The following is a 139407-nucleotide window of genomic DNA, read 5'->3' on the forward strand; positions in this document are numbered from 1 at the left end:
TGGTGAGGCTGGAACTGGCCAGGCTTTCTGGGTGCCTAATGCAACAAAGGGGAATGTGAAATGCCTCCATGGCCAACAGGGCAGGGCCACTTAGTTACTAGTGAAGGCCAGGGACAGCAGTATAAGCAGAACTCTGCTCCAGCCAGCCTACCTGGGGTCAGGGTAACATGACAGAAGAGGGTATGTTTACAACCAAAAAATGCATACCTTAACATACCAATGCCTTACTTATGTGGAGTTCAGGTATAAACCAGAAATATTAGCATGCCATTGCATCCTCTAAGGCAGGAGTTGGTAACCTTTTTTTCCTGCATAGGGGCCAGACACTGGATCTGTCAATAGTAAGAACACATGCATATTCAGTTTGCATGCACAAGCTTTCCAATTAGGCCACAGAGCTGAGAAAAAAGAGATGGGCACAGTGTGGAGAGACATGTACTCAGACAGAGAATGATGCTCAAAGAAAGCTTCTGCCCTTGGGCTGCTTACACTGTAAGCCTTACAGAGATAGAAAGTACAAACTTGAATTTTTAGGACCACTGTGGTCTGAGTGGATATATCTTTTTGGGACTATGAGCTGGAGGATTTCAGATGGTGGGCCAGATCTGGCCTGTGGGCCATAGGTTGCCTACCACTGCTTCAAGGCCACTGAGCCTTGCTCTATTAATGCCACAGAGGCCAGCAATGCAGCTTATACTTGAGGTCTGACATGTGAAAGGCTGCATGGATGACTTTCAGAAAACACAATGAAGCTGGCATTATATTTACACTAGGTTTGACATCTTGCATGGAAACTATACCTTTTTTGCAAGTATGCCAAGGCAGCATTCATGGGGGTTTCTCCCATGTTATTAGCACAACCTCCGTGTGACCTGTCTAAGGCTGTGCATTGAACTCTGGGCTCCCTGTTCCAAGCCCACCACTCAGTCCCTTGCATAAAAGGGTGGGTGCCCTCTCTTTTCTTCCCCAGGCATATTTAGGCACAGTGGCTATTTCGGTCTGCCTTAGCAATAGTGGGTTGAAATCCAGACACACTTATCTAGAACAAAAAGTGTATGCCTCTCCTGGGGAAGCTCTGATGAAATAGGAGAAGCTGTGTCTGAAATCACCTTTCATCTTTCCCAGGCAAGGCCTTGAGTGGCTCAGCCCTTAGCCTCTTAAGCATGTGGACTTGGCCTCCCATCCCTCAGACTCTTCTGTGGAAGTCAGGCATGGGGCTGTCTCCTTTTGAGGACTGTCCAGACAGCTGTTGGGATAACCACCTGCTCTTGCTACTGCCTGGCTCGCTGTACCTCCCAGCTGCCTGGAGATTCCCACTACTGAGAGAGGAACTTCTTTTCATTCTGCTTGAGCAAGAGCTGAATGAAGAAGCAAAAGATAGGACCAAGTAAGGAGCGAGCGAGACAGTCACAAATTCCTGCCCAAATCTAAGTCCCCTTACCCTTTGGAGCCATGGTGGCTCACTTACAGCCCAATCTTATCCAACATTCCAGCACTAATGCAGCCATTGCCAAGGGGGCATGCGCTGCATCCTGTAGTGGGGTGGCAGTCATGGAGGTCTTTGTAAGTTAAGGGAATATTTGTTCTCTTACCTCAGGGCTGCATCGAAAGCCAGATAGGTTTGGGCCCTTAGTCTTTAAAAGGCTACCAGGATGGCATAATTTGGCTAAAGGGTGTTAGGGCATGGGGCTGTTGGACTTAACACCCTCTCTTTTTATTTAATTAACTTAATTAACCCCCTTAATTAACATCCTCACTTTTTCATGTGTAATTTAAGCACCACATTGTATTTATTTATTTAATTTGTGTCTCACTTTTCTCCCCAAAGGACACCCAGTGGCATAGCTAGCTAGGGGCGGGGAGCACACCAGCCTGGGGGGGGGTGACACCACAAATGACCCAACATCGCTAACATTGCAAAGGTTATGAATAACCCCATCATGCCATATACCGTTGGATGTGGAATTTCCAGCAGAATGCAATGAAAAAACCAGAGTAAAATATCTCCTTTCCATCAAAAGTTATGGCCAAAAAATGCATGGAGCCCTATGGAAAGTAAAACCAAGCCATATTGCACATTTACTCATGAGTAGGCAAACATGCCTTAGTCCGTCAGAAAGGGCAGGCTGAGAGGAATCCAAGGACACCAGAATGGTTCCTATCCAATAAATGCAACCCCCAAAGAACACCCAAGAAGGAAGTCCCTCCCTCAAAGCTGCAAATGTATTGAGCCCTATGGAAAGTGAAAGTAAGCAACACAGTCACATTTACCTTTCAGTAAGCAAGTGTGCCTTGGCTGCTGGTCAAGTCAGGCACGGGGCTAGCTGTATGGTCCCATTCTGATGGAAGTGGAGCGAAACCAATGCTCCAGAAGACAGCACCCCCTACCCCAAAAGAATAAAACAGAAGTTTGAGCTGTAAGGTAAATTTTTATTTGTTTTTTGACTTGCAAAGCTAGGTGAGTCCTGATAGTGATATACTTGAACTATGAGAATTTACACTGAGCTGGGTGGGCACTGGGGAGGGCTGAAAGTATCAATGATTTTTTTTGAGTGTGTGGGAGAGGTGTTATTGTAGGCAGGCTATAAAAAAATTCACTTGGTGAATTTTTTTCACAGGGCTAGCTTCCCCTTATTTATTTGTTTTTCTTTATTTATAATTATTTATTTTATTTTGCTTGATGATGTCACTTCCAGCCATGACATCACTTCTAGTGGGTCCTGGACAGCTTGTCATTCTAAAAAGTGGGTCCCAGTGTTAAAAGTTTGAGAACCACTGCCTTAACCCAAAACAGGCCAATGAGACATCCTTGGGGGAGGATGACACCCTAGTGACCAAAATTCTGGAAATGATTGCTTTTAGGAATAATACCATCATTTTATATACCATTTGATGCAGAATTTCATCCATTGCTTGTGGGGAAATATTGTTTTCTGGTCACTCGTATTATTCATTTCATGTCATGACTATTACTATCTTTCAGTCTCACCTACCTCACAGGGTTGTTGTGAGAACAAAATAAGGGGAGGAACCATGTACACTACCCTGAGTTGTTTAGAGGAAGAGTGGTATAAAAATGTGAATTAATTAATAATTAATTATGTTGTATGGGGTGACAAAAATTTATGGACCCCGGGTATCAAATTACCTAGCTACTCCACTGAGGGCACCCAAAGCTGCTAAACTAAATATGCAAAACTAAACCAGATATTTTGCAGAACAAAGAATCCCTGATAACAAATGGTAAGTGTGAAGCACAAAGTGCACATAAGTTTGAAGAGGTGAAGGTCAAAATGTTGGCGAGACATGAGAGGTCAAGGATGAGAAAGGACTTGCTCTTCTGCTGTGGGCAAAATCATTGCACCTGCAGCAACTAACCACACAGGTGTCTAGTATTGCCATTAGTGAACCTAAATACGCGTTTGTGATGAATTAGAATTGAAAGATTTCTGTACATTTAAAATGTATGGGGGACATTTTATTTTTAGAGAAAAGGTTCAGAAAGGAAACCTCCTCATAATGCAATATAGCACTAGCAGAGGCCACTGTTAACCTGGAACTCTTCAATTGCTTATTGCAAAGTTTAAAACCATTAACAGTAAGACTGCAATTTTTTTTTAGTGTTAGACATATTTCTACATTAAGCAGGTCATAAGAACTCAAGTGGGATTTGCTTCTGATTAACTTTCTGCCCAGCCCACAGGTGTACACATTTGATCCCTGTTGCGTATATGCAATGTTGGGCAGAAATGGCTTAAACATACCTTGGATCAGGCTTTAAGTATTGCTGTAAAATTTCACTTATGTTCTATTCCTTCCCATTAAAAAAAATAGACCTTGAGAATTTAAGCACAACTCAAACTTATTTTCTGAACAGAATATGAAAGATTGAAACTAGCTTCTAGTTTGTTTTTCATGTTTGCTTGATGGTGTTTTCAAATATTCATCAGTTGCTTTCTGGAGGAAACGGACGCTGTGAGAGGCAAGGAGACTAACAGCCCAATCCTATAGGGGCTGCCCATCCCACAGTATGGTGGCATCAAAACGCCTGCCGTTGTATCCCGCGGGGCCAGGGAGGCAGCCAGAGCTCTCCAAAGGATAAAGGAACGTTGTTCCCTTATTCCATGTTGGACCCTGGCAGCCCCTATGGGTCTACTTAGATCTGTGCCAGCTCAGATTCAAGTTGCCCTGTGTCGGGGAAATTGGATCATCCAATAAAACTGATTAGAAAACAGAGCTCAAGCCAGTAAATGGCTTGAAAAAGTGTTGAACAAATTCATGGAGGTCAAATCTATCAGTGGCTACTAGTCACTGTGGCTGTGTGTGATGGCCAGGTTCTGTGTGTGAGTACCAGTTGCTGGGTAGCAAAAGTGGGAGAGGAGAGTTTTTTGCCCATGGGTCCTGGATTTCCCAGAGGCAGTTGGTGGGCCACTGTCCAGAAAAAAGATGCTGGGCAAGACAGATCCTTGTTTTGATGCAGCAGCGCCCTTCTTATGGTAAATGTGTCATGAAAGCCAATCTAGCTGAAGGGAGAATTCTAAAACAAGATGTCTTTTCAAGCTGCTTCAAGCACTGAAATAAGGAACACACCTATTCCCTCCTTCCCACTTCCTATGGGACTGTAATAAACTGAATAAGAGATGTCCTTCAAAACAAACCACAGCTAACAACCCCAAAGAGTGGTGGTGTTTTAATATGAATGGTGCCAGGTTGCAAGCCAGCTATGGGAACCTGTTTGGATTCTGTGTGGATTGGTTGTGTTGCATATAGTTGTGGTTACTCAGTGGTGAGAAGTACTCTTTAGTGGAGAGCTACTCTATGATTCCTTCCCAATGCTACAGCTGAATCTTGACAAGTGCTAACAGAGGTAGCATTTAGTGGTTAAGGGGCTGAGCTATGAATCAGAAATTATGAGGGGAAAGATATGGGTGCATGAATGAAATCTACAAACCTGCCGTCCACTCCACCCAATTAGGCAAATCATGGCCCCAGTAGCTGTCTTGGGAACATGGCCTGTCACAAATGGCAATCAGTCTTTCTAGCTCCCCGCCCCCTCCCCCACCCCCAATTTGGGCATAGGTTCCTGGTTCTAATGTTGTGTGAGTCTGTCATGAACTCACATGGTGAGTAAATTTCTCAGCCTCATGTTCCCATCTACTATACAGAGATAGTGCAGTATTATTATCTTGCAGGATATTTGTAAGGATTGTTCCACAAGCCAATGGGAGTACAGTGCTTTGAAGATATTATATCAATGCTATATCTCACTCTTCTCCCTGCCACATCATAAAGCACAGCTTTTCCATCATCACCCACAAGCAAGGTGACCAGATGTCATAACCACAAGAGGACAGGGCACCCCCAAATGTAGGATATTCAAGAAAAACATAGGACATGACCAAATAAAAGCTAAAAACACCCCTATATTGATTTCATGTGGTTAATTTAAACCCTATATTACATATCATTAAATTTTAAACTATGTTTATTACTATAACCTATATTTATACTATAGTTTAGTATTTACTGTTAATATATACTATTACTAGTAGTATAATAGTAGTACTATGCACTACTATATACTAATAAACTATATTAGGGCGCAATCCCAACCCCTTATGTCAGTACTTTCCAGCACTGGCATAGCTGTTCCAATGGGTCATGTGCTGCATCTTGCAGTTGGGTGTCACTCATGGAGGCCTCCTCAAAGTAAGGGAATGTTTGTTCCCTTACCTCAGAGCTGCATTTCCCTTAAGTCATAAGGGGTTAGGATTACACCCTCAATTTATTACATATAATTTATTAATTTCAAGAAGGCTATGTGCTGCCCACTCACAGGGAAAATCAGGACATTCAAGTTATTTTCCAGGACATGAGGCTAAAAAGAGGACATGTCTTGGACAAAGAGCACATCTGGCCATCCTGCCCATGAGCCCAGATGTTGAATTAAGACCAGCTGCCACATTGTGCACATCTGCTCAGAAGTCAGTCCCATTATAGTCAATGGGGCTTACTCCCAGGTAAGTGTGGATAGGATTGCCGCCTGAGAGCCCAGTCCTATGCACGTCTACTCAGAAGTCAGTCTCATTACAGTCAATGGGGTTTACTCCCAGGAAAGTGTGGACAGGATTGCAGCCTGAGTCGCCCGTCGGTGAGCTCAGCACTGCAGCAGACCCGTCCCGTCTGCAGACGCTTTCTGGCTGGCAGGATTCCCGCAGCGATCTGATTTCTTTTTCCGGCCTCCCCCCCCCCCCCCGAAAGAGCTGCAACCGCAGCGCCTGGTTCCTTGGAACAAGCTGCCTGCGGGGGACACAACGCGTGACTGGTTTGATTGCAGCCGCCGCCGGAGCAAGCAGGGAACAAAGGGACGGCAATCCCCTCCCAGGCGCGAAGGGGGGGGGGAAGAGAGCTGGCTCGCGTTACGCGACCCGCGACGGAGACTGCGCAAAGCACCGCGAAGATAAACATCTCCGAGTCTCTGCGAATGCTTCGGCTCGCGGCAAGCAGCCGCTGACCCAGGCCGGCCTTCTGATTGGACGAGACTCGGCAACTTCTTTGTAGAATGTTGCAATTTCTCCACCGGCCCCCCCCCCCCACCTCCAGGCGCGCTGGAAAGAGCTGCAAGCGGAGCGGGGCGAGGCCTCTTCTGCCTGAAACTCACTGAGCTTGTGCAGAGAGATCGGAGTCTTTTTTCTTTTTCTTTCAGTCACAGATTTCTATCTTGCTTTATCTCCCTCGTGGGCATTCAAAGCAGCTTACAAAAGAGTCCATAAAAACTATGGCAAAATATTAAAAAATATACACTTTAAGATACAAGGACATCTGCAAGAGGGATCTGAAGGCCTTAGGAGTGGACCTCAACAGGTGGGAAACCCTGGCCTCTGAGCGGCCCGCTTGGAGGCAGGCTGTGCAGCATGGCCTTTCCCAGTTTGAAGAGACACTTGGCCAACAGTCTGAGGCTAAGAGGCAAAGAAGGAAGGCCCATAGCCAGGGAGACAGACCAGGGACACACTACACTTGCTCCCAGCGTGGAAGGGATTGTCACTCCTGAATTGGCCTTTTCAGCCACACTAGATGCTGTGCCAGAACCACCATCCAGAGCGCAATACCATAGTCTTCTGAGACTGAAGGTTGCCAACACCAATTCACTTTAAGATGAGAATCTCATTAAAAGCCAGGAGCAAAGAGCAAAAAACCAACTGCAAACATTAAAAAGGACACAAAGCCTTAAAACTCATAAAACCTTCACCCATATTAAAAAGCCCGAAACTCACAATGTGAGAGCAAAAAGAAATGTCTTTAAGCCCTGCCAAAAAGCAGCTCATAAATTAAGAGGGAGGGAATTCTATAGAGTAGGTGCCACTACAGAGAAGACCCTTCTCCTTGCTACCACAAGTCTTGTCTCACCAATTCCTTCCACCCTGCCCCCGAAGCCATGTAGGCAGTGGTCACTCTGTTCCTTCTGCAAGGTGAGCTACTCACATTTGTAATTTCCTCGCACCTGGAACACTGCTGTTTTTAAACTCCGTCATCCCATGTCCACTCTGGAACATTTTAAAGCAGTGTTTCTCAGACTGTGGGTCCAGATCCACTAGGTGGGACGCAAGCCAATTTCAGGTGGGTCCCCATTCATTTCAATATTTTATTTTTAATCTATTAGACTTGATGCTACCATGGGATGTGACTGCATTTGGGGAAATGTGACAGGTCTCTACTTTTAAAAAGCTACTATGTATATACTTTTAACAATGATAGTAAATGGGACTTACTCCTGGGTAAGTGTAGGCAGGATTGCAGCCTAGGATTGATAAAAATGGTCCTGCTTGACGATGTCACTTCTGGTCATGATGTCACTTCTGGTGGGTATTGAGAGATTCTCATTCTGAAAAGTGGGTCCCAGTGCTAAATGTGTGAGAACCACTGTTTTAAAGGATCCCACTAAGCAGGATCCTTCTAGTGGTGAAATGAAATCTAGAGCATATTGACAGAACCATCCTATGCCTGCTTACTTAGAAGTAAGTCCCATTGTGTTCAATGTGACTTACTCCCAGGAAAGTATGCATAGGATTGCAGCTTGAGCATAATAATGAATCCAACCCTAACCTGCATTTTTGCATTGACAGTTCCCTGCATCAGCATTTGAATGTCTGCCCTTTGTGCTGGGGGCCGCTTGGAGTGCTGTGCCTTCTCCCATGAAAGGCTTGACCAGAGGTGTGTGAGGTTAGTTGTGTCTATGGCAAGGAGGGGCATTTTGCACACAGAGTAGGTGTCATCCCTTTACATGCCACAGGGCTGAGTCTTGGCATTGGAAATAGATGTGCTCCGGTGAGCCCCAACTCAAACTCACCAGTTTCCAGTATGCTGGAAATACTGCTGGAGCAGAAGCCAGCAGCCCCAAAACAGGCTGGTTAGTTCAAATCAAGATGTGAAATTCAGGCCAACCCCCTCCCTTGCTGCCTCTGAGTTGTCAGTTCATGATGTTGCCGTGAGAAACCACAGCTGACAGAATTTCCCTGTCAAGAGTCTAGACGTTAGGCTTAGCAACCACTTTCCTTCGCCACCCTGTTTCCTGACGAGACTCGCCAGCAGTTCTGTCTCCTTCCTTCATCTTCCATAGCACCTAATCCTTCCTGACCCTATATGCTCTGATGATTCTTCGTAGTTCCTTTTCTGAGTAGTCCTTCTCATCTCAGCTCCCTGTATCTTTTTCTTCAAGACACCTACCCTTCCCTCCAGGTCTTCTGTCTTAGCCCGCTCCCTACTTAGCCCCCTTCCTTCAGCCTCCTTGTCCCTGGGCTCCTTGTCCCTTCCCATGCCCTTTTCCTCAGTTCTCAGCCCACCCATGTGAGGCTTTAATCCCAAGCCAAACTGACTAGCTTCCCTTCCCTCAAGGCCAGATGTTTGGTTCCCACACCAACTGAACTGAACCATCTCAGCTGATTGGTGTCAGAGGCTTCCCCCAAACAACCACTATATATGCAATATAGATGTACCTGTACCACTGAATGTTATGCACTGGATTAGCAGTAATTTGGAGTTGAAATGATGACATTGGATGATTTTTGCCCTGGAGTGGTTGAAACTTTTGAAAAAGATAGTAGCAGCTCTAGACAGAACTTATTTGGTAGCATTTGACTGAAAGTAGCATTGCCCATGGCGCTTTACTCGCTGCATGGGATTATGGGATGGGCGCTACTTTTATTCTCAGTGTAAGGGGAACAAAGTGAGGAACAGCAGTAGTTAAATCTCAGCTGGTCACCAGGGGGTTAAGGGGCAGCAGAGCTCTGGAGTTTCTCCTACAGCAAGAGTTGTTAATCATAGGAGCCCTCAGGTGCAACCCTTGAAACTTTTGTCTAATGATTGGGGTTGAGAAGAAGCACCAGGCTCAGCATGAGGCAAACTGAGAAATATGCCAAGGGGCATATGTTAGCATCTTGGCCAGCATCTTTCCCAATGGTTGTCTGAGAGACATTATGTAACTCATGTTAATAGTAGAGCTACACTCCTAGACAAATTTGCCTAGGAGTAAGTCCAACTGAATACATGGCCCTGGAAGTGTTGCCATGTGAAACTCCAGCACTGCAGAAGTTACACTATTGGAGGTCACATGGACAGCAGAGAGATGATGTACTTTACTGCTGAAGTTAAAGTGAGGCTGACCTGATTTGTCTCTTCAGAATTAACTTTGGTCCTAACAGGTCTTTCCTGATTTCCACTGTGGTTGTGGCAGCAATCGGCAAAGTAGAAGACCTAAAGTGAGATTCCCAGAAACAGGATTCAGACCACCAAAGAGAAGTGGGCGCAGTTTGATATTTCTCCCGCACAGTGAACTGAACCCCTGACTGAGAAGCAGTGGACAGGACAGCTGCAGCCATGGAAGGTAAGTTCAAGCTTGACTGGTTGGGCTGAACCTTGTGCGGAATGGAGTGGTGGTATATCAGGAGTGCCTCAGGGAGAGTGGAGAATGAATCAATGAAAAACTATTTGGAAACCCCTGAGGCAAGGGATAGCCTCCATTTGAAACCTGACACCTGGTGGCACTGTGCTGTGTGGACCCAAGCTAGGCCCTTTCCCTTCAGATATGCTGCTGGCCCCAAGGAAAGGGTGGGACAACAAGAATGACAATCGAATGGTACATCCTCATGGTGGCCTCTCGAAATCACCAGGCAGTGCAGATGCAAGACCAGGCAGTGGTCTGCCTGACATGGTCAGGTGGTCATGAGACACAACTGTGCTCCAGCTCAGCACTGCTGTTGTAACTTACCCAATAGGTAGAATCAGGGTGCATACAAAGAATGAAGAGGTTGTATTGTGTAGTGGTTAGAGTGTGTGGCACCAGTGAAGAAGGCCAGTTCTATGCTTGGCATCATTAGAAAAGGTATTGAGGATAAACCAGCTATTATAATGCCATTGTACAAATCGATGGTAAGGCCTCCTTGTTGGCAACCTTCAGTCTTGAGAGACTATGGTATCGCACTCTGAAAGGTGGTTTTGGAACATCGTCTAGTGTGGCTGAAAAGGCCAATTCGGGAGTGACAATCCCTTCCACACCGGGAGCAAGTGCAGTCTGTCCCTGGTCTGTCTCCCTGGCTATGGGCCTTCCTTCTTTGCCTCTTAGCCTCAGTCTGTTGGCCAAGTGTCTCTTCAAACTGGGAGAGGCCGTGCTGCACAGCCTGCCTCCAAGCGGGCCGCTCAGAGGCCAGGGTTTTCCACTTGTTGAGGTCCACTCCTAAGGCCTTCAGATCCCTCTTGCAGATGTCCTTGTATCGCAGCTGTGGTCTACCTGTAGGGCGCTTTCCTTGCACGAGTTCTCCATAGAGGAGATCCTTTGGGATCCGGCCATCATCCATTCTCACAACATGACGGAGCCAACGCAGGCGTCTCTGTTTCAGCAGTGCATACATGCTAGGGATTCCAGCACGTTCCAGGACTGTGTTGTTTGGAACTTTGTCCTGCCAGGTGATGCCGAGAATGCGCCGGAGGCAGCGCATGTGGAAAGCGTTCAGTTTCCTCTTCTGTTGTGAGCGAAGAGTCCATGACTCGCTGCAATACAGAAGTGTACTCAGGACGCAAGCTCTGTAGACCTGGATCTTGGTATGTTCCGTCAGCTTCTTGTTGGACCAGACTCTCTTTGTGAGTCTGGAAAACGTGGTAGCTGCTTTACCGATGCGTTTGTTTAGTTCGGTATCGAGAGAGTGTCAGAGATCGTTGAGCCAAGGTACACAAAGTCATGGACAACCTCCAGTTCATGCGCAGAGATTGTAATGCAGGGAGGTGAGTCCACATCCTGAACCAAGGCCACACCTGGAGTATTGTGTCCAGTTCTGGTCGCCACTTCTCAAAAAGGATATAGTGGAAATGGAAAAGGTGCAAACAAGAGAGACCAAATTGATTACTGGGCTGGGGCACAGTGCCCCAGGAAAGGCTACAGTGTTTGGGGCTCTTCAGTCTAGTAAAAAGGTGCCTGAGAGAAGACATGATTGAGACATACAAAATTATGCAGGTGATGGACAGAGTGGATAAAGACGTGCTCTTTTCCCTCTCACATAACACCAGAACCAGAGGACATCCACTAAAATTGACTGTTGGGAGAGTTAGGACAGACAAAGGAAAATATTTCTTTTCTCAGCGTGTAGTTAGTTTGTGGAACTCCTTGCCAAAAGATGTGGTGATGGCATGACCTGGATGCCTTTAATAGGGGATTGGGAAAATTTCTGGAGGAAAAGTCCATCACTGGTTACAAGCCATGATGTGTAATGTGCAACCTCCTGATTTTAGAAGTGGGCTACCTCACAATGCCAGATGCAAGGGAGGGCACCAGGATGTTGTCTTGTGTACTCCCTGAGGTGTTTAATGGGCCACTGTGAGACATAGGAAGCTGTACTAGATGGGCCTATGGCCTGATCCAGCGGGGCTCTTCTTCTGTTCTTAGAGTGTCAGACTAGGAGCAGGGAGATTCAGATTCAAGTCTCTATTCAACTGTAAAGCCCGCTAGGTGCTGCCTGACCTATCTCACAGGTTTGGTGTGAAGATAAAATGGGGGGAGGTGAGAACCTTGTCTGATCTCCTTGGACAAAGAGTGGCATACAAACTCACAGATATAATGTAAGTAATAATAAATCCTGCACGCGCTGTGAGTTGAAATAAAAGACCATTTTGGTACCTGGATGGGACCTCAAGACAAGTCTGCAGGAACCGGAGCCAGGGATGAAGCTCAGAGGCTTCTGGTAGAGCCTAATCAAAAAGCTTGAGCCATCCTTAACTTTAGCTACTTGGCAGCCGTACATGATCCATTGATCACAGGCAGGGAGCAGCCACCCAAGAGAGCATACAGGATCCTTGCGCACAAGCCCTGAGGGAGGGCTCATCCTAAGAATCTGCTTATGCTACTGCTGCAGAACCTCAGAGCAGCATGCCAAAGGGGGGGGGAGAAGGAGGGGTACTCTGCTTCCAGAGGAAAGGGGAAGAAGGGAGCAGACTCTGTATTTCGCAGGAAAGGCAGCTTTGGGGGCCCAGAATGGGATTGAAAGCTTTTGAGTGGGACAGAAGCTATGCAGGGGAGAGAAGCTGCACAGAAGACCTTGCATGGTTGGCTGGAGTAGGAAAGGCTTGTTGGTTGCGTGGCAGGGAGGGGAGAAGGGCACTGTCTGTTTCAATCCCTCTAGGCCCCCCCCCCCCACTCATGGCTGATGCTCAACACTTTGACTCCAGAAATGTGTTTTGTCTCTTTGGAAAGTGGGAATGAAAAACTACAGGAAATGATCATCCCGGAGGGAGCCCCTGCTACCGTATGTGCAAGACGATAGCAGGCAGCAGAGGAAACAGCTGGGGTGACTGCCTTGCCGTAACTGCAGTGCTCATGCAGAGGGCCAGAGACATTCTTGGAGATTTTGCCTTCCCTTAAATACGTGGCTTTAGTGAGCAAGTCTGTAGAAGAAAAATCCACAGATTCAAAGCAGGGTAATAATGCTTTTATGAGAGTCGATCAAAATGTCACCAAGTATCAAACAGCAAGCTTTTGAATCTCACAGAACTCTTCATCAGGCTAGATGATAAGCAAAAAGGAGGGGGCTTGTTGAATATGCCCTTGGGGTCTGCAGTTTGCTGGAGCACCTCCTAGATGCCTCTGGGCCCTTCCACCGTCACCTGTGCTCTTGTGTTTACCATATCCTGTCTGAGACCCAAATATCATGCTATGGGGGGGGGGGCAGGGAGTACATACATGGAGAAATGTGAGTTGCTGTAAAGACCCATCTTAATTGCTGATCTGCAGCCTACTGTATGTGGCAATTGGCAACATGGCATCCTTGAGAGGTGCCCATTGTCTTGGGAACATGATGCTTCTGTCCAATGGCGGGACCATGTAGCCCCAGTAGTATGGCTCTGTTGCTGTCAGCAGGACAGTGCATTGAGCTCTGTCATGCTACCTAGGTCAAATCACTGAGCTCCTTGTTCCACCATCGGTTCCACCACGCTTGGGCACCGGCCCAAGTTAATTTAGACTTTTCTCTGTGTCAGCACTTGCGAGACTAGATTTCTGGGCCTAGCTGGTTGCCCCTGCTGCAGCTCTCCCCCCAGCTTCCAACTGTGCTATCTGTCTTTTTCCCATATATAGCCTGAGCTTCCAGTCACAGCTTCAGATGCAGCTTTGTCTGTGGTGTCCTGCTCCTTGTCCCTAATCCATGGCTATCTAGGAGGCTGGATCCTCCAGTGTAAATAAGAAGGATGTTAAAGAGATAAAGGGCTTAGAATCCAGGCATGGAGGGGTGTGGCTAGGAGGCAGCAGCTTGTAGCAGGGAAGTTATGGTAGCTGGAGCAGGCAGGCTGGCTGGGAATTGGTCTTTACTGTTCCAGCACCCAACACGCGGGCAGGGTGCCCAGTCTCCTCCCAGTCCCTCAGATGCCTCCAGCTCCTAAGCTGAAGGTGGTGGAAGAAGGTGAGCAGGAGCCACTGCATCATGAAAGGCCCACAGCAGGCAGGGGGGCGCACCGACCAGATGCTGGGGGCCATCGGGGATATCTTGACATCGCTGGCCCTACCCAGCCAACACTGGGTAAGGGGAAAGGAAACACTGCCATAGGCAGAAAGCTTCCCGAGGAAGAGGCAGAAGCAATGGGAACATTCAGGCAGGGTGGAAGGGGCTCTTGGAGCACCAGTGAGGGGTGCTTGTGGGGCAATTCTGTGGTTGCTCACGGCCAACCCAGGAGGGAGGCCAGTGCAGAGGGGCAATTATGCTTCCATGAAGGGTACTGTTGTGATGCCTGTGCTGTTGGTGGTGGACCTGAGAAGAAGGGGAGGGATGGCTGAAGTCGGAACCCTTGCTGTCCATTGTATCCCCATGGAGGGGTGGCTTAGAGGTTTCTAACTCTCTGAATAGGGGCAGTGTTGCTTCTGAGTGGTGGTGGTGATGTTTGTACAGCACATAGCACTTTAATATGATTCCATTACGTCCTTATAAGCCAAGGATAGATGGGGTTTTGGTGAGGAGGTCTTGCCAGTAGATGAACTTTGTCTGTTTGTTTTTGCTTGTTTTGAAGGTCTGTTTTGGCCCAAGATGTACCATGCCTGCTTAGAGCCATCCCAGTCCTCCAGACACCTCTGGCATTGAAGACCAGAGAGTGCTAGAGTTCCCTCCTTCTTTCTTAATGGGATGTTTTCTCTGCTTCAGGCTAAGCTGAGATCCCTGGGCGTTGGGGCGAGTTTTTCCATGATCCCCCAACTCTTGCCAGTTTTTGGTTGTTGATTTTTTTTTTTTTACTGCTCCAGGAGGCTGATCTCAGGGATGTGGCAATGTTTGTGGGGGGGAAGATTTCTGTTCCTCTGGGATTCTGATCTTTTGCTCCAGGGTGGGGCTGGCCCTCTCCCCACCCCCTAACGCTGATATCCCAAATCCAGGAAGGAAAGTGAGCTTGTGGGGGTTGTTCAAGCAGTAGTTGAGAGGGTGTGGTGGGCATAGCTCTAGTGGAAAAATAAAGGTTAGATTGACACTCTTTGGAAATCTCCACTCTTTGCGGAGCTAAATGAGCTGCATTGGAAAAGGCTGGTAAGTTACTGGAGGGTTTCTTGAGATTCAGTATGACATTCTCAGGGGTTGGTGACATGTAGTGTGTTGCTAGTACAGGGTCTTTCTGAAACTGGTGTGTTATATGATTTCTTTAGGGTTATACAGGCTGGAATCTCTCAGGAGCTGCATAGGGGCACTCTACCATCTCTTGGAGGCTGGAACTTTTTATGAAACCTTTGGGCCCTTTTTTCTTGTGAGGCTTTTTGCATTCTCCCTGCCTGTAGTGCGGATGGACTGCCTGTGTCGACTAGAAGATATGCTCAGTTTAAATGGGCTCTCCTTCATTTTCTGACTCGTGTTAATGACACTCCCCCCATGTACACTAATAAGGGGAGAGAAGCTCTGAGGCACTCAGCCACACATCTGCTCTTCAGCTTGCCCAAGAGTGAGCCAGGAGCCCAGGATTCCACAGATCTCCTCCCCAAAGCTCTCCTTCCTGCAAGGAATCTCTTCCAAGCAGCAGGAGACACTCCTGCTCTTTGCCTTCTCTGTACTCCAAACCAAGCACAGAGAAGCTCCCCTCCCAAGCCCTTTGCACAGGCCAGAGAATTTAGTGGAGCGGGCTAGTGATGGGGTCCAAATAGTGACCAGGTGGGAAGCAAAGGCTGCATTCCTATACACATTTTCCTGGGAGTAAGCCCCACTGAATACAACATGTTACTTCTAAGTAGATATGGTTAGGATTGTGCTGAAAGCCACCCTGCATGGAGTCCTGCTCTAAGGCCACTTTTTGCATGACATGAGAAATTGTCCTATTTCCCTTGTTTTATGTGTATTAAATTGTTTCTTCTTTTGTAATATTAAAAGTAAAACTATAAAAAGAAACATCCTTGAAGCGATAGCTCAGGGGCAGAGCACCTGCCTTGCATACAGACCCAGTTCAGTCTCTGGCATCTCCAGAGTTGGAAAGACCCCCTTTCAGAAACCCTGGAGAGCCACTGCTGGTCAGAGTAGACAGTATCCAGCTCCATGGACCAATGGTCTGACTCACAGCCCAATGCTATGCATGTCTACTCAAAAGTAAGTCTCGTTAGAGTCAATGGGGCTTACTCCCAGGAAAGTGTGGATAGGATTGGGCTGTCAGTTCAGGTAGCTCAACGCAAAATAAACTACCCAGATATAATCTCTGGTCATAGCCTGATCCTGAGTATAATTATTCACATGCAGGTTCAACATCTGTACGCTGTACGCTGATTGTTGATGTGTAAAAAGGAACAATCATTCACACAGAAATGTGTAGCCAGGACATACAGCTGTATCCAGGTGCAAACATTCTGTAATGGAGTACAACACAGCCCCAGTATAAGGCATATGTTCTTGGCCTGCTCCGTCTAGCCTTGTGTACGCAGCATAACAAACTCTAGTCTGAGGGCAGCCGGGATGCGCGCAAAAAGTACACGCTGGAGCTCTACCTGCTGAGCCGAGCCTCCTACTGCTGCTTATCACGTTGCATTGCTGGACTCATTGCCAGGTGGCAGGGCTCAGGTGGTCCTGCGTGTACCCATGGACACCGCCTCAAGTACCAGTAGTGGGCTGAGTACCATTGGTTGAGTAATGCTGGTCTATTCCATTCAGTGGAAACGGAGACCTTGTTCCTGTCCCCCGAGATACCTATTTATCAGCCCTTCTTTCTCTAACTATGCCAACTGGGCAGCCAACTCCAATGCCCATTGTCCTTCAGCTGTATAATATAAAGCATGGAACGGATATCCCCTCCCTCACCCCCTCCCCTGAAGACTCCTTATCCATTCTGACCCTTTGGAAAAGGTTTTGAGTCCTCATGGCAGAGAAACTTGAAAGTGGGTTGAAGTGAGTCTTGAAGCTCAGAAAATGAGGAAGCAACGAAAAAAGAAGTGCAGCTGCCTTCTGTTTTTCAGCTGCCATAGCTTCTAAGTCAAGCATCTCCCCTTCTCCCCCCCCCCCAACACACACAAGGATTTTTCTCATTTGAGGGAAACAACTGAATAAGAATATGGTGTGGTAAGTGCAATATGTCCACCAACTGTCGTCCTCGCATCCTCGATGCTCATGGAAATGATCTCCAAATGATGCTAATTGCCTGCATCTCAAGTATGCCAATTAACGGCTGTCCTCCAGCTTGTGATCTATTTCTGATCTCCATCCTTGTGCTAAGCAGGTTGCCCTGGGACCTGAACTTGTCCTCCTGCTTAATTGCAGCTGCCAGACCCGTGTTCACAGCAGCAGGGAGCTGAGACGCCACCCCAGGCTGCCAGCAGCGCTGAGGCTTCTGAGGACAGCCGGGATCAGCACCAGATGGAAGCCCAGCATGAGGCCGTGGCATCCAGAGCCACTGAAGCCCAAGCCACAGAGGAAGGTGAGCCTCTCCTCATGGAGGCTGCAGGTCCCCTGCCTTTCCAGGACTTACTTGTGTGTGTGTGTGTGTGTGTTGGTGGGGGGGGGGGAGAAGTAGACCTTCCATTTGTTTTCTGTATTATGCCTCAAGATTCCGAACTGTCTGGAAGCTCTGCAGGAGAGCTTTTACCACTAGTTGGCAACTACGTACATATGAAGCTGACTCACAGTCCAATCGCACCTAAACCTCCTGTGGTGATGCAGCAGCGCTAGTGTGAGTGCCACTGCACCCCACAGGGGAATTTTATCTGATGGAGGTCTCCTGGGGGCAAGGGTGTCCCCTTGCCCCAGGATGAGCCCCAGCAGCCTCTATGGGCCAACTTGGGCCTGCACCACCGATATCCACATTCTTCACATTGATACATCCACACTGACCCATGCAGGCAGATCATGGGTTTGATCTGGGGAGGGATTTTGGATTCAGTGGGGGCTGCTCCTGCCAAACCCTTCCCAGGCCCAATCTGCCCACCCCTTGTCCCATCTCCTCCCCGTTGTGCCCTCCCCTGTTCCAGACATATCTGCTCTGGTGGACCTCATGAGGTCTCCCAGCGCATGTGGAGGCTCCAGCCTCCCTGCAGGTGCGCCGGCTGCTTGCATTGCTGCAAAGCACTTTCACAGCTGTTTTACAGCAGCCAGTGCTGGTGGAATGCACGTTTTGCTAGCATTGCTGTTAGATAGGATTGGGGCATCACACTACTGGCCTAAGCGACCCAGAACTGTCTCCTCTGACTAGCAGTTGCTGCCTAAGATCTCACACCAAAGGGATGTCCCGGCTTTGATACCTGAAATCCTTTAAACTGGAGATTGAGCCCAGACTCTACTGCATGCAAAGCATGTCCGTCCCCTCCCAAATCTAGCACTGACATGAGGCTAGTAGGCCAAGTAGTTCATAGCCTTCTGCTCCTCTGTTCTTCTTGCCACTGCACATTCCTGACCTCTCCCACACTGCATATTTCTCCTCACTCACTCCACTCCCACAGTATTTGAAATGCAGAGTGAAAAACTCTCCTGACTCCTGGCTCCAAACTTCTACACAAGAAGGTGGAGGAAATGACTGGGATGGCCACTTGAAAAACTCTCCATGTTCTTCTTTTGTGACTTCCTCAGAATCTGGATGTGACAGCATTGCCACTCCTGCATTCCCTCCAGTTCTCTCAAGTAGGGCTGCTATTTGACCTGTCTTGACTAGTTTTGCCTTTTTAATGTGCACGTCAAATTTCTATTCCTTAGGGCTTTCTTGAAGGCAAAAAGCAGTAATCTTAGAGTGAGGGAGAGGCAAGTAAGTGAAGACCAGTGGGTTGGGTGGGCCTTTCAACAGACCCCTGCAGGCCCACTTGAGCCCACAGTCTCCAGCCATAGACCCCTGACAGTCACCCATACTCAGTATGGGAAGTAGGGAGCACTCATGCACACTTCATGGAATTCTCTCTGCTTTCCCCAGTAACATTTAGCCACATGGAACTTCACACCTGTTACAGCAAGACCAATTGCCAGCCTCACTTTAGGCATTATTCAGAGTCTGTTTCACAAACACAGAAGCCCAAGACCAGAAAGAAAACAAGATAGCCGGAACAGGTGGTCCAACTATCAGGCTTGGAAGTAGAAGGGGTAGGAAATTGACACACGTCTAACCATTTATATAGTCCCTAAGGTTAAGAGCCAGGCAGAATTGTACATTCTGTGCAAATAAAATCCAGCAACTGCTTCACTGGGGAAAAGCATCTTTGGAAAAGGGCAATTTGAAATGGAGAAAGTGGCAACAGGAAGGGCTTTGCTTTTCCCTGCCTGCTTTTTTTTTTCTTTTTTTTCTTTTTTTGCTGCAACAGTCCCCCCACCCATGCACTTGCCTTTCTCATGGTTCTAGAAACATGCTTACCCCTCACGGACACACATTTGGACCCCATTAGTGGAAAAAGAAGCAGAGGTGAGGGATGGAAAAGGAGGAGACTGACAGGAAAAGAACTGCCTTCCCTTTTTAACCATTATTCTGTTAGAAATCTCCTGGGGCTGAATTTAAATTCGAGGGGGGAAAGAAAGTTGGGCCTTTGTTATACAGACATTTGTATGTAATGTGTAGCTTGCCCCTAAGTGCCAAATTAGACATGTCAGTGGGAGATTTGAGATCAGATCTGGTGATTTAAAATGGTAGTTATGTGAGATCTCAGATCTGATGAGACCAAAGTGCTAGTGGAGAGGGAAGTTTAGGCCCTTTCCTCATGAAAATCCCCCCCAGCAGTGATGTAGCTAAGGGATCTGGCATCCAAGGGCACAAAAAATATTTAACCCCCTGGAGTATTAACACACACCCCCTCGGGGCCTGATGGCCAGAACACCTCCAGGGACGTCCAGGAGGTGGTCTGAGCCCCAGAAAGGCTGTGTGCAGTGAAAACCAGACGTCCCTCCTAAGGTCTTCTGAAGCCTTTTGAGGCTTGGTGAGGCAGCACATGGTCTCCTGGGACCTCAAAAGGCCTGCTGGAGGCCCCCACCTGCCTCAGGATCTACTGTCAGGGATGCAGGTTGGCACCCCCTCAAGGCATGGGTTCTGGGGCAGTGTAGCTTCTATTTGTCCCACAGTTAACAAAGAGTTTCACTGTTGGGGCATAATTTTGCTGATTAACTTCCAGGAGTTTTCCTAGATGTGTGTTTTGATGATCTAGATTGGAAGCTGCTTCACACCTTGTTTCCACGCCATGGTAAATATGCATTTGCCACTTAGTAACATGGGAGACTAAACTAGAATGGTTGCCATTGCCTGCTACTGGGTCAAAAACGATCCAAGGAAGACAGCTAGCCGTTCTGACCTAGCCATCGAAATGAACCTCCCTTTGCCCAGCCTTGGTCTTCTGCTGTCAATTAGTGAAGTTACTGTTACAGCTGCTGCTAATGTAACCACTGCCTGGCTATTGCCAAGAGACATACCCTGGCTGTCACTGTTATTATTACGACTATATTGTTGACTGTGGTCTTACAAAGATGGTATGGGTGGGGGGGGGGGGGGAGAGAGAGAGAGAGAGAGAGAAATTGGGTTGCAGAAAGGAAGATATACAGGTTTAAAATCAACAGCATGGAAATGGGCAAGAGGAGATGGGGAATCAGTAACAACAGGTAGCATGGAGTGTGAGCGGGCTGTGCCGACCCACTCCCAGTGTTCTTTTCTAGATTATTCCACTGGCCAATTCACTCATAGATCAAGTCATGTATCACACAAAGCTGGAACTCGTCCTAATACTTGCTGAACCACAGGTGCATGGGGTAGTCCTTGGCAAGCCTCTGTGCCCTCCTCCTCTAGCCTTTGTTTTCTGTGGAACAGAAAAATGTAAAATCCACCTTGCTGGTTAATATGGCATGGGTGAAAGATATAAGCCTTTTAAAGGACTTTGCAATGCAAAAGCTGTTATAGAAATAAGAACTGATTGTTATTATTTCTGGAGCACCTATATAAAGTAAGTGCTATCCCTACAACACACAGTAGGCTCTTCCCTCAGGCGTACATACTGCGTAAAAGTGGAAGGGAAGTGTTGGGAAGTGGTAAAGGTGTGAGATCAGAAAAGGATAAAGCGAAGAAGTGAGTTTTTTTTTTAAATCAGGTGTTATAAGTACAGCAGTTGAAGGAGCCAGACAGATGTCACAAAGGAAAATATAGCAATAGGAGAGGGTAGCAAGGGGTAACAAGTACAGCTGGGAAACAGAGGATGCAGCAAGAAGGGGCATGGGGAGGAAGGGAGGGGGAGAGAGAAGAGACAAGTGGGAGCAAGAGAAGACATCGGAAGACATTGCAAGAAGCAGGTTAAATAGGATATGAGAAAGAGGGAGCCAATGGTGGGGGGAAAAGCTGCAAAATGAAGAGTTCAAGGCAGAAGAAAGAGGTGTAAAAGAAGGGGCAGGAAGACTGAGCAAGCAAACACTGCAGTGAGAGAAAAGACAAGAGGATGAATGAAAGCTGCAGTGAATTAAGGAAAGTTAGTTCAGAGCCTGACTAATAGCCCACAGAAAAGTTTTTGGGAACAACAAGCAGGCAGGGCAGTCAAGGCAGGAATACTTCAGCCTTGGAGGCAAGCACTCTTCCAGCTTCATCTACTCACTCAGAGACGGATGGGGTATATGGTGTACCACATCCTTCCCTTCTCCAGTGAACGTCAAGCTTTTATCCCTATTTAGAGTTTATTTTTTGAAACTAGAAGGGGAATGTTCGTCTAACTCATTTGCTGTTGTATGAAGCCAGCTAGGCTCCAATTTGACTTGACCTAGAACAGTACTAAACAGAATGGCCTTAACCCTGCTGGGGTCTACATAAAATCCAGTTCCCAAGGGAGATGTTTTGTTCCTACAAGGACTTAGCCAGGAATCAATGGCTCTGCTTCTCAGCCAGCCCAGAAACAGCTCACATTGACCATGAACTATATGCCACCTGGATGGCAAAGGTTCTTGCAACTTGTGGGATCAACCTTCTGTTCTCTGGGGGTTTCTTTAGCACCCTCTAGAAGGCATTGGTGATGTCAAATAGCTACCTGTTTAAGGGGTGACACATACTCAAATTTGCTTGAGTGATGGTGACTGTAGGACCAAGGGATGGTTGTGCTTCACTGCTAATAAGTGCACAACACAAGGGGTCTTGCATGTGTGGTTCCTGACCTGCTTTTTCTACCTTGGTGTTGTATGGTTTGGCACTGCCAGTATAGTTGATATGTTCCTGCACTTCCTTTTAACTACAAGCTGATCAGGTCATACTGCATACAGTATTATAAATGGTTCTGCATTTTTGTTTTTCTTCAATAGCAGATACAGTGGGTTGCAGTGGGCAGGGCCTAGGAGAGGGATGTAAAGGGGGTAATTTGTACCCGGGCCCAGGGTCAGAAAGGGGGCCCAGGAGCCAAAGAAGGGGACCCAGAAATTTCCTGGGATTTGACATTTTCCAGTCTTTGGGTGAGATTGGAAAATATAAGATCCCAGGAAATTTCTAGGATGCGGGATGCTGTGGGCATTACCATGGGCACATAGCGGTGACTACTGCCACAAGCCATTACATACCAGGTCCAGGAATGTATACATTCCTTAACAGTGTCACATCTAGGAGGAAACTGACCTATTATAATAGTTCTTTGGCTTGTGGATCGACTAACCATGAAGGAGTGTAGAGGAGCTGTGGATAGCAGCTGCTGCAAAGTCAGTTTTAGTGTACACAGGACACCTTCCATTCTAGTGTGAGCCTAAATACAATGATACTAATCTTCTGCAATGATTTTCTATAATTGAGAGAGACTTAGGAGTGTGTTTGGTTTTCCATGTCTAGCTGCCAGTGACAGGGAGGCAAGGTCTGCATTGGGAAGATGGGTTGACCCTGGGCTCCAAGACTATTCTGGCTGTCGTCATTTTCCTCCTGGCTGTTTGCCCCATTCTGCCCATCCCCACTGCCACCCCTCACTCTGTTCAACCCCTCCCCCTTTGGGAAGGGGCCCAAAGAAACTTTGTACCCCTTGATTCATCTCAGAGGAATGTAAATCAAGCTCCTTGCAAGTAAAAAAAGAAATTGGGATAGCAGGTACAGCATATTTACTTGCAATCTACTTTCTTGATGAGCTAGTTTTCTACTTGCAGGGAGTGCACTGAAAAATTGGGTTCCCTCCGGCAGTTTGAAGTGGTACAGTTCAGACTATCATCTCATTCACCAACATGTTTGTAGGAGGTTAGCTGACTTTCTCTGGCAGTGAACAAGTCTATCTTCACACCACCTGAAAGCACCAAGCTAGTGATAGGATATGGGGTCTGTCTCTTCCCCAGAGGGATGAATGAGAGACTGAATGGGGTAGAAAAGAGAGAAAATGTAATAGGTGGTGGTAACACAACATACCCTCGGGCCTCCATCAAACATCGCCAACATTTTCTACACTGCCAAAGCACTTATGTATCACTTCGATGGGTGTCACCTGTCTATTTCAGTGTGTGTGCACACGTGCTGGGAGGTCATGGTCTTGGTCATGCAGTTCCAACAGATACCTCTGTGTGTGATTGTCAGGTGATGATCTCTGTAGGTGTGTGGCAGTTTCATGCCTTTCTTTGGTGTAGGAAATGTGTCACAGCTGAAGCAGCCTCCAGCTCCCCCCAGGACATAAGAGTACAAGATGAGCCCTGCAGGATTAGACCAAAGACCCATCTATTCCAGCATCCTATTCCTCATGGTGGCGCACCAGAGGCCCCTAGGAAGCCTACAAGTGGGACATGTAGGCAAACATTCTCTTCCCTGTTGCTTCCCAGCAGCTGATACTGAGATGTGTCGGGTTTCTGAACCTGGAGTTAGTGCATAGCCATTATCACTAGTGGCCATTGATAGACTTGTCCTCCATGAATTTATCTGATCTCCTTTGACAGCTATTGAGGGTCTTGGCTGTCAAGCACATTTTGTGCCACTGAACTCCACAAATTAATTCTGTGCTGAATGAAGCGCTTCCTTTTTTGCCTGTCCTGAATGCCCTGCCCGTTCACTTTGTTGAATGGGGGACGGACGGACAAACAAACCATTGGGAAAAGACAGTCACAACATGGAATGGATCCTAAAGAATTTTACCTTTACCCTAATAGGGAGTGGATCTGACCTGCTCCCCTCCCATTCCCTCTTCTGGAGCACTATATATAAGCCTGCAGACAGTGCTTGAATTACTGGGGGGGGGGGGAGCAAGGTCCCCTCCTGCCTCTTTACCATTTGTTCCAGTGCAATGGCTGCTGTTTCTACAAGGCACACTATGGGCACAATCCTATACATGTCTGCTGTGTTCGATGGGGCTTACTCTCAGGAAAAGGTGGCTAGGATTGCAGCCTTGGGGCCCAATCCTATCCAATTTTCCAGTGTGTGCCAATGGGGGCATGCACTGCATCTTGTGGTGGGGCGGCAGTCACAGAAGCCCCCTGAAGTGATAGGAACATGTGTTCCTTTACCTTGGGGCTGCATTGTGGCTGCACCAGTGCTGGAAAAATGGGATAGGATTGGGCCCTCAGTCTAACTGGGGGGGGGGGGAGATCAGTGGTGGGAGTTGTGGATTTCATTAACCCCTCCCCCCTCCCCTCCCCTGATCTGAGCACTGGTGATCCTCTCATTCCTGGGCACCCCCCTTCAGCTCATACCGAGCTCCCCAACTTGGAGTTGTCTGAACACCCCCCCCCTTTTGATCCACCCCCCTTGTTTGCCCTGGTCAGTTTCTGCACCCCCAGCCTCATCCTGCCTGTAGCCCCTGAGCCCTCCTCCTCCTCCTCTCTGCTTTGCTCGCCTGCGGGCTGGGGGACCCAGAGATCTCCGCCCGCCCCCTCAGCCGTGCCCGCTGCAGGCTCCAGTTGCTGCAGAGCTGGCTGCAATGGCTCAGCAGGAACGTGTTGCGGGGGGAGGTTTGGTCCGGGAACCGCTGGCGGTGGATGAAGCGGGAGGGCTGCGGAGGCTCCGCCTCCCCGCGGGCAGCACCAGCCCAGCCCTGTTGTTCTGTCACTGAGCGAGCGGCTGCGGTGGCGGGAGTCCCCCCCCTCCCGCCGGCCCCTTTCCCCACCCGGGCCGCGCTGTGCTCTCGCTCGATGGCTGGCACAGAGGGTGGCAGAGCCCAGCGCGGCCGGGCGGCACCATGAGGGGTGGGAGCCAGCAAGGCTGCGCCTGCCACCACTTGTTCCGCAAAGTCCTGGCCAAGTGCAGCTGCTGCCCCTCCCGGGCACGAGGTGAGTGGTCTTCCTGGCATCACTGGGCACTCCTTTCCCCCTCCCCTTGCATGGCCCTTCTTCTCCCTTCGCGGTGCTTTTACCCATCACTGGGCGAACGCCACCTGCCTCTTGCTAGAAGTGGGCATCACCATCTCTCAGCAGGGCATGGGCGTTGTCTTTCCACCTCACCAGCATCACCTGCCCTGGGGCACCTGCCTTGGGCATCGCTACCTATTGCCTCCCTCTCTGACCACTGGCATCACTTAACTTGGGCATCATCGTTGGCAGCGGGGCGGGGGGGCGGCTCTGCCTACTGCCTCCTGGCACTGAAGGGCATCGCTTTCCCTGCCTGGCACCTTTGCACTTCACACGTTCTTCTGGACGGGCATGACCTGCCTCTCACAGCAGAGCTGGGCATTTTAGGATCAGCTGTCATGAATGTTATTTCCTCCATTCTTGCCTCTTGCCTGGCATCAGTTCTAGCCTGGCACTTTTTGCTTACAAAAGGACTGCTGCCATTCTTTACAAGGAAGGGCACTGTCAGATGCCAGGCTTATCTGAGAGGCGCCACTCCCTCCTGCCCACAACAGATGTGCCCTAACAGGGGGACAGAGTGGTGTTTGGAAAAGTTTGTGGCAAGAACCAGAAGCATATGCTGGAGACCAGGTGGTTCAGTATCTGGGTGGCTAAATGGGTGGGGGTGGAGGAGACATAAAGGAGGAGGGTGTTTGGGAGTTGAGTGGGTGGGTTTTTTTGTATATGAGAATGTATTTTTAGAATAGATATGTATATGCATGTGCATTAGACTATCCCTGCCTGTGTTTCTTAGGGCTTTAGTGTGATTATGAGTGCATTTGTGTTACACACTCACAGTGCTGTATTTAGGCTTGTGGTTGTGCATTAGATGTATTCATGCATAGCTGTTGAGGATCTGCCTGTGGCTCTCTGTACATATAGATCTGTCTCTGCATTCAGGTGGTGTTTGGGTACGTGTGGGGGCCACTGTTGGCAGCAGGCTGTGTGTACAAGAACAATCTCTCTCTCTCTCTCTCTCTCTCTCTCTCTCTCTCTCTCTCTCTCCCACACACACACACATATTCAGGTGATGTCTAGGTACATGTGGGGGCCACTGTTGGTAGCAGGCTGTGTGTACAAGAACAATCTCTCTCTCTCTCTCTCTCTCTCTCTCTCTCTCTCTCTCTCACACACACACACACACACACACACACACACACACACACACACAACACACACACAGAGAGAGAGAGAGAGAGAGAGAGTGCACATTTGTATGTATAGGAAGCTGTTTGCATGTGTGTACAGGTGACTGAGCAGAGATTGCTTTGAATGCGTGTCTATGTATGACAGCAGTTCATCCATCTATGAATATGTGTTTGGCAAGCTGTGCAGCTGTGTGTTTTGCAGGTTCTGTGCATACCACACTGTGCATGGCATATTGATAACAGCATTTATTGCAACGAAGGTTGTAAAGCACTTGCTTTGTGGAAGTGTCAGCCCTCTGGGGATGCTAAGCAACACTGGGATAGCACAGCAATAGTGAGAGTGGAATGGCTTCAGGGGCTGAGTGTCCATTGCTGTGACTACCCAGCTGGTCTTCAGTGCCCAAATGTCTACAGCAGAGCATGAAAGATATTAGTAGCGAGGATCGAAAACAGTTATGAACTGTGGGACCATAGAACTGCATTAAATAGTCTGAAGAACTTAAGTAAAACCCTACTGGATCAAGCCAAAGATCCATTTAGTCCAGTATCCTGTTTCCTACAGTGGCCCATCAGTTGCCTCTGGGATGCGCACAAGCAGGCGAGAAATGTCTCTTGCCATTTTTTTCCTGCAGTTGGTAATTCAGAGACCTGTTGCTGTGAACTGGGAGGTAGTATGTAGCCATCATGATTGGTAGTCACTGATATACTGTACCTGTCCTCCATGAATTTGTCCAGTCCTTTTAAAGTGATCCAAGCTTGTGGCTATCACCATGTCTTGTGGCAAGGAATTCCACAGACTAATTATGTGCTTAATGAAGAAATACCTTCTTGGATCTCTCGTCAGTCATTGGCTGACCCCTGTTCCTAGTATTGTGAGAGGGGAGAGACGAACCTTTCTCTGTCCAGTCTCTCTTCACCATGCAAAATTGTATAGATCTCAATTCCATGTGTCCCCACTTAATTGCCTTTTTTCCAAGGTGTAGTGACCAGAACAAACTATTCGAAATATATTCTATAGGTTTATGTAGAGGCAATATAATATTTGCAAACTTACTCTTGATCCCTTTTCTTATGACACCTGGCATGGTATTTGCCTTTTTCACAGCTGCCCCACACAGGGTCACCATTTTCATGGAGCCATCCATGAGCATTACCAGGGATGGGAACTCCAGTCCAAGTTGTGAAAATGTGCGTTTTTTGCTGACTCGTTTACACTCGAGTCACACGTGTGGAAGACTCAGCAAAACGCTCGAGTCAAGGGGCTTGACTTGGCACTCATCCCCATGCACACAGAAGTCGAGTCTGCCTGTGTCTGGGTGTGTTTGCTTCCTGTTTTTGTGGCCTGAAAGACCTCACGGGGCCATCATTCAGACTAGGCGAGCAGTGGGGGAGTTCCAGCCCGGAAGCAAGGAAGGGTTCATGTTTTGCTTTTGCATCTGAGCAGGAGGGGGTGGTGGTGAGAGTAGGCTCTCTTTTCCTTCGATGATCTTTGGATGAAGGATGGGAGGTTTGTTATTTTCTTTGGCTGAGGGAGGGCAAGAGGAAGAGTCCAAGGGAGTTCTTGCCTTACAATTGGCTGGAGAAGCCCAGGGAAGGGGAGGAGGCAAGGAAACCAGGGGGAGGTGGTTCGTAGTGATCATACTTTCCAAATACTTGGCTCCATTGTTACCTGGGAGGGGAAGCCTCATTGAATGACTGGCTGCAATGGGACTCCTTTTGAGTAGAGCTGCAAGGGATCAGGCCATCCTGGTAAGCCTTGCAGCTGCTGCGCATGACCCTCCTCCCTCTTGCCACTTCTGTCCCAGCTCTCTCACAGTCTCTCCTTCCCCCTCCTGTACTGTTTACAGATGGGTTGGGACAGCAGGGGAGTGTTTGAAGAGAATTCCAACTCACACACACACCCCCCAGCAGTAGCCCCATTTTTTTCTATGCCAGGCTTTTTAAAGGGGGCGACTTGACTCATATCCTTTAGAGTTGCTGGAAGAGCGACTCAGCAACTTGGAAAGTGCCCCCTTTATGACTTGTTTTCAGGTTGAGTCGCAGGGGGCTAAGACTTGTGACTCAACTCAAGTCAGGCCATGCTGGATTTGCCCATCCCTATGCTTTACTCCAAGATTTCTTTTCTGGTTTGTCAGCCGCAGCATATTCTCCATCACTTTGTATGTGCAGTTGGGATTTTTTTTTTGGTCTCAGTATGCATTGCTTGTCATTGAACTGCATTTGCTATTTGGTTGCTCATCCACCCATTTTGGAAGGGTCCTCTTGGAGACCTTCACAATCTGCTTTGGGTTTTACCAACCTGAAGAGTTTGGCCTCACCTGCAAAGGTGGTCATCTTGCTGTTTATACCTAACTCCACATGTGGGCATGGAAATGATGCACAGCTAGAAACCATGTCCTGAATCCCTCAGGTATAGAGCTGGTCTTGTGTGTATGAGTGGAGGACAAGTACCATCTTTTGCTGCCCCTTTCACCTAATGTTTCACCTTCCTCCCAGAACAGCTAACTCTCTCCTTTCTTTCAAATAGCTCCTTAAAACTCATTTTGTCCGTGAAGCCTGCTGTAGGCATCAACACCTAGTCTCATCTGTCATGAAGTTGATCTATCACTGTCCTTGCTCATATTCATCTCTTCTTATCTGTGCCTCTTCCTTTACTTAATTCCAACTCCTTAAGATGGGAAATGTAAAGGGCTTTTAAAGAGATGGCTCGTTCAAGAAAATACCATGTACATTGATGGTGCTATATAAATGACAACTCTTTCCTGTGGGTTGCTTGCTATGTTAGTGGTTTTTACTTTCTACCTTCAGGGAATCCTTTCTACTTTGGGCCAGTTCAGATGGTACTTCAAGAACCAGTCCATCTTTGCGTGATCTGGAGCAGGACTGCACAGGTTTCACTCCTCCATCTAGTGTGTTTTCCTCTTTTTGCTAATTGGAGGGGGGCAGTTTGAATGCCATTTAAACTTGTACAAAGAACCCTCAGTTTAATGGGAAGAAGAGGTGTCTGTTAATGCCAAAAGTCTATTAAAAAGCATGCATTTCAGTAAATGGAGATGCACATGTACAAAGGTACACAACTAGTTTTTAATGAAGCAGAACTAATGAACGTTGGTTCTCCTGAAGTCTGTTAAATCAAGGTCCGTTAAATTGAGGGTTCACTGTTTTTGGAAAGTGAGGGGAGTGGCATGGATGATCCTTCTCGTGCAGTTAGTAAAAGAGAAAAGGCACACTGAAAGTAACAGCGAGTTCTGTCCCTCACCACACAAAAAAGGTTCGTTCTTAACATATTGTCTGAACTGGTCCACTATCTCCTTTGCCAAGGAAGCCCTGTATGCCTGCCATGAAATCAGTATGTTGCAAAGGATTCTGGGGCATGTTCCAGGGTGCACAGTCAGCTTGCGCAAAACACTTTCTAGGCTATTTTGGCTTCACTGTTGCTCCCATTGATGAGAGTGCACCCTAGAATGCACTCAACTCTCCCTTGCAGGCCACTTATTTCAGAGAAAGCTACGTAACCTCAGATGAGTTGTCTGTCAGTGAAGCTTGTCCATCAAGACTGAACTTCTCATTGAGAAACCCTTGATAAACTTCCCAGAAACTCTCTTGTTCTCTGGAACTCAGTAGCAAATCCACTGGGCTGTGTCTGCAAACAAATTTATGTAGAACGGTATACGTACATGTTTCTTTATCCATATATGAGCAACAAGATTGTTAATTGTCTGCATATCTAGTTTTGGTCCTGTATTTGTCTCTCAGTTGTTCTGCCCAGAGCTGACTGTTCATTTCATAACATACTTCCTGAAAAATTATTTTTGTGCTTCTTGTATCCAACTAATCCTGTCCAGGCTGGCTGGGTTCCCAATTGTGTTCCTTGCTGTGTACTACCTAGTCCCATTTCTTTCCACCGAATAAATTGGTAACTGCTACTACCCAATCCTGCTGCTGGAACAAAGTGGGATAGGAGGTAGGGGGTTACCACTTGTTGCTCAGTGGATACAACTGCCTCACAAGGTTTGTAGGAAATATCCAGAGTAAAGTCCCGATGTTCCTTTTCCTAGAGCCACTCACAAGTGGATGGTATGTATGTGATGGGAATCAGCTTAGTTCTAGCATTGAGGACTTCCTTGTGAGGGTTGCTCGCCTCATGGCTGTCACATAATTGGACCTGTTTCTAGAATGGGTGGGTTTATATAGATAAAGAGTAATTAGAGGGAATAGCTAAGGGCACACTACAGATTTAAATGTGATTAAAACTGGGTTAACAGGCTGCCTCCCCCCTCGCCACAGAACTCTGGGAACTGTCATTTTGTGAGGGTGCTCTAATAGATTTCTTTAATAGAAATCTATTCCTCTAATAGTTTTCTCTAATAGAAGGCTGCGCGCTAGCTCTTGCTAGAACTGCTGTTCCCTGTGTCGGTTGGTTGAGCCCATGACAGATAAGTAGGTTTGAGCATATAACCCTTACAGTTGCACAGTTTCTAAACCTGAGTAACTTGAACCGAGCCAAGCTATTGGTCCCAAGTAACCATTGAGTAGATCACATCTTGGCAAAGTCTGTAATTGGCTGTTTTCTGTTTTTTAAATAATATATGCACATATGTATAATGTTATGTTTGTATGTATTTGTGTGTACATTTATGTGTGTGCGCGCGCACATGCACACACACACACACACACCCCAGATATATATATATATATGTATATCTGTGTATTGCTTAGGTCTCTATTCTCGGTATGGTATCTGTTCAGAGACCTTATTTACCAAATATTTATGCCAAATAAAGGTTGAACGAACGAACGAAGTAGGTTTGAAACTAGTTCAATTGATAATGTAGACATTCTTAAATAAATGTATATTTCCAGACAGAAGGCTCGTAAGGTGTGAGGCATGCTGGTATAGTGTACTTGACTGTCCGGTTCTAACCTTGTATGAAAGTCCATGGGGATATCTGAGATTGGAGAAGTAGCAGGTTGGGTCAGGCTGGAGCTACAGGACCTAGGACAGCGCCATGCAGACAAGTTGCTCCGAGGGTTGCTGGAACTCAGCAGACTGAACTCAACTGGAACTCAGCAGTTTGGGTCTAAGTACTTCTCTGGCCCAACTTCCTCTTCCAGTGCTTCACCCCTTCTTTAAGGATTGGTGATTCTTAAAGGTGCAGACCTCTGGTGTAGACTCTGGCATTCCTATGCCTCTCTGCTAACACCTGCCTGGTGCACTGTCAGTGATGGAAGGGTTTTGGTGTAGAGGGAATATTGGGGAATCAGGCTCAGGAGGAATTGCTGCTAAGGGCCCTGCTTAGGAGTTTCTGACTCAAGGAACTCCTCAGTGATGCACTCAATGATGTCTAAGTCAGTTTGCTGGTGCTGCAGCAGCTTAGATCCTCCCCATGATGGAGCCCCGGTCACTTCTGAGGCCAGGATCATGACATTGACACTCAAACCATTCTGGCAATCTTCCAATTCCTGCATTTCCAGTGCTAAGGTTGTATGTATGTGTGTGCATTTCTATCCACACACAAACCCGCCATGAGTTTTGTGCTGCTTATGATGCTCTGTGATTTACACTATAGATTCTAAAGGCTCATGACTAATGACCAGTCTGTCTTCCATTTTATCTGGGCCACCATTGGCCCTTCAAATAGACCTGTTGATTTCTTTCACAGATTACAGTAGATTGGAGATGGGATTAGAACCAGGCCTCCTGGATCCCATAAATTGCTGTGGTAACTGCAGTAGTCCCTAGTGATGTTAAAACTGGGGATGTGGGAGCCAGGATGCCTGACTTCTATTCCCACCTCCCACATGGGAAAGCAGTGTGAACTTTTGCGATACAGAAGGAATCAGGGAATTGAAGCTGGTACTAATTCCCTCTCCTTGTTCAGGGATCAAAGGTGGTTGGAGATGTCCCTTTCCCACAGTCCAATGGAAGTGTTGAAGTGTCCATTGCTTCCATGTTCCCAAGCCCCTCACTGTGGTAATTGATCAAGTCAGAGGCCAGTGAGCCTTCTGTAGTGGAAGGGGGTCTACCTAGGGCCCTTTTTTCCATGTAAGTCTCATTTTCTCTGACCTAGGACAGGAAGTTCTATGTTGGGGTGCCAAACTGTGGCTCATGACATATATTTGACCTACAATGTGTGGCTCTTGGAAATATATTGGCTAAACTCCTTTTGCATCATATTTGATATAAAATGCAAATAAGAAATTTTCAAGCTTTATAATTATTTGCTGGGTATAAACTCAGAGTCCACTGTATTAAAACATACATTTAATGTTTATGGTGAGTAAATGTATTTAAGAATTTAAACGCTTCATAAATAGTGTGGCTCTCAGACATCTCTCTTGCGGCTCTCAAACATGCATGATCATATGTGGTTCTTAAGCAAGTGTGGCCACCCGTGATCTATGTGGTGGGAGCAGGTTTCATGTGAACCAAGGTTCAATAAAACAGTGTCTTTAAACATGTATAGAGTGCCTTCCATCATGATGAAATCATAATAACCAATAAGAACATAAGAACATAACATAAGAACAGCCCCACTGGATCAGGCCATAGGCCCATCTAGTCCAGCTTCCTGTATCTCACAGCGGCCCACCAAATGCCCCAGGGAGCACACCAGATAAGAAGAGACCTCATTCTGGTGCCCTCCCTTGCATCTGGCATTCTGACATAACCAGTACCAGTGCATGCGGGATTAGGGGCAAAGGTTTCCACAGCAAAGAATGTGACGTATGGGAAAGCTAGAGATTTGGCACCTCTCATTTTGGAAATGAAGAACTACTGGGGAAGAAGAAGGATAAATAAACAGAGAAGACCAGATCCTCTTGCTTGCTCCACTCCACAGGATGTTCCTTGAGAATCTGACCCTGGAGTAAATGTTGGCCATAGCCCAAGCTTCCATGACTCACCATCCATGCTGCAGCTGGTTGCTCCAGTTACCAACAACTCCCCCAGTTCAGATATGACTGGAGCTGCTCCCAGACTGTGTGGAGAAGGGGTGTTACCATTACTTGCTGCCCCCTCTGCCTCCAGCTTCCCTGCTCCCTTGCCCCTGGCCCTGGAAAACAAGGCATGGAAATGATTTCTGTAGTGAACATTATGAAATGGGTTTTTAAAAAAAGTCTGCAAAGCTGAGTGCGGAGGAGCTTCAAGGTTCAGTTCAAGCCAGGTGTTGCTCAGATCTGGAAACCCTGGCACATGATAAGGAATATGAAGAAGACAGTAGCTTTGAGCATGTGCAGAGTGTATCTTCCTCATTCTTAAGTGACAGCATCAAGCTGAATTTGGAGTTGTAGGAAGTGTTTCTAGATTGGTTCCGTACTAGGAAAGTATGTGTGATCTCATCTCCAAACAGAAAGGGGGGGGGGAACAGTGGTGGTCAGTTCTGTGTGGCATTGGGTGAGGGAGACTGTTAGTTAAAACCTCTCCCTAGCTCTGTTGGGTTTAATGCATTAGAACTGGGAGATGGATGAGCCAGTGCTTCTTGATTCTGCTTCTGTCTGGGAACAGAGAGTTGAATTGTAGTAATATCAGTAAGTGACCCAAGGCCTCAGGCAGAACATTTTGCCTGTAAGAAACTATGTACCTGAGCAGGATGTGACTATCAGCTGGGCGAAAATGTGCCCTTTAGAATGGGATGCCTCTTCTTAGAGGCTGAGTGCCTAAATGACTAGGCAGCACTTCCAAGAGCATCTCACACTTTAAATACAACTCAGCCAGAATCACGAGCCCACACACACCCTGATCTATGCTTGCAGGCATTCATGCAGGTGGGAATATTTTGTTTGTTCATAAACGCTGCACTGAAAAGAGTCTTCTGCCAGCCTTTGATTGTGAGCACCACATGATGGTAACTAATCCTCATTCAGCGTTCTTGAGTATATGACCCTTGTAGAATTGATATCTCTGCTCTCTCTTTCACCAGTTTGTGGGGTGTTCTTAATCAGCCAGGCCACCCAACCCTTGTATTATCCAGTGATGGCCCCTCACTTTAGTACTGCCCTTCCTTTATTATACAGTAGTAGTCACCCTCCTGCATATGGATGTCTGAGAGTCAGGCTCCAGGGAGGCTGGACAAATACTGCCCCAGGCTTGGATGCTGCTAGTAGCCCTGGCAGAAATGGAGGCAGTTTTGCTCTCCACCACCATATTCTGTCCTTCCAAAAATACTGCAACAAACAGTAAATAATGTAGGGTGCAATTATTTCATAGTAGATTTAACAGTCCACCGTAACATGAGCTGCATTGTAAGGATTGAATCACAAGGCTCCTCTGTTTGCCACTTCCGTTTCATTCGTTGGGGCTGCTTGTGGAGAAAGGGGTTGTGTGATGCACTAGGGAACAAAAGTAGCTGTCACGAGCAGAACAATTTATGTACCTTCATCCAAGGAACAGATATCTTCCATATCACAAGCAAGTTCTGTGGTTGGGTGACAGTGAAATCTTCTACTCTGAGCTCTTTGTCAGGTAAAATAGAAAAGTGGGGGTCACGTCTGACATGACTTTTCCTGCCGTGCCTTCTGAAAAGGCACCCAGAGATGGTGCAAAGGTGAGTTAGGTTTGAAAACCTGCAAGTAAGCTCAGTAAGATATGGATCTTTCCACTGCATTTTGGAACATTTGGGATACATAAGAAGTCTTTCTGCATAAGTTGTCTGTCTTTGGGAAGACCTGTGTGGCAGAAGCTTCCCTGACTGCTTGATTGACCCACACATTTGTTATCTTCTCCAGTCCTAAATTCTAGGGAGGGCTTGCTGTCTGCTGCACTGCTGAGGCCAGGACAACAAAACCACCACTATTGGAGAGTGGTGAGTGGGGCAATTCTAGCAAGCCTGGGAGGATTCTAACTGCCATCAAGCCAGTGTGGCCCTCCAAACATCAGTTGTGGGGTGGAGGATCTACAGGGGGGTCTCAAGAAAATATACTTTAAGTTTATAGTGTCAAATTTATTATGCTATAATCCACACTTTTACTATAGTACTATAAGGCACACATATATTGCATACGGTGTTTACAGAAGCAGTTTAACCCAGTTAATCACATTTGGCTGCAATCCTATACAAGCTTTCCTGGGAGTAAGTTCCATTGACTACAGTGGACTTGCTTCTGAGTAGGCAGGCATAGGATTGCAGTCTGTGAATTGGACCAAATGCTTGAAATGTTCCCCATTGACGTCTATACACCATTGCTCTAGTTGTCTCCTGGGATCTGTAGTCATCCACCAATGTGTATGCTGGGATGGCTCTGCACATCTCTTCATTTGCTTCCCTGAGACATTTTGAGTGTTGCAGGTTTTTTGCAATGAAGTATGGATGAATTAGAGCTTGTTAAAACGAATGAACTTTTTTTTTTGGAGAAAAATCCTCTGTATGTGGAGACTACCTTTTCTGAAACTAAGCATTTTATTTCATAAGCGTTCTTAAGACTCCTTGAAGACCTACGTGGTGGAAAGGTGCCAGATAAATAAATGAGATCAACATTCATTTAGCCCATCATTCAGTTTTTAGCAGTCACCAGTCAGATGTGTCAGACATGTACATCTCTAGTTGTAAAGCTATAAAATTTCCAGCAATCGTGGGCTGCTTTCTTCTCATGCATCTTGAAAGTAATGTGAAATGGACACCTACTATTTGACTCTGGATGCAATAGGAAGTCCATTACGAAAGCAAATTCCTATAGCCATTTTGCACAGATAGTGCTTGGAGCGGCTCCATCCTCAAATAACTTATCTAGAGAGATCATGCCAAGCATGAGAGGGTGGAAGTAATGGTCCAGCCCAAAACCACATGATCCACCTGGGTGGAATGGGATGGGCAGTTGAAGAAGGCTGAACAACATAGTGGGGCTGAGATCTGGGAATTATCTTTTTGGCGTGAGATTCAGAAGCAAGTTCAGCTTTTTCTATTGCTCCTGCAGCCATAAATGGCCAGCTCTAAAGGGTGCCACCTTTTTTGCTGACTCTTCTCCTGCGCCTTTCACTGCAGATCCATATGTAGTTATCAAGCAAATGAGGTTTTTCCCGCTGGCATGGTCACAGCATATCACAGTGATTAAACGATAGAGCTACAGGAATTCCCTTGTTCAAATCATGGTGCTGCCAGGAACTCGAGAGGTAAGCCACACCCTCTCAGCTTTCATTTTTCATTTGCAACATTAATAGTAAAGGTTGCAACCAGAGAAATGCCTTGAACTCTGAAAGCATTATTGAAATGCTAAAGCAGTAATAAGAAAGTAAGTAATGGAGAAATTTGCCTGCCAACTTTCTGTGTGTCAGGCTACTCTTAAAGGCACAGGAGCAAGGCCAGTACATAAAGTGGCAACCCTACCACTCTTGAAAAAGGAACCACACATGGCAAGCAAGTCTGCTTATTTCTCCAGAGCCCAGAGATGACTTCGTTCCTGACAGATGAGCTCACGTAAGGCTTTTTCTTTTGGGGGGGGGGAGCCAATAAACCACTGTGGGACGGGGAGTAGGGTTCATGTTTCCCTGAGCTCATCATTCCCCTAAGTTGATGCCAAGACAGCATCTGCTGATTGGAGCAACTTTACAGAAAATGACAAAGGAAAGGGGAGGAGGAATCAAGTCTGACTGTAAAACAGATGTGACTTGGGAAAGAGCTAAGAATCCCACTAAGAATTCTAGAGATGCCTCTCAGAGCAGTTCTGATTTGCAGCGTCTTGAATTACATAATCTGGATTATTCAAGAACCTTTGTCTTGCTTCTCTGCTAATCACAGTTTGTGTGTGCGTGATCTTTACAGCCACAGAAGGTCACACTTAGTGAAGTTTTGTGTCAGTGTTCATTGCGTGAAAGATTTGTCAAACTGAAGCACTCATTTGCTTTACTGAGGTTTGTAATGCAAATGCGAAGCTTGCATTGACCAAGAGCCTCACATCCCAATCTTATCCCTAAAATCCCTAAGCGCCTAAATGGCTACCGCTGCATCCAACTGCACTGCTGAGGCCACAGGAGATCTCGGGGGAGGGGGACTTTTGTCCCCTTCCCCTGGGGAAAGACCCAAGCCCCACAGTGGGGTTTCTCAAGTCTGCACCAGCTATTTTGCTGGCACAGAGCCTCCGTGTCGGGCTTTTCAGCCTGACATGGAGGATAGGATACAGTGGAGCAGCGCTCCACCGATCCTATCCCTTCCCACCCTGTTTCCTCCCCCCACCCTCCCCCACCCCATTCTGCCCACTCCCCACCTCCCCCAGCCCCCAAATTCTCACTGCTGGCCAGCAGCACTGCAGGAACACCGGCAGGCCAGCCAGCCCTCCACGCGATGCTCAGCTCTGACTGGTGCTGGCCCTCTCTGAGTGCTGTGGATATGCCTTACAGCCACCCAGCACTGGCGCTGAAGCTCAATGCTCCAGTGCACGGCTCTCACTGCTCAGCGCCAGTGCTCGGCCTGCTTAGGATTGGGCCCCGATTCACATCACAAATTCACATCACATCATTTGCTTTCTCTTCTGAATGAACAGTCATCAGAGTTAGTACAGTTAGCGCAAGACAGACTTGCAATGTTTTCTGTTGCTTGTACAGGGCTGCTTGACCCTGAGGTAGGGTGAAGTCTGCACTTGAGACAGCAGGGAGGGCAGCAGATTGAAGAAGAGCTTGTCCTCTCCTAATAACACCTGCCATGTAAGAAGGAAAGAAGCAGTACAGCTTCTGGCAGGGAGAGAGCCTGTGGTCCCCTGCTAGAAACTTTGGGCATGTGCCCTGCCGGGAGGGAGGCTAAACTTCTCATAGTGACTGCCTCTGCCCAGCATGCGTACACTCTGTGTGCATGTGCTGAAGACATGCACATCAGCTTGTCACTTTGATGATCTACATGTGAGTTTCATTCTGTTTTCTCCCCAGATGGGCTCTCTGTTCAGGAAATGCATTACGCATGAAGCAGCCCTCAAAAGAGCTTGAAGGGATGATTCACACAACCATTCTGCTTGTGAGCAGCTTCTGTTCTTTATTTTCTTGTCTGGATTCAGCTGTGCCCATGGTGAATGGGTTTTCTGACTTCTGACCTCTATCAGAGGCTCCACACACCCCACAGTTTTACACCGTGCTTCATTCTTTCCAAAGCAGGTTGAGTAGCTGGAAAAAATCCCTGCAGCTTCTGTTGGTGGCACAGAAACCCTTTGGTTGCAACTTTGGTAGAAACCTCCTGGCTGGCCATTAGCAGAGCAGTTGTGACACTCAGCCCTCACGATCAGGCAGCCCAACCCTATTGAAATTTCCCTGCCCCAATGGAGCAGGGCCAGCATGTCTCTCACTGTATCCATCAGGGGAATTTTGCAATCTGGAGGTCTCCCTTGAAGTAAGGGGACCGCTCCAGCCATGGCAATGGGTCTACTCAGACCTGCGCCTGCTAAATCAATGGCGCAAGTCCAAGTGGATCCAAGTCAGCAGATCTGGCCTGGGAAGGGAGATAGGATAAGGCGCACACCAACGCTGCCAGTCCTGCCCACCTGCCCTCCCCCACCCCTGTGCCCCTTGGTGGGGAACTTACCTGCTCCAGCACACACTGCAGCTTGTGTAGGTGCTGGCGGGACTACTTTGTGCACTGTTGCAACATGCTTTACAGCACATTTGCCTGAGCTGAGTCTGAGCTGGCAGAGCACTCACTGCCCCAGTGTAGACGCACAAGAGGATTGTGTCATTTGGCTGTATAGAGATGATAGATTTCTTTTTCTTTCCAGAAGGTTAATGGTGATATAAAGCAGCAACTGTTACCCTGCACATGCCTGATCTCAGAAGCTAAGCAGGGTCAGGCCTGGTTAGTACTTGGATGGGAGACTGCCTGGGAATACCGGGTGCTGTAGGCTTATACCATAGTCTTTCGAGACTGAAGGTTGCCAACCAACCAATACAGGTGTGGTATGTGCCCGTACCTCATCCTGCACGTTCATCCTGCTTTTGTGAACAGAGCAACTAGTGGGAAGAGTGCGCACATAGGTCATGATGCCTGGTTTGGGAGACTTGTGTCGTGCTCCCAAAACCAAGCCAAAGATGATATTGGGACAAAAGATGTGGTTGTAAATAGCAAGGACAACAAAATGCCTATTGTTCCATCTTCAGCTCGCTTCACAACAATTGCCTTCAGTCTTATGCAACATTACAATCCTGTGATCTGTGCTAATCTAGATTACTGCATTTGCCTCCTCTTAGAGCCCTGCTCCACCTGTAAATGTGCATTGTGAGGATGGGGAACTCAGCTGTTTACCACTAAACAACCCAAACTGTGACTGCATTGGGGTAGGGTAACTAAAGGGTTTCGGAGTAGGTAATCCACATCATGTAGTCATGAACTGTTGGTCTTACGATTCCTTCTTATGCTTCTGCTGAAAACCACCATTGTTCAAGCCTCTCGAACCCTCTTAGGCACAGTGTAGGACTCAAATCCTGTTTTCTTGTTTTTTGAAGATGCATTAGCCTGCGATGGTCATTTGTTTGTGGGGTTCTGTGAAACTGGGTTTTGTGTGTTCTGTGGGTAATGGGGCAATACAGAGTCCCATGTGAGGTTTAATATGACAGTTGAAAGGGTCTTGTGTATGATCAGAATTGTCTCTTCCACAGAGCTTTAAAGAACTTTGGACTGTGTGTATTCTGTGTGTCTGATGAAGGCGAAGTTGCCTGTGTGACTTTCAGGATTGTGTGTTGTTAGTAATAATCTGAGGGCACATCTGTACCAGAACTGCTGTTCTCAATGTTCCTTGGCTGAAAACTAACACAGAGAAAAGGCTGGAAGCTGGTTTAAAGTCTTAGTGTAGACATCTGGTTCTTGTTATTAACCAATTACATAAGTCTTTTTAATGTGCAAATAATTTTATAGTTTCCCCCCTGTTTTGTCCTCTTAAAAAAACTTGCAAGGTGAATCACAATTATTCCCAGATGGGAAAACTGAGGTTGAAAAACAGTAACTGCGCAAAGCTACTTTGTGGGTTTGTGAATGAGCAAGGAGGTGACTTTATACCTTGATTCTATATCTAGTACTCTGTCCACTGGACCACACTGTCTCTTGTCCTATAAACCTTCCCAGGCCTGGAATCCATTTTTAAATTAACCAATTTAACCGTGCATATGCCATCTTTTAGATTTTTTTTAATCTTATTTTTAGCTCTGCTCTTTTTAGATCTGCCCTTTCTTACCATCTCTCCCCCTCCCCCATCAATCATTCCTGAAGGAGTTGGTGGCCAGAAATTTGTGCCACAACTAGACCCACATAAGGTCAGATCATAAACAGCCAGTGAAAGATCAATGTCCTATGGGATTTTACAGAGCTGGAAGGGATCTGTTCTCTGTTCAGTTGTCATCTCTCCTGAAGAGAAAAGGAAAGGACTGTTGCTCATCACACACATTAATTCATTTAAATGTATGCAGATTTTAATTAACTCTGCCTTGAGATGAGACAGAGCTAAAAGGATTTAAAAAACAACAGCCCATTGCTTAGCAAGTGTTGACTCTTGAAATCCTGTGGGTGGATTGTCGGGTCTGTGTAGTTCAGGGGACTTAGGGTATTCTTTGAAAGGGACAGTGGATAACCCAGTTGTGAAATTTGGCTCAGAGGGTGAATTTGAATTTTTTTTTTTGAATTTTTAGGAATTTATTATATAACCATTGGTCATTACAATATTTAAAAGCACATACTACAGTATACACATATAAAACAGGCAACAACATTTCAGCCTTCCAGACACATAAAATGAGATAAAAAATATTAATACTCAACATGGGTCAGAATCATAAAATATTTAAAATAATTCAAAAGTGAGAAAAGCTTCAACCATTTTCAGGATCTTATTAACTAGTAAAGAGGACAAGAAAATTTAAATTTAAGGCAACAAAAAATTGGCTCGTATTTTCTTTGCCACAAGGGCAAAGATAGCCACTTTTTAGGTGACATCAGGGTCAGAGTCAGCAAGAAGCCAGCAAATCAAAGCTGAGGTAGACCTCTCTTGGAACAGAGCAATAATGTTAAATAAATATTTTAATCTAGGAAGCGCATATAAAGGGCACTTTAATAAATAGTGAGAAATATCCTCTATTTCACCAGAGTTGCAAATGCAAGTCCTGAGATAATAGGGAGTATTTTTATATCTGCCTTCAAGGACCGTAGTCTACATACACTGAAAGCGCAGGGCAGTAAAGGCTTTGCGCAATGCTGGCACTGTTAGATAAGTTAAATAGTTTTCTGAAACAAATGATAACTTATACAAAGGGAGCCAAGATGAATAAGGTGAGCTGGAAATATCACACAAGTCACGTCTCATATGGTAAAGATGAATTCTATCTTTTACCATAGCCTTAACATTTCTAGATAAATAAGAAGGCAAAGTGTCCGTGACTATTTCATATTTCTCCAAGATCTGTTTTACTAAAGTAGCCCAGGACAACTGAGCAGAATTAAAAAGTTGTTCTCTGAAACACATCTTGGGGAGACGGGAATTGTCCATTGCTACTAATTTATACCAGTACAGAGCCAGCGCAGTATGACAGTGGGCTTCTATCAAAATTAAGCCCACTTCCGCTTTTGAATAACCCCTACCGCAGGAGGGTTTTTGAATAACCCCTACCGCAGGAGTCACAAGGTTACCTCCTTTAGTTCTCATAAAGTGTAATAAGGATTGAGTTGTATGAGCTGCTTTAAGCTTGGTCATCTTTAAATGAGGAGACCAGGCAAGTTGGGCGTTAAAAGTAACACCTAAATATTTAAAGGCTCTAAGTTGTTCTATGGAATTACCATCAATCCTCCATTTGTGCTTCTTTTTTTGTTTTCCAAAAAGAACCACTTTGGTCTTGTTGTAGACCAAATTTCCAAAATTATAGACAATTTTTCCTGTACACAAAAGGAACTCAATCTAGACAATAACCTGCGCAGCCCAATAGATGTAATAGAACAAAGTGCTATGTCGTCGGCATACAAAAGAATTGGAAGTTTAGTATCCCCTATCACCGGAGGAAAAAACTCCGGCCCTTGGAGAGCGTGTACAATATTGTTTATATAGAAATTAAAAAGAAAAGGAGCCAATAGGCAACCTTGTCGAACTCCCTTATCAGTAGAGATTTTCTCAGAAAGCATGCCTGATGTCCCAAGTCTGATTCTTAAATTTGTATTCATATGAATCCTCTCAGGGTGAAGATAAACAAGATATGAAAAGGGGAGACTTGCAGAGTATTCTTCAGCCATGGTGTGAGCTCAGCTTCTGCCTGATGTTGCAATTTGAATAACAGACATACACACCAGCAAACAGAACACTGATTGATCTATCAGTCTTCTCAACCCCCCCCCCCCCCCACTTCAGGCTAGCTGCCCACTTCCTCAATTTTGTAACCCATGAACATTTATCCAACTATTCATGTTACTGAAGATTTATATCTTTATAATATTTTAAAAATCAAAACATTTTTATTTTTTATTTTCTTTTAACACATTACAAAATGGCACCAGGAATTGGGGAAGTTGGGCCATCACAGGCGCCAGTCATTCAGTGCAATTTGTGCTGCAAATGTGTGGAACCTGTTCTTTTTCCAGAACTCAACTCTAGAGATGATGAGCTGTTTGAACTGAATGCCATGAGCCCACTTCCAGCCTGGATCGATCAATATTACAACACTCTTCCTACAGAATAGTTCCTATGCCACTTCCTGAAGATGTATGAAACTGTGGCATTTTTTTTTTTTACTTTTAATCTGCTATAGAAAACAACATAAGGAGCAGCAGGTTTGATCCGAACTACAACCTGTGACCTGTCATTGTTTGCACTCCACTCCTCCCTTTTCCTTTTATACCAAAGTTTTTGAGTGATTGGTCTAGGGGTGTCCAAACTTTTTGACAGGAGGGCCACATCATCTCTCACAGCAAGCAAAAGAGGGAGCCCTAGGCCCACAGCTCACACAGGAGGTCAAGCAGTTGGCCTTCGCGCTGTGTGCAGCCGCATTGGATCAGTGTTATATAGTGGGTCCATGCGAATAAAGGAAGGCATAGAGATAACAGCTCAATACATTTATTCCATCTTCAGAACAGGACCTGGCAATGATTCTGAATGAATCTGACACAAGGCAAACACCTCTGGCTTTTATACCCTTTAACTCCGCCCAGACTCCCCATGATTGGTGTAATTGAAACTTTAACTAGACGGCCAATCGGGTGGTGGGATTTTGATCCATCACCAGATTGGCCAGCCAGAAGTCTGGACCAGTCAGTTATGCAGGATTTCGATCCTGCATAACTTGCATACTTAACACCCTTCCCCACCAAAGTACAGTCAAGGTTAACAAACATAGTCCTCAGAGTGGCGGGGCTGTACCTGCATTCACAAGGTGCGGTGAGGCTTTGGTATAGGGACCTCTGGTTCCTTAGTCCGCTCTGGGGTTGGCACAGCTATGGCAGAGGGACTCCCCATAGATGCACTGACATCAGGTGGCTCAGATAAATCCAGGGAGGTCTCCGGTTCCTGCGGTAACACATCAGGAGTGATGGCCTCTCTGGCCTTTGGCAAGACCTGATGCTGGTTACCAGGGACTGGAATTGGTGTGGTGGGTGCTGAGTCAGCCAGGCGGTGGCGCATCTGGTCCACATGACGGCGGAGAGTTCGGCCGTCCTGGGTGACAACCTCGTATGAGACAGGATTGGTGACTCTAATGATGGTTACTGGGATCCATGCTGGGCCATTTGCTTAGTTCTGGACATAGACTGGACATAGACATAGGCAGGCTGAACCCATGAATGGCCTCTTGTATCTTGAAAGTCGGTGGTCTTTCCGAAGTTCTGTCTGGCGCAGGATGAATGATGTCAGCATCAAAGTCTAATTTGCTCATACTCTGGACTCCAGTCACCTGGATGCCAAGGCCGAGCAAAGCCACGCAAGGCCGAGAAGACTGGTTTGATGGCCCTCAATGACCACGAGATCCAGGAGCCCATTGAAGTGTTTATAACGAACCTGAAACTTACCCGCACCCTGAACGGGAATGCGGTTGCCCTGAAAATCTGTAAGCAAAAGTTCAGTCGGCTCCAGGCTGGGGCCCTTTCTAGGGCAAAGGTGCTGAAAAGTCTCTGTAGAAATAGTAGAGAGCGCTGATCCGGAGTCCACTTCCAGTATGCAGGGAGACCCTTGAATTTCTATTGTCACATCTACCTTTTCCTTGGTTGGCAAACGGACGCTCTGGATGGGGTATACTGAAGTAGTATAGAGCTCTTTCTGGCTGACAGACCCCTGAAGAACATTCTGGCTCCGAGCCCGAGAAGGCTTACTACAAATGCGTAGTAAGACAAATGTGGGCAATATGGCCCCTCTTTCCACAGGCCCAAAAAGTTACATCACGGAATCGGCAACTCTGACGTTCATGCAGTTCCCCACAGCTGGCACAAGGGCCCCAGCTGGAGACATCGGAGGCTTGCCGGGCCCTGAGTCTAGGTGCTTGTGGTTCCTAGTGATCATTGCGTCTCGACATACCTCAATTAATTTGTAGTACCTCCCCTTCTTCCCAACAGTCTGAGGCCGTATCCTCATGGTGGATTGCCTTGGCTTTTCGAGTTGTGGCTGGGCTGTGAGAGGCATGAATCTCCCTTGCTGCTTCTTCTGCTTTTTCAAATGCCAGCACCTCCTTGACAGCCTCTTGAAAGGTCAGCTCTTCCTTTGTGAGGAGTTTCCTCTGAATCCTTTCATCCTGGAGGCCGCATATGAACCGGTCGAGAAGCATTTCTTCCAGGTCTCAGAATTCTCATCTTCGTGCAAGATGATGAAGCATGGACATGTAAGCTGAAACAGACTCACTGGCAGCCTGATCTCGCTTGTAGAAGGCATGGCGGCATGCAATACGGGACGGCTGGGGCAAGAAGTGATTCTTCAGGAGGGCCATTCTGATTCTTCAGGAGGGATGTTCTTATAACTGGTAGCCCTTAATTCTGCTGGTGCCACGAGATTCTGGGCGATTTCAAAAGTGGCAGAGCCACAGACGCTGAGCAAGGTGGCCCTCTTTAGGGCAGCATCTTTGAATGTGTTAGCTTCAAGGAAGAACTAAAGATGTTCTGCATAAGTGTCCCATAGCTCCGGGGACGCTGGATCAAATTCCTCAATGTGACCTTTGGTGGTCATTGTGGCAGCTCAGCAGGCTTATGGAAGCAAGTCCTTCTTTCTTCATCTGGGGCGACAATTCCCTGGTGATGAATCAGCTCTAAGTGAATCAGCTCTTGGTCCTAGCGTTGTTAAGCATGGAGGAATCAAATCCCACCCTCGTCACCAGTGTTATATAGTGGATCCATGCGAATAAAGGAAGGCATAGCGATAACAGCTCAATATGTTTATTCCATCTTCAGAACAGGACCTGGCAATGAATCTGACACAAGGCAAACACCTCTGGCTTTTATACCCTTTAGCTCCACCCAGACTCCCCATGATTAGTGCAGTTGAAACATTAACTAGAGGGCCAATCAAATGGTAGGATTTTGATCCATCACCCGATTGGCCAGCCAGAAGTCTGGGCCAATCAGTTATGCAGGATTTCGATCCTGCATAACTTGCATACATAACAATCAGTGTGGGCTCCAGCAAGTCTCCAGTAGGCCAGAGGCTCATTGGAGACTAGGGGCTCCCCACAGGCCAGATTGGGGGTCCATGAGGGCCACAAATGGACCCCGGGCCATGGTTCGGGCACCTTTGATTGAGACAGAAGTGTCATACTGTACCTTTTCCCAATCATTTTCCTGGTCCAAGAGAGATAACACCTGTATTGTACTATGCATGTAAACATTACTAATTTTGTCCACTAATAATCTATTTTACCAGAAAAAAACCTTGCCTACTCCAGCCATTCCTTTTCATCAAACTGTATCACATTTATGGGGATGAGCACGGATGCAGTTGCACAATTCCAGTGTTTGTTAATGTCGGGGTTCCCCTCCTCCCCCGAGTCCCCAGCTTACTCAGGGAGGAGGCTTCTGGACCTGAGCAGAGGCAGCAGCCTTCCCAGCCCTCTCAGGAACAACCCTGGCAGCTCCAGGTGAGAGGAGGTGGGAGGGAAACAGAGAGAGGAAGGGGAGGAGTTGTGGTAAGCCCAGGGAAGGGCAGGCCCAGAGACAGGCCCTTTTTATACCATCCCTGTGAGGGAAGGGGAGGGGCCAAAGGGGAGGGGTCTGCCCTACATAAACCTGGAGGCCAGGGATGACAAGGCAGTTGGGAGTTAGAAGAGCAGGCAGGGGGATCTGCTGCTAGCAGCCCCGGCTCCTGACTCGCAAATGCTGCCAACCCAAAGAAGGGGAACCGGGTGACGCAACCCCCCTTCTTGTGGGGGAACGAGTCTGAGGCCTCCACAAGGGGTCCCCCTCGGAAAGGCCGGGTGGGCCCTCCCCTCCCCCACAGGGAGGTCTCACAGTTAATTTTTTTAAAAATTGACAACCTGAGCTTACATTTCTTAAGAGGAAGAGAACATATGCATAGGAAATGCACAAGGCCTGATAGTGGTACACTGAGGGCACTACTGACTTAATTAAGCTGGTTTAATTGTTATTCACTCTGGGAAGCATACGCCTGCGAGTGGGACCCAGGATCTCTAACAGTGAATTCTTAGTAGTGTCATCAAACTACAGTTCCCAGGTTTCTCTGGAGAAAAGCCATGACAAATATAACCAATATAAGTGCAATATAGATATGCCGAAGGGACAAAAGCAAATTAAAATGGAACGCGAGTGCTGGATCTGGAGGCACCCCTAGGAGTTTCAAGCATATCCTTTTTCCTTGCACAGCTCTAGGTCAGAGTCACAGGCAATTCCTATCACCATACCAGATGCTCCCCTCTTTCCCCGTATCTAGTTTCATTGTGTGGGGAAGGGCCATAGCTCAGTCCTACAGCACATGCTTTACATGTAGAAAGTGTTGCTGGTTCAATCCCTAACTTATACTGTATACTGGATAAAATCTCAGGCAGCTGAGCTGGGAAAGAAAGACCCCCATCGGAGGACCAGCATTATTCAGACACACTGAACAAGATGGATCAAGGACCAAATTTGGTACATGGAGGCTTCACCTGTTCTTACATTTCTGCCCCTCCTTCTTCAGTCATAAAAAAAACCAATATATTTTTTTTCTCAAGCTGCTTAATATAAACGCACGTCTAATGAGGAAAGTGCTGGCATGGTCTTGCTGGCTGGGGAGAAAGCTCATGTTAATCCTTTCCTTGCTCTCCCTGGAGAGAAGTGAAAGTAAAATGTCCATATTAACCCCCTGCTATCCTGGCTCTGCAATATGTAGCCTTAACACTAGTCAGCACTGTGGTGGGAAAGCAGTGACTAGATTGTCTTGTGCAGGGTTGTCAAACATAAGGCCTGCAGACCAGATGCTGCCTCCAGAAGCTCTTTATTTCCCCCCCCCCATTATAATTGAACTCTCCCAGAGCCATCCTTTCAGCAGTGCTGCTTATTCCAAAGCTCTGAGAAGGAGACACTGAAGGAGGCCTTAGAAAGCAAGGACCGCTTTCAGGAAAGAGGCCGAACAAGAGGGGTGGGAGAGAAAGACACTGCCAAGGTGCTGGGAGAGCCCGAGGCATCACTTTGCAGACCACCTCTTAGCTACTGAGCTGCAAAATGATGCCTCATCAGAATTGTCTCTGCTGAATGAGCAGCCCGTGTCTTAATCAGGCTCTCTCATATATTGAAAAGATGACCAACATTTGCAGATTTTCTGTCATTTGCCGCTAATGATTTCCTAAGTGACAACAAAGTGCTTCTTTCTGGCCACAATCTGCTTGATGACATCACTTCCTGCTTAATGATGTCACTTCTGGCCCTCAGCAGCACCGTGAATGCTATTTGGTCTGCTGTATGAAATGAGCTTGACACCCCTGGTCTTGTTGGTCTATCCACACCTCCCCACAACTTTCCAATGGGAGTTGATAAATATCTAATTTACCATATCAATTATGGTATGTAAGAGCATCAAAGTGCAGGAGAAGAGGAGCTTGGTGACCTCAAGACCCCTAGCCGTACCTGGCCTTTTTCACTATTAAGGTACAGGCACTGTGTCCCTTTTGGCAATATTCTATGTGGGAGGCAGAATTACCATCTTAAATCCTTTCATGACCTCTGCTGATAGAGCTGTGGGATTTTTATGGGGCCAACTGGATAGGGATGGGCATTTTTGGAGCGAAAACAGATTGACAGGTGTACATGATATCACTGGTGATGAGGATGCAATGCATTTCTCTCAGGGATGGCTTAGTTCTTGAGGGGGAAAACCCAAATGATGTCCCTACAATGGTATCAATATAAGAATAAACCAAATAACTGACCGTTTGCTGTTTTTTAATAGTATGTCAGAGTTTTCTGCCAGAGGCAAGGTGCCACATCCTAGTAGAGCTGGTCATGTCTCCTCTGCCCAGTGTGCTGATGCTATTTTTTTTTTTTAAAAGCACCTTTTTCCCTGGCCATTTTAGAAGCTGAGCATTCTCCAGTATGCCCATGGAGCCAGACTGCTTACATAGTACTATATTTTAAAATGTGGAAAGAAAAAAGCAAACAAACTATGTTCATCCAGGAAGGCTTCCTCCAGGAATAACTCACCATTTTGTGAACCTTCCCCCCCCCCTTTTCCATCTTGGGTGCCTGCATCTTCTTCCTATGTTTAATCAAAGAAATAAAGGGAAAGAGAAAAGTTAAATCCTACCCACCCACTTACTTAAACTGTACCATATTGCTGTTTAGCAAAACTTTCTTCTCCCCAACTATTGGGTAACATTAAGCCTGTACCAGAGCTACTGCAGCATTTAGCATGAAAGCTGTTTATTTCATTATCTGAAAACACCCTGTACACAGGGTAAGTCAGGAGTTTAGGAGTGTATGTGCGTTATCTGGTCTTGAGTGTGCACTCCTGATGAGTTCCTTCAAGAGGGTGAGGAGAGGAGATGGATGAAGAGTATGGTGATGAAGAGTATGGAAAGCAGGGCACAATTCATTTTTATATACTCTTGCACAGCTCTCATTAGTTTCAGTTGGACTTTGGCAGAACTTCCCATTGCATCAGATCTTAAATTCCTTGCCTTTGTGCTTGCGGTGGTGAGGGGTGTGTGTGTGATTTTCAAGCTATGACTCTGGCTACCATTAGCCAAAAGCAAATACCATAAAAAGGAATGGATCTTTTTTGGCTTTGAAGTCAAGAGATTTAAGATAACAGCGTTGTATTTCAGGGGTCTTACTCATCATGTTTGCCACAATCTGGGATTGCTGATGTAAGAGCTAGCTGGACACCCACACTCATGTTGCCAGATGTCCCTTATGTTAAATGATTGTCTCTCTTCTTCTTGAACATTATAATGCTGTTAAGTAGCAATTTTCTGCCAGTGTGCCACAGTTTGCCGCGTGAATGTTCCAAACAGGTGTGCCATGGGAGTTTGCAGGAAAGTCATTTATTAGTAGGACCATTGGAGGATGTGAGCCCCCCACCAGAAGCATGGTATGTCCTATCAATTGTCAAAAAATGGTACTGTGCCTTGACTATTTTAGCTCCTATTCAGTGTGCTGTGAGATGAAAAAGGTTGAAAATTGCTGCCATAGAGCATTGTGGATCTGCCTTAGTTCATTCATATATACATCCTCTGCCCACAGTTTGCACTCCTAGGTCACTGCTGTACTTCACAAATGAAAATGAGGGAAGTGTTCTGGTAAACGATGGTATATTTCCCCTTGGGACCTACTGCCCCTATGGTAAATTCTGCAGTATCACCACCTCTGTTACGAACAGAGGCATCTTGCGTCTTAAAGACCTGCAAGTCAGGCAGAGATCAACATATTTTGTTGAAAGAAAAACTTCATCTTTCAATTGCTGTTGCTCATGCAGCTGTTAAAGGTGCAGGAGTTTCAAAGGTGGAAACCATAGAAGCACACACAACCCCCACATAAAAAGCATTTGTTTTTTTCTCTCGTGATAAACTTACAAGCCAAACATATGAACTGCACAGCCAGGGCTGGTCTGTGCCTATCCCTAAGTTCATCACGGGTTACAAGTCATGGTAGGTATGTGCAAAGTAGAGGTAGGCTGCCTCTGATTGCCAGATGCAGGGGAGAGCACCAGGACACAGGTTGTGTCTGTTGTCTAGTGTGTTCCCTGAAGCATTTGCTGGGCCACTGTGAGATACAGGAAGCTGAACTAGATGGGTCTTTGGCCTGATCCAGCGACTCTCTTCTTAGGTTCTTATGTTCTAACAGCTGTGTGAGCCAATGGGCACCCACATGGGCAGAATCACTCCACATGCATAGCTTAGCAGTGTTGAAATAATAGTACATCCAGCTCACTGACATGAGAGCCACTGGGCCAAACACGAATGTCTACATTTCTGTAGATTTCAGTGGTATCTTTTATTCTCAGAGACCCCCCCCAGCTATTTACTGTCACCCCTGCGTCACAGGCCTGCCCAAGAGCACAAAGCATTCTTTCATTTTTGACATTTTTGTCTAGCAATCTGGTCCCACACACACTCTCAGTTTCAGAAGTTATTTTATCCTAAAAAGAGAGAGTCCAGGCGCTCAATCATGCTCAGAAATCATAGCCTCTGAACTTGGAGCCCTGCTGCCTGAAATCAGTCCTGTGGAGATAGAAGATGGTTATTTATGAGGCAAGTGTGGGCACATGCTCTCCGCATGCTCAAAGGCACTCTATTCTTCTGTTGTTGCTTGACATGTTCCCGGGTCCCTCCTAATACTGAAAAACAGCTCTGGAGCCATGCGATAGGGAGCCTGCCTCAGATCTCTTCATCATGTGATCAATTTTTAATATTGACTGGCAGCAGAGTCCTGAAGTTTTGCTTGCCAGCTGGTCAATGGTCTGAGCCACTGTCTTAGAGAGCCCAGACAAATTAATTGGTGAAGAATCAGGGGGGGGGGGAATGCATAAAGTCCTCTCCCCGAGTTCTGATTTCTTCTTCCCCCACATGGCTCCACCCACCAGCACACTGAACTCCTGAAAAACAGATGGTGGAAGGCGCAGCCGGAGCTGCACAGGCCCTGCCAAGGAACGTGCCGTGCACACTCCTCCGCCGCCAAGACTAGTCTATTGCCCTGTCACCCATGGAAGCGGGGGGGGGGGGATGGGGAGCTGCTGGGGGTTAGCTTAGCTTGTCAACAGCACAGGATGGGCCTGACTTTGTGGGCACACGGCTTATGCAGACTTGACACTCAGCCCTCCTTTTCTTTACCCAGAATGACTCTTGCGATATGGGTAGCTGCCAGGCTCACCCTCACAAAAGCCATTTGAGGCAAACAATGTTGATAGTGTAACTATGAAGGCTTGCAGAACTAATCTGACACACCAAACCGAGCACCATCCACCAATCTTATGTTGTGATCTGCTGGGTGCCTGAGAGCTTAGTTTCTGCAGCCCTCGGTAGGCAGCAAAAACAGGTCGTTTTGTTTATAAAGCCATTGAGAGCGCTAGGCAAGGGAGACAGACCACCTCAGGTTGCATGCTGGGAGATTATTAGAAAGCAGCAAATTGTGATTAGGTTGCTTATTGTTGGTAGTTTTAATGCCAGACCAGGACCAGGGGAGATCTAGGTTCAAAGCAAAGTGGATGCTCTTCAGCTGTTCTCTCTGTGCCTATCCTGCTTCTCAGCATTGCTGTCAGGATAAAATGGGGAAGGGGGAAGAATGGCGTAGGCTGCCCTGAGCTCCTTGGAGGAAGGGTAGTATAAAAATATAATGCATTTTTAAACTTAATGTATTTTTACTACAATGCAGAGAGAAAATTTGGCACCAGAATATTTTGGGTCAGGTATTTACCAGGAGTATGCCAGAGTCACAGCGCAGAGTCTCATGTTAAGTCCTGAGTTTCTACCCCCACCTAGACTAGCATCACCCACAAGTCATAATGGGCAGCAGTTGTGATTCGTCCAAAGCTGATTTTGAGTCATTGTGACTCAAGTCCATGCCTTTCAAGAAACAAGTTGAGTTGCAGAAGCAGTGGGGAAAAAGTAAGCCAAAAAAAGAGAGAGTCAGACACACAACACACACAAAACAGAGTCACAAGCACACACAAAAGCGTGTCTTAACTCAAGTCTTTTCTTTTTATTTTAGGGTAAAACCACCAAGTCCTGAGTTAGTACCCAAGTTTTTGACATGTGTGACTCATATCTCTATAGTTGTGAAAACACATGTACTTGCAACTCAAGTCCAAGTCATCTGAGCTGCGGCCCATCATAAGAACATAAGAAAAGACCAACTGGATAAGACCAAAAGCCTACCTAATCCAGCCTCCGTATCTCACAGTGGCCTGCCAGATGCCTCAGGGAGCACACAAGACAACAGGAGACCTGCATCCTGGTACTCTCCCTCGCATCTGGCATTCTGAAGTAGCTTACTTCTAAAATCAGGAGGTTGAACATACCCATCATGGCTTGTAATCTGTGATGGACTTTTCCTCCAGAAATTGGTCCAATCCCCTTTTAAAGGCGTCTAGCCCAGATGCCATCACCACATGCTGTGGCAAGGAGTTCCACAGACTAATTACATGCTGGGTAAAAACATTTTTTTTTGTCTGTCCTAACTCTCACAGCACTCAATTTTAGTGGATGTCTCCTGGTTCTGGTGTTGTATGAGAGCGAAATGAGAGGGTATGAGAGGGTCTTTACATGCTGGGTAAAGACATTTTTTTTTTGTCTGTCCTAACTCTCACAGCACTCAATTTTAGTGGATGTCTCCTGGTTCTGGTATTGTATGAGAGGGAAATGAACATTGCCCTATTCATTCTATAATTGGATAATTATGTCCTGCATAATTTTGTATGTCTCAATCATGTCCCGTCCCCCCCAATCAGGCGCCTTTTTTCAAGACTGAAGAGCCCCATACGCTGTAGCCTTTCCTCGTAAAGGAAGTGTCCCAGCCCAGTAATCATTTGGGTCGCTCTATTCTGCACCTTTTCCATTTCCACTGTCTCCTTTTTGAGATGTGGCGACCAGGATGCAATACTCCAGGTGTGGCCTTACCATTGATTTGTACAATGGCATTATAATATTAGCCATTTTATTCTCAATACCTTTTCTAATGATCCCAAGCGCAGAAGTAGCCTTCTTCACCGCCGCCACACAGAGGATCCCTTGTATTTACTGGTATTCTGGTGGGCTTGATAGGACCTTCCATATATGCCTGAAGCATCTTTGGGGATAGAAGGCAACTTGCTATGAAACATAATGTGTGTACACAGCCCTGTTTTAGTGAGGGAATTAATTATTCTTACATAAGTTCTCAAGGCTGTTTGACATGTGCATGTACATCCCTAGCTGACTAGCAGCTGACTGCTTGAACTGGCTCTGTTGCCCTTCTTTTTTTTTTTTTTTTTTAAAGTGATGAAGGAGTTCTCTCTGTGATCCCATCTTGTGATGGCTCGTTCCCACCTGCAAATCATCCCCGTGTGTTGAAGTCATCAAATGCTCAGCATACCTTGTGCGAACCAGTTATTAGACCAGGGGTGCTCAATAGGTGGATTGCGATCTACCGGTAGACCGCGATGCAAAATGAGTAGATCGCGGAGCCCTGTCTCTCCAAACTATTAATATGTCAGTTTCGTCTAGTGACTAGACGAAACTGACATATTTAGCTAAACTGACACTGAAACTGACACTTTAGCTGCTCTTCAGGCATGCAGCAACAAAACTGACGAAACTGACTAGACTCCAGCAGGGGCTCCATACATTAAAGGGGGTGTCCGGGCCTTGCTGGGTTTCAAAGTAGCTTTTGAGCCAAAAAAGTGTGAGCACCCCTGTCTTAGACAATTGAAGTGTGGAGGCCTCTTTTCGATGGAGACCATCCTGTTTGTGATTTTAGGTATGAAACAGTTCAACAGGATGTGGTAGTTGACTTGGCAGAAAATGGTGGTTCTTCTAGCGGTCATTCTAGAGACCACTAGCATGCGCAGATCTCATTTTTTCCAACTTTTCACTAAAGCCACCAGGATTAGTTTGTTTATTCTGTTTAGAAAAACAAGAAGCTTGTTTCTCACTGAGATGATACCTCAGTGAGTGATACCATTTCAGGCTGCAAGTGGGGCCTCACAGGATCAAATAGGTCTCCATTACAAAAGAAAATAAAGTTCTCCATGTGGGAGAAGGGTTCTACCCTACCCTTCTTCCCAACAAGCTACTTTTCTTATGTGAAAGAATGTCTTCATGGAATATTCAGCCATGTGAGCCCCCACCTGCAGCCTGACACAAAGTACAGCCCAGTCACAGGTTTACCACTTCAGTGAAACCTGAGACTATAGAGAATTGAGTGGCAGCCATAGGAAAGGCATCACTACACTTTGTGGGTGCAAATTGGTTATTTCTAAGCTTCGGTCCCAACTAGGGATGTAGGCATGTGCAGTCTGACTGGTTGCCATAGCAACACCCCTCACTGTCACGTCAGTTTCCAAGGTGGGGTCAGGTGCCTGTGGTACTGCTTGACGCATCTTGAGTTCCTGACGCAGGCAAAGTTATTTCAGGAGTAGGTGCCATGCCACTGCATTGCATTATTGGCTCCTGCTGGGCACTTGCTAGTCTGTCTTTGCAGTACTTGTTTCTGGGAAGATGACTTCCTTTTCCTCTCTTGACCTGCTTGCTAGCTGTGCCAGACCAGCATGGTACCTACACAGTTGATGTTCTGCAGGTGCCCAGTCACATACATTCTTTCAGGATTGGAAACTCGAGTCAGTGACTTGAACTCGTCATGAAAATGCCTGATTTTGGGTGACTCGGTGACTTGCGAGTCATGCGTGTGGAAGACTCTGAAAAAAAACTTGAGTCGGGGCCCTCCTGACTCAGCACTCATCCCCACACATGCTGACGCAAGTCTGACTGTGACTCAAGTCTGCCTGTGTTTACTTACTGTTTTTGCGGCATGAAAATCCTTGTGGGGCCAGCATTCTGACTGGGCGAGCAGCCGGGAGTGCCAGCTGGGAGGCAGCGAAGGGTTAATGCGTCCAAGTAGGAGGGGAGAAGCCAGTGAAAGCTCTTTAACCACAGTGAACTTCTTAATATATATCACTATTGCAAAGTGGAGGAGGTCATTGAACTGGAGGCAGTTTTTTTTTTAATGAAAAAGATTTTTTTTAATGAAAAGATTTTTTTTTAATGAAATGTAGTTTTAATTGTGATCCATTGGAGTCTGTTGTGTTTTATTTTTTAAATTGTGTTTTTGTTCTATGTTTTAGGTAGAAAGGTGGGGTATGCATGTATGAATGAATGAATGTGGTCATCCACTTACTGTACTCTTCTTACAGTAAGTTAATTACAGGTCTTAACTTGACAGACCTTACCCATACCACTGGTCCTCTTATACTCTCTGTCCTGACTGGTAGCAGCTGTCCAGGGTCAGGGCTGTGGTTTGAAGGTTGACATAGAATCTGGAACCTTCTCTATGCAAAGAGTGGTTTGCCACTGAGCTATGGCCTTGTCAGGGAAGGCCTTGTCAGGAAGAAAGCAGGCTGACCAAGGGGAGTAGTGTCTAATGCAGTAGTTCTCAAACTGGTGGGTCACGACCCACCGGTTTGTGTAATGCTTCCCCATCCCTTTAAGGGATGGGGGAAGGGGGGAGGCAGTGACGCGATCCCCAGGATCGTGTTGCTGAGGGGCGAGGGGGGTGCTTTTACTTACTGTGTGTTAGGGCAAGCAGCAGGAGGTGTGGGGAACCCCACGAAATCCTCCGCAGGGCTCCCCGAGGCTTTGAATCTTCAGAAATAGCAACCAGGAGGTGGCTTGCACTTGCTATTTCTGAAGTTTCCAAACCTCAGGGAGCCTGTGGAGGGCTGCGCGGGGCTCCCTGCACCTCCTGCTGCTTTCCCTAACACACATAAGTAAAAGCACCCCCTTAGCAACACAATCCTGTGGATCATGTTGCTGCCCTTCCCCCTTCCCCACAAAGACTTTTGAAATAAAGCTCCCAAAAAGTTTGAGAACCACTGGTCTAGTGGTTAGCACTCACACACTCCATCCTGCTCTCCACATTCCCTTTTTACTGAGTCATCAGTTGAATGGGGGAAAACTAGTAGTTCTATCCACAACTACCATCCTATCTGAAAGACACCAGGCAGAGAGGGTATGTCTGAAAAAAACTCATTCTTCCATGATAGCAAAGAACTCGAGAGGTTCTTATTGAAAAACAAAAACACAGTCACAACTGCAGGCAATGAACATGACATAAGAAGAGCCCTGCTGAATCAGGCCATAAGCCCATCTAGTCCAGGTTCCTGCATCTTGAGACCTGCATCCTGGTGCCACTCCCTTGCATCTGGCATTCTGAAAAGCCTACTTCTGAAATCAGGAGCTTGTACATACTTGTCATATGATGGACTTTTCTTTCAGAAATGGGTCCAATCCCCTTTTAAGCCCAGATGCCATCACCACATCCTGTGGCAAGGAGTTCCACAGGCAAATTACATGATAAGAAGTATTTTCTTTTGTCCTAACTCTCCCAACTAAATTTTAGTGGCTATCCTCTGGTTCTAGTGTGGTGTGAAAGGGGAAAGAACATCCCTCTATCCATTCGATCGGTCCCCTGCATAATTTTGTATGTCTTAATCATGTCCCTCCTCAGGTGCCTTTTTTCTAGACTGAAAGAGCCCCAAACACTGTAGCCTTTCCTCCTAAAGGAAGTGTCCCAGCCCAGTAATCATTTTGGTTGCTCTCTTCTGCATCTTTTCCATTTCCACTGTACTCTTTTTGAGATGTGGCGACCAGAACTAGACGCAATACGCCAAGTGTGGCCTTACCATTGATTTGTACAATGGCATTATAATATTAGTCATTTTATTCTCAATACCTTTTCTAATGATCCCAAGTGCAGAAATAGCCTTCTTCACCGCCGCCGCACATTGGCTCGACACTTTTATCGAGCTCCTGTCAACCAGCACCCAAGATCTCTCCCAGTCTGTCACAGATAGCTCAGAGCCCATTAACCTATATGGGAAGTTTTGATTTTTGGTCGCAATGTGCATTACTTTGCAACCTACTGCTTGTCTGGTTACCTGTGAGCTTGAATTAAGCACACGGTTTGTGGGCTAATGATGTTTCAAACAAAGGATGAAGACTGCTGCAGGAGCATTTCCCAACATTATGCAGGGGATGGATAGAGAGATGCTCTTTACACTCTCACATAATACCAGAACCAGGGGACATCCACTAAAATTGAGTGTTGGGAGAGTTAGGGCAGACAAAAGAAAATATTTCTTTACTCAGCATGTGGTTGGTCTGTGGAACTCCTTGCCACAGGATGTGGTGATGGCATCTGGCCTGGACGCCTTTAAAAGGGGATTGGACAAGTTTCTGGAGGGAAAATCCATCACGGGTTACAAGCCATGATGTGCATGCACAACCTCCTGATTTTAGAAATGGGCTATGTCAGAATGACAGATGCAAGGGAGGGCACCAGGATGAGGTCTCTTGTTATCTGGTATGCTCCCTGGGGCATTTGGTGGGCCGCTGTGAGATACAGGAAGCTGGACTAGATGGGCCTATGGCCTGATCCAGTGGGGCTGTTCTTATGTTCTTAACAGCTTCTTATGCTTTTAAGGCTGGCCAAGCAGAGAGCTTCTGAAGGGTCAGAAGTGTCCAAAAATAGGGGAAAACATGGCATTCATCATAGGCCTGCTCCTGCTATTGCCTTTGAGCACATGCAGAATGCTTTTGTCCCACCACAAAGTAACTCTTCCAAGAATTTGGGGGAAGGGTTTCAAGGTGAATGGACACTCTTAAGAACAGCCTCATCTCTCTTTAGGAAGTACAGATTACCTCATTGCCTTTGTCCTATCCAAAATCCGTCCACATAGTTCTTGATTGCCCCTCTCCTTTCCTTGCAGATCCTTACTCCATTGCAGGCAGCGATGGCAGCATCTCAGCCTCAGTGGCCTCAATACAGCCGCAGGCATCCAGCAGCTCAGCCCCCAGCTCTCCTGCCTCCCGTCATTCGGTCAGCACCCTCAAGAAATGGCTAACCAACCCTGTGCGCAAGTTAAGTGCCGGTGGGCTACCTCGGGGCGAACGCCCACTCAGGAAAGCAGAGGGCCGGGCGCGGCGGCATGGGCGCCAGGAGGATCGCAAGAGCATTGACTTGGGTCTGCTGGGGCAAGCGGAGGGGCCCTTTGCTGTCCCACGAGAGTCGATTGGCACGGTAAGAGCAAAGAAATGTAGATTCACATAAAGCAGGGCTAACTACCAACCAGTCCCTGCAGATCAGCTTACAAATCTAGGGCACAGTATGGTAGAAGCAGAGAGATGGTGTGCTGTAGAAAGAGCGGATAACTTATTCAACTACAATTAAATGGAACAAGCAAGCCATGTCATACTGAGTGACCAGATACAATTGAGGACACAGTGCCTAGACCTTTAATCAGTTATTCTAAAACATTTTTGACTGGCAGCTCCCTTGACCTACTGGGCCATTGGCCACAGCTCCCCATTAGGGCTACAATCCTATACATTGTATCGGGCGGTAGATTTTTCGCAAGGATTCCATGGCTCTCCTCTTCAAGTAGCCATGGCTCACAGTTTGGAAACCACTGCCTTTAACCATTGTATAGACACTTCCCTATGAGTAAGCTCCATTGAATGCAATGGGAATTTCTTTTGAGTAGACCTGCGTAGGATTGTGGTGCAAGTGAGCCTTTGACAGGGTGACCAGATACAGTGGAGGACAGAGTGCTTATACTTTTGACCATTATACAGAAGAATGGGAAGAGGAGGAACAGAGGAGGTGATGGCTAGTGAGCAGCCAGGTAAGGGAGCGGTGGTATTTGCAATGGCAAAGCACTGTGCAAGGGTAGTGCTGGCAGTTTGTGGTATGTCTCAGATCAATTTGGGATGGTAAAACTTGGTGAAATCGATAGCGATGGCAGCGCCGCTCTTTATATTTTAGGGAAGCTTGGATGGTTTGGAAGAGTTCTGTGTTGCTTCCTGTAGGTCAGGCTATGAAATTGCCATTGTCTAACACCCTTTCTTTGTCTTATAGGATGGCAACTCTCACCTACCAGACCTTTCCTTGCTGTCCAACTTACTAGAAGGGGATGGCTCAGGGACACTCATCCAGGTGAGTTGGGGGGATATGAGTGTCTTGCCTCAGTGAGAGGACTGAGGTCACAACACCTCTTTCCTCCATGGTACAAGGTGGCCCTGTGGTGCCTCTTTGGTGTGTGTGGATGGCTTCCTCCCATAATTAGGTATGAGGTGTCTGGGACCCGGGTGGAATACTTCTTAGCAACAGTATCTAATACAATATTATAACGAAACCCACTACCAGGTTAGAGCTGGAATGCATCTCAGCCAATTCTCATAAACCCTTTTAATTTGAATTTTTTCCCCCCACAGCACACCCATTTATGGATGCTGTTAGATATTGTCAGGTTTAGAAATACAGCCTGTAAAGTATTGAATTTGATAATTAAAATGCTAATAGTCCAATATTATGCAGAGTTGGGCATTAAGCCCATTGATTGCAGTTAGTTTGGCTCAGTTGCACCCTGGGCTGTTAATATTTCATTGCCTTAAATTTTATTAGCAAGATTTAAAATGTATTCTTGTTTTTGTTTGTAAAACCAAACTTTAAAAACAAAAGTAGTTGAGGACGATGTTGAATTAGTGAGAGGCATCTTGTCACTAACAAAATCACCGATAGCTCCAAGTTGGAAAATGCCAGATGTTTAATCAAAAACCAGTTTTTATAAACAATTATGGAATGTGTCAGAGTTAATGACATTGATTAATTGACATTGATTAATTGAATATGAATCAGAATATGAGTGATGATATCTAATAACCAGGAAAGTAAATGCAATCTGTTTAGAACAGTGCTTCCCAAACTTTTTAGCGCTGGGGCTTTCTTTAAAAAATGACAATCTATTGTGACCCACTAGACAAAAAAAGAGATATAGAAAGAAATAATATTGCATTTATTAATAATAATTAAGACATTATTTAATAATCATCATCAAGGTCCTGTGCTCCCGAGGCTGCTAGAGGCATTACATATATAATACATGCATGTAGGCATTTGCTGGACTCTCCCTGGAAATGGAGTTCAAGGACTGTCCCCCCAAACCTTTACAGAGGCTTGTGCCTGGGGCATTTGCCCCATCAAACATAATGGGAGGTCCGCCACTGAGTCCCATTCTCCCCTACTGTGATTTCTTTCCAAGGCAGCAACTGTTACCCTGCATGTGCCCGATCTTGTCTGATTCTCAGAAGCTAAGCAGGGTCAGGCCTGATTAGTACTTGGATGGGAGACCTTCCAGGAATACTGGGTGCTGTAGGCTTATACCATAGTCTTTTGAGACTGAAGGTTGCTAACCAACAGCTAGAATATGTAAGGCTACATATCTGTAATGTAAAGGTTTCTTTTCTTTCCCTCCTGCCAGAGTCCTGACCCCTCTTTGCTCCTCAGTGATCCTCAGAGCCCAGAGCCCCCCTCGGAACCTCCAGTACAACCCCCAGCCTCTGAGGAGCAGGAAGAGGAGGAGAGGCGCAGTGCCTTAGAAAAGAGTATGTAAGTGATTTCCCTTGGTGCACCGGCTTATAGGCTTGCCAAGAGAGAAGGGCAGGGGTGGGAGTGGGTGGAATTTCAGCCTCTGCCATCTAAAAAGACTGGGCTTGCTGGGGAGCACAGAGGCCCAGATCTGGTGAGTGTCAAATAATGGCCATCCCATGTGATAACAGTTTAGCAGGTTCAATGCAAGGGTATGGTGTGTACTCAGGGTTTACCCTCAAAGGGTTAGGTATTTGCACATCCTTTGTGCACTCTGTATGTACTGTGTGTATGTGCAGTGGGGAATAGCAGTTGCCCATGGCCTCTGCCACATGTACATGCATTTGTTAAATGTATGCCTCTCTCTTGCATGGTATGGGATATGCACCATGACTATACACCATGATTGCTATGTCTGGAGCTTGTAAAGCAGCTTCTAGACTGTAGGACTTGCAAGGGCCTATGCAGAGGAGGCTCTGCTGTGTCTCTTCAGCTGGCAATATGCATGCCAGACAGGGAGATAGGAGGGGTGTGTAGGTGGGCAGAAAACTGAGGGAGGGAAAAAGGGCATACAGGGAGGTTCTCTTTCCTCAGACACTGCTGCTTCCTCTTGTTTGCAGGTTTGTTCTCAGGGAGTTGATTGAGACTGAGAAGATGTACGTGGAGGACCTGGGCCAGATTGTGGAGGTGCCAACATCCCCTCCATTTGAGGCATTCATTCCCCTTCCACCAGTAGGGCTGTCTCCAGATTTTTTTAGGATCCTAGGCAGGTGTTTGTTGCCTGTCATCCCGTGAAAGCATGCTGGTCACTCACATCCATGTTTCTTAATCCTTCTGAGCACCAAGTGAGCAGCAAGGAGGGTGAATCAGTTGTCTTTTCACATGTCTATAGGCAGGGGTGCTCAATAGGTGGATCGCGATCTACCGGTAGATCGCGAGGCAAAATGAGTAGATTGCGGAGTGCCGACCCCCCCCTTCAGGTGCCTCTGGGAGGAAACGCCGGGAGTAAGGCCCATTGTACTCAACGGGGCTTACTCCCAGGTAAGTGTGGCTAGGATTGCAGCCTCACAGCCTAATCCTAGGCATGTCTACTCAGGAGTAAGTCCTGTTATACTCAGTGGGGCTCAAGGTACACCAACATACATTGTACACATCAATGTTATATGTTATGATGGCGCGAACATTGTAAAAAAAAAAACTCTGGTAGATCTCTGGGCCTTGCTGGGTTTCAAAGTAGCTCTCAAGCCAAAAAAGTGTGAGCACCCCTGTCCATAGGCCTCAGGCAGCTGCCTGATTTTGATGGGTGCTGGTGCCCACTAGGCCATGTCTACTAGTCCCTTTCCTATCTGGGTGCACTCTACCCTTCCTGGGAGAAACAAGAGCCCCTTATGCTGTGGAAATGCCTCAATTTCACCTCTGCTCTACCATTTTCTTTCTGGGTACCAAGATCTCTGTCTCCTGTGGACAGATGCCTCCACCCTGCCTCTTTAGACATGCCCAATCCCAATGCATTGTGCCTGACACAAAATTTTAGAAAGAATAGCAGAAAAAACAGTATTTGGACCCCTCTTGAGTATCTCAAGTTCTTTTTTCTAAAAAACCAGTTTAGAGCCGTCACTGTTACTAAAAATATGCATCCAGTAATTGCTGCAGCAGGTCCCCATGTTTAAGTGAAGAAGTGTGTTTGCCTTGCAGGGGCACCTTCCCCTTTCTCAGAAATTCCAGTCCTACTCCATGCCCATGTGTCCTCAATGCCACTGAACAGAAGGTGACAACATGAGAATTGTGTTCCCTACATCAGAGTACAGGCCCTTCTAGGGCCCAATTCTATCCAACTTTCCAGTGCTGATACAGCCACAATGCAGCCCCAAGGTAAGCAAACAAATTTTCCCTTACTTTGAGGAGGTCTCCATGACTGTCCCCCCACTGCAGGGTACAATAGACACCTCCTTGGCATGGCTGCGTGAGTGCTGGAAAGCTGGATAGGATTTGGCCCCTAGTCAAGTGCTTTGTTTCCAATGACAGCTGCAAGATCAGAACATAAGAAGGGCTCTGCTGGACCAGACCAAAAGGCCTATCTAGTTCCACATTTGGTTTCCCACAACAGCCATCCGAAACCCACAAGCAGGAGATGGAGGCAAGCAGCCCTGCCCCATCTCCCGTTGTCTCCCAGCAACTAGTAATCAGATGCACACTGCTCTGAATCTGGAGATAGCATTTGGCCATCACAACCTGTAGCCACTGATAGAAATGTCTAAATGCCATTTTGCAAACCTCACAAGTTGAGAGCTGCTAGTAATTTCCCTGTAGTTTGTCCTTGAATTATAAGCCAGCAACCACTCCCATTCTGCGGCAATAAATTCCATGAGTTAATTTCACATTATTATGCGTTAATAAATCGTACCCCATTTCTTGATGCTGAACTTGCTGCCAGACAGTTTCGTTGGTCAACGCTGAGTTCTAGTGTCTTGAGAATATAGTGATTTTCTCCATTCTCTTCACACCATCATTGTATAAACTTCAGCTTCCTTCCTCTTTAGTCATATTTTATTTTGCTAATGAAAAAAGCCAACTTCTCAAGCCTTTCTTGGCAAAGATGATTCTTCCCTTAGCTGTCCTTTTCTGGGTCGTCTTCTGCCCTTCCATATGGGAAAGGCTGCAGTTCAATGGCAGAGCACAGATCTTAAGTGCAAAAGGTTCAATCTCTGGCAACTCCAAGTTGGGGAGGGTGAAGACCCATGTTAGAAGGCCCCATCAGTCAGTGTAGGCAATATTGAGCTTGGCATAAGCCATTGTCTCATGTCCTTTTTTTGCCCTTCAAAATGAGGACCCATTGACTTATGACTGTGAAATTTCCTTAAGAGACTATGGTCGCAATCTAAACCCCTTATGTCAGTGCTTTCCAGTGCTGACATAAGGGCAATGCAGCTCTGAGGGAAGGGAACAAACATTCCCTTACTTTGAGGAGGCCTCCATGAGTGACACCCAACTGCAGGGTGCAGCACATGTCCCATTGGCACCGCTATGCCAGTGCTGGAAAGTGGGTTAGGATTTGGGCCTTAGTTAATTAAGTAAGGGCGCAGTCCTAACCCCTTATGTCAGTGCTTTCCAGCACTGACACAAGGGCAATGCAGCTCTGAAGTAAGGGAACAAACATTCCCTTACTTTGAGGAGGCCTCCGTGAGTGACACCCAGCTGCAGGATGCAGCACACGTCCCATTGGCACCGCTATGCCAGTGCTGGAAAGCACTGACATAAGGGGTTAGGATTGCGCCCATTGATAGGGACTTTGCCAGAATAACCATGTCCACTGGTTCATTCATTCTTCCATGTTTGTGGATGCCCTCACATAATTCTAAAAGGCAGAACTTCCCTTGGTAATAGCCATGCCAATTCTTCAATAAAACATGTTTGTTTATACCAATTCTAGTCTTAATAATGCTTTCCGTCAGTATACTTAGAACAGGTCTGCTTATTTCCTAGCTCTTTCCATGTTCCTTTTATTTAAAAGTTTGGTAACATGTTGGCGACATCCCAAATCCTCTGGTAAAGAAGCTGCTTTATTGTTGTCACATATATTAGTTAATAGTTCAGCAGTTCCTCCTCTGTTCTTTAAGGGCTCTGGGGCGGATTCCACCTGGCAACCCTGGTTCCTTTTTATTTTGTCAGTCAGATTCCAAGAGACAATGATTCAGGAATTGTATCCCTCCAGCATCTTCTGCAGCGAAGACTAACGCCAACAAAAGCTCCTTAGGTTTCTCTGCTATTTCCCTGTCTCCTTTTTACTTCTCTTGAGAATTATAATATCTTTAGCAATTTGCTCTTCAAGTGCCTTTTTTTTTTCTCCCTTGCCACCTTGTACATCTACATTTGGCTTGCCAAATGTGTGCTTAGTGGTTGTCTTCTTTTTTTCCCGCTAGGCCAAGATTTCTGCCTTTTCTTGAAAATCATCTTGCCTTTTATAGCCTCCTTGGCTCTGCCGCGTAACCACATCGGCTTACTGTGGAACTTGCTTGCATCTTTTTCCACCCCTAATCTGTGGAACATGTTTTATTTGAGCCTGTATTATGGCATATACAGTATAAATGTTTTGAATGACTCATGACGTCAACCTTCCTTAATGTTTACACTTCTGTGATACCTTTTGGCCCAAATCAGGCTTTCAACCCTGTCTGCCACTGTGGCTGCAATCCTCATCATTCTTACCTGAAAGTAAGCCCCATTGAACTGAATGGGACTTACTTCTGAGTAGACATACATAGGATTGTGCTGTTCTTTGTCAAATCCTTGTAAATGGTGCATAAACTCAGGTTTTGCAGGACCATATGTGGGATGTTTGGAGCTGCCTTATACAGAGTCAGGCCACTGATCCATCCATTGCAGCATTGTTGACACTGACTGGCAGTGGCTCTCCAGTGTTTTCAAACAGAGTGTTTTTCTCAGCCCTACCTGGAGATACCAGAAATGGAACCAAGGACCTTCTGCATGCAAAGCTCTACCACTGAACTACAGCTCTTCCCAAGGTCTGAAAAGGTGGTGATGTTGAGACTAAGGGAGGGCACCAGGATGAGGTCTCTTGTTATCTGGTGTGCTCCCTGGGGCATTTGGTGGGCTGCTGTGAGATACAGGAAGCTGGACTAGATGGGCCTATGGCCTGATCCAGCGGGGGCTGTTCTTATGTTCTTAAACTACAATTCCCAGGAGGCCTTGCAGGTCTCTTGCTATCTGGTGTGCTCCCTGGGGCATTTGGTGGGCCGCTGTGAGATACAGGAAACTGGACTAGATGGGCTTATGGCCTGATCCAGTGGGGCTCTTCTTATGTTCTTATGACTAAAGGAGCAGAAGTATTAGAAGTCAGTGTGAAATAAAACAGTAGCAAAACTCTAAAGAAAAACCCTCTCTTATGTTTAAGTTAGGATTTAATTTTTAAAAGTATTCTAATTTATGCAGACCATCTTTATATTCTATTTATCCCAATCTTCTATGTATCCCATTTTAAAAAATGCAGTTTTTCCCAAGTTGCCTTACATATTTCAGAACGTTAAAACTAACAAAGAAATAATAACAAAACTCACAGCATGCAATTTTATTTTAATAGCATTGCAAAAGAAAATGCAAAGAGTTCACAGCATGTTCTCCCCCACCCCACGGCTCAGGTGCTGAGATACCAGGGCTCAGAATAAAGCATGCAAACTGAGCAACTTTATATTGGATTTGCATAATGTATTCTGGGTGCAGAATTGAGCTTTCCTTCATGTAGAATTTGGATTTCATTGCCGATAATGCAGACAGCTCTGTATTAAGCGTGGCAAGACAGTGGTTTTTCAAATGTTCTTCAAGGAACCCTTCCCTTACCAACCTTTCCCTCGCCAGCTTGTTTATGGAAGAACTTCTATGTGTTGCAGAGAATTGGGAAGGGTATACTCTCAGTTCATATGATCTGAATGCAGTCTAGCACACCCCAAAGTTACCTGCAGCTGCACATTTTGGGGAAAGATTGTTATTGATAGGCAAGCTCTCTTTAGGGGAAGCTTGTGTTCCATTAGGCTTATTGAGGAATCTGGATAACCTAGAACCCATTTGAAAATGATTGCTATGGGTAATATGTACTACACACCCTTTCTTCCCCAATCACTAGGCCATAACCCATCACACCTAGTTTCTATTCATCTCCCTCTGGGCACTGACTCAGTCTAGACTCCAGTATCACTTTAGCTTCACCCTGAACACCCTATCTGCTGGTGCCTCCATGGCCTAAAGAAGAAGCAGGCTGGTTCCTCTAGCCCACTCTTCTGACTTCTGCAGGGCTACATGGCGACCATGAATGCCCGTGGCATCCCCGAGGGCATGAAGGGCAAGGACAAGATAGTCTTTGGGAACATCCACCAGATCTACGACTGGCACAAAGAGTGAGTGGGTGAGCACCCATTCTTGGGTGCAGGGCATGCAATGGTTCTGGGATCATTAGGATGTGGCTGACAGTAAATCCTGGTGGGGAGTGACTTGCCAAGTTTGGGTGGGTCATGTGAGATGAGCAGGATGAGGGAGAATAGCTATAGGGCCATTGTGTTGTATCTAAGCCACCCCTTGGAAACATTTGGGTTTCACAACAAAGGACTGAAATATATCTGTCGGGGGGGGGAGCAGGAAAACGTGTCCTGTGGATGTCACACCTCTGTTCCCTCTTGTCTCCAAATCCAGTTATTTCCTCAAGCAACTAGAGAAGTGTCTGGAGGACCCTGATCTATTGGCTGAGCTGTTCATAAAGCACGTGAGTCTCTGGCATTGCCATACAAAAGCAGAAGAACTGCCAAAGTGAGCCGTAATAGCTAAATGGATCCTCCTTGTTCACAGACTGTATACCGCTAGACATCAGGAACTGAAAGCAAACAGGGAAGGGGGACTGCATTTGTGCCCTCTTCATACGCTTTCCAGAAGTATCTTGCTGACCATAGTTGGAAACAAAATGCTGAGCTAGATGGACCTTTAGGGCATAATTCTGGGTTGCCCAGGAGGGTCACAAACATGCCCTAAAGCATGTTTGCACCTCCTCAGGAGGAAGTGCACTGGAGCATGGAGGCAGCAGCTTTCCTTAGGTAAGTTGCATTGGCCGAGCTTGGACAATGCAGGGGTCTGGGGAGGGCAGGGAGGAGGCGGGAGGGAGGCATTCCGAGATGGGGGGAGGGCGGGCAGAGGGTGGCCCTGGGGGTGGGGGATGGGGAGCAGGAGGCAGGGCTGGAATGTGGCAGTTATACCAGATCCTAGCCCCCATACTCAAGCAGCGTGGAGCGACTTCAAGCTGCTCTGTTCTCCTCAGACTTATGCCACCTGAGGAGGTGGCACAAGTTCTAGGAGACCCATAGGGGCTGCAGTGTTTTACCTGGGGGTAAGGGGAAGAGTTTTTCCTTGCTTCCAGCTGAACCACTTTGGCGCCCTGTTGTGTGCTGGATACAGCGCAGGGCTCCTGGCCTGCCTGTTCCAGCACAAGATAGGATTGCACTGTTTGTCTAATTCAGCAATGTGTTTTCCTATGTTCTTATTGCCATCTAGCTCAGTGTACGGCCTTCTGATAATGGCTAGCTCGATGCAGGAAATGTTTATATCCATCCCCTATTGTTTTTCCCAAGCATTTGTTAGCTAGAGATGTGCTGTGGTTGAGAATGGAGGTTTTATAGTGGTCTAGGAGTACCGGAGGTTGAATGCATACAATCATTTTGAAGAGCAATAGGAATGACCTTTTTAACTGCTATCATGACGCTAGTCCAAATTCAGTGATAGTAGCTTCCTAATTGTGCTGAAAAGGTGACTGCATTTTAATTGGAGAGTAAAACTCTTTACCTAATTTCTAATTGCAGCCCCTTCCCATAGTCCAGTGCAAGAACTTAACTAGATCAGAGCATAAGATTTTTCTGGTCTAGTCAACTTTATCCTAAAGGCAAACTTTAATAACAGTGTTATTGAATGTGATGCAGAGGATCCTTGGAAGAAAAATAAATTTAAAAAATATTAAAATGTGGGAAAATTGCTCTGTGATGATCGCCCCATGTTTTTTTAAATTCCTTTTTAAAAGGCTAGATGAGAAATCATATCAAATTCCAGAGATGTAGCAATGTTACAGCCCAATTCTATAGGATGACAGGCTCAGGCTGGCAGTGGAATATGTGTTACACTGCTAGGACACCAGCAGGAAAGCCAGAGCCTTCCAGCCTGCGATGTCAGCTCTCTACCCACCAGTGTGAGTAAGACAGCAGGAGGGGGGGGGGGAGGCAGAACAGGAGGTGGGAAGGTGGAGGGAGAAGGGGAGCTCTTCATGGCTTCCCCATTCCCTTTCTCTCCTTGCACTAGTTGAAATCACTAGCACAGATCCAAGGAGACCTATTGGGGTTGGGAGGCTTACACAGGGGTAAATCTGTTTTCCCTGCTGAAGCCTCCCCATCCACCCCCTCCCCCCACTGGATACAGCATGCCCAGTGAGGTGAGTTGGCAGGTGGGCATGACAGGGTGGGGTGGGCGTATTGGAGGAGGGCCGGGGGCATGTTGGAGGTAGAAGGGGGCGGTACCTTGCACAGGTGACTTGCACAGGATGCTATCCCCTCTGGAGTGAGCTGATAGCTCCTCAGATGTGTGCCAGCTAAAGAGCAGGCACAGGTCCAAGTAGACCCACTGGTGCTTGAGGGGCTTACAGAGGGGTGATGGTAAGTAATCTCTCTTTCCCCTCCCAAGCCTCCTGTTGCCCCACCCCCTACCATAACATGCAGCGCAAACTATTTTGGCAGGGCTGCATGTTATGGCAAGGAAAAGCATAGGATTGGTCTGCAATACAGCTACCCCACTGGACACTGTATCTTGCGTACTCAACCTGCTATATGAGTCAGCAGGGCTTTGAACCCAACTCTTCCAAAAACCTGCCCCTGAGTCAAGGTCCTGTCGCTCCATGCTATGTGTTTGGATTTGTCCGGAGTGTTTTGCTGACTTGTCTTCCTGCTGTGTTGCAGGAGCGCCGTTTGCACATGTATGTTGTTTACTGTCAGAACAAACCCAAGTCTGAGCATATTGTCTCTGAGTTCATCGACACCTACTTTGAGGTAAGGGGCTGTGCAGCTTCACTGCAGCTTTCTTCTCTCTCTCTCCCTTGCAACTTCTGCCACAACATGGCTTGCCTTGCCTGACTCTCTCCAGCTGGGATTCATCTTCCTTTATCTGATATGCTTTGGTGTTCCTTTCTGAGCCAATGTGAGGGCCTTCCAGGGCATCCTCTTTTAAATTCACTCACCTCCATGAAATTCACCTTGCTGTGATTTTGCACTCTGCTACAAATTGACTTAAATGTGGGTAGATGACAGTGTGCAAAACCCCTGGGTTCTACACATGCAGTTTGCCTGAAGTGCACTGGTGCACGGGGTGGTGAGCAGCTGTTTCCCTAGGCCCTGGCAACAAGACTGCCCTTCTCCTTGGAACAATCTGCCCTTGTGCTAAATGGGGAAAGAATGTCTTTCGCCAGGGTGGGGAATTATAACTCTGTGTGGTTTCTCGATATTGATGAACTCCTCTCTACGCCGTTCCCCGTGGTGCCCCCTGCAGTTGTCAAGCTGTGTCCCGCTTGATGCTGAACCATGGTTGGAACATATATCAAGCTGCCTTAGATCAGAGGTTTATTGTTTGACTGGCAGTGGTTCTCCCAAGATTTCAGGCAGAGGTCTTTCTCCACCTTGCTAATTGGCTTAGAGTTCTCAAATATTGAGGATGTGTAACATGTGTAATGTGCTGACGCGGAGATTTGGCCTGCCTTAAGACCACCCTGTGCCTTAATTGCACATGGTTAGATTTGAATCTGGGCCTCCCAGTTCAAAGATCAGTGTCTGCCACTATGTTACGCTGGCTCTCATCTGCTGTTGAAGTTCACAGAGCTGCATGGGGTGAAAGGGAGGAATTCAGAATCTTCTGAGGAGGTAAGTAGGATGTTTTGGAGGCAGTGAGATTTAGAGACGTCCCATGAAGTGGGTGGGAACCATCCTGCCTTCGTGGTTGATCACTCAACACACGTTTTATGAAGCCCGCGTTGCTCTCTCCTTTCCAGGAATTGAAGCAGGAACTGGGTCACCGTCTGCAGCTGAATGACTTGCTCATCAAGCCTGTACAGCGGATCATGAAATACCAGCTGCTTCTCAAGGTGCTAAAGTGGGAGGTGGAGTGTTGCTCTTCAGAGCTAGGACAAACCACAAGTCCCTTACTTTGCATGGCAAAAGGAGAGTCTGCAGACAACGTCTTCTGCCAGGATTGCTATCTGTAGACTACAGCAGTGGGAGCAGGTGGGGAGGGGCAAGCCTGCAGCAGAGATGTTTTCCATCTATGTCACCTGCCAGACAGCAAACCATTCAACTATCACAAAAAGTAGTTGCTGCTCCATCTGGTAGCCCTCTATCGCCATCTAATGGATAGAAGTTGCCCCTATCTCCAAAGCTTGGAGCCATGGTTAGGGCTGCTGCATACATTGCATGGCAGCACATATGTGTTTGCCAACATGTGTATGTGCTTGACTGGAACAGTTCCTTGATACTTGTGTAGCCTTCAAGTGGCCTGGTTTTTTTGCCTTGGTAGAGGCAATTTTGAAAGGGAAAATGGCCATGGTGTGGGGATTAAATGCCCTGCCTCTAGCACCACTGGCTCCATCAAACTAGCAGCATCTCCAGTTGCATTTCATTAAAAAAAAAAAAAAATTAAAAATAGAGGTACTGCTGGCATCAGAGTTTGCCAGGTCAAGCAGCTAGGACCAGTGGTTGATTTTTGTCCATATTTGGTGAACATGTTTTTTTCAGTCAAGAAATAGCGGAGAAAAATAAGAATTGGGTCAGAATGCATCTTAGAATCTTTTCTCAAATTACTCCCTGCCTGGCTGACCCCTAAAAATTCCAGCAATTCCAAGCACATTGCTCCACTGAGCACATTGGTCCATTACGCCTACATTCTGTGTTGGTTTCCCTGATAGACCAGTGGATGAAGAAAGGCAGAAGGATTAGTGCCGGGCTTATGCTGATCCTTCTTCCGTCTTCCTTCTCCCAGTCAATCAGTCCACCCCATTAAACGATGTACAACCACCTGGGCAACCCTACCTGTCCTCTGACCTGGTTGGATGCAATCAGATGCCAAATTGGCTGGTGCGTGCCAGTTTAGCAGGTGGGCTGGCTAGGGCTATTGTCCTGACTGAGCACAGATAAAGATAATATGTAGTGAGTTGGCAAAATGTCCCCTCTGTTTGACCATATGGTCTTTCTGCAGTGGCACTGATTTCAAAGTGTCTCAAAGGAAGCCTCTTCCCTATTGAACTTTAGACTGAGACTTTCCTTAAAGGAAACACATGGGAGAGAAGAAAGGAGCAAGAAGAGCTGAATCATAACTAGAGATGATCATAATAGCAGCAGATGGTTGTCTCTGGTGAGTGGGCTGAAGATAGCCAGGACCAGTATGGAGATGAAATTCCTGTAATTCCTTGTTGTTGTAGAGTGAGGGGCGGAAGATGAACTGCCAAAACTTGATTTTGTAAATAAGGTCTAAAAGATGGAGTGTATTCAGATATTTGTAGGAATCACAGTAGAGAGTCATGTGAGGAACTGGAATCAGTTTCTATGACTCGTGTTAGTAGCAGCACTGAGAGCATCAATTCACCCAACACTTCTCTCAACAATGGTAGCGTGTTCTAGTTAAACATGGCCCATGCATCAAAGACCACCAGATGTCCCTCTTGCTCCCCCACCTCAAAGGTGCACTTATTTTCACTTTTCCAGGATTTCTTGAAGTACTATGGCAAAGCTGGCAAGAATACGGAACAGCTGGAGGTAGGAATCAAAAGCATGGAGAACAATCAGCAACCTTTGTCTCTCTACCCCACTCTTGTTTTTATGAATTGGATATATCACATTTGTGCCTCTGAATTAAGATTTGTTTTAAGACAAGGGCTAAAATATGATAGGGGCACATTTTGGATTGGTTAGGTTCTCTGGGAGTGAGCTGAGGCTGCATGATCTTTCACAGGGCCGTGCAGTCAGTGAGTTCATAGCACTTGAACCCATTTTTTTTTCCACTTCTTGGTGCAACATTATCAGATGAACATGGGAAGTTGCCTTCTACTGAGTCAGACCACTGCTTCATCTAGCTCAGTGTTGCATACACTGACTTGCAGGGGCTCCACAGGGTTTCTTACAGGGTTTCTTTCCCTGTTGTGCCTGGAAATACTAGGAACTGAAGTGAGGACTTTCTACATTCAAAGCCTGTGCTCTACCGCTGAACTAGGACCCTTCCTTATCCACCATGCATTTCTTAGTTTGGGCCTGTAGTCCCAGCCCAGGTCCCATCAAAAGGCATGAGACACAGGTTTTCCAATGTTTCAGTCCCTCTCTGCACCAGCTAGGCTTGATAATAATGAGTGTACTCGCCGTGAGTGCTCTTGCCTGTGTGCCTGTTCAGCTACCATATTGTCTGCTTGACCCAGCATCCTTCTCCAATCCCTTCCCTACTTGTCTTTTAGCGAGCCGTGGAGGTGACATGCTTTGTTCCCAAGCGCTGCAATGACATGATGAATGTGGGGCGACTTCAGGGCTTTGAGGTAGGTCCTGGGGACTCATTGGTTTAGTGGATATTTCACTGTAACAGGGTTGTGGAACTGATCGGTTCTTCCTAATTTCTCTGGCTGAGAAGGCCCCCCACTCTTTTTAGGTAGGTGTGGTTCAGAGCATGGGGGTGGCCTCCCAACCAGTCTGCAGATAGAAAGCTACCATGTAAAGAAGGAGAGATCTAACCTAGCTTTTTGCTTTAGCAAGTTCACTTTCCACTTGCAGAGAGCTTTTTCTTTTAATAGGGTGCGGTGAAAATGTGTACTATTTATCTCATTGTTTCATCGTCCCCCCATCTGCATGTGATAATTCTGAGATAGAAAAACGGTGGTTCTCTACCTTCAGCACAACTAGGAGCTGCCCTCTCTTCTTCTCCAGGGGAAACTGACTGCACAGGGCAAGCTACTGCAACAGGACACCTTCTGGGTAGTGGAGCAAGCAGGTGGGATCCTGGCACGGGGTCGTGAACGCCGCATCTTCCTCTTTGAGCAGATTGTCATCCTCAGTGAGACCTTGGAGCGGAGGCGTGGTCCGTATGCCCCTCCAACCTATGCGTACAAGAGCAGTATCAAGGTATATATTAGAAGGCTGGGCAAGGCAGTTCTTGGTCAACAGCTACCCAAGTGTGCTATGTACCATGTCACAATGTCTTGTGACTTTAGCCCTGGCTAGGCGTTGTCCCTAGGAAATAGGGTAGCCACAATCTTGCTAAACAAAGAAGGAGCAATGGCAGCAGCAACAGCCAGAGAGTGAAGGTTGAAGAGAATGCAGTTCTTACTATCCTTTTGTTTTTCGTGGCTGGGGGCATTGCCTTAACTGGGATGGTGAAAAGAGGAGGTGCTTTTTGACTTCTGGGTCCTGTCAAGGTTCTTCTTTAAACAAAGTCCTTTCCCCCCTGTGGAGCGGTTGCCTACACCCTTTGCACAAATAATAATTTTTTTAAAGTGCAGAAGTGAACCATGAGATCAGTTTTCATCAGTAGCGTTTTTCCCTCCAAGTACCCACCTTAATAGTATGGGCACTCCAAATTTCTATCGGTTTGCATTTTCACGGCTTTCTCCTACTGTCTTGAGAATAGTAGTTTGGGGAGAAAGTTGAGAATTGGTCCCTAAATCCTCATTCATAGAACTAAAATTCCTAGGTTTCTCCTGAGTAGAGAAAATAACTATTAAATCAGTTTACACATGCAGAGTACACCTGCCTTTTAAGCGCATAGAATTCCCAATGTGCCCATAACAAAAGTACAGTAGAGAGAAAAAGTATATGGATTACTCTGTACTTATATTAAGAGGTGTGTGTTCCACATTCTGCACTTAACGCTGTGCAACTGCAGAATATGACACTTGGTGCTGAATTCAGCATCCTGGCAATCTCGGCTTTTATTGACGTATACTAAGAAGCAAGTTTCTAGTCCTTATGGCTATGAAGGCAGGTGTGAAGAAATGTCCTTGGCAGTGCCTGTGGAAATCTCAGGGCTGAGGAGTGGAAATGTTGCAATGCAAAACAAGCAAAACAGTTTTGATTTTACTTGTTTGTTTAACATGCAGAATGGACACAGCCTGAGTTATATCAGGAGAACGGTTCCATTTTAAGGAGTTAAAAAAAGTTAATGTGAGGAAGCACTGAAAAAAATGTTCAAGAATGTGTGTATTCATAGATACAGATACTCTTGACCTTTCCTTTTGCTTGACTGCTCATCCACAAGATCTACTTGATTGTTCCTTATATTAATTGTGTTTTTCTTACTCTGAGCATCATTGCCTGACAAAGGAGTATACGACGGTCATATGTGTGTAATCTGTCCCTGGGAAAGCGTCACTTCTTACATCACTACCTGTCCATTTTCCATCTCTACTCCAGGTAAGCTGTCTGGGCCTGGAGCCCTGTGTGGACAATGATCCCTGCAAATTTGCACTGATCTCTCGTGGTGCAGAACGGGGTACCGTCCGTTATGTACTGCAGGCAGCAACACCAGAGATTGCCCAGGCCTGGGTGGCTGACATCAGCCTCATCTTGGAGACACAACGTGACTTCCTCAACGGTAGGGAGCTAAACATTACTGGTCACCAATTATGACACACTGAGCTACCTCAGAGAAAACACACTATGACCTTTCAACCATTAAACAAGGGGTGACACCTTGATATTTCTCCTGTCCTGGACTGAATACAAAACTTACTGGGTTATTCTCATAATGTATTTATAAATTAATGTATTGTGCGGGACTTAAAAATGATTCTGTAGTTTAAAAAAACACACAATATGTTTGATTATATATCTTGTACATTAGATGTGTCTTATTGCTTCATCAATTGAGGTGTATTCTTGTTCTCCTCTTGTTAACTTGTAACACGGGGTTCTAGAACTGGCTACGTAGTTCTCCCTGATGTGCTAGTTTAACTACATTCAGGCTCATTTGTTTTTCACATGGTGAGGCATTCCAAAGTATGACCCCTCCAACCTGCAATCTGAAGTGGGATTGTCCAGGACTCTACCATCTCATTCAGCATCATGTGTAAATCAGTTCTGAATTACACTTAGGGGTGGCCAGACTTTCAACTTTAGGGCTCCTGGTCTTTTAACAATTGTATAAGCAGTGTTGCTCAAACTGGGACCCTCTAGGTGGGTCATAAGCCAATTTCAGCTGGGTCTGCATTCATTTCAATATTTTATTTTTAATATATTAGACTCCATGGGATGTGACTGCATTTGGGGAAATGTTACAGACCTGTACTTTTAACAAGCTACTATGTATATTATTCTAACAATGACAGTAAATGGGACTTATTCCTGTGTAAGTATGGGTAGGATTGTAGCCTAGGACTGTTAAAAATTTTTCTGCTTGATGATGTCACTTAGGACGCAATCCAAACCTGTGCTGGAGCAGGCAAGCTAGGAGGCTTGCGGTGCATCCAACGCAGGTTCGTTGGGTGTAGCGGCTCAGCCACGGGCAAGGGGAAGCTTTTCCCCTTACCCGAGGGTAAGGGCTGCGCACCCCAATGGGTCTCCTCAGACCTGCGCCACCTCCGGAGGTGGCACAAGTCTGAGGAGAGCGGAGTGGCACGAAGCCGCTCCGTGCTACCCAGGGACGGGGGTTGGGATCCGGCATAACGGCCGAGTCCCAGCTCCACCCCCGGCTCCCCGCGCTCCTGCCCCCAGGGCCGCCCTCTCCCTGCCCAGAAACACCCCGCGCCCCCTCCCCACGCCTGCATGCCTACCATTGCTGCTTTCGTCAGCGCAGGAGCCGCCGCGGAGGCTTCTGCCTGCCTCTGTGCATCAGCGCATATAAATGCGTCGACGTGGCTCCCAGCCATGGAGGCGCAGGCGTGCTTTACAGCATGTTTGCGACCCTCCTATTCCGGCCCAAGGGACTTGGGCCGGCATAAGGTGCACTTTGGATTGTGCCCTTACTCTCATGACATCACTTCCAGTGGGTTCTGACAGATTCGCATTCTAAAAAGTGGGTCCCGGTGCTAAATGCGTGAGAACCACTGGTGTTGAGGAGGGGATTTCAGCAGGTGCAGCTTGTCATCTCTGTGATGACAAACTGCACCTGCTGAAATTCTCTTGTGCGCAGGTGCTAAGGGTGTAGGAGACCTAAAGTTGATAGGTTGGTTAGCCCTTTCTTAACTGTTTGTATGAACTGTCTCCAATGAAAAGCAGTGTGTTTGAGATGGCATTATGTGATATGAAAGACCTACCTAGAAAAAACAGGCCAGCACACATTTTGCTGTCTTAGAATTTAGACCTATTCCTGGGTATATTTGGGGTGCTGATTCCAAAAATGGCATCAGTTTTACCCTTTCACATCTAGTTTGGGAGATACAGCATAGCCTATGCCATGGCTTCCTTACGAGGAAGCTGCTTGAACTGTTCATTGATGAGGCTATGCCGTATCTCTGAAACTAGACCTGATAGGGCAAAACTGATGCTATTTTTGGAATCAGCATCCCAAATTCATTTAAAACCACCATAAACTTTGAAAAAAAAGTTTTTCTGACCCTCAGTTTTGCAGGCCTGTGTTTTTTGTGATCACTTCTTTGAATGTGTCCGTCATTGCCCCTTGTTTTGCTCAACAAATGATGAACATACATGTGTGAACCAGCCCTTAGTCCCTAGTTCAAACTATTTTGTGTTTGATCTATGATCTTGTAGTTTAATGATTTTAAAACCCCTTGCTGTTTTCCCCCAGCACTGCAATCGCCCATAGAGTACCAGCGTCGGGAAAGCAAGACCCACAGCTTAGGACGGTTGGGAACTCTGCATCCCGCACTGCCCGGTGCACCCGTCAGGCCCCATTCCTCGGTCTCCATGGACCAGAACAAGGGATCCCACCTCCAGGCCTACAATGCCTCTCTACCCTCTCTCCACCTTCCTGTTCCAACCCTACCTGAGCGTCTGCCCCATGTTGAGGTAAGATAGGAAGGTAATTACTCCAAAACTTTCTTCCTGAAAAGTAAACAAATAACAAAAAGGTCCCAGTTAAAATTGGGGACTTTGTGAGGCAGCTTGAAATCCCTGTTCCACTTTTGAGGTAACACATGTATAGTTTATAAGTGCTGCAGAAAACAGAATATATAAACAATCATTTGTCATGAAAGCAATCCATCATATATGCTGGTTTGAACCACAAAAAGTCAAGGAAGCTTCCCCCCCCCCCCCACAATATTCCTGTTACTTTGCTGGAGTATCTCCCCCCCCCCAAAGTAATCCCCTCTGCTTCTTGCCTACAGCCATCTTGCAGCCAAAGCTCTCCAGGGCCTTGGTTTGTTAAATTACAGCTCTGCTTGTCATCCCTACCCAGGAACTGTGCTTTAACTGTGGCTTGCAAACCAGTATATGAAACCAGTATATGAATCTTGGTTTCCTACCCTAGTGGTTCATAACCCACAGTTAAACCACAGTCCCCAGGCTTGGACAACATCCTGAGCTGTGGTTTAATAAAATAAGATCCTCATGGAGGAGGGACCATGTAGACTTGTGTCTACATTCATCATTCAATTTGGGATCATTCAACTTGTGTTTCCAATCTAACCATGTTTTGTTGGAACATCTTGCATAATATTCATCGCCAAGCATTGCTTTCTACCACAGCTACCTGTGGTGAAACAGGCACGCGTGCATTTGTCACATACACACATGGCATGCACAATTTCTGTAGGGAGGTATAACCAATAAAGGAAATGTGTCATATTAAACAGATGTCCTTGCACTTGGAGAGGTGTCGGCAATAATCGTCTTGCCTTGATAATTATGACACACATTGGGAACCCCTTCCATAGACGGGGCTAATCTGTTGGTCTTAGAGAAAAACAGAGTTAAATGGTTGGCAGCCCAATCCTGAGCTGCCTGGAGCATGGGGCTGCCATGACGCCAAAAATGCCTGCCGCAGCATCCAACACGCGACCAGGCAGCCGCTGGTAGTTCCTCAGGAGAAGGGGACATTTGTCCCCTTCTCCCGGGTAAGGAAAGTAGCCCCACAATGGGGCTACCTGATTCTGTGGCAACTCTTGGGCTGGCACAGAATCGAAGAGCTCCATGTCGGGTCATGTGACCCAACTCAGGATCTGGTGGGACTGAGCTCCACCACTTCCACCCTTTGCCTGCCCTGCTCCCTCCCCCACCACACCTCCTCCCTGCCTTCCACCGGCCCTCCTCCCACCTCACCCACCCCAGAACGCCTCCTCCCTACCTCCCCCCACAGCCTCACCTCCCTCTCCACCGCTTGGTGGTTTGGGCAACCGCTGAGCGACAGAGCACCAGCTATCCCCTGGCACTAGCCCAGCGCCTGCACTAGCTGGTGCTGGGCTAGCTCTGGTGCTCAGCCAGCACTAAGCCTCACAAATGTGCCTTACAGCACATTTGTGACAGTGCATGCCGGCGTGCACTGCATAGGATTGGGCCCTAAGGCAGGATTGGGGTGGCAAGCGGCTCAGCCCAGGGCAAGGGGAATCGCTTCCACTTACCCCGGGTAAAGCTGCAGCAGCCCCAATGGGACTACTCGGATCTGTGCCACCTCAAGAGGTAGCGCAAATCCAAGCAGTCCGGGGCTGCCCCGGGCTGCCTGGGAACGGGGTTAGGATCCTGCATAACTGCCAGAACCTGGCCCCGCCTCCCACTCCCCACCCGCCTGCCCGCCTCTGGGAACACCCGCCGCCTGCCCTCCCCCGCCCCAAAATGCCTCCTCCCTTCCCTCCCCAGACCGCTGCATCAACTGAGCTCGGCCAACACAACCTAACTGGCTCCTGGGGCCCGTGTCGGTGTGGGGATGCCGGCACATATCCATGTGCCGGCCTAACCCCACTTAGGTTGTTGCAAATGTGCTTTACGGCCCTTTCGCGACAGCCTTGGGCCGGCGCAAGGGACATGTGCCGCCCTAAGGCCCGGTTTGGATCAGACCCTAATTCTAACAATTTATGTTGATTAGAAAATATAAGTATTTTGAATTACACTGAGGGTACTCTCAAGGTAAGGGCATGTTTGCTACCTGACCTTGGGGCTCCATTGTGGCTAGATCAGTGCTGGAAAGTTGGTTAGGGCAGAGCCCTGAACGTTTCGTGGAGGACAGAGCAGGGATGAAATTTTCACTGTGTTTCAATGCTGTGTATTGCTCTCTCGGCCCCTGCCCAAGACTGCAGGATAAACTGTTTAAAATAAGGCTATATAGGCAATTGTGTTTGCTTTTAAAAAGGATTAGACAAATACATGGAGGAGGAGTCTTTGTCTGGCTGCAAGCCCTGATCATTAAAATGAACCTCCATGTGCAGAGGCAGCATACCTCTGAATGCCAGTTACTGGGAGGCAAGAAGTTAGGAAACGCCCTCTCCTCCGTGCCCTGCATGTGAGTGTCCCAGGATCATCTGTCTGGCTGCCGCTGGAAACAGAAGGTTGAAGGAGATGGATCATTATTGCTCTGATCCCATAGAGCCACTCTTATGTGATGGGCAACGCAGTCCTAACCCCCCTCCCCAAGCTGGCCCAAGTCCCTTGTGCCAGCTCCCAGCTGTTGCGATTGTGCTGTAAACACATTTGTGACAACTCTGGAGGAAGATAGGCCACCACATGGACATGCGCCGGCCTCACAGAGCCGCCCCATGCCCAGAGGAGGTAAGTTTGTGCTGGCATGGGCAGGCTGGCATAGAGGGCAGTGAGAGGAAGGAACAGAGTTGGGGAGGGGGCATTTCTGAGTGGGGAGAAGCCAGCCCAGGGGGCAGATCAGGCCTGGGAGCAGGTGGGATCCCACCCCCCACCCAAACAGCATTACTTCGGCTGCTGAGATCTGTGCCTGTGAAATATTGGATGCATAGCCCCATAGGGCTGCCTGTGGCATTGGTCAGGGTAAGGGGACAGAAATCCCCTTATTTTGAGTTGCACTCCAGCCTGCACCAAACCCACGACAGCACAGGCCAGTTGGCCTACCTATTCCAGCACAGTTGTAAAATTCCAGCGCGGTTTGTGCAGTTTTTTCCTGCACAAAATTTGGATTACCCTGTTGTGCAGAATTATTATTTGTCTTTTAAGCTCTGTTATTTTTCTTTTAAGCTCATTTCTTTTAATGACCTTACCTGCTGATTTTGCATCTGGTAACGCAGATGGATATGCAGTGGTAGTGTGTTATGGGTGATGCTGTTGGGGGGGGGAAAGGGTTTTGAGAAGGAGGTTTTCCAGGGCTGACTCTTTCTCTCTGCCCTTGCCAGGCCCCGAGTGATGACAGTGCCAGACAGCTGCTCCCTGACCCGGATGTCCTGGAAGTGAGCTTTCCTCTAGGCTGTGCCCGACTTGCCAAACTTGATGAGGATGAGCTGTGACTCTTGAACTGTGGGGTGGCCCCTGCAAGGTCCAAGGACTTGGTTTGGAGAGAGCTCTAACCCACTGTATCCTCCTTTCCTCTCTCACTCTCTCTCCTTCTGGCGTCTCTGGAAGAAAGAGAGATGCAGCAGCAGCTGGAGCAGTTCCGGGAAGGAAACCCCTGCTGCCCTCTGGCCCTGCTGAGCTCATCCAGTAGTCCCCTTCCTAGAAAAGGGACAGGATCCCAGCACTGGGGCCCAGAGAATGCAGCTGGAGGCCCTTCCCTCTCCCCAGACACCTGTATATGCATGCTGTGGGGCTTTCGGGGCTTCAGGTCAGGGCTCTCCTAGGGTGGGGTTGGATGGTGTGAAATGAGAATTTTATTTTGTTTGTTGTAATAATAAAGATTTTAGTTTAAACAAACAAGGAGAGAGTTGCTCCAGGGACCTGCGTCGTCCAAAACCTGGAGTAGCATAGGCATCTTTTAAATTTAAAGCCACACATTGTTAGATCTTCATAGTCTCTTTCATGGGTGCTACACTCTCCCTTTTTATCTGCAATCTCCCTTTTTATTTTGATTGATACCCCTCATATGGATTATCTTTGGACAAATGTTCATACATCAGAATACCCTATTGGGATGTCTTTTTGTGCTATGCATGGCTTTCACAATATCTTCCTTTCACAATGATCCCCCCAACCCCACACACATGTACACACTCTGGTGATCAAGGCTTAAAAATAAATAAATACATATATTTATTTTTAAGCAGATGGTACACACATCCACTTACCCATTAGCCTCTGACATTTTGCTTGTTTTCCCAGTAGCAGTTTAGTTTGGAATTGCCATTCTTTGTTCACTTTTCACGCAATCCAGACGCCGTCGTAAAATTACTGCCTTCCACTGTTTTTCATGCTGCCCTTCTGTTTGTCGTTGTCTTCAGACCTGGTTTGTGTCCATTTCTTTTTTGACAAGGTAACTGCAGTGCCACTTCATTCAGTGTGGACAGGCAAAATGCTACTGAGGCTTTTTCAGGACTACTGTGCCTTTAAAGAGAAATATCCTGCTTGTCATTTCTGCCTCTTACTGCTTCCCTTTGAACATGGTAGTGAAATTGCTGATGGCATCTGTTAATTCCCTCCTTGAGTAGCCTCTCCTGATTGCTCTTTTAGTATCAGCTACATTCCAAAGGGAAGGGCTTTAATTATTGATTTCATTTTATTAAACAGTTTTGCATGATAAAGGAAAGGAAAAATATGACCAAAAACAAGTACTTAAAACAGACAGCAACTGTTACCCTGCACATGCCTGATCTTGTCTGATCTCGGAAGCTAAACAGGGTCAGGCCTGGTTAGTACTTGGATGGGAGACCGCCTGGGAATACCGGGTGCTGTAGGCTTGTACCATAGTCTTTCGAGACTGAAGGTTGCCAACCAAAACCTCCCAAAAGTGAGAACAGGAACAACATTGACAGCCCAATCCTATCCCTCCCCTACACCGGAGGTACTCTTGTCCTGTCAGCAGGAGGAGGAGGAGGCCAATGGAATGTCACTTCTGCTGGCAAGCACCAGTGCGGTTGCTGGTGGCCAGGCACATTGATCAGCAGAGAAGACACTGTCCACCAGCGCAAAGTGGAAGTGAGCGGAATGGGGTTGGGAGGGGGAGGAAGGGGTGTTTCTGGGAGGGGAGCAGGTGTTGAGGGAAATGGAAGGAGGGAGGAAGGGGGTAGGATCAATGGCACTCCTGTGTGGATTTTTGCCATTTATGCTTTATTTACCCAAGTTTTGAAAACGTGAATCTGGGTGCCTGTGTGCAGCCTTGGCATTCGTTTTGAATGGTAGTCCTATGCTTGCCCCAAAGCCTGCTCGACAGCAAAAGGAGATAATATGAAGAGTGGTGGTTCAAATCACTTACCGTGGGCAAAATGGCAGGAAGGAAAACATTAGTAAGAGATACAAGGTGTGTCCAAAAGAACCACATGGTCTGTTCATGTGTGTTTATATATGCCTACATCCATATTGGTGCAGGCACAGCTTAAGTCAGTATGTTGGTGTCTGCATAATTGGACACCCCAGCCAGCCTGAGTAATACTGTTCAGCCCTCATTTACCCAAAAGACTTTTTTTTTTCCAGTAGAGTTGGCCAACAGACTTGGAAAGAAAGCGGTAATGTACTTGGGTTGTATACTCTGCATCTACTGCAGCTTCAGCCAAAACTGCCCATCAGTTTCAAGTTACACACTGAAACAGTGAGGCGAGAAACTCATTTTTAAAAATAATAACATAGCAATTTGTAGGATGACAAATAGAACCTCAGTTCGTCGTCACTAAATAGCTATGCATGTGCTGTTGATCAATACATTCAGCACCAAGAATCTGGCTACTAGCTTGATTCCCAAGGACTGTTGGCCATTTGCCTAGTTCTACCCCACCTGCACATCACTGTGACTAAGGGCAAGGACTTCTCTGCTAGCTCTCGGGATATCATCTTTAAAATTAGTACACGATGGATCTCCTTGCCTGTGCAACCCTACCGTACTGTCCTGGATTGGCAAGATTGGGCTTCCCCAAGCAGGGGAAGGAAGAATAGATTCTGTCAATTCCCTTTCTTGCAAAAGAGCTAGCAGGAGAATGCAAATGAACGAAGCAGGGTTCTTTTACACATCAAAGGCCACTCAGCCTGTTTATCAGGAGATTCCTCTCAAAAGATGATTCTTGTGGAGTTTCAGGCCCTCCCGAAGTGTTTGGTGAGAAACAAAGGTCATTTTCAAGGAATCCATGTTTGCATACCATTTCCTGCTTCTGTAGTTTGCGTGGAAAACCTCTGTTAACACAGAATGGCGATTAACATTCACATGTGTGCACAAACCCTGACTGCTTCAAAGTCTGTGAGAAACAAAGATTCTGCATTTGAACATTTTTCATTGCTTCTCCTGGATAGATGAGTCCTTTCTCAGAAGTGACTGACACATTGCACAGAATGATGTGGTAAATGAGGGTGCTATGAATTCTGGATTCAATTCAGACTGTGGATCAGAGGTTTGTTTTGTTCCCTCCCCATGTTCATTTCAGACTGTGGATCAGAGGTATTTTTTTTTTAATTTTTTTTTTAAATTTTAAATACCACTTCATTTTTAAAAAAATTTTTTTTTTTAATTTTGTTCCCTCCCCATGTTCCCTTCTGTAAAATGCTCCCTGCATGCTGTAAACTAGCACAGCAGGGGGAAAGATGTAGTAGTGGTACTGCCCTTGATGTATTCAGAAAGATCCATCCCTGAAAGAACAGCAGTCAGACAGGGTAGACAAATATTGGGCTGAATGGACCAAAGGTTAGACTCAGTAAAAAAAAAAAAAAAGAAAAAAGCTTAATTTGTTAATAAGATGTTTGTGTGCAACTCTTACAGCAGACCTATGGAACTTGTTATCATCCACTAAACTGACCGTGGCCAACCAGTCACGTACGGTGGTCCATAAGGGATTCGGTTTCTCACCTGACTTTGCTGTCTGCTTAGGGCTGCAAAACAGGAAGTGGTGCAGGAGTTGTCTTGTCAAGCATCTGGCGGGCCATGATCTTGGCCGGTTACAAATTGTACGGGTCTGACCTATAGCATTAGGCTGCAACCCTATACACGCTTTCCTGGGAGAAAGCCCTATAAAAATAAATGGGGCGTACTTCTCAGTAGGCATGCATAGGACTGTGCTTGGAGTCCTAATCCTAACATTGGGGACAGCATCATAAAGAAGTGCTACTCTAAGCATGTGCAGAGTGCCTTCTTCCTTAACTGCTGGTGAATGGAAACTTTAGGGTGAGAGGCAGTCTGCTGTTGAATGCCAGTTTTGGGAGAGGCTTTGTGTCCAGCTTGCCAGAAGCATTTGGTTGGCTGCTGTAAGAAACCGGATGCTGGACCTCAGGATCCTTTGGTCTGCTTCAGCAGGACTTTCCTTCATGTTCAGTAGAACCAGCCTCGATGCAGCTGGGAGTAAGGTAGAGGGACTTCGTGCCAATGTGAGACCCAGAATTTTGTGTATAGGTACTTAAGCAATCTGGACACAATTATGTCAACCACTGCTAGTCTTATTATCATGTTTTCCTTTACGTACTCTGAAGTGGCCCCTCTCCAGGAGACTTTTTATTTCCTTGCTGTACCACTTTTCTTCCATCACAGACCCCAGGGCAGCAGACAGGGACTTCCCATGTGTTCATCCGTCCAGGTACTGACCAAACTACATCTGCTTAGGTTCTGCAAGGTGACTGCCTTGCATGTCTTCAGACTGGACCTAGGCTAGGGCTGACTTATCCATAAGGCTTAGGCACCAGCTGGGTGGTGCGCACCCACCTCTCTCCGCACACTCTGCCTTTGATGGCATCTGCTGCTGCTCCATCTCCCATTCCCTGGATTGGAGAAGCCGGATAGAGCAGGAGAACCAAGGTGAAGGAGAGGGGTGGGTTAGAACCTCTCTATGCCCTTTCCCACTACTTTCCTTTCCTCCACATTTCCTGTTCTGCTCCACCTCGGGCAGAGGCTGCACATCTCTGGGTGGGTGGGAGGGGGCAGCATTTGACACATCATCTCAGGTGCTGACAGGTCTTCATCCAGCCCCAACCTATCTGCATGGGCTCTATTCGCTTGGCTTAAAGTTACAAACTAGGAAGGGGATTTCACGTACTGTACAGTAGTCCTGATGATGTGGTCCCTCCCGCTCCTCAAAGGGCCTAGCTTCGTTCGGTGGAGCTTTCTTAATTCTCTGCTCACATGCAAGTTACGGGGGCAACTGTGAAAGCATGTGTGTGTCTCCGTCTTGGTGGCAGTGCTGCCGAGACCCCCCCCTGCACCTTTTCCACTAACAGGCACACCAAGCTGTGTCATAGCCCCCAGGATGATGCCATCACAGGCAGATCTGAAAGGAAAAGTGGTATTGGGCTCCCATGGCAAAAGGAGGAAAGGAGGGGTGTGCGTCTGGTGTCCCCAGGTCTTCAGCCTCAAGGTAGAAACCAGTGTGGCTAAGCTGCAAGGATGGGTACGTGTGCACACGTGCATATTCCTCTATCTGTTGCTGTCTTCTGCACGTTTTCATATGGTGTTTATTTATATACATGTATATGGTAAAGTAGGTCATAGGGCAGAATTCTCCTGTTGCATCTGGTTTGTTTATATTATCCAGGATGGGAGGTTTTTTTTACATTTGCCTGAAGTGGGCGTGGAGGCTGCACTATGGCTCAGAATCCTGTGGTGGCCAAACTTTTCAGGTGGTCAAACCCAAATCATTATATCTGTTACCTCTCAAGTATACATACGCAGCCTGACCCCATGCCCGCTCCCCAGTTTTTTGCCCTACTGAGATGGGGGATTAGATAAAAATGCAACCTAGAGTGACAAGTAGGACTGCAAGCCTTTCTATGCCATTGTCAGGCCTCCGTGCCCTCCTGTTGTGGAATGCCATGAACCCTGCTGGTCTATGCTGGTTTGGGCACACATATTGCTGGCTGGCATCACATCCCCTCCTTCATGCATCTTTCCTCTTTGGTCCACCTCCTGATTTGAGTGTGCACATGTGCTCAGACACTTGACCATCATTGGAGAGGTAAAAGCCCTTGGGTGCTTGTTCAGGACTGAGTCCTTGCATTGTCCCTCTTCTGGCCCATTGATTTGCAACTTCACCATCTATCTCAGGCTGGAGCTGCTCATTTAGCAGAATGTAGTATCAAAATCCTGGGAGGGTCTTATAAGCAGGGAAATTCTTTTGAATGCTCTGCCACATTTTTTTAAGACACCCTTCTTGCAAGCAGAAATCAAGCAGGGCAGGGATCAGGCTGAGCTTTTCTCCCTGAACTTCAAATTATCTACATGCAAGCTGGTTCCTTTTATACATGAGGGCATTCAAAAATGCAGCATTGCCCATCTGCAGTGGTCCAAAACACTCTACCACTTCATTGTGCTGCAGGCAGAGTCAGGTGTGGCGTTCTAATTTTGTGTTTTGTTGCGTGGGAATTTGAATCAATGAAACTGGGCACCTTAATTTCTGTTGCAAGCAGAAGCTAAAAACAGTGTTCTTGTATAATCCTAGAATGGTACTAAAATCCCATTTCAAATGTTCCTTTTCCCCGACACCAATGCCTTCCTTCTGCCCCGATATATATGGGATACAAACACACCAATTCAGTGTATACTAAGGGGAAAAAAAGCCTGGGTATAAGCATCTGTGCAGATAAACATAAAAGATTAGTGCCAGCACAGGAGAGATAAAAAAATAAATTGAAATGAAATGTGACAGCAGGGTTGCCTGAGTGTGTTAATCCTTTGTATCATAATGTGTGTCTGTTTATGGGTGGGTCTACACAGAAGATTTTGCACTCAAATAGCAGATAAATCCCCCCCACAGAGATAGCTACAGTAGATGTCAGCAAGAAGAGTTCAAGCCTTCTCCCTGCTGTGCTAGTTTTCTATGTGCAAGGATTCGCCCGCCCCCATGGAAGAATTCAGCTATGGGACTCCTTCATCTGCACAGTCCAGGAATAGTTTATCCCCTCGCCTGTTGTTTAGGTGTATTAGTTCTCAGGTTCTGCCCTCAAATGCAACACAGAATAATTTGCACTGGGGGGGGGGGGAGTCAACTGCAAATATCATTTTCATTCCAAAATGCCAGCCAGCACCAGTTGTTTTGGAGCCAATGTCCTATCTGTATGGAAAGCCCAGTACAGAAATGGAAAACAATTTCAAATTCCAAGGCACCAACATCCAGTGTTTAGAGACGCATGGGATTTATTCAGTGCTGTAATGGGAGGGAATCAATTTACATCAACGTCACTACAACCCTTGGACGAACTGCACTGCCACCTGTGCAGGTGTGTGTACTTTGTATGGATCAGGTGTGCAGAATGAATATGCTCTCCGTAAGCACCAACAGACAGACATGCCATTACTAAGACTGCATTCGCGTGTGGGTATTGATGCGCATAGACACTGGCAGTGTGGTGTGCCTTGTCAATTGTAAAAAAAATATAAATAAATGATGGCGTGCTTTGACAACTTTAGTGCCTTCTTAGTGTGCCATGAGATGAAAAAGGTTGAAAATTGCTGCGCTAATTCTCAGGCACTTGTCGAACTACAACTCCCAGAATTATTGGGAAGAAGTGACGACTTAAAAGATTTGAAGAGTTGATAAGAATAAGGCCTGTGCATGCCTCCACAAACCCACTTCTGCCCTTGCTTGTTTGCAAATGTGTTTCAGAGTAATTTTTGTTGAACATTTTTTAGATGTAAAAATATACAGGAAAAAAAATGGGAGGGGACAAGGGGAATGGTAGGGAGGAATAGTCCTTTCTTCTGTAGCTTGGTGAAGCCCAAGGAAGGCTAGCTGTGCAGTCCAGCCCTACCGCTGTCCTTTGGGCAATGCCTTCTCTTTCCTGCCTCCCCCCCCCGTCACTCCTGCTTGATACCCACAGCTGCTGCCACCACTGCCATGCTGCGCATTCGCTTCCCCTGGTGAGTCTTCACATGCTTGGCCAGGTGGTCGCTCCGCATAAACCTCTTGGGGCATATCTGGCAGCCGAAGCGCTTCTCGCCCGTGTGCGTCCGGAGATGCCTCTGCAGCTCGTCTGAGCGGGTGAAGCTTTTCCCACAGTAGAGCCAGGAGCAGATGAAGGGGCGCTCACCTGCATGCCAGCGAAGGTGGGCTTTCAGGTGGGACGTTTTGCCATAGACCTTCCCACAGCCCGGCAGGTGGCAGACGTGCTGCTTCTTCCTACCCGGCTCCTCATTGGCCCCGTTTGCCGCCTGGCAGTTGGGGCATTTGCAGCGACGACAGCGGCGAGCTGGGCCCAGCAGCCCCTTGGGAGTGCCCTGCAGGAGGGCAGCGAGGGGTGGCTGGGGACTCAGGACCAGAGGTCGACCCAGAGAGAAGTTGCCTGGTTGCTGTAGACTCCACCAAGGGGCGTCATCGGTGGAGGCTGTGCCAGGACCAGCAGGACCCAATGGCCGAGGGCCTTGCAAAAAACTGGGGAAGTCCTGGGCTTCCTGGAAGGCATAAGAGGGGGCCATTGTGGGTGGCAACATCTTGACGGGCGAGAGCTCAAAGGAATATGTGGGCTCTGCTGGTGGTGTCAGTGGCAGTTCTTGGGCAGAGCCACTGCTACTGCATGGTGCCACCTGCCCCTGGTATGGCATCTTAGGCAGCCCAAATGCCATGGTGTGGGAGCCAGATGGTACCTCATTGCTCCAGAGTTGAAACATCCCCACAGGTTCATAGGCTCCTGGAGTGCTGGCTGAGGAGTGGGGAGCAGCGGGAACTGCTAAAAAGGCCACAGTGGGATGGCGGACAGCAACGTCCTCTGGGGAAGAGTTGGGGGTCCGGTCCTGAGACAGAGAGAAAAAAGCTGAGCTAGTGTGCAGACTTTAACTGACCCTCATACTGTACACAATATCCACCCTGGACCCCAAACTGTGCATACTTCTCCACCTACAGATACCTCTCCTGCTCTGGCACCATACAGTCTCCTTTCATGATCACAGGTGTTAACACTTGGAAAGGGGCCCATAGCTTAACAGGCAGGCTTTTCATGCAGAAAATCCCCGGTCCACTCTTCAGTCAAATGGGTCAAGTAGATGGCAATGAGCAGGTGGCCACTAACTGAAACCACGGAGAGCTGTGTCAGCAATGAAATACAAGGCCCAGTGACCTGACTCAGTCGGAGGTGGCCCCATGTATGCATTTACATCATTGAAATTCCTTCAGCAATTATTGACAGTGCCTCCATGATTAAGCCCTACAATGACTGTGTTCACATGAACCAATCAACTGCTTAAGGAGGGCTTTGTGGAATCAAGCCTTGCCACCACTCATGTTGGCTTCTAGAAGGACAATCAAGAGATTCTTGTCCTTGGCCACCAGCTACAACTAGCAAATATGACTAGGGATTGTTCCTAACCCTTGCTTCTATACCTGCGTAGAAGCAAGAATTGAGATGCCATTTAAGGACAGTGGTGTGCAGGTGCTTATAGAGCACACACAGAGGTGGTATCAGACTAGTAGCAGAAGTACAGCCCGTTCATACAGGTTGGCAAGCAACAGTAGGAATCCTCTGCTTGTGAAGTTTCTGGAGGCATCTGGTAAGCCATAGCAGAAAGCAGGATTCTGGACTGCAGAGATCCTCAGTCTGACCCTCCAGGGCACTTAAATGTGTGTGGGATGCTTCTAGTAAAAGAGCATGTTACTAGGATGTAAGTCCCATTGAACTCAGTGGGACTTCTGAGGAAACAGGCTTGGCATCATGCTGCATGGGGCTATTTTGATTAATCAGATCATGAAGTAGATCAGCTATTCCCAAACTGTATGCTGGACATGCATATATGCCATGAGAGGGGCTGAAGGGAGTGCTGAAAAATCAAGCCAGCAAATTAGTACATCCACGTGTCCCTTACAGAAGGGACGCCCAGTGCAACAATGGCCAATATGACATCATCCCAAGGGGAAGGATACCCCAGGATTTCCGAAAACAGTGTCTGCTGGGAGAGGGGCAGGTGTTAGGGAATCTAGAAATATCACGATCACTTAGAAACCGCAGTCCAGTTCCTGAGCTCTCACTGTCCAGGCAAAGGGTGGGATGCCCGGAAGGAATATAAACTGGGTTATCCCACACTTGCAAGGAGGGTTCCTGCCCATCAAGGCAAAATATATGCATTTTGGAGGGTATAAAAGTTAAAGTGTGCCTCCCATTTTAAACCAAAGAAAAATCTATGCCCAAGATATTAAACCATTTTGTGCAGAAGGAGCTGTTCGTGTAGTCCAAAAGCAATTGTCCTCTAACCAATTATTCAGAGATTTTCCTATTATTCTTCCAAAGAATGGGATAGATGATATAAGTAATTGCAGAAACAGAGATGCCATTCTTCTATTGTTATACTTCTATTAAGTATAACAAAGAGGATTGTCCCCAGAAGGAAGTAGATTTGATATTGAACCTTATAGTAGCAGCTAAATTAGTAGTAACCAAGTACTGGAAAACCAATACACTACCATTGCTTAAGAGAAGTCTGGCATATTTTAAAAATTAACTTAGTACAAAAAGGACGGACACACAGTATAGAGCTGGTCATCATTTATTTTGTTTTGGAACCCTAAGTATAATCCAAATCATCATGCTGTTACTTTATTTTTCATTAATAATGTGATTTTGTGTGATACAAGTTTAGATGCCTGTTAAAAAGAATCTATTGTTTTCTGGAACCAACAAGAACTCTCTCATTTTTATAAATTTTTATAAATTTTATACAAAGAATAAACGCAGTTTGCTTCATAAAGATCAGGTAGACGGAGCATTCTGGAAAGAACAAAAATAACTTGCTGGCCATGCATCACACCTTTTAGTCCAAGCAGGAATATATAATATAGATCAATTCAGCAAGTACTGCAGAATGCCATGTTACAGTCCACAGTTACCCTGTTAACTGGGCAAAAAGGCACTTTTTCAAGTGGACTGGTGCTCCTCTCATTTTTAGCAGAGGGAAACTGTTCCTTTTCACCCCAGCACAGTGTTATTTCTAGTGATTGTTTGCTGGTGTTCTTTCTGCAACTTTTAGATTGTGAGACCTTGAGGGATAGAAGCCCATTTTTCTGAGCCCGTTTCATTTTGTCTGTAAACCACTTTGTGAACTTTTTTTTTGTTAAAAAGTGGTATATAATTATTATGATGATGATTGATATTTTTAAAGGCTAGATTTGCTATCTTGGGTTCACTTCTGCTATTCAAATCATATGTAAAGTGTTCTAACAGAATGGTATTTTTGTGCTCCATAGAAGAAAACAGGGAGCTCATCCTCACCCATCTCATTTGCAAAACTAGATGACTTCCTTTTGAAAATTCACAGTAATACCAGGTAAAAAGCACTTGTGCATAAAGAGGATCTTGAGGGAGAAAGACAAGAGGAGGAGAGAAAAATAAACTGTGACTGGAATTTAAAGCTGAATTCATTTCAATTAGATATCGTGAGGGTTTGTTGTCTTTAGTATAGAAAATGTGGAACTTTGGAAACAGTTACCAAAAATGCTGATTCTCAATCTTTTACTGCCCTTCTAGCCAACAATGGGTTAAAGCTACAGCCCTGTGCACACTGACTACTAGAGAATAAGCTCCATGGAATTAAGTGGGACTTACTACAGCTTGAGCAAGCATAGGGCTGAGCTACACGATACTTTTCCAGCACACACCTCCAAATGCAATTATCCCAGAATTCCTAGGGCATGGTGCAAGGGCTTATCATACAGTCACCCCTGAAAAGCAGATCTGGTCTATTCCTGGATGGGTGGCTGTCTGGGAACCCCATGATGGAAGACAGATGGGGTGTAAATATGATAAATAAAACCTCTATGGTTATATCGGATGTGTAAATACTGTATCTATTCCATTATGAGAAAAAGTCATGTTGTCTGTGTCACGCACCTGTCTCCATCAAGAGCTTGTGCAGCAGCTTAGGGACTGAGCTGTGAAACAGGAAGCCTTCTGCTAACTCAACAGTTTGCTTCTTACAAGTCCTTAAACTTCTGCCCTTATTTGCAACATGAGGATAATAAGTTTGACCTGCCTTACATGTCTGTGCAGGACTTTCATGACCAAAGATGCCATAAATGCTTCAGTAACACAGATTTGAAGGGTCTTGATCTATGTGTTGTGGATTTGACCTCTCGCTCACTTATTCTATTATGAATTACAGCATTAAAACAGAATGTTAATACATAGCCAGTATATGCAATTGGTGTCATACAGCAAAAAATATGATTAAAATATCAATATATTATCATATACTTTCTAGCTGTGCATCTATCTGAAAAATGCTATTACTGGGCTCCAAATTGAACAATTCAATACGTTATTTTCCCATCTGTAAGCTGAATATGTCAATGTTTGCATTTTTAATGTTCAGGATTTAGGTAACCATTTCTGGGATGGTTTACACTTTTTCATTTTTGCACTACCAATATCCTAGATAAAACCACTCAGTTAAATATCTGCTCAGTTTGGGATCTGTTGCTTTGTCCCTCCAAATCTCCTAACAGAATCACTATAGGGTTCAGAGTAACTTCTGTTTGTTTTTTTTGGAAATCTCTCTCTTTTTAAAAAATTTCAGGAGCAATATATTTTAATGTAAGAGTATCTGCACATATGAAATACAGTACAGTACATAGAATTCTCTCTCAGAACAATTTCTCAGTTATTTCCTGAAAGCAGTGGACAGCCTAAACAGGACTACACTATGAAGAGGCTAAAATGAACTGATCTGGGAAACTGGAGATGATGTGGCTAAATGCATGAAGGATACTGCCCTAGGACATTGGGGCTGTCTAGATGATCTTCACATGCCTGGCAGTTCCAAAATCACAAAATTTTGTGATTCAATGAATGCTAAGAAAATAGATTTGGCTTTGATATTCTGTCTAATGAAAAGTTAGCTGTCATTCAAAAGCTTGCACACTGTTAATGCCCAAATAAATCTACCACCTGTCTCAGTTTATACTTCACTAGAATGTCGTACCTGACAGAGCTGTGAGCACCAAAGTTAATCTGTTAGTTATTACTAGAAGTGTCTGTTTACAATAAGATAGTATGACAGCCTAAATCTTGCTGAACACAATGGGCTTAATTCTGAGTAAAATGAAAACCATTTTCAAACATCTCTAGTTGTTGTTATCATATGTGAAGTAATTTGTAAGGTTGTATTGGTAGTAATCCCAATTTTGTTTTTGTCTTAACCATCTTGAGCACAGCACACAGTCTCTTCAGCACCCAGCCGGGACACCAATGTTTTAATAAGAATAATATATTGACACTCAGCTGTGTTTCTTTCAGTGCCTGAAGCATCCCAAATCCAAGATGACTGCTTCCCTAAAAGATGCCTGTGCTTTTATTAACTGTATGGCAGGAAGAAAAATCAACAGGTGAAGCTCTCCACCAATGCACCCCTGAGCTAGAAAAAAAGATCACCTGAATTTCAACCTGGCTCACAGCCTAGGAGCCCTGCCAGCCAATCTGAAAGGTGACTGCTTCTGTTCCAAGGAGAATCTCCTTACCTGCAGGATGGAGTGCAAGATGCTGTCCGAGTTCTGCACAGCCCGAGATGCCATTGGGGTCAGCAAAAACTATCCATGGAGTGGGAGAGCATCACTGAGTGGGCGCTGATCTCCAATAGAGGAGGAAGGTGACAGCTCTTCTGTGTGTCTGGCATTCCTCTTTCCTCCTCAATCTGCATCTTCCTTCCTCCTGTGATCATATCCTCACCCCACTCCCCTCCCTTCCCCCTTTTGGTTTTGTTTTTGGCTTTCCTTCAGCCTATCAGAAGTGGCGATTGGAGGAGCCTTTGAAGTCGAGTGAGCGAACCAATCATTAAAATAGATTGAATGATTTCAAAGAGGGGGCCTGGCTCGATCTCCTTTAAGTGCCGGGCTCCCCTGCTGGGGGGCTTGTTATGGATGCAAAGGGGATTGATGGGGCTGGTGCAATCAAGATAGCGAAGGCTTCTGGTTTCATCTCGTTAAGGGTACAGTGCAAGGTGCAGGAGGCAGGGGCAGGAGTCCTAGAGGCGGCAGTCACTTTGGAAGGGTGCTTTGCCACATTAAACCGTTTCTGCCCAACGTTGCGTTTACGCAACAGGGATCAAATGTGTACACCTGTGGGCCAGGCAAAAATGGGTCAACCCATTGCAGAAACAAGGGGAGAATCTGGGTTGCATGGTTAGTGTTACTCCAGTGCTCAAATTAGGAGTGGCGTCCCCTTATCTTTCCTAGGGGTCCTGCAAAAGATCCTTTGCTACTTTTTTTTAGAAACCTGGGTCATTTGACCCAAATTATTAGGGGATCTGGGCTGGGTAGGGGCTGTCTGTGCTTTCCATTAAGGAACGTCCCTACCTTTCCTGCCAAAATTTGAGCACTGCTGTTTTCATGACTTCCAGGAGTTTGAGGGCCCCATTTGTACAGTGCCCTACATGCCTATCTAGGGTTGGCAGATACATATGGGGAGAGACTGCCGATATCTTTAACCATTGTATAGAAAGGGGATGTTGGCAGGAGCAACTTTTTAAACCCTTCCATGTTGACTATACAATGGTTAAAGGTAGAGGCACTCGGTCCCACTTTGTATCTGGCAACCCTATGCATGCATCCAAACTTACTTAAGCTCCTGTATGTACAACAGCACATACCTTCTGCTTATCCATGGGATAAACACAGTGCACACTCAGGTCTATGCATATATAGGCCCTGTGCCAGTGGGGTCCTTGAATGCGCGGCTTTGAAATGCTACATTGTGGGCAGGTGGGATATATGTCTGTCAAATAAGAATAAGAATAAATGAGAATGAGACCAGCATGTGTGGTCCCAGTTCCCTCTGTTTGTTCCTTTCTATATGGATGAATGCAGGTGCTGGGCCACAATGGCAGATGCACAATGACATAATGAAAGTTGTCCAAAAGTCCTATTCCCCCCCTCCTGTCTTTTATTTTATTTTATTTATTTATTTATTTATTTCCCAGCCCTTGACACCATATTAAATATACAGTGTGGCCCATGTGCTGAAATGTTTGGAGACCCCTGTACTTTAGCCCCTGAGCTTCAATGCATACATTACAGTTGTGGTAGCTGGCTCTGCTCCTGTGCGGCATGGCACACCAATATCACTTAGGGAAAGTTTTTTTTTTTTGTTTACATAAAAATGATACAACCCCACTCCCACCACACCCTTGCAACATTTTTGCACAGCATTCACATGCCAGGGAATAGCCTTGATAGCAAAGAGCAGTGTGCAGGTACTAGCCAGACTGGATGTCCAATGTGACCCATACAGGCCAAAGTCCTCACAGGGACTTGGAGTCAGGAGCCCCTCAACTCAATTTCCCCACAAGGCATTCCTTCCCTCAAGTCCTCCACCCCCAAGAAGGAACTGCCCCATTCTTGAAATGTAGTTTGTAAACTTCTTGGGGCAGTGACTTGTTTGCAGGGTTGTTGCCTTCAAGCCCTTGTGGGCTTCCTGAAGGCATCCGGTTGGTCACTGTGGTAAACAGGATGGTTCCCTAGATGGATCTTTGGTTTGATTCAGCAGGGCCCTTAGATCACTCTGTAAATCACATTGTTCATGGTTGGCCCTGTAGAAAAGATGATGATGATACCTGACAGATCAGTTATTTCGTCAATTCTCAGGTTTGTCTGGGGGGAAGCCAATACAGTTAGACTAGTATAAAACCACTCTAAGTTGGTAGTTTAGCTAGGCACTGAAAAGAGGTGTGTACAGACAGGATGAATGTTGAATCTATTCAAGATGGTTTTCTGCCAGCTAGAGCTAGCAAAAGACGACTGGATGCGGAAAGCAGTGTGCTCCATGGGCTAGTATCATCTCTTTCCTTCTTCCTTTCAGAGATCAGACAGTTAATGTTTGCTTGTTTCTTACTTCTGCTTCTTGGTGAGATCTCTCTCACCTCCAGGAACTTTCCCTGTGCCATTTCAGCACTGAGGGAACAAAACTTCTACCCCTTCATCTCTATAGATGTTTGCCAATTTGTTGCTGTCCCTCCCTCAGCTGGGAATGACAAACAGATCTCTCATGAACCTGAAGGTGTGTTCCAGTTTTGCCCTTGTCCCATTCAACTTGTTGAGTTTTAACAGAAATATTGGACCTGGTCCATGGGCTGCCAAGCTTATCTGCACCAGGTATTTGCCTGTCAGGATACTCTGACACAGGATTCTGCCAGACTGTGATTACTGGGTTGTGACTGAGGTGGATGGATAGCCAGGTGGTCCACTATGGTGGGAGAGCAGATAGGTCAGGCAAAGCCTTCTGGGTGAGATAACTGGCAGAAAGCTCTGCCTACCTTGCCAGGGAGAGAGACAGAGAGAGATCACCATCCCTTCACTTTTGGGTTCCATTCCTCTTACCTACCCCTGCCTGCCAACGATATCCATGGATGTTTTCCCTAAGTTTTAGTAGATTCAACTGATGGGGTGCAATTTTAATCAGTGGGGTTGCAAGTTATGTATGAGTTTCTTCATTTGGGGTTTTTCATGTAATAAGGGAATAAAAAAAGAGAATAAACAGTAAAAATTTAAACTTGGTTTTTCCTCCTAACCACTACTGGTAGCATTTGTTTGATAAATTGTAAGTTGTCTTGATTCCTCTGAAGGGCGCCTATATGCTAATATGTAAATATGGTTATATCTAATGGATTAATTGCCTCAAAGGCAGTTTGTTAATCAGCTTGAACTTCTTTAATAGGTTGGTCAGCCTCACCTTGCTGCATGGGCGAAGGTGAATGTCCTCATCTTCCCTTGAATGAAATGCAAATAGGAATTATTATTATGACGGAACGTGTTATAGTTCACACGTGCACATTTCTACACAGAAGTGACTTGCAGGCAGGCAGCATGTGCATGTGAAGTAGCCTGAATGATGGGTGAGAGGGAGCCAGGACTGTGCGTTGCCTATCACTAAGAACATGGCCGTATTTACATACACACACACTCTTTATCAATGAGCTTACACTTCTGAAATAGTAGCAAAGTGTCAACTCTAATTAAGCCTGAGGTTGTGTCCACACTAGCATATCACCTTTGGTTTCTGGTACCTTCCTAGCACTTCACCAGTGGTAGTTCATTGTTACATCAAATCCAGTTACCTCTTCAGTGGTTCTCAAACTTTTTAGCATTGGGACCCACCCCCCAAAAATTTTCATTTTACCAGCCGCTCAAGCCTCTGTAGCTATAATGGGCAGTGGTGCTCCTCCCCCCCCCCAGTAGCAGGTTGTGTATCCCTTGATGCACATAGCCTAATCTACCCTGTTAGTTTCACAAACCACCCGAAATTGGGTCGTGACCCACTGTCGGGCCATGGACTTAGTTTAAGAACCACCACAAGCTTATCCAGCAATAGTTTCAAGAGTCCGATGGCACTACCATGATTAAAGGCGAGGTTGAGGGATTCCAAAATAACTATTTCTGGTTTCAAGGTCGGAAACAACTGGGAACAGCACACTTGTTAAATACTCCATGCCCTCAAAGTTTTTGTAAGGATTATTTTTTTAAAGTTCTATGGAATTGCACCTGTGGAAGCTCTGGAAGAGAATTGTGTATGAAGTGTCGTATCATTTAGGGTGCAATCCTAACCCACTTCCCAGCACTGACGTAAGGGTAATGCAGCTCCGAGATAAGAGAACAAACATTCCCTTGCTTTGAGGAGGCCTCTGTGAGTGACACTCAACTGCAGGATGCAGCACATGTCCCATTGGCACCGCTATGCCAGTGCTGGAAAGCACTGCACCTAAATATATCATGTTGAATACTTCTGTATGAGAGTATCAGTGTGTGTCAGATTTCTGTGTGTGTGCTTCATACCTACAGGTTTTTTTGGGGGGGGGGGGAATTCAGATACATTAGTGATTCTCAATATACCAATGGCATAGGTACCTTTGTCTACCTACCTGTGTGTATATGGATGCGTGTGTGTGAGTGCCACTATGTTGCAGTCCTCTGTATTGCAGCACTCACTATCAAAATATCTCTGTGTGTAGTGGCCACATGAGAGCACTCTTTAATCTACCCCATTGTAACACATTTGTTAATTGTTCCACATCATTTTCAGGCTTTCTGCATGGTCCCAGCTGGGCCCTTTGAAGTGCAAACAAGGTGCATCACTTTGAACTGGCAAAACAAAGCTTGCAGGCTTGGTTCTCTTTTGCCCCACACTCATTCCCACCAAGTCCCAGGTCCTTGTGACCCTACCTCCTTTGTTTTCTACCCATCAGACACAAAAACTTGTTCCCTGTCTTTTCTCTATGTCAAAGACAGACTGGTTTGAGCACCAGGTGAGGCTGAAGGCCAGTAAGGTGGATGGTCACCTTTTTTGTGAACAAAAACTCCATAAAACAGTTGTGTGACAAACAGAAGTTTAGCAGGTGTAGCTTTCTCACTCACCAGGCTTGCCAATGCCACCTCTGACTGAAACTTTTCCTGGGGAGCTTTTATATATAACATTTACCCAAGGAGATCCTATTAAAATCTCTAGGATTGCTTTCAGGAGTCACCTGGAGATTTATTCTGGTCACTAGAGCCTACAGGCCAATCCTGGAGGCGTAGCAATCCTATCACCCACTAGTTATCCATGCTGAGAAAATCTTCATCTGTTGATTTGGCTTCTGTTAAAGGCACAACGCTTATGTCCATGAAAAAGGCAGTAAACCCAATTCCATTCCAATACAGTTATATTATTGAGTTACAGTAATGCCAGGTTAGATGTAACAAGGACAAACTCTTAATCACAACTAAAACATTGGGAGCAAGGTACGAGTTCATGCTTTTTCTCCCCATAGCAATTTTCCTTGCCCTCCGTAATGCTATGGGAGCCAGGATGGTATCGTGGTTCAGGAGTTGGACTTACACTTGGAAGATCCAGGTTCAAATCCTTGCTCAGCCATGAAGCTTTGTGGGCCACTATCAGCCTCACCTACCTCACAGAGTTGCTATGAGGACAAAAGGAGGGGAGCAACTATGTATACTACCCTGAGCTCCTTAGAGGAAGGGTGGTATAAAAATGTGAAACTAATCTTGTGTAGTAACTAACCTTGAAAATTCAATTTCAGAAGGTATGCGCATGTAAGGCTGAATGTTTTGGGAAAGGGGAATTGCCATCTGTTTCATCACACTAAGGTGGGAATTGGCAGCCCCTCGGACAAGTCCAGCCTCTTGAAAGACAATGCTTCTGACTACAATTCTCAACTCAGAGCCAAAGGGAATAAGTAGAAGTGGCAGCGGCTGCAGCAACAGGATGGCAGCAGACTACTTTGAGGGATGGAGTAAGGCTTTGACCCATCTCCCGTCACTCCTTTCTCCAAGAAGCCTTCCATGAAAACTAGTTGCTAGGAGAACACCAAGGGCTGTTTTCCCAGTGAGGCTTAATGGAATGAGTTTTGCTTATATCTATTTGGAATGCAAATACAAAACCTACATTGGCAAGGCTGCTAGTTCCCATTACAAAGACCTCTCAGTTCCATATTAACTATGATCAGAGGGAGGGTTCATGGTCACCCATAAATAGCAAAGAGGCTCAGAGCAATTTAAGACCGCAACTTATAAAGCACCCTAAAGTTTGTACAGATGGCCATTAATTTTCCTCCTGATTCAGGTTGTACACGCAGGGGAAAAGTTCTGGGGAAAGGCAGATGGCTTCCCCCCCCTTGGGACATCTGCATAGGGATTGTGCATTCGTTTCCGGGCCCAATTCAAGGTGCTGGTCTTGACCTTTAAAGCCCTATACTGCTCTGGGCCAGGCTATCTTAGAGATTGCCTACTCCCGTACAATCCGGCTCGTCCTCTCAGGTCATCAGGGAAGGCCTTTTTACTTGTGCTGCCGCCTAAAGAGGTACGTGGGGCGGCGGCAAGAAATAGGGCCTTCTCAGTAGTGGCACCAATGTTATGGAACTCCCTTCCCCTTGACTTGAGAATGGCTCCCTCCCTCGAGACCTTTCGGCGAGCCCTGAAGACCTTGTTGTTTACACAAGCCTTCTGACTCTATGGCCTTTTTAACATCTTTTATACATCTTTTAGTTTTTTACAGGCGTGATTCCTCCTTGAACTGCTGTTTTATGCTCTTTTTAGTCTGACTTTTATCTGATTACTGTTTTTATGGTTTCTCTTAATGTGCTTTTAATATGTTTTTATCTGTTAAATTATGTTTTAATCTGTTTTTGTTTTTTTAATATTTTGTAAGCCGCCCTGGGTCCCTTTGGGGAGAAGGGCAGGATAAAAATAAAGTTTATTATTATTATTATTATTATTATTATTATTATTATTATTATTATTATTGTGCAAGGAAGGCCAGTCATGTGGATGGTACAGCCAGTACAAGACACCATTAGCTGCAGGTGGTAACTAGCTTAGGCAGAGTGTCGCAGCCTGGACAATTGGACTTCAGAGGCTAGGACAGGACAGGACCTTGAGACCTGTCTGAATGAATCCTGTATGTTGGGTCTTCTGTATTCCCCAGTTCTGTACAGGTGCCACACCAATGTTTGGCATTGTGTACCCATTTCATGTTCCGAGAAGGAAAAATAAGAAGTCTGATTTTCTAACTTTTCCAGTAATTAGGCTGTGCTGAAGTATGCTTATGCCACATTTCAGCTTTCTTTCTGCTGTGGAGGTACCTTGATTCTCTCACCCTATTGGTGAATGAGTATATGAGTGATGGAGGCCCAAACACAGACATAGACATGCATATGCATGTTGGTTGGACCTGAGGAGGCCAAGTATCCAAGGAAAGTTATGAGCAAATTGCATCCCACCCCTTCTGGTTCTAGCCTCTTGCTCTGCTGAGGCCATCTCCCCTAGTAACGGAGGAGGCATCAACCCTCTCCTTTCCCTGGCATGGAAAGTTCTTTGGTGAAGTGAAATTTCACCAACTGAGTCCCAGACCAGCTGCCCAGAGCCGTCTCAGAAACCAAGCAATTCTTGCAAAGTTCTCCTCAGCAGGAAAAACAACAAGCAGTTTTGACTCGAGGGACAGGCTGCTCCCCTGACTAGCTGGTGTTTCATCTTGTCTCCTGCCACCCGGATGACGGAAATTGAAGGAAGCAGCCAAGCGGTTCAAATGCGGTCGTACAAAGGCCTGTGAGCCCCAAGTGGATACCCAATGACTTGTTCAATTTGCTCTTGCTGTGTAGGCCTGGCTTTGAAGACACCTGCTTAGCATAACACGGCACTCAGCATCTGAGCAGCATCTGCTGCCAGTCCCACGCCATTCAATTAGGGGGGAAAAACAAGGCAGGGAGGCGGGAAACCCCCTCTTTCTGTATTAAGTTGATGATTTGGGCGGGGGAGTTGTGAGGGGAACATCAGAAAAGTGAACACTTCTGGAGTGGGACAGCAGCAACCTGTTGAAACTCTAACCTCTATAGTCTTTAAGTTCATCCAGCTTTCCCTGGGATGCAGAGGGTGGAGTTGTACTGTCCTCTCTACTGTCTCCCATGATTGAATCAACACCTTCATCTTCTACTCTTTTGTCCCTACTGCCACAACCCTTCCTAGAGTGAAGAACTCACAAGCTGCTCAGGGTTGAATTTCACACTGTACCAGATTCCCTCTTGACCAGTTGTGTAAATGGGAGGACAGGACACTCAAGTTAGTACTTCAGATCCAGGGGTTGCAGCTTAGCCATGCCCATTTAGTACCACCTCCTTCCATCTCTAGCTACACCTTTTATTTAAAGAAACCTTTATTTCCTGTACCATCGTCTTTTGAGACTGAAGGTTGCCAACCAACCAAAATGTATCTCTGAGCATGTTCAAGCTGTCCTTCTGTCACTGCTGAGAAAATGCAGTCTGTCCCCACACTCTCAAAGTTCAGGAGCAAAGCTTCTTTCCAGTGCAGCTGGGAAGGCTTCCTTGTGGGCCTGATCCTGCGAATCAGACTTCCAATGTTAACAGAATATAGAGCAAGACCTCCAATGACAAATAGAACAGGTGGGCAGTCATATAAGATTTCCTTATATATAGGAGTAATATCTGCTACAAGCAGTAGGGAATATTGCACAGAATTGCTAATCAAGCAGAAGAAAAATTGATATGACTACTTCTTCTTGGACCACAAATGCAAAATCAGAGCTATTTCCCACCCTCTCACCCCCAGCCATTTTTTTTAAAGCAGTATAGCCTACAATGCCAAAGTAAAGTAAAACCATAATTGAGGTCCAAAATTGTTCTTTTATTATTGTAGCTGTACTTGTAAAAAAAGCCCCAAAGTCCACTCAACCTACGTACAGGGTATTGTATATTAGATTCCCCTGGTTTGGTATCAATTTTTAGGATATATAGGGCACAATCCTATCCAATTTTCAAGGGCTGGTGCAGCAGTACCAATGGGGCATGCACTGCATTTTGTGGTGGGGCAGCAGTCACAGAGGCCTTCTTAAGGTATGGGAACATTTGTTCCCTTACCCTGGTACTGTATTGTGGCTGCACTGAGGCTGGAAAATTAGATAGGATTGGGCCCATAGAGTCTGTTAATATATTCCAGTATAACCAAGTAGTCTAAAGCAGTAATTTTCAAACACTGTGCTGTGGCACGTTGGTGTGCTGTGAACGGTCTGCAGGGGTACCATGAGAGCTTGGGGGAGGATCATATGGCCATTGGGGGATGTGAGCCACTGGCTAGCAGTGTGGTGCGACTTCTCAATTGTTAAAAAATGGACGGTGTCCCTTGACAATTTAAATGCTTTCTCAGTGTGCCATGAGATGAAAAAGGTTGAAAATCACTGGTCGAAGGAAAACTTTGTCTGGAAAAAAGATGCTAACGGAGGCTTGAAAGCCTGGTCTTTCTTGCAGGCACTAGAACCAACACAATGCAAATGTGTCAATGTGTTGTCCCTTCATGAAGAGAGCTCAGGCCCTGAAAACAGCTTCTAGGGCCTGGCAGGCCTCAGTGCAAATGAAGGCCTGCTCATTTCGTTTGGTCTCCGAGGCCCCCCGGGGAGCAGCTCATTAGCAGATTAAGACAAGCGGCCTCTCAGGGATACTGTGGATGTGGCGTCAATCAAATGGGCCCAGAAATGGCTTTAAGAGGATGGTGGCAGCATGAATAATAGATCTGGGGTGCACACAGCATGGGCTGCCTGGTGGCTATGAATTATGCTGTCTGGCTGACTTGTGTGCTGCTGCTCATTAGCAGAGTTGGCGGGGTGAACGACATAATAGGCCTGCACCCCCAGACACCATCCCCGTTCCATTCCTTTCCTCTCGCCTGACTCTCCCTCCCCATGCAAGCATCTCAAATTCTTCCCCTCATATTACCCCTGGCTCCCCGTGGGGTAGTCCAATGTAGGGCCTGCTGGGACCTGCCCCTAGAGCCACCAGCCAGCAGGTGCTCTCCAAAAGAAGCACTGGACTTTGTGTGTGTCAGAAAAGAGACTTGTAAGAAAGAAAAGATTAGATTGCCTTTTACGTAATGATGGCAGCACCACAGCTGGAAGGATGTAGATCGGAAGGTTGCCAACTTTTGATTTCAAGGATATTAACCTGTTGGGTGGAGCCAGGGGACACAGCCATGGTGGCTGAGCCTGGGCAAAGCTTGAAAGGCCAGGGGTTGTGCTTGGGGGGATGTGGAGCATCAGGGGGAGGAGCCGGAGCAAAATCTGTCTGGTTATGTACGTAGCTGGCAAAACACAGGGTGACCACATACAATGGAGGACAGAGTGCCTCTGCCTTTAGCCGATGTTTACAATTGATTTCATCCTATGAAGATCCATCAATACCCAAATATTATGGCTTCCATAAAGACAGAAGACAAGACTTGCTGATTTAGATTTTGCTCAGATTTTGCTCAGACTTGCTGATTTAGATTTTGAATACCGGGTGCTGTAGGCGTATACCATAGTCTTTCGAGACTGAAGGTTGCCAACCATCCAATCCGCATAACTTTGGTTTCGTTGCTGCTAATCCAAAGTCCAATGACATTACTCTTCTTGACACAAAAAGAACTGGTGACACAATCTTTACTGTTAAAACAAATGGCCATCCAGGTTGGACTTCGGATTAGCAGCAACGAAACCAAAGTTATGCGGATTGGATGGTTGGCAACCTTCAGTCTCGAAAGACTATGGTATAAGCCTACAGCACCCGGTATTCCCAGGCGGTCTCCCATCCAAGTACTAACCAGGCCTGACCCTACTTAGCTTCCAAGATCAGGCATGTATGCGCAAGCAAATATACCAGTTACTATTGACCAACACCAGATCAAGGAGGTTGACAACTTCACATATCTAGGGAGCGTCCTGACTACAGATGGAGATGTGTGACACACAACGTCCAGTGTCACATTGGAAGGCAACCGCAGTCTTCCAACACTTGAAACCGATATGGCGCACTAGCACAATCACTTTACAAATAAAAATACGACTTCTCCATGCCATCATTGTCCCAACAGTGATATACACCTGTGAGACAAGGAAGATGACAAAGAACATCATCTGACGGATAAACGACTTTCAACAACGTCTTCGTCAAATCCTAGGCATCTTGTATCAAGAAAATATCACCAACCAAGAAGTCCATCAACAAACATGCACGCGCCCACTGTCGGCAACCATGGCTGAACGACGCTTCCAATTTGCAGGTCATATCTTACACCAACCACTAACCCAACTCCCAAGGACAGCCATGAACTGGATTCCATATAAGAGGAGGCAAAAACCAGGACCTCCAAAGATCACATGGAAAAAGACCTTCATTTAATATCTGATGGACATCAGCCTGTCATGGGATCAGTGGCATAGCTAAGGGGGTGCAGGGGATAGCGGTTTCACCAGGCAACAAGTTTTAGGGGGGCAACAAGCTGAGCTTGACACTAGTGGCCAAAATTGTGCAAAAAAATTGGTATGTATGAATAACTCCATCATGTTATATATCATTGGAAAGGTAATTTAATGAAGAATGCAATGCAATAAACCCCACTGTATTCTGTATCCTATCAAAAGTTATGACCAATTAACCAGAAAATGAAATCACAAGTGCCATATGGAACAAAAAGTGGATTTCCATAACTCAAAACTGATCTATGAGACTACAAAATCTTCTTTGAGCCCAAATCAAATCTTCTTTGAGCCCAGGTAGCAGGTAGCTGCCTTAGCGATGCCCTCAATTTTAAATTTAAATTTTCAATTTAAAAAACTTGAGTGTGACATCACTTCTGGTTGTGACATCACTTCCGGGGCATCATTTTGAACTCTGCACCGGGCTACATGAACATTAGCTACACCACTGCATGGGATGAAGCTGAGGCTGCTACAATTGATCGAGTACAATGGAGAGCGCTTACTGCCCAATGCACCAAACAGCGTGGGAGGATGTAAGTCTAAGTAAGAAGAGAGAATTTTGGCAGGTGCAGCTTTTTAAACTCTTTCATGTTAAGCTGCACCTGCCAAAATTCCTTCTCCTATACAATTGTTAAAGGTAGAGGCACTGCATCCTCCAATGTATCTGGTCAGGCTGGCAAAACATGGTGGGCATCAAGGAAGACGGAGGGCAGGAACCATGATTGAAAAAGCCCTTAAATGCCCAACTTGCCAGGGACTCCCTCATGCAGAGAATACCAGGAGCCTGCACTGTGTTGCCTGAGGAGATATACCAGCTCCTGCAGCCTCAACTGTCTGCTTGGAATCTCTGTGGCACAGGAGGACACCTAGCTTCTACCATTGTACAGCTGGGTAATGTGGAAGGCTCTCCAGTCCAGCCAAAGATGATGCCTGAGGAGCAAGTCACAGCTTCAGCTGCAACAACTTTTGCATACAAACTACAAACAATTGGGCACTGGGTCCAGTTTGGAGTACAGTAAATGGTAACAGAGCAAGGTTTTGAAGGAGGCCAGAGGAGAAAATTCTGCTGCCCCAACCCAGACTCAGTCTGTTAATCTTAAAGTTCCCCTCCTTTTATCGATCTTGGCTTTATATCTTCACTTGTTCACAAACTTTGATTGGAACAAGTCTGAAATTTTCCAGGTTCAAACACAATGATAAATCCCTACTTTGTTTTAAGGCTCATGATCAGAATGCTAAGGCTGTAGTCCTCTCTATACACTTTAATGGGAGTAAGCCCCACTGACCATGAAAATGTTTTGGCATTTACAGTGCAATTTACACAGCAATAGCTGTGTTATTCCATAGCAGCCAGGACAACAGAGTCCTGTTGGTTCCTCAAGACCAGGGGTGCCCAAACCCTGGCCCAGGGGCTCCCAATCTGGCCTTCTGGGAGCCAGTCTCCAATGAGCCTCTGGCCCTCCAGAGACTTGCTGGAGCCCATGCTGGCCCAATGCAACTGTTCTCAGCATGAGGATGACTGTTCAACCTCTCATCTGAGCTGTGGGATGAGGGCTCCCTCCACTGCTTGCTGTTTCACATCTGTGATGCAGCAGTGGCGGTGAAGGAAAGGTTGGCCTTGCTTTGTGCAAGGCCTTTTATAAGTCTGCACTATTGCCAGACCTTCGTTCATTCATATAAGTTCCATCTCTAATAAATTCGTGTATGTAAATTTATTCAAATTTTACATGTAAATTAATTCTTTTTTTCCCCGGGCCTCTGACACAGTGTCAGAGAGATGGTGTGGCCCTGCTGCCAAAAAGTTTGGACACCCCTGCTCAAGACTAACAAATTTATTTTCTTTATTAATTCTAATAAGCATATTATAAACATTCATGGATTACAGTCCACTTCATCAGCTGTAGCCGATGCATCTGAAGAAGTGGACTTTTGACCACAAAGGATTGTGAGACAATAATTTGTTAGATTTTACGCTGCCACTTTGTTATTTTTCTTGAGACATAAGTTAGACAGCTACTGTAATTTGTGCAATTGATTTTAGAAGGAATGATTTAACTGTCTTTAGATACAACCCATTAAATCTGCATGTGCTTCCCCACTGATTTTCAAACACGTACACGGAATTTGGATTACAGTGACTATGGAGGTAAATCACACCAATTTCAATGGGGCTTAAGAATCAAAGTGTTAATATATTGGGTGACTGTATCTTAGAGTGCTGGTATGCTGCTTTGCATTGTGTGTTGTGTAGCTATATATTGTACAGAGTGTGTTTTGCATGGTTTATGCACGCACCGCATTTTGACGTAAGAGTTAACAGGGTGTCCATGCATTATGTAGACATGTGCATTACGTTCTGTATTATGTAATATAGAATGCATCATTACGCAACACAGAAATGCATGTGTAGTTCTGTATTATGAATATGTGAATGAATCTTACTGAATGCCAGTGCAGAGTTACAGAACTAAAACCTGGTAACTGTCCATTGTGCTGTCCTGATGACAGCATGGCACTTGGGTTCTTATCTACCAAGTTGAGTAGAAGATGAAAGCGGGGAACCTCTTCCTGTAGCAAGAATGTAGATTAGAATCTAATTAACATCTTTCTGTGGTCTTTGCTAAGTGTAAATGGCCTTTTCACAATAGAACAATTACTCTTCTGCCCAAATCAATGGCCCATCCAAATCAGAGCCCCTTTGGCTAAGTATGGTTAGCTAAAGTTAAACCACCTGCCAAGAAAGATTTACCACCCAGTGTTTCTTGCTTGTCACTTTGTGGGAAATGTGATTCTGTTACCAGTGACTGTGGGAAGGAAATTATTTTTGTGTCTTTGAAATGCAAATATTTAATTGACACTGGGCACCCCAGATCTGGCGACAATAAGTGTCGTTAGCATTTATTGTGTTCAAAAAGTTTAATATACGTCACTTCAGGAATCATAACAACAGTCCTCCAATGGCTGGTATTATTTTCCCATTTGTAAAAGGAGGACTGAGGTCAAGAGAATGTTGATTTGCCTAATCCAGTTCAATAATAATAATACTGTACTAATAATACTGTTTGCACTTCCCGATGCTAGTAATATCACACTTGCAAAACATTTTGCAATGTATGCAAAACATTTAATGTATTTTCATATAATGATTACAACAACTCTTTAAGGTGAGTAAGTACCTGTCACCCTCATATTGCAGCTGAGGCTAAGAGGATGCTTAGTCTTGCTTGCTTACCTAGTAGGGACACCTAGTAAGTTAATACTCATAGCAGAGAAAAGATTCAAACCAGGGATGCCTGGATGCATAGCTGTTAGCCTCTACTGTGCACTACATCAGCCACTTCACCACTGAGGTCAGCACAAATCAGGGACTTCCCTGCTCACTGCTCACAGACTTCACTGCTATGCTAAGTGGCTCTGTGATGTCACCAGCCCATCACCCAGGCCTTTGTTGTCTTTTGTGTGTGTGTGTGTGTGTGTGTCTCATGCCTTTTCAGTTATTTATAGGGCCTTTGGCTTGTCTCTTATAGGACTGAGAAGTCACTGACCACACTGAGCAACTACAACTACTACAGCAGAGGTCCAGCTTGGCCTCTGTTTGGAAAAAGCTGAACGTTGTTTATGAGACTGCAGCTCTTCCACAAAGGTCACCCAGGCTTTGTGCCTCACTTTTATTTTTGTGAATACTATGCTAAGCAAGATTAGTTTAGCTAGTTTATTTTCTCTCCTTAACTTCTTTCTGTTTTTGTTTGATACTGTGCGAGTGTGTGCTGCATGTTGCATAACAGTGGCAAGTAGCAGTCTGTGGTGGTGGGAATTTGCATTGCTATAAATTATGTGACTGTGTGGGGTCAAACTGTATATTGTATGACTTCATTGTGTCCGTAGCCTCTATGTGGCTTTCCTGCTTCATACCGTATGCCCTTGTGTCCCCCCACCCCGCTCCCCATGGCTTTCCATAGCCTGTTCCCCCTACAAGTGAGTGCTGCTGAGCTCACCTTTTCATTTTGGAAAGTGATGAAAAATCAAACATGGAAATGAAGGTGCCTCTGTTTGCAGATCAAAGGGGCCGAATTTATCTTTTGCTTCACTTGATCTTCAAATCCAGCCTGAATCAAAGCTGCCCAAGGGGAGCCAGAGCCAACTGACAGGGCTCATGCTGGGAGTGGCTGTGTGTGTGATGAAGGTGGAGAGGGATATCTCAATCTACATTTGCTTCATAAGAGGGGAGTTTCAGAAGTTTGTCTAACTCTATCACCTCCAGTCACCCCTTGCACTTTGCCTGTTCCACCTAACCCTGAACAGTTGGTGCTAGTGAGTCCCGTGGTGTGACAACACCTGATGGATGCCTTCAGTTATTTGTTGTCTACTGGTGGGGTCATGTTCTCATCTAAGGTAGGTCATACTGGTGGTACCACCATCACCAAAGAGGGGGGGGGGCACTGGCCCATCCATTAATAGCCCAATCCTATGCATGTCTACTCAGAAATAAGTCCCATTGTGTTCAATGGGGCTTACTTCTAGGAAACTGTGCATAGGATTGCAGCCTTAGTGACAAATCAGTAGTTCGGTAGGAGGGTGCCTTGTGCCAATTCACATCTCCATCATGGATTATTATTAATTATTATTAAGATTATTTATGTTGCTGTTCAACAGGAGTAGTTCATAAAGCAGGGTGCATAGTAAAATAAACCAATCAATGGTTCCTTGTCCTCAAAGCCTCAAAGGGAGTGCTTGCTCTCTCTCTCTCTCTCTCTCTCTCTCTCTCACACACACACACACACACACACACACACACACACACAGACACGAGCAACAGCCACTGGAAAAGATGCCATAAAGAGGGAAGTTGCTCTCCCCCTGCTAAATATAAGAGGGCACCACTTTAAAAAGTTCTGCTTTGCCCATTTCGCAAGGATCTAACTTTTAGATGGTAATTTCACTTCACTGCAAGAAACACTGTTTTTTCTTTGGACTCCGTTCACATATTTGGCTGCAGGTCATCAAGTGCACAGTAACATGTGTAGGGAAGAGCAATCTGTACATTAAGTTGTTTCATCCTGAAGCAGAATGTTGGTTGTCTTGCTCTATATACTGTCTGTTCTGACAGGCAGAGGATCTTCAGAAACTCAGACTGAGATCTGTGTCCTTACGATTCCCATAGCCTTTTTGTCCCTAGAGATGTCAGAGCTTGAACCTGGGATATTCTACATGCAAATTATGTAGCTTACCACCTGCAGGCTCGGAGAGCTTTTACACTTGCAAGATGTAACACTCTTCCATCGGCCATGTTAACGAGCAGGTTCAGTGGTATTCCCTACTTGAAGAGGGTAGGGAATGCAAGTGTGGTAGGGATTGTATTGAGACTCTAACACATACCTTTTTCTACTGCCCATTACATGATGCTTCACGAAAGAAATATCTAGGCCCATTGTTAGCTAGGATGCAGGGCTGGAAGGATTCAATCATGCTCCAGTCTCTCCTTTCTGCTTCTGAATCTGAGTCCCTGGATAAGGTTGCTTCCTTTTTATCCGGGGTAATAGCCAGGCAGAACTCTGGGACTCTGGGCACTGTGTGAGGAAAGGACTGATGTTTATGCCATGTTGTCTTTGTATATTTGTGTTTTGTTTTGTTTCTTTCTCTGTATTTTATGTCTTACTGAACTGAACTGAACTGAACTGGCTTACCACTGATATATGGGCTCTCCCCAAAGTGATGTACACACCTATGTGAACTGGGCCTACAATTCACAGGTGCCGTGTTGGGTGAGGTTCTGTTTCCAGCTCCAGAAGGCAGTCATATGTGTAACACATCTGGTACAGTAATACCTCCAGTAACATAGGGGATCTGTTCCTTGAAAGCTGAGCTGTCTGAAACAGCGCTATAAGAGACATCATATAGATACAGCAGGAAACTCATGCTAATTGGACAAATTACTGCTCCCAGCTACAGTAGCTGTCAGTCAACCCAGGACCAAGAGCACTCTAGCAAAATAGCACTAAAGGAAGCAGTGTTGTTGGAGGTTTTACTGTATGTTAGAATAGGTGTGAATGAGGGCTTTCCCATGTAAACTCCAGGTTAATTTTCTCATTATTGAAACCTCCAAGGATCTGTAGCTGTATCAGAGCCCAATCCTATTCGATCTTCCAGTGCCGGTGCAGCTGTGCCAATGAGGTGTGCTCTGAATCCTGTGGTGGGGAGGCAGCCACAGAGGCCTCCTCGAGGTATGGGAACATTTGTTCGCTTAGCCTGGGGCTGCACTGTGGCTGCGTCAGTGCTGGAAAGTTGGGTAGGATTGGGCCCTCTCGGTCAGCTGGAGCAAACTAACCTAGAGCCTTGCAATACAGGTATTTTAATGACAAACCGTATTACTTCAGCATAAACTTTCATGGAATATAGTCTGCTTCATCTGGTGCATATAGTGTTCTCCTTTGTTGGCAGATTTACAGGGAAAGGAGGGAAAAATGTAAAAGAGGTTACATAAAATGTAACTCATGAAATGCCAGTGGTATCATCTGTGACAATTTAACGTAAAACTGAAATGTATATGCTATCATCTGCAAGTGATGCATTTCTTCTGCCTATATAAAGCAAACTGGTTAGTCACTACAGTACAAAAAATAATAAATGGACACAAACCTGACATTAAAAAAAATAGGAGGGTGCAGAAACCAGTGGGAAAGTGTTTCAACATCTCAAGGACACTCTGCTGCTGACTTGAAAGCCACCATTCTTCAGCTTTTGCAAAGCAACTTCAAAGGGAAACTCCAGCACAAGAATACTGAATTAGAATTTATCAAGAGACCTGACTGTATTTGTTCAAGCTAGAATGTAGATATCCATTGTCCTTAATGTCGCATGTGCTAATTATGGTAATTTAGCAAGGTTGATGTGAATGGCCACTGTACTTACTTCAATAATATATAGTACATTTACACTTTACATAGAATTGTCGCAGACAGTACCTCTTGCATGCCCTAACTTTCTGACTGTTTACATTTTACTCTGTGTATGTGTGTGGATGCTTGCCAACTGAAGACAAGACTTTATATACCTGAAGAAATAGGCTCTAGTCCTTGAAAGCTTTATGCTATAATAAATGTGTTAGTCTTTAAGATGCCATAAGACTCTTGGTTTTATTTCCATTATCCCCTTAAGTTTTTCCACAGTGATAACAGCACATTATTTATGCCCCATTCCTATCTATCTTCTGCAGTGGAGCACACTGTTGATAAAGTGCTGTCAAGGGCTTTGCAACAGCCTTTTAGGTGGCATGCTGGCAGGAAGGCCAGAGCCAAGTTGACCCATTGCAGCTGCTGGGGCTTACCTCGGGGCGAGGGGACAAATGTCCTTGCACCTCAAGGAGACCTCCAGTAGTCAAAATTCCCCTGCAGGATGCAGCATAACCTCACCGGTGCCGCTGCATTGCTGTGTGGGAAGTTTCACAGGACTGAGTTGTTAATCTGTACATTATAAGGAGGCATACTGCAGCAGACAGCCATGCTGCTTTTGATTCTCCTCCTGTGAGGAAATAAAAGGAAAACCAAAACATTCAGGAGCATAGAACAGTCTTCTGCCTTGCACTCCCTCTGCTTCTTTTGCATACCTTGATCTAATTGATTTACAGTGAACCCTCAATTTCATGGATTAATGGGGCAAAAGGGTGTCCATTAATGCTGAAAGTCTATTAAATCTGAATGCATCCATGACAATGCACATGTTCATGTGCAAAACATATCTGACTAGCTTTTAAAGCAGATGGTGTCCATAATTTCTGGAGTCTGTTCAATCAAGCTGCATTAAATAGAGGGTTCACTATATTTAAAATATTTCAAAAGCTTTTAAAAATCTTACCTTCCTTTCTAACAGCAGCTATAGCTGTTAGATGCACCTAGTTCATTGATGCAACTCTGAAGTCACAGTGTGTCAGTGTTACTCCTTCATGTCAATTTTTACTTTGTATGTTGTAATTAGTTACAATATTCCTGAATACAAAATACATGTGCACAAATGACAGCTATTGACAGGTACACATCTGTATATGTCCTTAAAAGGATCATTGGAAGTAGGATCCTGATCTTTTCCTGATTGTTGCTTCTGAATACAGGGGCAGGTGCCAAATATTATGTGCATCTGCCCTTCACACTTCACGGGATCTGCATTTATTTTCTATTCTGATGTCTGTGTCCAAGTGCCAAAAAAGAATGAAAAAATCAGCTTTGGTCACCCAGGCTGGCAAAGTTCCTTGGGCCACATTTTGAACCAGTGCAGAAAGGTGAGACTGAAAAATGGATTCAGTAATATATACCTTGCATATGCAAGACACAATAATATGCTGAATTTTTTGCCACAAGACATATAATTTGTAAAATTAAGTAAATTCATGAAGATCTGTCTGTTGCTGATCAAAGATTATAGTGCTCTTGACTGGCTTGTATGTTTCCCCAGAGCATCTTTCCAATCAGTGCGGCAGAAAGTTCTAAGAGCAGGGCTGCCTCTTGAGTATATATAAATACTTATTTTAAAGATTTATATCCCACTTTTCTGTTAAAAAGAAACACCCAAAGCAGTTAACAAAATCTCAGAAACAGACATAAAGATAGTCAAATGCAATAAGAGCACCCATGATAGAGTGTTTCTGATCGGATTACAGTCAAACAGCTCAATCCTATCCACACTTGCCTGGGAGTAAGCCCCATTGACTCTAATGGACTTACTTCTGAGTAGACATGCTTAGGATTGGGCTGTAAGTCAGTGGTTCCCAAACTGTGGGTCCAGGGCTCACTAGTGGGTTGTGACCAAATTTTTGGTGTGTCATGACACTGACAAGGCAGATTAGGCTATGTGCATCAGTGGTTACATAAACCACTACTTGCTGGGGGGAGGGAAAACTGCTGCCCAATCACCCTTATAGCCACACTTTTAAAAAACTTTTTTTAGGTGGGTCTTGATGCTAAAAAGTCTGGGAACCAAATTTTTGGTGTGTCGCCAAACTGACAAGGCAGATTAGTCTATGTGCATCAAGGATTACACAAGCTGCTACTTGGTGGGGGGGGGGAGAACTGCTGCCCAACCAACCTTATAGGCACACTTTTTAAAAACTTTTTTTTTAAGGTGGATCCTGATGCTAAAAAGTCTGGGAACCGCTGGCTTAAGTCTTATTGAACACAATGGGCTTACTTCTGCGTAAAATAAATAACACCAGTTTCAAACACCTCTGTGAGACCTATGCTCACGGGAGAGAGAATAAAAGCAGCACAGCCCCTCTCTACACCCCCTCCCCATTCAAGACTGATTGTTTTTTTAAAAACGATTTCAACAACATTTGTTACAGTTAATTTTTATACAGCATAACAACTAAAATGTAGGTGCCCTGGAAGAATAGTCACATATAATCTGATTCACAGAGCTGGGGAGGGGGAAGATTGCCCCTAGTTGATGGTGCCCTTGGTGCCAGGCTTGAGAAGCCTTTAGTTCTCACCCAGCATGGCAAAAATCTTCTGTTTCTGAGGATGATGATCCATACATAGTATAGATGAAATGAGGCTCCTGCTGTACCTTTAATATTTGTGTACAAGCAGGAGGTTTGGCAAGTGCAACTTGTCAGAAATAAGTCCCACTGGACTTACTCCATTGAATAGGATTGTAGTGTAAGTGTGCTGCAGCTTCTTGAGAAAAAGCTGCATCTGCCAAGAAGCCTTCTTTTCTTAAAGGAACAGTAGCCCTGCTACATTTTGTTGTTTTTAAAAACACTTCTATACCATTTACCAGCAAAAACATTTACAGTAAAGGAAATGTTGGCTCTCTGTCCCAGAGGGCTCACCATGTAAAATTGACACTTGTCAATCTGCGCATTTTTGTTTGCTGTCCTATCCAACCTTGGTTTCTCTGCGCCTCAGTGCTGCTTTTCTTTTGTCTGATGAAGAATTCTACATACGCCAAAAGACCTGCACATGCACGTCAACATATGGTCCTATAACCACAACCATATATACTTTGTATAACTCATGAAGGATGTATGAATATACGAGTACTTACCTTGGATGCAAGGATGCACAGGTCATTGTCAATGGCATTCTTTTTCCTGCAGGGGGTGCTGCAGTACAGTTCTAGGGAGGCTCTGTCCACATGGCAGCTTTGATTAGGGCAATTCAGTTCACTCTGGGACTATAGCTATTATATGGATGGTTGTGAATGCCAAAGGGATGTCGGACTTGACTTCAATAATGGGCAATTCAATCCTAACCGGTACTGACGCAGCAGGGCCTCATAGCCTCCACTGTATCCAGTGCAGCTTAGGAGCAGGCTGGAGATCTCCTTGGGGTAAGAGGAGTAATACCCCTGCCTGCCCAAATGGGCTGCTTGGATCTGCACCAGCTATTTCACTGGCATAACTCCAAGCAGCCCCCTATAGGGCATTCAGGACTAGGACAAGATACGGTAGAGGCTGCTCTGCTAATGCTCTTCCTCCCCCTCCTGGGCCAGGTCCACTCTGTTCCACCCCCTGTCCAGAAAATCCCCCTACCCTCCTCCATTCCACCCTCCCACTGCCCCTTCACTGCCCGGTGCTTCTCTTACCTCTACCAGCAGCAAATCTTCTGGAAGAAGATTTGGCAGGTTGGTACAGGCCGCCCAACCAGCGCTGCTTACTCTCAAGATGTCACAATGTGCTTTATGGCATATTTGCGATACCCTCAGCTGGTGTAGGGACCACTGCACTAGCGGATCTCCAGGTTAGTTTTGCGTTCTGAGTCTCAGTTGATGAAGGGCTCAACAGTTGGGGGTGTTTTATTTCTGGGAACAAGTCAGGGTCAGATTAGCTATTTTTGTATTGTATTGGCAACCTTCAGTCTCGAAAGACTATGGTATCGCGCTCTGAAAGGTGGTTCTGGCACAGCGTCTAGTGTGGCTGAAAAGGCCAATCCGAGAGTGACAATCCCTTCCACACCGGGAGCAAGTGCAGTCTGTCCCTGGTCTGTCTCCCTGGCTATGGGCCTTCCTTCTTTGCCTCTTAGCCTCAGACTGTTGGCCAAGTGTCTCTTCAAACTGGGAAAGGCCATGCTGCACAGCCTGCCTCCAAGCGGGCCGCTCAGAGGCCAGGGTTTCCCACTTGTTGAGGTCCATCCCTAAGGCCTTCAGATCCCTCTTGCAGATGTCCTTGTATCGCAGCTGTGGTCTACCTGTAGGGCGCTTTCCTTGCACGAGTTCTCCATAGAGGAGATCCTTTGGGATCCGGCCATCATCCATTCTCACAACATGACCGAGCCAACGCAGGCGTCTCTGTTTCAGCAGTGAATACATGCTAGGGATTCCAGCACGTTCCAGGACTGTGTTGTTTGGAACTTTGTCCTGCCAGGTGATGCCGAGGATGCGTCGGAGGCAGCGCATGTGGAAAGCGCTCAGTTTCCTCTCCTGTTGTGAGTGAAGAGTCCATGACTCGCTGCAGTACAGAAGTGTACTCAGGACGCAAGCTCTGTAGACCTGGATCTTGGTATGTTCCGTCAGCTTCTTGTTGGACCAGACTCTCTTTGTGAGTCTGGAAAACGTGGTAGCTGCTTTACCGATGCGCTTGTTTAGCTCGGTATCGAGAGAATGAGTGTCGGAGATCGTTGAGCCAAGGTACACAAAGTCATGGACAACCTCCAGTTCATGCTCAGAGATTGTAATGCAGGGAGGTGAGTCCACATCCTGAACCATGACCTGTGTTTTCTTCAGGCTGATTGTCAGTCCAAAATCTTGGCAGGCCTTGCTAAAACGATCCATGAGCTGCTGGAGATCTTTGGCAGAGTGGGTAGTGACAGCTGCATCGTCGGCAAAGAGGAAGTCACGCAGACATTTCAGCTGGACTTTGGATTTTGCTCTCAGTCTGGAGAGGTTGAAGAGCTTTCCGTCTGATCTGGTCCGGAGATAGATGCCTTCTGTTGCAGTTCCAAAGGCCTGCTTCAGCAGGACAGCGAAGAAAATCCCAAACAAGGTTGGTGCAAGAACACAGCCCTGCTTCACTCCGCTTCGGATGTCAAAAGGGTCTGATGTGGAGCCATCGAAGACAACAGTGCCCTTCATGTCCTTGTGGAAAGATCTGATGATGCTGAGGAGCCTGGGTGGACATCCAATCTTGGGGAGAATCTTGAAGAGGCCGTCTCTGCTGACCAGGTCGAAAGCCTTTGTGAGATCTATGAAGGCTATAAAGAGTGGCTGTCGTTGTTCCCTGCATTTCTCCTGCAGTTGTCTAAGGGAGAATACCATATCAGTGGTGGACCTGTTGGCTCGGAATCCACACTGCGATTCTGGATAGACGCTCTCTGCAAGTACCTGGAGCCTCTTTAGTACAACTCGGGCAAACAGCTTTCCTACAACGCTAAGGAGAGAGATGCCGCGGTAGTTGTTGCAGTCACCCCTGTCACCTTTGTTCTTGTACAGTGTGATGATGTTTGCATCCCTCATGTCTTGAGGTACTCCACCTTCTCTCCAGCAGAGACAGAGGATTTCATGCAGCTCAGTGACGATGATCTCTTTGCAGCATTTTAGGACTTCAGCAGGGATGCTGTCTTTTCCAGGTGCCTTGCCAAAGGCAAGGGAGTCCAGGGCCACGTGAAGTTCTTCTAGGGTTGGTTCACTGTCAAGCTCTTCCAGCACAGGCAGGCACTCAATGTTGTTCAGTGCTTCTTCGGTGACTACATTTTCTCTGGAATATAGCTCAGAGTAGTGCTGCACCCAGCCTTCCATCTGCTGCGCCCGATCCTGGATGACCTCGCCTGTTGCAGACTTCAGAGGGGCAATTTTCTTCTGTGTTGGACCTAGGGCCTGCTTGATACCATCATACATCCCCTTGATGTTGCCCGTGTCAGCTGCTATCTGTATCTCGGAACAGAGCTGGAGCCAGTAGTCGTTAGCACATCTCCTGGCAGTCTGTTGGACTTTGCTGCGAGCAGTTCGGAGGACCTGCAGGTTGCGCTCACTGGGACAGGCCTTGTATGCTGCTTGAGCTCTCCTCTTTTCCTCAATGACTGGTGTCAACTCCTCAGAGTGGGCTTCAAACCAGTCTGCCACCTTGTTGGTCTTCTTGCCGAATATGGACAAGGCGGTGTTGTAAACGGTATTCTTGAAATGTTCCCATCTGTTGGATGCGTTTGCGTCGGCCGGGCCTGGAAGAGATTCCTCAAGCGCTTGTGCAAATTCCTCCACTTTTCTCTGATCCCGGGTCTTGCTGGTATCAATGCGAGGTCTTCCTTCCTTTTTCGTGTGATACAGTCGCTTTGTTTGCAGTTTCACTCTGCTGCACACCAGGGAGTGGTCAGTGTCGCAGGCAGCACCATGATAACTGCGTGTGATCTTGATGCTGGGAAGGCTGGAGCGTCTGGTGAGGATCAGGTCGAGCTGGTGCCAGTGCTTTGATCTTGGATGTCTCCAAGAGACTCTATGTTGGGGCTTTGTGTTGAAGAACGTGTTGCTGACACAGAGACCGTGATGACAGCAAAACTCTAGCAGGCGTTGGCCATTTTCGTTCATCCTCCCAGTGCCAAACTGACCTAAGCAAGTGGGCCATGAACTGTTATCAGCACCAACTCTAGCATTGAAATCGCCGAGGATGAACAATGGCTCTTTTACAGGGATTTTCTTGACAGTGGTGGCCAGGTCATCATAGAATTTGTCTTTGGCTTCTGCTGGAGACGACAGAGTCGGTGCATAAGCACTGATGAGAGTGACAGGTCCTGCTGATGACTGGAGCTGCAGGGACAAAATTCTTTCACTTCCCACAGTAGGTGGGATGATGGATTTCAGCAGGGTATTTCTGACTGCAAAGCCAACGCCATGTTCCCTGGTTTCGTTTGGTGGTTTTCCCTGCCAGAAAAATGAGAAATTTCTCTCCTTGACAGTTCCGGAATCTGGCAGCCTAGTCTCTTGAAGGGCGACGATGTCCATCTGCAGTCTGCTCAGCTCCATGTCGATGACAGCTGTTTTGCGTGCGTCGTCTATTTCTTGCAGGTCATCAGAGAAGCCAGGCGTCATTGTCCTAACGTTCCAGGTGCCCAGCTTTAGGGCAGTAGTTTTCTGTTTTCTGTTGCATGGTGCAGAGTTGTCGATCCGCTTGTCGGTTTTCACCCTAAACCCCACGCACCCCATGAGGTTAACGGACCGTGGCGAGGCAACACCTTACTGGCTGGGGACTGCCCAGCTTAAGGCGGGCAGTAGCTGCCCAATGAGATGCAATGATCTCTCCCACCGTCGGAAGCAGCCCCTGGCGTCATGCTCTACGCCAATCGAGCAAAGACTTATAACCGGTAAACTGCTGCTTCCCGTGTTGTGCCGACGCCGTATGGCGAAGTTGGAGTGTCCTCTCCAGTGTGCGAAGCCTGGGTAAAGAAGGTATGGAGGATAGGCTGTTACCCATGCAGCAAATCCCCCCTCTCCACGTCGCTGGAATGGTCCAATGGAAAGGCAGAAGCCAATACGGTTGGTTCCAGTGGCGTCGCAGGAGTTGCCAGAACGTGACTGTGTTCAGCCATGAACTGCCTCAGGGACTCCGGCTCCTGATTTTGCCTCGAGGTTGACTCCTGAAGCCTTTTCCAGAACTGGATGTAGCCACAAGGCAGTGGAGGTTTGAGGTCAGAGTTTCCTTCTCTTAGATGAGCTGCCTTCCTAGGCTGACGAGTCCCATCTACCCGGTGGCTGTTTAGTCGCCTCTTACGACAAGTACAGCCAAACTGAGGGCCTATTCTTAGCCCCCAGCCCCCAGATTAGCTATTTACCTGTTAGTTATTTCCCTCCCGTCTTAAAGCTCTTCACATACATTGCTTCAGTGTCAATTACATTTATAGCTGCCAGCATGGATATCACCCCTTTCCCAGCCTCAACACACTCCCCTCTCTGTCCCAGTCTCCACACTCTTCCAACCCCTCCCCTCTCATTCCCCCTGTCTGCCCCCACTGATTTATCAGCACTGGGGCTGTTCCTGGGGCTGCTGATATGAGGCCATGGCTGTTCACCACTTGTGAAGCACACTGCACCACCGGAATGTACACAACAGATTGTGCCCTAAATTGCTGTGACCTGGAACAGCTGACTGGAAGGGAGTCAGGACAAAGAAAAGGAGGAACTTCTTCATGTAGTATGCAGTTAGTACGTTGAATTAATTGTCCCAAGGTGTGGTGATGGCCACTAGTTTGGATGGCTGTAAAAGAGAATTGGACAAATTAATGGAGGACAAGTCTACCAATGAGCCATGACTACTAATCAGGATGGTTTTGTGCCACCACCAGATCCAGTGGCAATGTGCCTCGAAAAACCAGTTGCTATGGAGCAGTGATAGGAGAGGGATGCTCAGGACCTGCCCATCCATGATGCAAACAATGCAGCTGGTGTTGATCAGTGATTGGCTGGGAAATGGCAGACTCGGGACACCCCTTCAACCCGAGTCTACTGCCACCGCCCTATAGCCCACCATGAACAGAGCTGCAGTAGTCCACTTCTCAACCACTAAAAGTGAAAAATGAGCAGGAAGCAGAAAATCCCTCTCACCCTACCTAGGGGGTTTCCCTACCCCCCCTCACCTTGATCCTTTCTCATATTGAACCTGTAAATTTAAAAGGAACATGTGAAGAGGCGATGGGGGGTAGTGGGTGAATTGCTGTTGCCCTCACTGTTTTATGGGGTACAGGCAATGGCGATCCGCTTCTCCCCACAAAAAATCCAGAAACAGTCCCCTCCCTTCCTAAGCAGCCATTTATCTTACTTCTTCCTAGCAGTCCCTCCAAATAAAACAAACAGCCCAATCCTATCCAACTTTCCAACACAGATGCCATGCCAGTGGGGTGTGTGCTGCATCCTGTGGTAGAGTGGGCAGTCACAGAGGCCCCCTTAAGGTAAAGGAACATTTGTTCCCTTGCATTGGGACTGCATTGCAGGTGCATCAGCACTGGAAAATTGATTAGGATTGGGCCCAAAGCATGGAAACACGCTGGGAATTTCCAGCATGACTCACAGTTTCTGTTTTGGAGAAAAGGATCAAGGGGAAGGAGCAAGGAAAATGTCTGGGTTTTGTTTGCTTGTTTCTTGGTTTTGGTTATGGGGGTTACTGGAACTGGAACTGGTAGCAGCAATGGTGGGATCTGGGTGGGCCATCCCTGAGTATGCCTTCTGTCATGCTTTGGCTACCCAGAGGCAGCTGGTGGGCCGCTATGAGAAATGGAATGCTAGACTAGATGGGTCTTTGGCCTGACCCAGCAGGGCTTTTCTTATGCTCTTATGTACCCCATCCCTGAGAAGGTCAGTTCAGGCACAAATATGTGCCTAGTTTCTTCTGTAGTAAAGACAAAGGATTCATTCAGCTTCTTTGCAATCTGCACATGCTCTTTAACCTTCCTTTTTATTCTCTCCTTATCCAACAGTCCAACCATCTCCCACACAGGTTTCCTACTTTTGATGTACAGTATTTAAATACATTTTTATTTTCGCTTTGATGCATTCCTCATCTTCTTTTTTTCAGATCTCATGTTGTCAGTTTAGATGTCTGTGGCCAAAGTTTGCGTACCTTTTTGCTCTCCTCATTTGAGCAAGTCTTCCATTTTTTGAGGAAAACGTTCTTGCCTTTTATAGCTTCCCTGATTCCATCCATGAGCCTTGACAGCATCCTCCTGGACCTAGTGGGACCTCTCCCCGTCCTCCTGGTCCCCAGCTTTCCTTTTTGCTGTGCACTTTTGAAATTCCCTAGGTTTCAAAATAGGAGACCCAACACAGCTGATCATCTGTTGGGGCACCAGACAGGTATGTGACCCTGAAGATGATCCTCTGGCTTTCAATATTTCACACCTGAACCATTTTTACAGGCCCTCCTCATAAACGTAAAGTGAATTATTGACACTCTGCTACCTTTTAATGATACCCTAAAATCTACTGCCAGAGGGAGACCACTGCACCCTTCCTCCTGGTAGGGCTGGCAGTTGCAGCACCAGAAAAAAATACCAAACATGCTTAGTAATACACACAGATACGGTAAAGTGCATGGGGGAGCAAACTTTGTCCCACGTGTGAATTTTGAGACATAAATAAGTGTATTTCACATTAATATTCTCATCCTTAACATATTTTCTCTGAAGTTATATTGAGCTTGATAGTGTTAAAATTTCTCCCCACTTTTGCTCTGTTTCCAATAGATGATAGAATTGAACTCATGGGAACTTGCTCTTTATATACATGTTGACTGACAACAATTAAAATGACAACAACCATAGAGTATGTGAAAAGTACCTTTCCTTCAAGTAATCAGTGGGGGGGACGACAGGTAGGGGACACTTGCCCTCGCATGCCACCAAGGTAACCATGAGGTCTCAAACCTGCCATCAGAAGCAACTGCTTCATGATTTTTTGTTGTACAACTGGCTTTATAAACCCCTCCCTCCCCCATAGATCAGTTCAAATCTGACGTAGAAATCTGGTTGGCCAGTGTCCTAGAACACAGAAAGAAACTACTCATATCCAGTGCTTGCCTCTTGAACAGCAGTGCTGTGATTGGATCCTCTGAGGCTTTCTAAATGGCAAATACAGTGAAGGAGTGACTGGTTCAAAACAGGAGCATGGTTCTGGGGAAGGTTTATTTTTTAAACCTGCCATGCCATGATCCTAATTTAAATCACTCCACCCCACGCAGTGGCTATTTTGTACCTAGGCAAAATCTCGAGGTACTGGGGTACCCCATTGTTCAGGGGGGAAAGGGTGGGTATAAATCTTTTACATGAATAAATACTATTGCACCCCTGCAGTGCATCGGAAGCCATTCAAGCAAGTTGATGTGTCCCAACATGATAAGGGACACCAGAAGCTTCAGGATCTCCTAGTCTGTGAGAGAGACCGTAGGATAGTGTTGCCTTTCCCTTGACTTAGTCCCCAAAGGGATTAGCATGGGTTTTCTGGTGTGATGTTGCTGCCTTTGCTCAGCTGGTTCTGCGTGGTCTAGTTTGTTTCCTGCTGAGGTACTCTTTACCTTTTGGAATCTCATGCCTAGAATGCCTGGGACTGGAGAAGGTGCAGGAGAGAATGACCAAAATGATTACTGGGCTTGGGCACCTCCCTTATGAGGAAAGGCTACAACATTTGGGGCTCTTCAGTTTAGAACACAGGTGCCCAAGCCCCAGCCCAGGGGCCACTTGCAGCCCTCGGGGACTCCCAATCCGGCCCATGGGGAGCCCCCAGTTTCCAATGAGCCTCTGGCCCTCTGAAGACTTGCTGGATCCCATGCTGGTCCAACACAACTGCTATCAGCATGAGGGCGACGGAGCCCTCACGTGAGCTGTGGGCCTCCCTCCACTGCTTGCTGTTTCATATCTGTGATGCAGCAGCAGTAGCAGCGAAGGAAAGGCCGGCCTTACTTTGTGCAAGGTCTTTTATAGGCCTTGAGCTATTGCAAGACCTTCATTCATGCATATAAGTTCCATCTCTAATATATTAGTTTGTGCAAATTTATGTAAATTTATTCAAATTTGAAATGTAAATTAATTTTTTTCTGGCACACAGTGTCAGAGAGATGATATGGCCCTCCTGCCAAGAAGTTTGGACACCCCTGGTCTAGAAAAATGGCACCTGAGGGGGGACATGATTGAGACATACAAAATTATGCAGGGGATGAATAGATTGGATAGAGGGATGTTCTCTCACACAACACCAGAACCAGGTGACATCCACTAAAACAGAATGTCGGGAGAGTTAGAACAAGCAAAAGGAAATATTTCTTTACCCAGAGTATAATTAGTCTGTGGAACACCTTGCCACAGGATGTGGTGATGGTGTCTGGCCTACATTCCTTTAAAAGGGGATTGGACAGATTTCTGGAGGAGAAGTCCATCACAGGTTACAAGCCATGATGGGTATGTGCAACCAGGGCCGACCTTAGGGCAGTGTGGCTTATGTCATGACTTTGGGCCCTGCTCTCTGGGGGGCCTTGCACTGGGGTGATGGACGGATCTCTCACTGCTGCAGCCAGCATCTGGCAGCCTGGGAGGGCTACGCACCCTCCCCTGGGACTGTTTAGCCTGAAATGGGCCTCCTGGAAGTAGATGGCAGCATTGACGTTGGATGGCAGCATTGCACTGGGCCCTGCTGAGGCCCTGTGTGCAGCCTCCTGGTTTTAGAAGTAGGCTACCTCAGAATGCCAGGTGCAAGGGAGTGGCAATGTCTTGTTGTCTTGTCTTGTGTGCTCCCTGAGGCATCTGGTAGGCATCTGGACTAGATGAGCCTTAGGCCTGATCCAGTGGAGCTCTTCTTATGTTCTTATGTTTTATGATCTCCATTGGGAGCAGGGTGGCCAGCTCTCTAGGATTGGCCTGGAGTCTCCAGGAATCGTGATCTCCAGGTGCCTACCGAAAGCAATCTTGGAGATTTTATCAGGGCCTCTTTGGCTTAAGGACAGTAGTGTGTGATGTTGGAAGAAAAATCTCTAGGAATAGCTTCAGTCAGAATTGGCAACCCTATTTGGGAGTCAAAATTTGAATTTATTAAAGGCAGAATGATCCGCACCCCTCCTCCTAAAATGGGAGGCAGGTCTCTTGACTCTTACTGCTGGCAAACATGAATGCTTGAATATTCATGGCAAAAAAAGCATCCAGAACTGCAGCTGGAAGTCTTTTGATGTGGCCACAGGGAACAGATCAGAATTGCCTGGGTTCCTGTTGAGAACATGGATGGTCTTCTGTCCCTTAGAGGGTTCACAGCACAGGTGAGACCATACCCAGGGGGAGAATAATTGTGAGGAGGGGGGTTGCTTTTGTATTGCTTGTGAACTGACTAAGTTGAAATAAACAAGACTTTGCTGAGCATATTGGAAATTGGGGGCTCTAAAATGTAGGGTGGGCCTTCACAACATCATACTGAATTTAGCCGATCAGGTGTTTCCAGGAAGACAGAAAGCAGGCTAATTCAGACTCTGGCACAGGGCTGTCAGAAGCCATTATGGGTGGGATCGGAAGCAGAGAGGGGATTGGAGGTTTTGTATACCAGCTCCACAGTCCTGTCTGGCAAGCCACCATACATCACTGGTGTACAGCAGGGGTGTCCAAAGTTTTTGGCAGGAGGGCCACATTGTCTCTCTGACACTGTGTCGGGGGCCAGGGGGAAAAAAAAGAATTAATTTACATTTAAAATTTGAATTAGTTTACATAAGTTTACATAAATGAATATATTAAAGATGAACTTATATGAATGAATGAAGGTCTTGCAATAGCTCTAGGCCTACAAAAGGCCTTGCACAACACAAGGCTGGCCTTTCCTTTGCTGCCGCTACTGCATCACAGACATGAAACAACAAGTAGTGGAGGGAGCCCTCATCCCACAGCTCAAAATAAAGGTCAAACAGTTGCCCTCAAGCTGAGAGCAGTTGCGTCGGGCCAGTATGGGCTCCAACAAATCTCTGGAGGGCCAGAGGCTCATTGGAGACTGGGGGCTCCCTGAGGGCCACATTGAGAGGCCTCGAGGGCCACAAGTGGCCCCAGGGCCGGGGTTTGGGCACCCCTGGTGTACAGTACTGTACTGCTTTGAACAGATAGGTCAGACATTGTATGGCAAATGGGTATCCATAGAAGGTACAGAACTACAGCGGTTCATTATAAACAGCTTTTGCAAAGGAAGACTGAACATTTTAGGTTAGGAAACAAGTAAGACACATGACTGAGATTTTGTAAAATTATGGTGGGGGATGGGGGAACTATTCACATGGGCCAAAATAGATTATACACCTATTACATGATTGGGGGTCTACTTGTTTGTTTTAATGTAAATAGCAGTGTGTGCCTGTGATCTGGATTGGAACCCCAGCAGGGGCTTGAACCCATTGCCCCATCACAGTCTTGATCTGTAATGCACCCCCCCCCCCAATATGGCTACTATTTGCCCAAGAAAGAAAGTTCCTATTGACATTAATATAAAGTAGAAACCTGCATGTACAGGTTACACTGTTCCCTTCCCCAGCTTCCTACAACACGTGTCCCCTCTCTATCACCTCCTTCCTTCCCAACTTCATAATTTTGCTAACAAATGCAACCTCTGTGCTCATAGACAGCACACTTGTGATTATGAATTGCTGAATAATCCCAGTAGGAGAAAAGAGTCTGCCATCATGCCCTGTGTGTGATATTCCCCACAGCATCTGGCTTGCCTCTCTGAGAAGAAGACGGGATGCCAAGCCAAATGACTCACCGTTCTAAAACAGTGTGGCTGTTCGTATCCTCTGATAAGCTTTTTTCTTTTATAAGGAATTTTTATTGTGCGTGTTCAACATATTCGGGGACAGAGTGGCTGCATTATGTCCTCCTTCGGAAAGGATGACTGTAAATTCCTTGCAATATATACCAAAGTTACTCCCTTGGGGAAATGGGATAGAAACTCGAGTCAAGTGACTCGAGTCTGAGTCACGAAAATCATTTTTGGTTGCCTCAGGCATTCATGCATGCGCACTGGAGTCTGTCTGTGTCTGGGCGTCTTGCTTACTTTTTTGCGGTGTAAAAGAACTCAAGGAGCCATCATTCAGACTAGGTGAGTAGCAGGGAAGTTCCAGCTAGGCAGCAGGGAAGGGTTAATGTTTTGCTTTTGCATCGGGTGGGAGCGGGCCCTCTTGTCCACCTCTGAAAGAACTAATGGTCATTGGACAAAGGATGGGCAGTCCGGGTTTTCCTTTGGATGAGACAGGGCAGAAGGAGGAGCCCAAGGGGGTTCTTGCCATAGGATTGGATGGAGGAAGCAGGAAAGTGGGGGGGACAGCAGTTTGTAGCCACCACACTTTCTAACTCATGGCTCCTCGTAGCTCCGTTGTTATTTGGGAGGAGGAAGCCTCATTGAATTATCAATGCAAATGGGACTACTGAGTACAGCCGCAAAGGATTGGGTCGTTCTGGTAAGCCTCGCAGCTGCTGCGCATGACCCTCCTCCTCTTGCTGCTTCTGTTCTGCTCTCGCACAGTCCCTCCCACTCCCTTCCACCTTGTTTACAGATGAGTGGGGACATCAGGAGAGTGTTTAAAGAGAACTCAGACACACACACCCCAGCAGCAGCCCCGTTTTTTCCCCACTGTGGGCTCTTTAAAGGGGACCACTTGAGACTTTTCGAGTTGCAAAAAACACTCTAGGCGACTCGGAAAGTGCCCCTATTATGACTCATTTTTGAATCAAGTCATGGGGTAGAGACTCATGACTTGACTCAAGTCAAGCTGCACCTGACTTGCCCATCCCTGGGAAATGGGGTGGCTCCCAATCCCATTTCCTCCAGCTGCCCTAAAGAAAAATCTGATAACAAATTGACCTTTGATTAACAGGTTGGTTATGTGTGGTCCATGGTTCATTTAAGAGGAGCATTAGTGTATAAGGAAAATATATACAGTACATGTGCACGTGAGTGTGTGTTTGTGTTGTATGTGTAAGTTCATAGTTTTCTTGCTTCATTGAATCAATGGCATTCCTGGAGGGGACAAAATACTAAGTTTCTTAGGCACTGGGACGCCTTTGTAAAGCACCCCCCCCAGCTTCCGAGTCACTTGGGAAAATGAGAACAAAGCAGAGGAAACACCTCCGCTTTGCTTTCGCAGTTGAGACTGGTTCGGTAGCCAAGGGAGTGGGACTGCTTTAATGGGCATTTGGACACCTGAAGAAACTTAGCATTCCCCCTCTCCAGGAACACCAGTGCACTGAATAACCTTTGAAGAAGGAAATCCATGCCTGGGATGGCTGTGGAAGAGATAGCTGAGCGGGAAAATGCGAACCCAAGAGACAAGCGAGCTATAGCAGCCAAGAGGGCATGTTGCTGCGGCTTCTGGGAAACATGGGGGGTGGGGGCGATGAGTAGAAAATGTTTTGGCTGATGAAAATACCAGGATTCTGAATCTCCACAATTCTGAAGGCTCTGTGCTTCCCTCTTCTGGCCAGTCCCTCGCTTACCAGCTGGTTGATTGCTCACAGGCTATTAAGTGGGCAAAGACGTGTTTCCAGGAACACTTTGTGCCAGAGGGTCCCTGGGGACAGTTCAGTTGACTGGAGGGTGGGAGAAGGAGGAAAAGCCTGTGTGAATCTTGGACAAGCTCTTTATCCCCCAGTCAGTTTTGCTTGCTCCCCGTTGATGCTTTGGATGCAAGTGCAACCAGGCTCATGAGGAGAAGCCCGTTTGGTCGTGGGTGGAGGAAAGAGGAAGAGCCCATTGAAGTCTTGCACATCACTTCCCCACTGCCCACACTGAAGGTGGGTACTGGGGGGGGGGTGTTTTCAATGGTTAGCTGGGTGGGTGCTTGGGTGCACTGACCCTCTGCCAGTGCCTGACATAGCTGACTTCTGACACCAGCCCTCCATGGGAGTAGTGGGTTAGAGTGAGTATGGGAGGAGCAGAACGCATGGGTATTTGAAAATGGTGTTATTTATCTTACTCAGAAGTAAGCCCATTGTGTTCAATAAGACTTAGGCCGCAATCCTAACCCACTTTCCAGCACTGACATGAGGGCAATGCAACTTCGAGGTAAGGGAACAAACATTGCCTGACCTTGAGGAGGCCTCTGTGACTGCCCCCAACAGCAGTATGCAGCACATGCCCCACTGGCACAGCTATGCCAGTGTAGGGTGTAATCCTATCCTCCTCACTGGAAACCTCTACTCATGGATCAACTTTGTTAATGGCCCACAGACACTGAAGCAAACAATCCTTCTGCATTGTAAACTATTTTTATTGAAAATCAGTATATACTCGTAAATATGATCTACAATAATATTACAGCTTGCTAATTCCTGCTGTGATGCAGCACGGATCCCAGAGTTGCCCCCAGCAATTGGCATTCTGGGATATATGTCTAAGCATGGAGGTTCCGTTTAGCTAGTATGACTAAAACTGCAGGTAGACCTATTCTTCATGAGTGTGGTTTCAAACCACTTCTAAAATCAAATTCCATGTATGCCAATGGCTGTCACCATATCTTATCACATCAGATGCCATCAATTAATTATGCACTGTGAGAAGTGTTTTCTTTGGTGGAGTTACTGCCCATCATTGTAATTTGATGACTCCAAATTCCAGTATTATGGGGGAGACAGAGCAAATTCTCTCTAACCACATTCTCCACTCATTAACAATACTGTATAATAAACCTTGATCATGCCGCTGCCCCTTAGTAGTCTTCTAAAATCTAAAAATCCCCCAAATGCTTTACAGCCCAATCCTATCCAACTTTCCAGCACTGGTGCAGCCGCAATGCAGCCCCAAGGTAAGGGAACAAACGTTTCCATACCTTGAGGAGATGTCTGTGACTGCCTCCCCAACACAGGAAGCAGTGTATACCCCATTGGCATAGCAGCACCGGCACTGGAAAATTGGATAGGATTGGGCCCTTAACCTTTAAAGGGATACTCCAAACCTTTCATAAATTTGCTTACCCTTTTCTGCACATTTTCCAGAACCACAATTCCTTTCCTGAGATGGGGCATTATGATGGGGCTCATCTTATTTTCAGTCCATTTCCTAATAATCCCTAGTCTGGAATGTGCCTTTTTCACTGTCGCTCCCCACTGAATTGATGTTGACAGAAGTCCTCTGTTCAGAGGCAACACAGCCCTACACAAACATTTAGCATCATGGTTAATTCTGCCCTTGCCATTTGTAGGTGTTCTTCTTTTCATTGCAGAGGCTACATTCTGCTCTTTTCTGTCTCTCTTGGTCCCTTCCTTTGCCTTTTCCACCCCCCGCCCCCACTTCATTCTAGATGAAGAGCTCTTATGACGCAAGAACCAGTTCCAGCATAGGTTTCAAGGGCCACTCAGGACTGGGCTAAGCTTTTGTGCACTAGAGCCCACTTCATGCACTTGTTGAACTGTATTATAGTGGGCTGTAGTACCCAAAAGTTTATGCTAAAATAAATTTGTTAATCTTCAGGGTGCTACAAGACTTAGGGCCCAATCCTATCCAATTTTTCAGTGCTGGTGCAGCTGTTCCAATGGGGTATGCACTGCATCCTGTGATGGGGACGCAGTCACAGAGGCATCCTCAAGGTATGGGAACATTTGTTCCCTTACTTTGGGGCTGCACTGCAGCTGCACTGGTGCTGGAAAGTTGGAGAGGATTGGGCCCTCACATGGTTCCTACATATCACATTAACTATATATTTGCCCTGCTATGCTGGCAGCAAGAGATAGCTTTTGGCAGACCACCCCAAATGTTACTGTTCAAATGCCATACCAAATTATGGTTATTAATTATGCTCCTTATGTTGCATACTGTACATTCAACTGGCTGGCTAGAGGCTGAAGACTAGATTTGCAGAAACTGGCTATTGTGCAACCCCACCAGTCTTCTAAGGCAGCCCTGGGTAGAAGAGAATTCAGCAGTTTCCACAAGCAGGGGTCTTGCCAACCCTTGAAAACTAAGAAGCGGTAGAATGAACTCAAACCTCACTTTTACAATAATTACATCAGCCATAGCATTGGACTGCTGTTTCAATCCTCCATTTTGGAATTAGCATTTATGATTCCTGCCACAGATATGCCATCAAAAATGGCATCCTTGTGCCAGGTTTTCCACTTTCTTGCCACGGATCACATTTAGGCCCAAATCCTAACCCACTTTCCAGCACTGGCATAGCTGTGCCATTGAGACGTGTGCTGCACCCTGCGGTTGGGGGGCATTCACAGAGACCTCCTCAAAGTAAGAGAATGTTTTTTTCCTTACCTCGGAGCTGTATTGCCCTTATGTCAGTGTTGGAAAGTGGGTTAGGATTGTGCCCTTAGAACCTTTTCTGTCTAGATGGCAGCCATCACATAACTAACCTTCTTGCCCCTCACTGGCAGCTGCTGGGGACATGGAGTTGAGGAGGGGAGACCTGCTACACAGTGGCACCCCAGAGCGGTTAAATGAACAAGTTTGTAGATTTACAACAGAGTATTCAGGATGGTGAAACCCCAAGCCGAGAGTGAAAAACTTCAAAAGGATTTCTTCCGTCTGAATCTTCTTCAGGCTACAAAACGGTAAATGACGTTCATTGTAAATAAGTGAAGAATGGTGCACTTGTGAAATGTAAAACCTTGCATGTAGGAAACAATTTTTTAAAAAACCCAAATTTTACATGTACACTAGTGCTGGTGAATCACCAAGAAAAAGATTTTGGGATTGTGGCAGATAGCTTATTTGACAGCATTAACTCAGTGTAAGGCAGCTGTGAAAAAGGCAAATATTAAAAAAGTTAAAGATGACTGGAAAAGGATTGAAAATGAAACTGCCGGTATCAAAATGCCCTTATATAAATCTGTAGGTCAGCCACATTTGGAACACAGTGGACAATTCTGGTCACTCCATCTCAAAAAGGATATCATGGAGCTAGAAGAAGTATAGATAAGGGGTTGCATCAAGGGGCTGGAGTGTCTTCCTTATGAGGAATTATGGGGCTTCAGGGTTTCAGAGAAAGATTATGCCTCTTGTGCAGAGAGTGGATGCAGAGAAGTTTTTTTCTCTCTCTCTCATAATTCTAGAACTTGGGGCCACCCAGTAAAACTGATAAGGCAGTAGATTCAGATTCAGCACTTTTATTGGCATACAGTTAAAAAAAAAAAAAGACATTGAGAACTTCCATACATAAAAGCTAAAAACAACCAATTAAAAATTCATTTGCTATAAGCGTACCAGGCTACAATTAACGCCTATGAACCAAAAGCTTCAGAAAGTAGGGGCACACTTCAAATTGGACGCCACAATTTGTGAAATAAATGTAGCTACCTGGAACATGATATCAGGGTCAGTGGTGGCTAGTAAAAATTGCAATATGACAGAATCCTCAGGAGGGGAATTAAAATAAGACTGAAGAGCTAGACGTTTCCTCCTGGCCTCCTTATGAAGCGGACAGTAAAAAAGAAGGTGGTCTAACGTTTCTGAGGCTCGCTGAGGACAAGGACAAATTCTTTCCTGGAAAGGGATACCATTAAATCTACCCCAAAGCACGGAGGATGGAATGGAATTGCAACGGGCCATAGAAAAGGCCCTTCTAATTTTTGGGCATTCCAAAATGAAAAGATAATTGGGAATTTCCCCTACTTTAACCGGTAAATGATAGTACAGAGGTGAACAAGTTTTGTTGGCAGCAGATAAAATATTGGAAGTGTAGGTGTCCAGGAGTCTCCCTTTAATGAGCCTAAATGCCTCATCTTGTGACATATGGCCAAGTAAATCAGGCTCAACTCCCAGTTGTTTTATTTTTGTGCTCCAAAATATGTCAGTGAAATAGGGATCATCAAGGAGATGATACAGGAAAGTGTTGGGGTCAGTATTATAGAAAATTTTGAGCCAAAATTTTGTCGCTCTAATCCACGCCAATGTTTCGAGTTGGATTTGGCCTGATTCAATACAGAGCACCTCATAAGACACACACCGGGGCAAGCCCAGTGTATTTCTTAAGGAAACTGATTGGATCTGCTCTAATGAACTATTGAAAGACTTAATCCAGAGCGGCACCCCGTATAAAATTTGGGGGGAGCATTTCGCATTAAAGGCATAAGGCAGTAGATTCAGGAAAGATAATGGCAAGTTTGTGGCAAGGATCAATACTGAGCTGAGTTCTCTTGTTCGTATTGGCTTGAAAGTGGCTTGAAAACCACTTTGACCTGAATTTTTTTTAATAGGGACCAAGACTTGTCACATGACCTTCTCTGGCTTATTGTCATTGAAGAGCTGTTGATCTTTGCTATTCTGGCTGGTTGCCCTGTAACTCCCTTCCTGGGTCACTTTTTCCACCCTCTGCAGTCTGAGCTCCCCTGCTTGATGTTTTGCGAAGTTCAGCACCCTGGAGCCTTGGTAGATGCAGATACCACGCACTGATGAAGCAGTGGGATGAAGCTTTTTGGAGGAGCCACTTGAACGGCAGCTGCTTTTTTGGAACAAAATATCCCCTCGTAAAGAGCTTCCTGTTGTGCTCATGACTCCCTATAATAGTTTTCTTTTGATCTTGCTACTTATTGGGGAGAGGCAGCCACGAAAGTCTTTGGCAGATTTCTCCATTTCTCCCTTTGCCTCAGTTCCTGTTTATTACCCCTTTGCTACTGGTTACATGAGGAACTCTTAGCTTTGCCCCAGCTCCGTTACTATTTTTGTCCACATGGGTGTCCCTCTGGACACTTTGATAAATCATCTTGCCTTATAATTTTTAGCCCATTGTAAGGAAAGGATACTCAGGCTGCTGGCTTGCTGAAGGATTTGCCATGCTGACAAGGAGGGGGAGAAGGGGGAGGGAGTGTGACAATGAGGGTCAGGAGGGCAGGGAGGGACTCCAGAGCCGAGAGAGAGGCTACGTGCTGAGACTGGACTCAGGGGCACTGTGCTAAAGTCCCGGATGGACCTGCCACTTACATCCCACCTCATCCCTCTCCATCCCTGGCAGTGTTGGCAGGCTTTCCTTGGCTAAGAGCCCCAGCAGCTGGCAACAGCAAAGCTCCTTTGAACTGAAAAAGGGGCCTTTGTGTCTCTTTAGGGCTCGCATTTCTTCAAATGGAATTTGAGCTTTTAAAAAAAAAAAAGATGTAGAGTGAAACAGTGATAGATGTGAGCCAAGGCAGTTCTCGGCATTGCGTGAGGGAGGAAAAGAAAGGAAGGTGCGGAAAAAGGCATACTAGAGCATTTCTCATGTCCCCCCAGCCCTTCCACCTCCACAATTCAGAGTAATTATTAATGATAACATTTATAACACACCCTTCCTCCTATGAGCTCGGGCCAGAACATGTGGTTCTTCTATTTTATACTGACAACAACCCTGTGAGGTAGGCTGAGAGATGGTGATGGTCCAAAAATCACCCAGTAAGGTTGCCAGCATATAGTCAGGCATCATTCTAACCACTAGGCACGATGGTTTTCTCTATCATATGCAACCAGAATGACCACCTGTAACCACTAAGCTCTTTTCTTTTGTTCTCTACAAATCAATGGAGTACATCTATTCCTTTGACTTATATGAAGGGGGGAAAAATTGATTGGGGAGGAAGGATGCTTTTATTTGTGTGGTGAAAATCTCTGGCGTTCCCTTCCTCTGTATTAAAGTGGGTTGGGAAACACTTTCACGGCTACCACATGATCTGTTCTTAGGGAGTACAGTTCTGTGTCCCAGAATGCCCAGTATAGGGTACCCATCCTACTGAAGCCAACCTGCATCCGGATGGAGCACCCATGTCTACCTCACCAGGGTCCAAAAACAGGTAAAGATGTCCAGATGATCATGCTTTGACCAATGAGACAGAATAGTGACATCATCCATCAATGGGGAATAAAGGTTGAGCCTCAGGATACCCTTGACTCTGATCGTGACCAAGTAACTGGAGCATTGTCAGGATCTAGCCCATCTTTCGGAGACATGCTATGTGGAATGGGAACCATCATCCTGAGTAAGTAAAATTGCTGATCTTGGCTGCAGTCCTAAAAACACTTATTGAGTGTACGTTCCATTGAGTTCAATGGGGCTTTCTTCTGAGTAGACTCATAGGACTGTGCTGTAAGTCCAGGAAGTAGTGTCAAGATTTCTGTTTATCTTCCTGCTTGATTTGTACTAATAGCTATCTCCTTGTAACTGTCTGAGTTGTTTTGCATTTGCCCGCCTATAAGTACCTTTTGTCCCCTTTGTGCCTGCCCCTAGTTCAATAAATGTCCCTCTTGTTCTTTAATCTGTATGGTCTGGATGACTAAGTAGAACGTGCTTTGCCTTTTCCCTGAGAACACTAGCCCTATGCAGCTGCATCCCATTTTGGGGGAATCCCCTGCTAATTGGGTAAGAGGCACTTTTTCAAGTGGGTGCTCCTCTTTTTAGCAGGGGGAGAGTAACTGGCCCACCTCACCCCAGCACTGTCTGTTCTAGTGGCTGTCTGCTGGTATTCATTTGCATCTTTTTAGATTGTGAGCCCTTTTGGGACAGGGAGCCATTTAGTTATTTGATTTTTCTCTGTAAACCGCTTTGTGAACTTTTAGTTGAAAAGCGGTATATAAATACTGTTGATTGTTGATTGATTGATCCCTGGGAATCTGGGGCTTCTGCTATGCAACTGGGAGGGAAGCTTTCCTATCTGGTTGGTGGTAGCAGCAATTACCATCATTTTATTTTGGAATGAGAGTGAGTGGGGGGGGGGAGGAAGGAGGGTGATGGGCCTCCTGCCCTTCACCATCATACTATAAATAAATAGATAACATTTTGAGCAGCCCTGGGTATGTTTCTCAGATTGCACAGCACCGCTGTTTAGGGTACTGGAATATCTGCTTGAACTTAACAGAGGTTTCAAGAAGGAAAAATTCAGCCTGGGTTTCTTGAATCCTAAGTGATGGCTATGAGTTTAATACTCTAACAGACCAATCCTACTTAACTCTGTGCCAGCAATATCACTCGCACAGGTCTGCATGGACCGGTGAAGGAGGATCAGGCCTAGGGAGGGGATCAGGATTTGGCAGGCACTACTGCCACCGAACCTGCCCCCTTTCCAGGTCTTCCTGCCCAGGTCTACCTGCCCAGTAAACCTTGACCACGAAAGCCAAAGTTCAACCAGAAGCCCAGGTCTACCCACCTGGGAGAGGCAGCTCCAAAGGGCAGTTGCAACGGGAGCACAGGTCTACCCAGCAGGTAGATCTGGGCTCTATGCAGGAGCCCAAGTCTACCCACCCAGCAATCCTCAGGCATGGAGACCAAAGTTCAACTGGGAGCCCAGGTGTACCCGCCTGCTTGACCTGGGCTTTTGAGTTAAGATAGTGCTCATGCCCTCTCCTCACAAAAAAACACAAACACTAGATCCATCGCTGTCTCAGTGACATACTGCCTCTGTATCTGGAGGTTCAATGTCACCATCATGGTTAATAATCACTGATAGACTACAGTCCACCATGAATGTTTAGAATTCACTTTAAAAGTCATCTAAGCCAGTGACCAACAACACCCAACCTTCTAGTGGCATTATTAGGGTTGGTGTCACCCAGTCCGGTAATTCATGGTATCGCCCCCATTTATTTATTTTACTATAGAACAGTACAGTTAACCAACCAATCAGTAACCAACCAAAAAACAGTGGCAAACTTGATGACACTCACACAACTGAATACGAGTTTGAGTATTAGATCTGATACAAGGGAAAGGGAGCTGACTCGTAACAACATCTTGGTTCCATGCTGTGTCATAATAACACCTTGTTAGCTCTCAGAACATTCAAGCTCATTGGTCAGTTTTGAGTTAAAGAAATCCACTTTGTGTGACATAAAGCAACTGTGTTTTCCTTCTCAGGTTATTAGGCTATAGCTTTTGATAGAACACAGATATTGCAATGTGGTTTGTTTCATTGCATTCTGCTGTAAATTACACATAACTCCCACTTCCTCCCCACCCTCCCCAGACCCCTGCATCAGCCAAGCTTGACTGACGCAACTTACCTGGGGAAAGCTGCCACGGAGGCTGGATGCAGCCTCCATGTGTCAAAGCACCTCCATGTGCTGGCGCAGCTTCCTCCTGAGGAGGTGCAAATGTACTTTATGGCACTCTTGCAATCCTGCTAGCCTGGCGCAAGTCCCTTGCGCCAGCCCAATGTCAAGATAGGATTGCACCCTTAATTTGCCTGTAGTAGCTTCCTCTATCTCAAAGTGCACACCGGCTACAGTACCATGCCCTTTAAATGTGTTTATCCCTTGATTTTTTTTTCTTTAACATCTTTTCTGAAGAAGAGCTCTGTGACAATGAAGAAGAGCTCTAAAGAAGAGCACACTGTGAACCTTGGTTAGTCAGAAGAAAGGTATTCATTCTTTTTTTCCCCCCTTGGTCCCTGCCTGGATTTTAACACGCTGTGCTTTTTAGCTTGGAAAAAGACAGCCAACGTATGGAGGCAACAGAGGTTAGAAGAATCATTAGTTGATGTGAAAATACTGAGCTGAAAAGAAATTCACTTTGTCTCAAAGTACAAAAGTGTGGGGTCATCCAATAAAACTGATGGACTTTGGGTTTAAGGCATAGCAAAGGAATGCTGTTTCATACACATTCATTATTATTAACATTACTGTTAAACATTGGGGGCCCAATCCTATCCAACTTCCCAGCACCAGTGCAACCACAATGCAGCCCCGAGGTAAGGGAACAAATGTGCCAATATCATGAGAAGGCCTCTGTGACTGCTTCCCCACCACAGGATGCACTGCATGCCCCATTGGCACAGCTGCACCAGCACTGGAAAACTGGATAGGATTGTTCACATCCTAAGTCATTGTTCACAAGACAGTTACCCTGTTGAAGCTAAGCAGATCTGGGTCTGGGCAATACATGGATGGGATACTGCCAGGGAACCCTGTGTATGCTAACTAGAGTTCCATCAAGGGTCAAAGATGGACCACGTACAGTAAAATAAATAGATTCAGGGTTAGCCCACTTGCTAGGCAATTCTTTCCAGTGGGATGTACTTGTGAGTAAACACGTTTAGGTCTGTATTGCATAAGCGGCTCTACTCTCTCCCTCTGCCTAGCCGGACCATGGAGAATATTTATTTTCACTGGAAGGCAGAACTCTTAGCCTCAGGTCTTGTTCATCACTTAGCTGCAGCATCAACGGTTTCCTTGCATGTGTTAATTGATCATCTTGCAGATCAAACTATCGTGTCACTTTACATCATCTCAGATAGAAAGCCTAATAGTGGAGTCCATCCACTCATTCCTCTGACAATCATCAGGTTGTAAATAATAATCAAATGGTGTACAGGCATATGTGAACCAGCCTTTACATGACCTTGTGTGTAGCTAACACTGCTTTGTTTTCATGAACACAGCAAAATATTTTGTCCATTTCTCTGTCATATGCCTTGGGGAGGCTGCATTGAACCTACCAGCTCAGTGTGGCACTCCCCCAAGGGCCACCCTGGTCTATTTTGGCCTCCATTGCGTGTTTGAACCAACTTCCTGCCTGCAGACAATAGCACTGGGAGGGATGGGGAATGAAGACGACACCCAGGTCCAGGCCCAACACCCCATCACCCTGGCAGGCTGCAAGCTGCCAGCTGGCTACAGGCCAAGGCTAATCCTCAGAGGCCCATCCAAAACACAGGAACCCATCTAGGAGTGATCCTCCCCACAAACAATGAAAGCCTGAGGGGGAGCTCCCTGTGGTGGGATTAAAACTGACAGGACGTGCGGAGCCAACGGGCCAGGCGGCCAGCCGCCGAGATAAGACGCCACTGGGAACAATAGAAGGAATTGAAAGGCTGCAGGCTGTGGTGTGCACCACCCAAACTTTGAAGAATGGGCTTCAGGGCTGGATGCAAAGTGCTGCATAAGAGTCTCTGGCTGGAGCTTGCAGGGGCTGCATCGGAAGGCAATGATGAGGCAGCAGGCCACACCTCGGCAGCTGCACAGAGCCACTCATGGTGGGGGGACGACGACACCTCTCAGTGCAGGGGAGAAAGAGCAGCTTTTTGAGACCACAGGTTCAGTGAAGGCACGTCTGGTGCTAGATGCTAATCTCTAGCATCTTTGGCGCAAGGCCCTTAGACATCCATGGTGTGCTGTCAAACCACGCAGCTCAGACCAAAAACGAAACGGAAAACCCTTCTGTGAAGGCAGTCGCTTCTTAGCCTTTTCCTTGCTGTGCAAATGGTGGTGTTAATTTTGAATGGTTTTTAAATTACCAGTGGCAGAAATGACCATGCAAAAAGGGGGGCTTTTTCTGAGTCACCTGTGAATAGATGCGATCTTCCTGACTCTGTTTTTAGTCCTCCGGCTTCCATTTTTCTTTTGGAGATGTCCACATTTGGGAATGGCTCTTCTCACTACACACAGACTTTTCTGTTCTGTTAAAAAAAATGTTCTGAGTCAGTTTTCTTTTCCATCTCTTCCACCCTTTTGAGCAGTGGTTCTCAAACCTTTGGCACCGGGACCCACTTTCTAGAAAGAGAATCTGTCAGGAGTGATGTCGTGACCAGAAATGGCACCATCAAGCAGCAAAATTTTTAACCATCCTAGACTGAATCCTACTCACATTTACCCAGGAGTAGGTCCAATTGACTGACATTGTTAAAAGCATATACATAGTAGCCTGTTAAAAGCACAGATCTGTAACATTTCCCTAGATGCAGTCACTTACCGTGGTAGCATCAAGTCTAATGAATTGAAAATAAAATATTGAAATGAATATTTCATGGCTTCGTGAGCCACCTAGTGGGTCCTGACCCACAGTTTGAGAAACACTGCTTTAGAGAAACTAACATAGTGAGGGCATGGGGGGAAGCCTTGTCGCTTTTCCTGATCCATTTTCTTTCCCTATCTTCCCTTCTCTGTGCTCAGTAGGTAAAGTTGACAAAGTGTGTGGTGGGGGGGAGGAGTCTTGTCACTTTCACCAGTGCTTATTTATTTGCACAGGGATGCAGGCACACCCTTCCTCTTTTTTTTTCTTCCAGTGAAATTG

General features: G+C 46.3%; 2 protein-coding genes and 1 pseudogene across 5 annotated transcripts; 2 read left to right on the top strand and 1 right to left on the bottom strand.

Annotated features, from left to right (window-relative positions):
* The first annotated feature begins 13956 nt into the window (after positions 1-13956).
* Positions 13957-81069, top strand: ARHGEF25 (Rho guanine nucleotide exchange factor 25). Of its 4 annotated transcripts, none has more exons than XM_066614581.1 (16): positions 13957-14054; positions 17244-17400; positions 58136-58446; positions 59284-59361; positions 60686-60813; positions 61413-61479; positions 66598-66701; positions 66994-67063; positions 69288-69377; positions 70370-70462; positions 72075-72125; positions 72815-72892; positions 73278-73472; positions 74760-74940; positions 77092-77312; positions 80597-81069. In XM_066614581.1, exons 1-16 carry the CDS (start codon positions 13959-13961, stop codon positions 80705-80707), a joined length of 2031 nt encoding a protein of 676 aa, XP_066470678.1. In that variant the 5' UTR covers positions 13957-13958; the 3' UTR covers positions 80708-81069. The 4 variants fall into 4 exon arrangements, with proteins under 4 accessions (XP_066470678.1, XP_066470680.1, XP_066470679.1 ...); XM_066614583.1 differs by lacking the exon at positions 13957-14054 and adding an exon at positions 15006-15044; XM_066614582.1 differs by lacking the exons at positions 13957-14054; positions 17244-17400 and adding an exon at positions 24888-25130.
* Positions 81070-81970: 901 nt separating this feature from the next.
* LOC136642462 (5S ribosomal RNA) lies at positions 81971-82090 on the top strand (annotated as a pseudogene).
* Positions 82091-88110: 6020 nt separating this feature from the next.
* Positions 88111-93805, bottom strand: LOC136641760 (transcription factor Sp5-like). Its single transcript, XM_066617781.1, has 2 exons — positions 93752-93805; positions 88111-89043 (listed from the first exon to the last, which is right to left on the bottom strand). The coding sequence occupies exons 1-2, from the start codon at positions 93803-93805 to the stop codon at positions 88111-88113; spliced, it is 987 nt and encodes a 328-aa protein (XP_066473878.1).
* Positions 93806-139407: the final 45602 nt, after the last annotated feature.

The sequence above is a fragment of the Tiliqua scincoides genome, chromosome 2, assembly GCF_035046505.1.
Source record: "Tiliqua scincoides isolate rTilSci1 chromosome 2, rTilSci1.hap2, whole genome shotgun sequence".
Classification (NCBI taxonomy): Eukaryota; Metazoa; Chordata; class Lepidosauria; order Squamata; family Scincidae; genus Tiliqua; species Tiliqua scincoides.

Excerpts from the sequence above, each read along its gene's own strand:
- ARHGEF25 (XM_066614581.1), top strand. The coding sequence starts at position 13,959 with ATGAAAGGCCCACAGCAGGCAGGGGGGCGCACCGACCAGATGCTGGGG. Across the intron at positions 67,064-69,287 it reads CTGAGCTGTTCATAAAGCAC|GAGCGCCGTTTGCACATGTA; the intron begins GTGAGTCTCTGG and ends GCTGTGTTGCAG. Across the intron at positions 74,941-77,091 it reads ACAACGTGACTTCCTCAACG|CACTGCAATCGCCCATAGAG; the intron begins GTAGGGAGCTAA and ends GTTTTCCCCCAG.
- LOC136641760 (XM_066617781.1), bottom strand. The coding sequence starts at position 93,805 with ATGGCATCTCGGGCTGTGCAGAACTCGGACAGCATCTTGCACTCCATC. Across the intron at positions 89,044-93,751 it reads TCTTGCACTCCATCCTGCAG|GACCGGACCCCCAACTCTTC; the intron begins GTAAGGAGATTC and ends TCTCTGTCTCAG.